Source organism: Spinacia oleracea, chromosome 4 (genome assembly GCF_020520425.1).
Source record: "Spinacia oleracea cultivar Varoflay chromosome 4, BTI_SOV_V1, whole genome shotgun sequence".
Classification (NCBI taxonomy): domain Eukaryota; kingdom Viridiplantae; phylum Streptophyta; class Magnoliopsida; order Caryophyllales; family Amaranthaceae; genus Spinacia; species Spinacia oleracea.
Window position 1 is genome coordinate 108,676,621 of NC_079490.1, and position 136,353 is coordinate 108,812,973.

The 136,353-nt window shown below is 37.3% G+C and overlaps 3 protein-coding genes and 1 long non-coding RNA gene across 5 annotated transcripts; 2 read left to right on the forward strand and 2 right to left on the reverse strand.

The window, feature by feature from the left end:
* Nucleotides 1-48,711: 48,711 nt before the first annotated feature.
* LOC110789760 (multiprotein-bridging factor 1b) lies at nt 48,712-52,828 on the reverse strand. The gene is made up of 4 exons (XM_021994465.2): nt 52,568-52,828; nt 51,666-51,749; nt 49,412-49,494; nt 48,712-49,093 (listed from the first exon to the last, which is right to left on the reverse strand). The coding sequence occupies exons 1-4, from the start codon at nt 52,707-52,709 to the stop codon at nt 48,974-48,976; spliced, it is 429 nt and encodes a 142-aa protein (XP_021850157.1). The 5' UTR covers nt 52,710-52,828; the 3' UTR covers nt 48,712-48,973.
* Nucleotides 52,829-66,832: 14,004 nt separating this feature from the next.
* Nucleotides 66,833-68,011, forward strand: LOC110789751 (uncharacterized). The gene has a single exon (XM_021994456.1). It carries the CDS (start codon nt 66,833-66,835, stop codon nt 68,009-68,011), a length of 1,179 nt encoding a protein of 392 aa, XP_021850148.1.
* Nucleotides 68,012-93,749: 25,738 nt separating this feature from the next.
* On the reverse strand, nt 93,750-110,880 carry LOC110789761 (uncharacterized). 2 transcript variants are annotated; one of them, XM_021994466.2, is made up of 10 exons: nt 110,466-110,879; nt 105,815-105,884; nt 103,470-103,594; nt 103,241-103,349; nt 103,098-103,161; nt 102,960-103,015; nt 100,814-100,921; nt 94,955-95,104; nt 94,343-94,513; nt 93,750-94,189 (listed from the first exon to the last, which is right to left on the reverse strand). In XM_021994466.2, the coding sequence occupies exons 1-10, from the start codon at nt 110,747-110,749 to the stop codon at nt 93,959-93,961; spliced, it is 1,368 nt and encodes a 455-aa protein (XP_021850158.1). In that variant the 5' UTR covers nt 110,750-110,879; the 3' UTR covers nt 93,750-93,958. The 2 variants fall into 2 exon arrangements, with proteins under 2 accessions (XP_021850158.1, XP_056698924.1); XM_056842946.1 differs by lacking the exon at nt 100,814-100,921 and having other exon boundaries at nt 110,466-110,880.
* On the forward strand, nt 95,731-98,507 carry LOC110789762 (uncharacterized). The gene is made up of 4 exons (XR_002533660.2): nt 95,731-95,856; nt 95,953-96,020; nt 96,119-96,172; nt 98,170-98,507. It is a non-coding gene; the product is annotated as an uncharacterized lncRNA (long non-coding RNA).
* Nucleotides 110,881-136,353: the final 25,473 nt, after the last annotated feature.

The window sequence follows — 136,353 nt, forward strand, 5'->3', positions numbered from 1 at the left end:
CATATTGGGCATCAAGATTTACAGAGATAGATCTAAAAAGATAATTGGACTTAGTCAAATCACTTATATCAATAAGGTGCTTGAAAGGTTCAAGATGGCAGACTCCAAGCGAGGCTACCTACCCATGTCTCATGGAATGACTCTAAGCAAGACCCAGTGCCCAAAAAAACTTGATGAGCGTAGACGAATGAATGGGATTCCATATGCATCATTGATTGGTTCAATTATGTATGCTATGATATGTACACGCCCGGATGTTGCGTACGCACTCAGTGCTACGAGCAGATACTAGTCAGACCCAGGAGAGGCACATTGGACTGCTGCCAAGAACATTCTGAAGTACCTGAAAAGGCACAAAGATGACTTCCTGGTCTATGGTGGAGATGATGAATTAATTGTTAAAGGCTATACGGACGCAAGTTTCCAAACCGACAAAGATGATTTCAGATCACAGTCTGGGTTTGTCTTCTGCCTCAACGGAGGAGCAGTAAGCTGGAAAAGTGCTAAGCATAGCACCATTGCGGATTCTACAACTGAAGCGCAGTACATTGCTGCACATGAAGCAGCAAAGGAAGCTATATGGCTAAGGAAGTTCATAGGCGAACTTGGTGTAGTCCCCTCCATTAAAGGACCAATAGCCCTATATTGTGATAATAACGGAGCTATTGCACAGGCAAAGGAGCCTAGACACCACCAAAGAGTCAAGCATGTACTTCGTAGATTTCACCTTCTACGAGAGTTCGTTGAAAGAAAAGAAGTCGAGATAAGCAAGATTGGGACTGATGACAACATCTCAGATCCATTGACTAAACCTCTGCCGCAGGCGAAGCACAACTCGCACACTGCAGCTATGGGAATCAAGCATATTGGAGAATGGCTTTGATGTCCTTGTTTAATGTTTTAAAGTTTTAGAGTTTAATTCTTTGTAAAACATTATTGGTTAATCATTCACAATAAATGAATAGAATTCATTTTTCCATTTAATTTGTGGTTTATTAAATGATGAGTCCCTTCAATTTGACGACATATTCAAGATAGACTGTCAGGACCAGTCCTGTGACTAAGAAATGTCTATCAAGTGAACTTGAATGTCAAAGGTTGAAAATGGTCCCTGGTCGGAGTTTTCTATAAAATTGGACGCATAGAAAACGTTAGACGACTGGAATGCAAGATGACTAGTAGTTCTGTTTCTTGAACTATGTGGACATGGCAATGTCGTAATCATTTGCATAGATACTTACTTTGGAAAGACTAGTATCGGACAGACCTATGAAACTTTACTGTAAGAGATGAAAATCTGTCATAAGTAAATTTCATTAAAATTATTAGACACTAAATCCTCAATACCTGAGTGATTTGAGATTACTTGTTTGAGAACTGGTTGCTTTGACGTTGACCAACCGTCGCACCGTAAAAGGAGGCTATAAAGGCAACGCTCAGGTAATCACCTATTAAACGAAGTCTAATCTCAAGATCACAAGATTGGGATTGTCCTCCCATAAATCGGGATGAGATGCTGAAAGTTGTACAAGGCCACTCGGAGAGCTAGAAACTGTAAAATGCATGGCCGTGCTCAGATGAATCATAGGCTATGATTATCTGTTTTATTTGTTCAGTTGAACTCTGAAACCGAGAAACACCTCTGGACATAATAAGGATGACAACTCTTACCTTATGTTCAAGAGCAAGCATCGAGGGACGAAGGAATTAGGAAATGCACACTTGTCCCTAAGGACAAGTGGGAGACTGAAGGAAATAATGCCCTTGGTCCAAGTATGCATTTAATGTTAAGTCTAATAAATGCGGTTCAGTATTAATTAACAAGTTAATAATTCAGTGAGATCAAGTGAGCTGAATGCCTAGCTAGAGGCCGCTTCAGTTCAAGTGGAATTAATGATATTAATCCACAGCTTACTCTTGACTGAACCCGTAGGGTCACACAAATAGTACGTAAACGGATTAAGTATTTAATGGAATTAAATACTCCATCTATGGATATTCGGAATCGACGGATCTTGGTTTCAGTGGGAGCTGAGATCGTCACAAGCAAGAAATGAATACTCCGGAAACGATGATATTGCCGGAAACGGAAATATGGATCGTATCGGAAATATAAATATTATCCAAGTCGTAGATGTTGCCGGAAACGGAAACATGGTACGTATCGGAAAATATTATTGGAAATTGAAATATTACCGGAATCGGAAATATTGCCGGAACCGGAAATATTGTCAGAATCGGAAATATTATCGGAATCGGAAAATAATTCCGGAAACGGAAATATAAAATATTTGTTCGAAACGGAAATTAATTCCGGAATCAGAAATATTAAATATTGTTCGTATCGGAAATGAATTCCGGAACCGGGAATTTAATTGGAAGCGCATCGTACGAATTAGCATCGGACGAGGCTTACTAGACGAAGGCCCAGCACGAAGCCAGGCCCGCGCCCAGCAAGCCAAGCGCCCAACACGAAGGCCACAGCCTCGCCAGGCCCAGCGCAAGGCCAGGACCAGCAAGGCCGTAGGCGCGCGCGGAGCAGGTGCTCGTGGGCTGCGAGCAGCTGTAATAGCGCAATTTTTTCCAGGTGTTTTGAATTAGAGGCTAATTACATTTTATTATCTTAAAATAGATTAAAACAGTTTTAATAAAAGATGAGTATTATTATTGTATTTTATCTTTTCAATGTGTAAGAGAGGAAAATCTGTTTTTTTTTAATTTTAAATGTAAAATTACAATTTTGCCCTTGGTGAGAAAAATAAAATAATTTCATATGCCTTGCTCTTCCATGCTATGTGTCACTCATGGGAGTTGCCACACACAAATATTGGTGTCATTTTCTTGTTAATTCTTCACAATTGAGTGGCAAGTAAGGTAGAAAATAAAATTTGTTTAATGGTTTCTCCTAGGTGCAAACACTCACAACCCAAAAATCTCTCTCCTCTAGCTTGATTATCTGCTGCTGGTTCTGCTTCGTTCGTTTTCTACAACACGAGTTCGGATTTTTCCAATAGTTTCTTCAGGAAAGTTGTAGCCCTTGAAAAGCTAATCAATTTAGCCTCAAGAATCACTCAATTTGGAGTTGTATTGTGGGAGATACACCCTCTTCTTGTCACTGCTGCTGCAGTTATTGTTTTCAGAACTAGCTTCTGTTTGTGATGTTTTGAAGATCTTACGCTAATTTTTCCCTTCTTGTTTCTAAACAAAATTTTAGATATCTTTGCGTAGATGAATTTAGGCTCAAACGTCACTCAATTTGGACCCGTATTTTAGGAGATATGCTCTTCTGAAATCAGTCGCTGCTGCTGGCTACAAGTTGTTGTTGATACCTCAATTTATTGTTGTTGCGGCCTTGTTGTTGTTGATCTTTCCTCTGAGTTCCCAACTCTGATTTAATTAGCGAAGTAGAACCCTTGTTAAGATAATATATGGAGCTTATTAAAGAGTTGAGTTCATGCATATATTATGAAGATTGAACTATGGATGTATAATTGGGAGTTCAAGCAAAGGAGTGATGGGTATCATGAAATTGGTGTTGATGATCGGATTATTAACCTGAGATCGTACTCTTGGAGTATTATTGTCGTATGCTTAAGGTACACATTGTCCATCCACTTTGATGAAAATTTATGGCTTGTGCTAATTATCTTTACTTTAAGAATGTGATTTACGTATAATAATATGAATTTTGATTTAGGTTTTACTTATACTATTGTGATTTGGAAAGCCCAAATATGATGTGAATATGAACATTTTTAGAATTTCAGTGAGTTTAATAATTTGTGTTTTTAATTTATATATCCCAATTGATTTAAACATGTGGATTGTGAAATCTCGATTTTTGAGACTTGAAATTTTGATTGTGAGGCATTTTGATAGATTTGAACATGAGACTTGTGCCAATTCGATTGTGAGACTTGTGAAGATTTGGTAGCAAGATTTATTAAAATTTGGTTACGTATTGGAGAATGTGACCAATGTGAGATTTGTAAAGATACATATACTTGTTAAGAATGAAATGGGTTGTATTGTGATCGGAATTCCATACTCTAAGTCGGCTTATGTTAGCTTCCTTATATTTAGTACATTTCGAGAAATACAATTGAATATCATTCTTGGTAATCAAGTTATAGATATGACAAATTTTGAAATAAGGTATGGAGTACAGAGAACTATGAGTGTGACTCATATATATATTAACCTATGTTTGGATTAATAAGGTTTAGCAAGAACTATCGTTTGAATCGTAAGCGACAGACATATTTCCTTTGTATTCTTTTGTTTTTCTTGAACTATTATTTGAGCCATATAATTTTATAATAAGATCTATAAATTATCTTTATGAAATAATTACTTTCTTTATGTTATAGTTAACGTTATCACTAAACGGTAGTTTTACCAACATACTAGTTATTGTATAATTTTAACTCGGATATGACGATAAGGATTGGTTACAACGGAAAAGGGCTTTTTAAAATAAGTTTTATGAATTGGGTAACCATAAAAATAAACTAATTTATTCTTCTAAAAATCAAGTTTTGAGCAACTCAACATATAATGTATTTTGATTTTCCGAATTATGATTTATGGCCTATATTTACCAAGTTATCCTTTATCGAGTTGTGAAGCTCGTCGTTTATTAAATTATTTTATTTGAGATCTTTATATGGTTTCTGTAAAGAGTATGTTTGAATTTAAAAGACCAAGATTATTCTTTGACTAAGATGAAATAATATAAATGATATATATTTTGATACGATTAGAATGTGTATTTATACATCATTTTATACTTTATTCTTAATCAGAATTAATTTTAAGATCTAAATTACAGTGTTGGGTCTGTAACCACGTACGATCAAGAGAAAATTAAGTTCACTAGTCTTAATTGAGCTATTAAGCTAACTTGGGTATAACCTATATGCATCTGGAGTTACTTATAAGGGAGATTTTGGGTTATTATACTTGGAGTTATGAAGGTTACGCATTAAAAGGATATGAGCTTATTATGCTATTGTGATTATAAGCTAATGGTTTGGAGGTGTGACCTTTGTGTCACAGATCAAATTGAATGCGCAATTGTGTAATTCAGATTAAGGATTTCGATGGATTAATAGTGAATTGGAAATTTGAGCTGGAGAATATGATTTGTGATAAGCTTAAGAAATACGATTTGCCTTGAAGTATCTGTATTCGAGAGTGTCGTTAAGAATATAAACCTTATATATATACTATGTTAAAATTGTTTTTCAAGAATCGTGTGTACGGAATTTGTGAAAAGCTATGAGTAATACATTATGATCTTTAAGCAAATATTTTGGACAAATTTATCACTTGTATAAGTATGGTTTGTGCCAAGATTTTCAATTGTGTTTATGATTTCAGATGAGGTTTTGTTGTGACACACGACTTTGAGTAAGTGTGATTATATATATTTCCTAAATTTATTGGATAAGTTTTCAAATGTGTTTTAGTGGGGAAGAAGCCGTTAACAACGGCCATGAACAACATTTGTGTATTTGTGTGTGATCTGTGTATATGCACATTTGTGCATCTGTGTAAATGTACATATGTACATCTGTGTGGGGACATGTCCTAAAAGTCTTGCAAGCATGTGTGAAAAAGGTGGGTGACGACCCCTAAAAGTTTGGAGACAGTGGTTCTTCAACCCATCTCTATTCGTGTTCTCTTCCCCTAGTTAGTTTATAAGTTTTAAAGACAAACATGTTAGAATTTGCTGGAATAAGCAAATATTGTGAAAGAATAAGTATTTTTATGTGTTTTGAAATATCAAACATATATTGTTTGCGAAATTCGAAGTGTGATTTTGATACGTTATTTATCATTTATAAGAAGTATTTTTGGAAAATTTATAGTTTTGGAGTATCAATAACTTATAGTTACTCTTTTGAAAAGTTTATACTAGTATTATGATACAATTTCAAAAATAAATTATCGAGAGCGATATGAATCGAAGTTCCAATGGCTTTGAGAGAATATATATGTGTATTGGTATGAGAGATTCAGTATGGAGAATCATTAGTGGCGATTATGTTCGAGATGTGTTTGTACTTAGCTTATGTTCGTCATTAAAATCATGAGAGACGAATTGTGAATCCATGATGGATACTTTTCCGGTATGTGTTAAGGTTTGATTATGTTGAATTGTGGATTTGAAGACTTCTTATGCTATGAACATCTTTTGAACACCTAGTGAATAAGTCTGAAACCTTTGTTTAATTTATTTAATCAATCACGAATACTACAGTTATGATTAAAGATTTTATGTGAAATGATTTAAGTTCTTGCAAATTTGAAATATGATTTTTGATCGGATCAAATCGATTTTACCTTAAAAATAAATAACTCACGAAATTATGTTTTAAGCCACTAAAATGAGTTTCAGGTTGGGCAATGTGTACTCAGTTTCCCTGACTTTGTTCTTTGAACCTGTCCTGGTGGGGGCAGATTCCTATTCGTGATTTTGCAGGTTTAGTTAATGCTGGAAGTTGAATCAGGGATCGCGAATGCAAAAAAAACGATATATGCTAGCTGAATTTCATATATAAGGTTGTAATAGTTTTTGTGTGAATATTCTTAAGCTAAATATGAAGAGTTATTGAATTTCATGGATTAGTTCCTTGTTGGTTAAGAGCTAAGTTTGATTAATGCTATTAAGTAATTTTACTTAGCAGCTCGTTAAGAGCGGGCTGTTACAGCAGCGACTGCTCGTGTGGGCCGCAAGGCCTGCGCGGGTGGTGCGATGCTCGTAGTCGTGCAACACTTGTGTTCTTAACGAATCCTAATCCTATTGGAATTCGTGCATTGATTAAATCCTAATCCTAAAAGATTAAATTTATTATTTAGAGTTCTAATAGGATTCTAATTAATAAATCCATATCCTAGTAGGATTACAAATCCTTTTCCATATCTCTATAAATAGGTGCCTAGGGTCACAATTTATAGACACAATTGAAGTATTCTAAAGGTAAGATTTTGAAGCAAAAATCAGCCAAACACTTGCAACCCATTAGCCGAAAATCCTAGTAACCTTAAGGGCGATTCTAGTTGGTCAAGCTTAAGGCGGATCCGGACGTGCTGTGGACTATCTACGGAGGGACGACACTTGGAGTCCTAAAGACTTGTTCTTGTTCGGTTCGGGCGCAGCTAGGGATGGCACGCTACAAAGTGTATGCATCTAAATTATGTTAAATGATTATGTGTAAATAATATGTTTCCTGGCTTTATGGTTTTTCCGCATGATTTATGTTTTGTCATATGTATCATAACCTAACATGTGAGAATTGTTCTCATAGCGGAAGGAAAAGAAAGTGTTCTTGAGAATCCTTTCCTTGTTGAAGCCCTGTAGAAAATGCTACTGCAGCTCAAAAGCGAGCTAGACAAACTCTAGAGGATAACTCCCTGCAAGTTACATGCTTGATGCTTGCTTGCATGAAACCAGAGTATCAAAAACATCTTGATGGTCTGGATGCCTACACCATAATCCAACAACTGAAAACTCCGTTTTTCGGAAAAATGCTAGATTGGAGAGATTTGAAGCAAACTGTAAACTTCTGGATTCCTAGTTGGAAAAGGGGAAACCCGTTGGTCCGCAAGTGTTCGATCTGATTGAACACTTTCAGACCATAGAATCCTATTAGAACTCTAAATAATAAATTTAATCTTTTAGGATTAGGATTTAATCAATGCACGAATTCCAATAGGATTAGGATTCGTTACGAACACGAGTGTTGCACGACTACGAATAAAAACAAGGGCAAGCAATAGGATTAGGATTCCATGAATAAAAACAAGGGCAAGGTGGTTTCAAATGACAACTCTTCAACCAAGCCAAAGGCCACTCCTAAGGATTGAAGGAAATAATGCCCTTGGTCCAAGTTTTCATTTAATGCATTTAATGATAAGTCTAATAAATGCGGTTCAGTATTAATTAACAAGTTAATAATTAAGTGAGATCAAGTGAACTGAATGCCTAGCTAGATGCCGCTTCAGTTCAAGTGGAATTAATAATATTAATCCACAACTTACTCTTGACTGAACCCGTAGGGTCACACAAATAGTACGTGAACGGATCAAGTATATAAGTGAATATATTATTCATTAAGTACTCCATTTATGATCAATCGGAAATGACGGATCTCGGTTCCAGTGGGAGCTGAAATCGTCAAAAGGCAAAGTAAAGAATATTCCGGAAATGAAGATATTGCTGGAAACGGAAATATGGTTCATAACGGAAATATAAATATTATCCAAGTCGTAGATGTTGCCGGAAACGGAAACATGGTTCGTATCGGAAAATATTATCGGAAATAGAAATATTGCCGGAATCGAAAATATTGCCGGAAACGGAAATATTACCGGAATCGAAAATATTGTCGGAAAAGGAAATTATTTTCGGAATCGGAAATATTAACGGAAACGTAAAAAATTGTTCGAAACGGAAATGGATTCCGGAATCGGAAAACGAATCGGAAGCTCGACGAGCGACAAGCTGACAAGCGAGCCGGCCCATCGCTCGACAAGCAAAGGCCGAGCTCATATCGCTGAGCACGAAGCCCAGCGCCAGCGCCCAGCCGATGGGCCTGGAAGCGCAGTGGGCCGCGAGCAGCAAGCAAGGCAGCAACAATGAAGCAGCCCGCCAAGGCAAGGCCGCAGCGCGCTGGGCCTTTAGCCAGCTGCAGTTGCGGCTGGACCTAGGTAGGCACGCGCACCAGCGTGGCCCGTTGTGGCTGCGTTGGTTGCTTTGTCTTGGGCTCCAAGAAAATTCCGATTACTTAAGTTTCCAAGTAACTTTGGGATTAAGTAATAGTTTTCCCAGTCCTACTGGAATTGGTTTAATTAAAAGTTTAATTAATGTTACAATTCTAATTGGATAAGAATTTCAATCCAAGTAGGGTTGGTAATTTTTTTCCTCGTAAGATTCAAATTCCTTATTTCCTACTCTATAAATACGAGGCTAGGCCCTCATAATTATAGACATCATAACAATGAAAATCATAATCTTTACTTACTTTGTGTTCAAGGGAGAACATAAAATAGCCTAGCCTAAATATTTAAAACCTTAAGTAAAATCCTAGTTGGTTGAACCTAAGGCAGATCCGAACGTGCTGTGGACTTTCTACGGAGGGGCAACATTTGGGGCTCTAAAGACTTTTTATTGTTCGGTTTGGGAGCAGCTAGGGAAGGCACGCATCACATTGTATGTAACCTAAATTATGCTAATTGATTATGTGGCAATTAATTTGGATTCTAACTTTATGGTTTTTCCGCATGAATTATATTATTGTATTATTCATAACCTAACAAGACTAAGGTAACTGCTCAACATGAGTGTTACCACTGAGTGTTACCACTGCCACAAGATTGTCCATTGGAAGAGAAACTGCCCCAAGTATCTGGAGGATAAGAAGACTGGTGCTTCAACTTCATGTATCTATGTCATAGAAATTAATCAAGCTACTACTGTTTCTTGGGTATTTGATACCGCTTGTGGATTTCACATTATTGGTAATGTGCATGGGCTAAAAAGAAGTAGGGGCTTGAGCAAAGGCGAAGTGGATCTCCGAGTAGGCAATGGAGCAAGAGTTGTTGCTGTAGCTGTAGGGGATTATAGTTTACGCTTGCCTTCTGATTTAATATTAGAACTGTATAATTGTTATTACGTTCCAGTTATAACCAACAACATAATTTCGAATCCGATTTTGAATTTGTAAGATTTTTCATTCCAAATTATGAATAACTGTTGTTCTGCATATTTGAATGGTATGTTATATGTCTCTGCTAAATTAGAAAATGGTTTATATGTACTAGACTTAAAAAACCATATCTATCACATAGAAAACAAGAAACACAAACCAAATAACTTGAACCCTACTTACCTGTGGCATTGTCGATTAGGCCACATAAGCTCAAAGTGAATAAAGATAATTCATAAGGATGGAATTCTCAAATCATTTAAAGTATGTGAGTTTTTCTTAATGAGAAAAATTACAAAGTCTCCTTTCACAGGCTCAAGTGAAAGGGCCAATGATCTTTTAGCCCTCATACATACTGATGTGTGCGGACCTATGAGTACTTTGGCTAGGGGAGGGTATGGGTATTTCATTAATTTTACCGATGATGTGAGTAGATTTGGATATGTTTACCTCATGCGGCATAAGTCGGAATCCTTTGAAAAGTTCAAGGAATTTCAAAATGAAGTATAAAACCAACTTGGGAAGAAAATTAAAGCATTGTGATCCGATCGTGGTGGTGAATATTTATTTCAAGAGTTTGGTGATCATTTGAAAGATGATGAACTAAAAAGTGATACCGCAAGTGCACGGTGTTTGCTGTTAGCATATACTTAGAAATACGGGTCGATCCCACAGTGAGACAAGTTCTATTAGTTTTTGCCCAATTATACGAACTATTTCAATAAACGAAAGTTGAAATAGGTTTATAAACTAACGAAACTAAAGCAATAATATAAACGTATTTATCAATGAATTAAAGGTCTAGGGCGTCTGCTCGGTTCACCATGCTTATACCAATCCAAGAACACAAATCGATTCGACAATGAATAGGCTAGGCCGAGTAATTAAAGTACATGTTAATCCTGCGGTCGGGTCTTAACACTTTCAATCCAACATATGCAGTACGGTCGCTAACATAATCAGAATTGCCAATTTCCCCAAGCCTCTAAGAATATGATATTTCAATTCTAATTCCTATTAGCTAGATAATCAATCCACGATATTGGGCAATTACATGAGTCAATAATTAAGAACAAATCAATTGGAATTACTCACACATAATCTGGAAATTTGCAAACTTTAATGCATAACAATCATGGTATAAACATGGCTTCCCTTACTTAGCCCTAGAAAATGACTACTGATAGGGCGATTTCCGGTGGTTGACGAATACCACCTACCAAACAAAATTTATAGAAACACCTAATCCGACACAATATATTGATTATAGCGGCAAGGTTTAGGGATCGTCCCAAGAGAACGAAGAGAATTGAGTTTACGCAAGCAAGCTAGTTTAGAAGAGAGATTGGATTGAATGGGATAGAACTAATGAATCTAGACTAATTTGGCAACAATCGATATGAATGAGCTAGGGGGAATGGGGATGCACTTGGTTTTCAATGCGGAAAACGAATTAAATTAAAAACATGATAATGCAATGACATGCCATCAAGGGAGAAACCAACAATTATAGTGATTCACCCCTCTCGGTTAGAATGCTTTGCCAATCTAGCTCCAATGGCACGCTGTCGCGTCGCCTTAGAACTAGAATGGTTCATGAAATCAACTAGCTACTCTTATGCAACCAAAACCCCTCAATCTCTTGACAAGTTGATGATAAACACTCCAATTGCAATAAAAATCATAGCCTTTGCAACTACTAATCAAGTCATTCATGGAAATCCTATGCAACACATCCAATTTAATCACATAACCATCAACAATTCAATTCTACATCCCCAAATACTTCCCAATCATCACCCCTAACCCTAGCATGGAACTACTCACTAGACATGGAAGGAGAAATTAGGCTAAGGATTGGAATTATGCAATTGAACATCATGATTGAATTGAAAAACGAAATTGAGAATCAAACAAGCAATTTAAACTTGAAATTCTAAGATTCAATGGAAATCAAAATCAATATCAAGTGCAAAAATCAAGAATCAAAGCAATAGAGGAAATCAAAGAAAGATTAGAAGAGATTAGGAGAAGAGAAATTACTAAAAAGCTTGAGAAATCTTGAAAAATCTTCAACTTGGAAGAAAACTATGAATTAACTTGAGTTTCTCTCTCTAGAATTTGAGAATTACAAAGTGTTTTGAAAAATAAACTCTGAAAACTAATTCTAAAACTAACTTCTAAAATTAGGAAAAGAGAATCCTATTTATATTCTTCCCCAAAATGGAAATTAAAATTACAAAAAAGATTCATCCTGCGTCGTTGTGCGGGCTCACAGAATGATAGGGTGGGCGCACAGAATTTTCGTGCGTCCACACAGAGCGAAGAATCAAGAGTTACAGAACGTGCGGGCACACATAAATTCTGTGTGGGCGCACAATGACTTTTCAGGCTTGGCTTTGTTCAGCTCTTGTGTGGGCGCATGAATAGGCTTGTGCGGGTGCACCGTTGTAAGGCGTGTGGGCGCACGAAATTGGCAGAGAACCCTGCAATCATAAACACAGCCTTGTGCGGGCGCACCGTTGAATGGTGTGTGGGCGCACAGATTTGGGAGAAAGTCTGGAAATCAACAAACAGAACCTGTGCGGGCGCACAACAATCCTGTGAAGGAAATAATGCCCTTGGTCCAAATATGCATTTAATGTTAAGTCTAATAAATGCGGTTCAGTATTAATTAACAAGTTAATAATTCATGTTAGGTTATGATACATATGACAATTCATAAATCATGCGGAAAAACCATAAAGCCAGGAAAACATATTATTTACACATAATCATTTAGCATAGTTTAGATGCATACTCTTTGTTGCGTGCCTTCCCTAGCTGCGCCCGAACCGAACAAGAACAAGTCTTTAGGACTCCAAGTGTCGTCCCTCCGTAAATAGTCCACAGCACGTCCGGATCCGCCTTAAGATTGACCAACTAGAATCGCCCTTAAGGTACTACTTATTTTCGGCTAAATAGGCAAGAGTTATGGCTGATTTTTCTGCTTAAAAATCCTAGTTTTGAATACTTGAAAACTTATGTATAAATAATGACCCTAGGCCCTTATTTATAGAGGTATGGAAAAGGAATTGGAATCCTATTAGGATACTAATTTATTTAATTAGAATCCTGCTAGGACTCTATTTAAATAAACTTTATCTAATAGGTTTAGGATTTAATCTTTTATCGAATCCCGATAGCTTTAGGATTCGCACACGAGCATCGCACGAGCACCGTACACCCGCGCAGGCCTTGCGGCCCACGCTGAGCGCACAGCGCTCGGCCCATGCTACTGTCCGCGCGCGCCCATGGCTTCGGCTGGGCCTGGCTTGCGCTGGGCCTGGTCGAGGCTTTGGCGTGTGTTGGTGATGCGTGTGGCTTGCTGGGCGATGGCCTGGCTTCGTGCTGGGCCTTCGTCTAGCGAGCCTCGTCCGATGCTAATTCGTACGATACGCTTTCGATTAAATTCCCGATTCCGGAATTTATTTCCGATACGAACAATATTTAATATTTCGGATTCCGGAATTAATTTCCGTTTCGAACAAATATTTAATATTTCCGTTTCCGGAATTATTTTCCTATTCCGATAATATTTCCGTTTCTGACAATATTTCCGCTTCCGGCAATATTTCCGATTCCGGCAATATTTCCATTTCCGATAATATTTTCCGATACGTACCATGTTTCCGTTTCCGGCAACATCTACGACTTGGATAATATTTATATTTCCGATACGATCCATATTTCCGTTTCCGGCAATATCATCGTTTCCGGAGTATTCATTTCTTGCCTGTGACGATCTCAGCTCCCACTGAAACCAAGATCCGTCGATTCCGAATATCCATAGATGGAGTATTTAATGCCATTAAATACTTGATCCGTTTACGTACTATTTGTGTGACCCTACGGGTTCAGTCAAGAGTAAGCTGTGGATTAATATCATTAATTCCACTTGAACTGAAGCGGCCTCTAGCTAGGCATTCAGCTCACTTGATCTCACTGAATTATTAACTTGTTAATTAATACTGAACCGCATTTATTAGACTTAACATTGAATGCATACTTGGACCAAGGGCATTATTTCCTTCAGTCACCCACTTGTCCTTAGGGACAAGTGTGCATTTCCTAATTCTTTTGTCGCTCGATGCTTGCTCTTGAACATAAGGTAAGAGTTGTCATCCTTATTATGTCCAGAGGTGTTCCTCGGTTTAAGAGTTCAACTGATCAAATAAACAGATAATCATAGCCTATGATTCATCCGAGCACGACCATGCATTTCACAGTTTCTAGCTCTCCGAGTGGCCTTGTACAACTTTTAAGCATCTCATCCCGATTTATGGGAGGACAATCCCATGTTAGGTTATGATACATATGACAATTCATAAATCATGCGGAAAAAACCATTAAGCCAGGAAAACATATTATTTACACATAATCATTTAGCATAGTTTAGATGCATACTCTTTGTTGCGTGCCTTCCCTAGCTGCGCCCGAACCGAACAAGAACAAGTCTTTAGGACTCCAAGTGTCGTCCCTCCGTAGATAGTCCACAGCACGTCCGGATCCGCCTTAAGATTGACCAACTAGAATCGCCCTTAAGGTATTCTGAATTTTCGGCACTTTGTAAGCAATTGTGTGACTGAATTTTGCTCTCAAAAACTCACTTTGAATACTTGAATACTCGATGTAAATATGTGACCCTAGGCACCTATTTATAGAGTTATGGAAAAGGATTTGGAATCCTATTAGGATACTAATTTATTTAATTATAATCCTACTAGGACTCTAATTAAATAAACTAAATCTTTTAGGATTAGATTTAATCATATGACAAATCCCGGTAGCTTTAGGATTCGAGTAGCACACAAACACACACGCACGCACAGCAGCCCACGAGGGGCGCCATGCGCGCGCGCGCAGCTCGCGAGCTCGCAGCCCACTGCCGCAAGCCCACACGCTGCCGTAGCCTTGGCACGCGCTGGGCCTGCCTTGCGGTGGGCCTGGCGCAGCCTTGGCTGGTGCGTTTGTGGCGCGCTGGCTTGCTGGGCGATGGCGCGGCTTCGTGCTGGGCCTTCGTCTGGCAGGCCTCGTCCGATGCTAATTCGTACGATACGCTTCCGATTAATTTCCCGATTCCGGAATTCATTTCCGATACGAACAATATTCAACATTTCCGATTCCGGAATCAATTTCCGTTTCGAACAAATATTTAATATTTCCGTTTCCGGAATTATTTTCTGATTCCGATAATATTTCCAATTCTGACAATATTTCCGTTTCCGGCAATATTTCCGATTCCGGCAATATTTCCATTTCCGATAATATTTTCCGATACGTACCATGTTTCCGTTTCCGGCAACATCTACGACTTGGATAATATTTATATTTCTGATACGATCCATATTTCCGTTTCCGACAATATTATCGTTTCCGGAGTATTCATTTCTTGCCTGTGACGATCTCAGCTCCCACTGAAACCAAGATCCGTCGATTCCGAATATCCATAGATGGAGTATTTAATGCCATTAAATACTTGATCCGTTTACGTACTATTTGTGTGACCCTACGGGTTCAGTCAAGAGTAAGCTGTGGATTAATATCATTAATTCCACTTGAACTGAAGCGGCCTCTAGCTAGGCATTCAGCTCACTTGATCTCACTGAATTATTAACTTGTTAATTAATACTGAACCGCATTTATTAGACTTAACATTGAATGCATACTTGGACCAAGGGCATTATTTCCTTCAGTCTCCCACTTGTCCTTAGGGACAAGTGTGCATTTCCTAATTCCTTTGTCGCTCGATGCTTGCTCTTGAACATAAGGTAAGAGTTGTCATCCTTATTATGTCCAGAGGTGTTCCTCGGTTTCAGAGTTCAACTGATCAAATAAACAGATAATCATAGCCTATGATTCATCCGAGCACGGCCATGCATTTCACAGTTTCTAGCTCTCCGAGTGGCCTTGTACAACTTTTAAGCATCTCATCCCGATTTATGGGAGGACAATCCCAATCTTGCGATCTTGAGATTAGACTTCGTTTGATAGGTGATTACCTGAGCGTTGCCTTTATAGCCTCCTTTTACGGTGCGACGGTTGGTCAACGTCAAAGTAACCAGTTCTCAAACAAGTTATCTCAAATCACTCAGTTATTGAGGATTTAGTGTCTAATAATTTTAATGAAATTTACTTATGACAGATTTTCATCTCTTACAGTAAAGTTTCATAGGTCTTGTCCGATACTAGTCTTGCCAAAGTAAGTATCTATGCAAATGATTATGACATTGCCATGTCCACATAGTTCAAGAAACAGAACTACTAGTCATCTTGCATTCTAGTCGTCTAACGTTTTCTATGCGTCCAATTTTATAGAAAACTCCGACTAGGGACCATTTTCAACCTTTGACATTTAAGTTCACTTGATAGACATTTCTTAGTCACAGGACTGGTCTTGACTGTCTATCTTGAATATATCGTCAAATTGAAGGGACTCATCATTTAATAAACCACAAATTAAATGGAAAAATGAATTCTATTCATTTATTGTGAATGATTAACCAATAATGTTTTACAAAGATTTAAACTCTAAAACTTTAAAACATTAAACAGGGTCATCAAAGTCATTCTCCAATATGCTTGATTCCCATAGCTGCAGTGTGCGAGTTGTGCTTCGCCTGCGGCAGAGGTTTAGTCAATGGATCTGATATGTTGTCATCAGTTCCAATCTTGTTTATCTCGACTTCTTTTCTTTCAACGAACTCTCGTAGAAGGTGAAATCTACGAAGTACATGCTTGACTCTCTGGTGGTGTCTAGGCTCCTTTGCCTGTGCAATAGCTCCGTTATTATCACAATACATGGCTATTGGTCCTTTAATGGAGGGGACTACACCAAGTTCACCTATGAACTTCCTTATCCATATAGCTTCCTTTGCTGCTTCATGTGCAGCAATGTACTCCGCTTCAGTTGTAGAATCCGCAATGGTGCTTTGCTTAGCACTTTTCCAGCTTACTGCTCCTCCGTTGAGGCAGAAGACAAACCCAGACTGTGATCTGAAATCATCTTTGTCGGTTTGGAAACTTGCGTCCGTATAGCCTTTAACAATTAATTCATCATCTCCACCATAGACCAGGAAGTCATCTTTGTGCCTTTTCAGGTACTTCAGAATATTCTTGGCAGCAGTCCAATGCGCCTCTCCTGGGTCTGACTGGTATCTGCTCGTAGCACAGAGTGCGTACGCAACATCCGGGCGTGTACATATCATAGCATACATTATTGAACCAATCAATGATGCATATGGAATCCCATTCATTCGTCTACGCTCATCAAGTGTTTTTGGGCACTGATTCTTGCTTAGAGTCATTCCATGAGACATGGGTAGGTAGCCTCGCTTGGAGTCCGCCATCTTGAACCTATCAAGCACCTTATTGATATAAGTGCTTTGACTAAGTCCAATCATCCTTTTAGATCTATCTCTGTAAATCTTGATGCCCAATATGTACTGTGCTTCTCCTAGATCTTTCATCGAAAAACATTTCCCAAGCCAAATCTTGACAGAGTTTAACATAGGAATGTCATTTCCGATAAGTAATATGTCGTCGACATATAATACTAGGAAAGCAATTTTGCTCCCACTGACCTTCTTGTATACACAAGATTCGTCTGCGTTCTTGATGAAACCAAAGTCACTGACTGCTTCATCAAAACGTATATTCCAGCTCCTGGATGCCTGCTTCAATCCGTAGATTGACTTCTTTAGCTTGCATACCTTTTTAGCATTCTTTGGATCCTCAAAACCTTCAGGCTGTGTCATAAACACAGTTTCTGTTAAAACGCCGTTTAAGAAAGCAGTTTTGACATCCATCTGCCATATTTCGTAATCGTAATATGCAGCGATTGCTAACATTATCCGAATAGATTTTAGCATTGCAACTGGTGAAAAGGTTTCATCGTAATCCACACCGTGGACTTGCCTGTAACCTTTTGCAACCAATCTAGCTTTGAAAACTTCAAGTTTCCCATCCTTGTCCTTTTTCAGTTTGAAAACCCATTTGCTTCCAATGGCTTGGTAGCCATCTGGCAAATCGACCAAATCCCATACTTGGTTTTCAGACATGGAGTCTAATTCAGATTGCATGGCTTCTTGCCATTGCTTGGAGCTAGGGCTCGTCATAGCTTGTTTGTAAGTCGCAGGTTCATCACTTTCAAGTAATAGAACGTCATAGCTCTCGTTCGTCAAAATACCTAAGTACCTTTCCGGTTGAGATCTATATCTTTGCGATCTACGCGGGGTAACATTTCTAGTTTGACCATGATTCTCACCAGATTCTTCTAAAGATCTCTGAGTTTCATCCTGAATGTCATCTTGAGCATTCTCTAGAGTTTGTTGTTCGACTCGAATTTCTTCGAGGTCTACTTTTCTCCCACTTGTCATTTTGGAAATGTGATCTTTCTCCAAAAAGACACCATCTCGAGCAACAAACACCTTGTTCTCAGATGTATTGTAGAAGTAATACCCCTTTGTTTCCTTTGGATAGTCCACAAGGATACATTTGTCAGATTTTGGATGAAGTTTGTCTGAAATCAATCGTTTGACGTATACTTCACATCCCCAAATCTTCAGAAAAGACACATTTGGAGGCTTTCCAAACCATAATTCATATGGAGTCTTTTCGACAGCTTTAGACGGAGCTCTATTTATAGTGAGTGCAGCTGTATTTAGTGCATGTCCCCAAAATTCTAATGGAAGTTTGGCCTGACCCATCATTGACCTGACCATGTCTAGCAAGGTTCTGTTCCTCCGTTCCGACACACTGTTCCATTGTGGTGTTCCAGGAGGAGTCAATTCTGATAAAATTCCACATTCTTTCAGATGGTCATCAAATTCATAGCTCAGATATTCACCGCCTCTATCAGACCGCAGTTCCTTAATCTTCTTGCCTAATTGATTCTCTACTTCACTCTGAAATTCCTTGAATTTGTCAAAGGATTCAGACTTATGCTTCATTAGGTAGACATAACCATATCTACTGAAGTCATCAGTGAAAGTGATAAAGTAGCTGAAACCACCTCTAGCATTTGTACTCATTGGTCCACATACATCTGTATGGATTAAACCCAATAGTTCATTTGCTCTTTCTCCAACTTTAGAGAAAGGTTGCTTTGTCATTTTGCCAAGTAAACATGATTCGCATTTACCATAATCTTCTAAGTCAAATGGTTCTAGAATTCCTTCCTTTTGAAGTCTTTCTAAGCGTTTCAAGTTTATATGGCCTAATCGACAATGCCAAAGATAGGTGAGATCTGAATCATCCTTTTTGGCCTTTTTGGTATTTATGTTATATACTTGTTTGTCGTGATCTAATAAATAAAGTCCGTTGACTAATCTAGCAGATCCATGAAACATCTCTTTAAAATAAAACGAACAACTATTGTCTTTTATTAAAAAAGGAAAATCCCTTAGCATCTAAGCAAGAAACTGAAATGATGTTTTTAGTAAGACTTGGAACATGGTAACATTCTTCCAGTTCCAAAACTAGCCCGGAGGGCAACGACAAATAGTAAGTTCCTACAGCTAATGCAGCAATCCGTGCTCCATTTCCCACTCGTAGGTCGACTTCACCGTTGCTTAACTTTCTACTTTTTCTTAGTCCCTGTGGATTGGAACATAAGTGTGAGCCACAACCTGTATCTAATACCCAAGAAGTTGAATTAGCAAGTATACAGTCTATAACGAAAATACCTGAAGATGGAACGACTGTTCCGTTCTTCTGATCTTCCTTTAGCTTCAAGCAATCTCTCTTCCAATGCCCCTTCTTCTTGCAGTAGAAGCATTCGGATTCAGAAGTGGGTTGACTGACCTTCCTCTTTACAGATTTGGCGCCAGTTTGCTTAGTTGGGCTGGCCTTGTTGCCACCTTTCTTAGCATTCCTCTTCTTTCCAGATTTCTTGAACTTGCCCCCACGCACCATAAGCACATCCTGCTTATCACTTTTGAGCGTCTTTTCAGCGGTCTTCAGCATACCGTGAAGCTCAGTGAGCGTTTTTTTCCAGACTATTCATACTGTAGTTCAGTTTGAACTGATCATACCCGCTATGAAGAGAATGTAGGATGGTGTCTATAGCCATTTCCTGAGAAAATTGCTGATCCAGCCGACTCATATTCTCAATGAGTCCAATCATTTTGAGAACATGTGGACTTACGGGCTCGCCTTTCTTAAGCTTGGTCTCAAGAATTTGCCTATGAGTCTCGAATCTTTCGACTCGAGCCAGATCTTGGAACATGTTCTTCAACTCACTGATGATTGTGAAAGCATCTGAGTTGATGAACGTTTTCTGCAGATCCGCACTCATGGTGGCGAGCATTAGACATTTCACATCCTTGTTGGCATCAATCCAACGATTGAGGGCTGCCTGAGTGACCCCGTCGCCTGCGGCTTCGGGCATCGCCTCTTCTAGGACATACTCCTTTTCTTCCTGCATAAGAACTATTTGCAAGTTCCTTTGCCAGTCAAGGAAGTTTTTCCCGTTCAACTTCTCCTTTTCGAGAATTGATCGAATGTTGAATGAATTGTTGTTTGCCATATTTAAAACTACAATTGAAAAGAATAAACAAATAAATAACCATTCACAGTTTCTCTTAATAAACTTAAATTCTAGCATACATGCATAATTCAATGTTTATTAAGCATTTTATTCAAGTTATGTGTTCCGGCAGGTGTGAATAAAATGATTCCAAGATCCTAAAATCATTGAAGAACTAAGCACAGTTTGTCGACTTAATCCTAAAACATCTTAGGTAAGCAAAAGCCTTTTGCTAATAGTCTAGAAACTATTCTTGGTTGATAGGTACGTCTAAGAACTTATTAGGTAAACCTATCGATTTTGCCACGACATAAAAGGACTCCTTACTTATATCGTTGAGTTTCACCAAAACTAACATGTACTCACAATTATTTGTGTACCTTGCCCCTTTAGGACCAATAAGTAACACCTCGCTGAGCGAAAACTATTACTAGATTGATGTAAAGGATATCCAAGCAAGTGTATATTTTGGCATGGCACCTTTTAACTCAATTTTTAAGTTTGGAACTTAAGGCTCTTACTATGTTGGTTAGATTTTAAGTGAACTAAAATCCTTAATCATGCAACATAATCAAGCTTTTGATCTCATGCATTTTAAGACATATTTAAAAGCAATAAATAACTTAAAACATGCATAAGATAAATGTGATCTAGTATAGCCCGACTTCATCTTGAAGCTTTAACTTCAAAGTCCGTCTTGAAAATCTCCGTGGGAGGCACCATTTTCTTCAAATAGAATAAGCTATAATTAAAACTAATTACAACTATTTGATGGTACACATACCATATTTGAATTGAAAAACAACTTTGGTACTTTAGACCAATTACATTCAAATTAATGGTACGCAGACCATATTTTCTATCCTATTTAGGCCATACTAGTCACTTTATAACCTGCAAAACAGTACATATACAATATATACCATTCACCCATTCATTATCATGAATGGCCCACATAGCTGGTTAGTAAAACACATTATGCATCACGTAAACATTTGCAGCAATTAATCAAGGGCACCAATAATCTACCAATTATTCAGTCCTTATTAATTCTAATTAAGTTGTATTAACCTTAAGGATTTGTAGACCTAATCAAGAGTTTATGACTAAAAGGGCTCCCACTTAAACCAATAAATTCATATGCTTTACTAATTTTAAAGATAAAAATGTATTTCTAGTCTAACCGGAAACATACAAATTTAATTAAAATTTAAAGCTCATATAAATTTATAATTGAATCCAAAAAGTTTAATTTAATTTCAGTCGTATTTAAATTAATTCATGATTTTAATTTTAGTAAAATAATTAGAATAAATAAAATTTATTATAATTACAATATTCAAAATTAAAATCCAAGAAAATAATTTAAATTATTAATTTTGAAATTAATTAAAATTACGTAAACTGAAAATTTCAAATTAAAATTTCAAAACGATCTAATCGCAACGCAACAACCCCACGCAACGTACGCCCATGGGCCACACGCACACAGCCATCGCTGGCCATGTGCGCGCAGCCCATGCGCTGCGTCGCATCGCTGCTGCTGTTTTCCCTCGCAAGGTATCACGCGAGCTGGTGCTCGCTGCGCGCGCCAGCATTCGATGCACGCGAGCCATCGCTCGCTGCGCTCGCTCGCCAGCGCTCGCTTCATGCGAGCCAGCGCTCGCTGTGCGCGCTTGCCAGCGCTCGCTTTGTGCGGGCCATTGCTCGCTGCGCGCGCTCGCCAGCGCTTGCTGCGCGCGCTTGCCAGCGCTCGATCCTGCGAGCCATCGCTCGCTGCGCGAGGCATCGACGCTGGGCGTAGCACTCGTGGCACGCGAGCTTGCGCTCGCTGCGCGGGAGGCTCCGCACGCTTGCGCGAGGCAGTGCGTGCTGTGGCGCAGCTCGCTTGCTGCCCACACGCGACTGCTGTGCCTTGCTTTCGCCCTCGCCCATTCGTCCATTGCTCACAGCCCACGACACAGGGCAGGGCTGCTGCCTTGTGCTCGTGCACCATGGCCTTGCTCATTGCATTCGTGCCGCATGGGCGACGAGCTCCCTTGCTCGTCGTCACATGCCCGCACTATACAACACCCCTTAAGGGTAACACGTAGCGTCCATTGCTTTGTGCGTGCAAGTTATATGAGCGAATCGCATAAAATTTTCAACAAATTAATCATAATTACAAATTAGATTGCATAATTAACAAGGCTAGGCATTCAAACTTGTTAAACATATACAGTAGGTCAATCAAAAATTCAAGATTTATCAACAAGAATCGCAAATATTTAATTTAACATCTTAAATTTACGAAATTTTGCATTCGAAAAAATAAAACCTCCGAAAAGTCATAGTTAGGCTTCGAATTTGAGAATTCTGGCTTCGGCATAAAAATACACTTTTTGTCAAAATTTTAGAATGCCTTTTACATGCGGAATTGACACAAAAATCACTCGATTTGGATGAGTAACGAAGAAACTGCCGAAAAACTGCGTACGTATAATTAAATAAACGCAATTTGCAATTAATTAACAATTACGAAAATTAATCACCCCTTTTAATTCTTGCAAATTTGTAATATTTAACCATGTTCATGCAATTTAGATTATGAAAATAATAAGAGGCTCGTGATACCACTGTTAGGTTATGATACATATGACAATTCATAAATCATGCGGAAAAAACCATTAAGCCAGGAAAACATATTATTTACACATAATCATTTAGCATAGTTTAGATGCATACTCTTTGTTGCGTGCCTTCCCTAGCTGCGCCCGAACCGAACAAGAACAAGTCTTTAGGACTCCAAGTGTCGTCCCTCCGTAGATAGTCCACAGCACGTCCGGATCCGCCTTTAGATTGACCAACTAGAATCGCCCTTAAGGTATTCTGAATTTTCGGCACTTTATAGGCAATTGTGTGACTGAATTTTGCTCTCAAAAACTCACTTTGAATACTTGAATACTCGATGTAAATATGTGACCCTAGGCACCTATTTATAGAGTTATGGAAAAGGATTTGGAATCCTATTAGGATACTAATTTATTTAATTATAATCCTACTAGGACTCTAATTAAATAAACTAAATCTTTTAGGATTAGATTTAATCATATGACAAATCCCGGTAGCTTTAGGATTCGAGTAGCACACAAACACACACGCACGCACAACAGCCCACGAGGGGCGCCATGCGCGCGTGCGCAGCCCGCGAGCTCGCAGCCCACTGCCGCAAGCCCACACGCTGCCGTAGCCTTGGCGCGTGCTGGGCCTGACTTGCGGTGGGCCTGGCGCAGCCTTGGCTGGTGCGTTTGTGGCGCGCTGGCTTGCTGGGCGATGGCGCGGCTTCGTGCTGGGCCTTCGTCTGGCAGGCCTCGTCCGATGCTAATTCATACGATACGCTTCCGAATAATTTCCCGATTCCGGAATTCATTTCCGATACGAACAATATTCAACATTTCCGATTCCGGAATCAATTTCCGTTTCGAACAAATATTTAATATTTCCGTTTCCGGAATTATTTTCCGATTCCGATAATATTTCCAATTCTGACAATATTTCCGTTTCCGGCAATATTTCCGATTCCGGCAATATTTCCATTTCCGATAATATTTTCCGATACGTACCATGTTTCCGTTTCCGGCAACATCTACGACTTGGATAATATTTATATTTCCGATACGATCCATATTTCCGTTTCCGGCAATATTATCGTTTCCGGAGTATTCATTTCTTGCCTGTGACGATCTCAGCTCCCACTGAAACCAAGATCCGTCGATTCCGAATATCCATAGATGGAGTATTTAATGCCATTAAATACTTGATCCGTTTACGTACTATTTGTGTGACCCTACGGGTTCAGTCAAGAGTAAGCTGTGGATTAATATCATTATTTCCACTTGAACTGAAGCGGCCTCTAGCTAGGCATTCAGCTCACTTGATCTCACTGAATTATTAACTTGTTAATTAATACTGAACCGCATTTATTAGACTTAACATTGAATGCATACTTGGACCAAGGGAATTATTTCCTTCATCCCATTCTTGCGATCTTGAGATTAGACTTCGTTTGATAGGTGATTACCTGAGCGTTGCCTTTATAGCCTCCTTTTACGGTGCGACGGTTGATCAACGTCAAAGCAACCAGTTCTCAAACAAGTAATCTCAAATCACTCAGGTATTGAGGATTTAGTGTCTAATAATTTTAATGAAATTTACTTATGACAGATTCTCATCTCTTACAGTAAAGTTTCGTAGGTCTTGTCCGATACTAGTCTTCCCAAAGTAAGTATCTATGCAAATGATTGTGACATTGCCATGTCCACATAGTTCAAGAAACAGAACTACTAGTCATCTTGCATTCTAATCGCCTAACGTTTTCTATGCGTCCAATTTTATAGAAAACTCCGACTAGGGACCATTTTCAACCTTTGACATTCAAGTTCACTTGATAGACATTTCTTAGTCACGGGACTGGTCCTGACAGTCTATCTTGAATATATTGTCAAATTGAAGGGACTCATCATTTAATAAACCACAAATTAAATGGAAAAATGAATTCTTTTCATTTATTGTGAATGATTAACCAATAATGTTTTACAAAGATTTAAACTCTAAAACTTTAAAACATTAACAGAGATATCAAAGCCATTCTCCAATGTGCTTGATTCCCATAGCTGCAGTGTGCGAGTTGTGCTTCGCCTGCGGCAGAGGTTTCGTCAATGGATCTGATATGTTGTCATCAGTTCCAATCTTGTTTATCTCGACTTCTTTTCTTTCAACGAACTCTCGTAGAAGGTGAAATCTACGAAGTACATGCTTGACTCTCTGGTGGTGTCTAGGCTCCTTTGCCTGTGCAATAGCTCCGTTATTATCACAATACAGGGCTATTGGTCCTTTAATGGAGGGGACTACACCAAGTTCACCTATGAACTTCCTTAGCCATATAGCTTCCTTTGCTGCTTCATGTGCAGCAATGTACTCCGCTTCAGTTGTAGAATCCGCAATGGTGCTTTGCTTAGCACTTTTCCAGCTTACTGCACCCCCGTTGAGGCAGAAGACAAACCCAGACTGTGATCTGAAATCATCTTTGTCGGTTTGGAAACTTGCGTCCGTATAGCCTTTAACAATTAATTCATCATCTCCACCATAGACCAGGAAGTCATCTTTGTCCCTTTTCAGGTACTTCAGAATATTCTTGGCAGCAGTCCAATGTGCCTCTCCTGTGTCTGACTGGTATCTGCTCGTAGCACTGAGTGCGTACGCAACATCCGGGCGTGTACATATCATAGCATACATTATTGAACCAATCAATGATGCATATGGAATCCCATTCATTCGTCTACGCTCATCAAGTGTTTTTGGGCACTGAGTCTTGCTTAGAGTTATTCCATGAGACATGGGTAGGTAGCCTCGCTTGGAGTCTGCCATCTTGAACCTATCAAGCACCTTATTGATATAAGTGCTTTGACTAAGTCCAATCATCTTTTTAGATCTATCTCTGTAAATCTTGATGCCCAATATGTACTGTGCTTCTCCTAGATCTTTCATCGAAAAACATTTCCCAAGCCAAATCTTGACAGAGTTCAACATAGGAATGTCATTTCCGATAAGTAATATGTCATCGACATATAATACTAGGAAAGCAATTTTGCTCCCACTGACCTTCTTGTATACACAAGATTCGTCTGCGTTCTTGATGAAACCAAAGTCACTGACTGCTTCATCAAAACGTATATTCCAGCTCCTGGATGCCTGCTTCAATCCGTAGATTGACTTCTTTAGCTTGCATACCTTTTTAGCATTCTTTGGATCCTCAAAACCTTCAGGCTGTGTCATAAACACAGTTTCTGTTAAAACACCGTTTAAGAAAGCAGTTTTGACATCCATCTGCCATATTTCGTAATCGTAATATGCAGCGATTGCTAACATTATCCGAATAGATTTTAGCATTGCAACTGGTGAAAAGGTTTCATCGTAATCCACACCGTGGACTTGCCTGTAACCTTTTGCAACCAATCTAGCTTTGAAAACTTCAAGTTTCCCATCCTTGTCCTTTTTCAGTTTGAAAACCCATTTGCTTCCAATGGCTTGGTAGCCATCTGGCAAATCGACCAAATCCCATACTTGGTTTTCAGACATGGAGTCTAATTCAGATTGCATGGCTTCTTGCCATTGCTTGGAGCTAGGGCTCGTCATAGCTTGTTTGTAAGTCGCAGGTTCATCACTTTCAAGTAATAGAACGTCATAGCTCTCGTTCGTCAAAATACCTAAGTACCTTTCCGGTTGAGATCTATATCTTTGCGATCTACGCGGGGTAACATTTCTAGATTGACCATGATTCTCACCAGATTCTTCTAAAGATCTCTGAGTTTCATCCTGAATGTCATCTTGAGCATTCTCTAGAGTTTGTTGTTCGACTCGAATTTCTTCGAGGTCTACTTTTCTCCCACTTGTCATTTTGGAAATGTGATCTTTCTCCAAAAAGACACCATCTCGAGCAACAAACATTTTGTTCTCAGATGTATTGTAGAAGTAATACCCCTTTGTTTCCTTTGGATAGCCCACATGGATACATTTGTCAGATTTTGGATGAAGTTTGTCTGAAATTAATCGTTTGACGTATACTTCACATCCCCAAATCTTAAGAAAAGACACATTTGGAGGCTTTCCAAACCATAATTCGTATGGAGTCTTTTCGACAGCTTTAGACGGAGCTCTATTTATAGTGAGTGCAGCTGTATTTAGTGCATGTCCCAAAAATTCTAATGGAAGTTTGGCCTGACCCATCATTGACCTGACCATGTCTAGCAAGATTCTGTTCCTCCGTTCCGACACACCGTTCCATTGTGGTGTTCCAGGAGGAGTCAATTCTGATAGAATTCCACATTCTTTCAGATGGTCATCAAATTCATAGCTCAGATATTCACCGCCTCTATCAGACCGCAGTGCCTTAATCTTCTTGCCTAATTGATTCTCTACTTCACTCTGAAATTCCTTGAATTTGTCAAAGGATTCAGACTTATGCTTCATTAGGTAGACATAACCATATCTACTGAAGTCATCAGTGAAAGTGATAAAGTAGCTGAAACCACCTCTAGCATTTGTACTCATTGGTCTACATACATCTGTATGGATTAAACCCAATAGTTCATTTGCTCTTTCTCCAACTTTAGAGAAAGGTTGCTTTGTCATTTTGCCAAGTAAACATGATTCGCATTTACCATAATCCTCTATGTCAAATGGTTCTAGAATTCCTTCCTTTTGAAGTCTTTCTAAGCGTTTCAAGTTTATATGGGCTAATCGACAATGCCACAGATAGGTGACATCTGAATCATCCTTTTTGGCCTTTTTGGTATTTATGTTATATACTTGTTTGTCGTGATCTAATAAATAAAGTCCATTGACTAATCTAGCAGATCCATAAAACATCTCTTTAAAATAAAACGAACAACTATTGTCTTTTATTAAAAAGGAAAATCCCTTAGCATCTAAGCAAGAAACTGAAATGATGTTTTTAGTAAGACTTGGAACATGGAAACACTCTTCCAGTTCCAAAACTAGCCCGGAGGGCAACGACAAATAATGAGTTCCTACAGCTAATGCAGCAATCCGTGCTCCATTTCCCACTCGTAGGTCGACTTCACCCTTGCTTAACTTTCTACTTCTTCTTAGTCCCTGTGGATTGGAACATAAGTGTGAGCCACAACCTGTATCTAATACCCAAGAAGTTGAATTAGCAAGCATACAGTCTATAACGAAAATACCTGAAGATGGAACGACTGTTCCGTTCTTCTGATCTTCCTTTAGCTTCAAGCAATCTCTCTTCCAATGCCCCTTCTTCTTGCAGTAGAAGCATTCGGATTCAGAAGTGGGTTGACTGACCTTCCTCTTTACAGATTTGGCGCCAGTTTGCTTAGTTGGGCTGGCCTTTAGCATACCGTGAAGCTCAGTGAGCGTTTTGTCCAGACTATTCATACTGTAGTTCAGTTTGAACTGATCATACCCGCTATGAAGAGAATGGAGGATGGCGCTATAGCCATTTCCTGAGAAAATTGCTGATCCAGCCGACTCATATTCTCAATGAGTCCAATCATTTTGAAAACATGTGGACTTACGGGCTCGCCTTTCTTAAGCTTGGTCTCAAGAATTTGCCTATGAGTCTCGAATCTTTCGACTCGAGCCAGATCTTGGAACATGTTCTTCAACTCACTGATGATTGTGAAAGCATCTGAGTTGATGAACGTTTTCTGCAGATCTGCACTCATGGTGGCGAGCATTAGACATTTCACATCCTTGTTGGCATCAATCCAACGATTGAGGGCTGCCTGAGTGACCCCGTCGCCTGCGGCTTCGGGCATCGCCTCTTCTAGGACATACTCCTTTTCTTCCTGCATAAGAACTATTTGCAAGTTCCTTTGCCAGTCAAGGAAGTTTTTCCCGTTCAACTTCTCCTTTTCGAGAATTGATCGAATGTTGAATGAATTGTTGTTTGCCATATTTAAAACTACAATTGAAAAGAATAAACAAATAAATAACCATTCACAGTTTCTCTTAATAAACTTAAATTCTAGCATACATGCATAATTCAATGTTTATTAAGCATTTTATTCAAGTTATGTGTTCCGGCAGGTGTGAATAAAATGATTCCAAGATCCTAAAATCATTGAAGAACTAAGCACAGTTTGTCGACTTAATCCTAAAACATCTTAGGTAAGCAAAAGCCTTTTGCTAATAGTCTAGAAACTATTCTTGGTTGATAGGTACGTCTAAGAACTTATTAGGTAAACCTATCGATTTTGCCACGACATAAAAGGACTCCTTACTTATATCGTTGAGTTTCACCAAAACTAACATGTACTCACAATTATTTGTGTACCTTGCCCCTTTAGGACCAATAAGTAACACCTCGCTGAGCGAAAACTATTACTAGATTGATGTAAAGGATATCCAAGCAAGTGTATATTTTGGCATGGCACCTTTTAACTCAATTTTTAAGTTTGGAACTTAAGGCTCTTACTATGTTGGTTAGATTTTAAGTGAACTAAAATCCTTAATCATGCAACATAATCAAGCTTTTGATCTCATGCATTTTAAGACATATTTAAAAGCAATAAATAACTTAAAACATGCATAAGATAAATGTGATCTAGTATAGCCCGACTTCATCTTGAAGCTTTAACTGCAAAGTCCGTCTTGAAAATCTCAGTGGGAGGCACCATTTTCTTCAAATAGAATAAGCTATAATTAAAACTAATTACAACTTTTTGATGGTACGCAGACCATATTTGAATTGAAAAACAACTTTGGTCCTTTAGACCAATTACATTCAAATTAATGGTACGCAGACCATATTTTCTATCCTATTTGGGCCATACTAGTCACTTCATAACCTGCAAAACAGTACATATACAATATATACCATTCACCCATTCATTATCATGAATGGCCCACATAGCTGGTTAGTTAAACACATTATGCATCACATAAACATTTGCATCAATTAATCAAGGGCACCAATAATCTACAAATTATTCAGTCCTTATTAATTCTAATCAAGTTGTTTTAACCTTAAGGTTTTGTAGACCTAATCAAGAGTTTATGACTAAAAGGGGTTCCCACTTAAACCAATAAATTCATATGCTTTACTAATTTTAAACATAAAAATGTATTTCTAGTCTAACCGGAAACATACAAATTTAATTAAAATTTAAAGCTCATATAAATTTATAATTGAATCCAAAAAGTTTAATTTAATTTCAGTCGTATTTAAATTAATTCATGATTTTAATTTTAGTAAAATAATTAGAATAAATAAAATTTATTATAATTACAATATTCAAAATTAAATTCCAAGAAAATAATTTAAATTATTAATTTTAAAATTAATTAAAATTACGTAAACTGAAAATTTCAAATTAAAATTTCAAAACGATCTAATCGCAACGCAACAATCCCACGCAACGCACGCCCATGGCCCACACGCACACAGCCATCGCTGGCCATGTGCGCGCAGCCCATGCGCTGCCTCGCATCGCTGCTGCTCACCATCGCAAGGCATCACGCATGGTGCTCGCTGCGCGCGCCAGCGCTCGACGCACGAGCATGCTGCCGCAGCCCATCGCTGGGCGCAGCGCTCGTCGCACGTCGCAACACGCACCCGCACGGCATAGCTGGGCGCAGCGCTCGTCGCAAGCACAACAAGCACTCGCACGCCATCGCTGGGCGCAGTGCTCGTCGTACGCACAATAGCGCTCGCACGCCATCGCTGGGCGCAGCGCTCGTCGCACGCACAATAGCGCTCGCACGCCATCGCTGGGCGCAGCGCTCGTCGTACGCACTACAGCGCTCGTTGCGCGCGAGCGATCGATGCTTGGCGCAGCACTCGTGGCACGCGAGCTTACGCTCGCTGCGCGCGAGGCTCCGCACGCTTGCGCGAGGCAGTGCGCGCTGTGGCGCAGCTCGCTTGCTGCCCACACGCGACTGCTCGTGCCTTGCTCTCGCCCTCGCCCATTCGCCCATTGCACACAGCCCACGACACAAGGTAGGGCTGCTGCCTTGTGCTCGTGCACCATGGCCTTGCTCATTGCATTCGTACCGCATGGGCGACGAGCTCCCTTGCTCGTCGTCACATGCCCGCACTATACAACACCCCTTAAGGGTAACACGTAGCGTCCATTGCTTTGTGCGTGCAAGTTATATGAGCGAATCGCATAAAAATTTAAAATTTATATTCAAAATTAATGACAAATTAATAAATAATATTAATTTCATAATTTTAGGGCGAAAAATCGAAAATTTATTATTCAATTGATTTCCGATTAACATGGATTCAAGTCTAGGTCATAAAAATTTAAAATTTAACATAAATTTACAATTTTTATGGTGGTTTTTAATCATAGGTATCTAATTAAATTATAATTAATTATGAAAATCAAATTAATTCTAAATTATTCTAATTTTCAACAAATTAATCATAATTACAAATTAGATTGCATAATTAACAAGGCTAGGCATTCAAACTTGTTAAACATATACAGTAGGTCAATCAAAAATTCAAGATTTATCAACAAGAATCGCAAATATTTAATTTAACATCTTAAATTTACGAAATTTTGCATTCGAAAAACTAAAACCTCCGAAAAGTCATAGTTAGGCTTCGAATTTGAGAATTCTGGGTTCGGCCGAAAAATACAAATTTTTGTCAAAATTTTAGAATGCCTTTTACATGCGGAATTGACACAAAAATCACTCGATTTGGATGAGTAACGAATATTCAGCCGAAAAACTGCGTACATATAATTAAATAAACGCAATTTGCAATTAATTACGAAAACTAATCACCCCTTTAATTCCTTGCAAATTTGTAATATTTAACCATGTTCATGCAATTTAGATTATGAAAATAATAAGAGGCTCTGATACCACTGTTAGGTTATGATACATATGACAATTCATAAATCATGCGGAAAAACCATAAAGCCAGGAAAACATATTATTTACACATAATCATTTTGCATAGTTTAGATGCATACTCTTTGTTGCGTGCCTTCCCTAGCTGCGCCTGAACCGAACAAGAACAAGTCTTTAGGACTCCAAGTGTCGTCCCTCCGTAGATAGTCCACAGCATGTCCGGATCCGCCTTAAGATTGACCAACTAGAATCGCCCTTAAGGTACTACTTATTTTCGGCTAAATAGGCAAGAGTTATGGCTGATTTTTCTGCTTAAAAATCCTAGTTTTGAATACTTGAAAACTTATGTATAAATAATGACCCTAGGCCCTTATTTATAGAGGTATGGAAAAGGAATTGGAATCCTATTAGGATACTAATTTATTTAATTAAAATCCTGCTAGGACTCTATTTAAATAAACTTTATCTAATAGGTTTAGGATTTAATCTTTTATCGAATCCCGATAGCTTTAGGATTCGCACACGAGCATCGCACGAGCACCGTACACCCGCGCAGGCCTTGCGGCCCACGCTGAGCGCACAGCGCTCGGCCCATGCTACTGTCCGCGCGCGCCCATGGCTTCGGCTGGGCCTGGCTTGCGCTGGGCCTGGTCGAGGCTTTGGCGTGTGTTGGTGATGCGTGTGGCTTGCTGGGCGATGGCCTGGCTTCGTGCTGGGCCTTCGTCTAGCGAGCCTCGTCCGATGCTAATTCGTACGATACGCTTTCGATTAAATTCCCGATTCCGGAATTTATTTCCGATACGAACAATATTTAATATTTCCGATTCCGGAATTAATTTCCGTTTCGAACAAATATTTAATATTTCCGTTTCCGGAATTATTTTCCGATTCCGATAATATTTCCGTTTCTGACAATATTTCCGTTTCCGGCAATATTTCCGATTCCGGCAATATTTCCATTTCCGATAATATTTTCCGATACGTACCATTTTTCCGTTTCCGGCAACATCTACGACTTGGATAATATTTATATTTCCGATACGATCCATATTTCCGTTTTCGGCAATATCATCGTTTCCGAAGTATTCATTTCTTGCCTGTGACGATCTCAGCTCCCACTGAAACCAAGATCCGTCGATTCCGAATATCCATATATGGAGTATTTAATGCCATTAAATACTTGATCCGTTTACGTACTATTTGTGTGACCCTACGGGTTCAGTCAAGAGTAAGCTGTGGATTAATATCATTAATTCTACTTGAACTGAAGCGGCCTCTAGCTAGGCATTCAGCTCACTTGATCTCACTGAATTATTAACTTGTTAATTAATACTGAACCGCATTTATTAGACTTAACATTGAATGCATACTTGGACCAAGAGCATTATTTCCTTCAATTCAGTGAGATCAAGTGAGCTGAATGCCTAGCTAGAGGCCGCTTCAGTTCAAGTGGAATTAATGATATTAATCCACAGCTTACTTTTGACTAAACCCGTAGGGTCACACAAATAGTACGTAAATGGATCAAGTATTTAATGGAATTAAATACTCCATCTATGGATATTCGGAATCAACGGATCTTGGTTTCACTGGGAGCGGAGATCGTCAAAGGCAAGAAATGAATACTCCGGAAACGATGATATTGCCGGAAACGGAAATATGGATCGTATCGGAAATATAAATATTATCCAAGACGTAGATGTTGCCGGAAACGGAAACATGGTACGTCTCGGAAAATATTATCGGAAATGGAAATATTGCCAGAATCGGAAATATTACCGGAAACGGAAATATTGTCAGAATCGGAAATATTATCGGAATCGGAAAATAATTCCGGAAACGGAAATATTAAATATTTGTTTGAAACGGAAATTAATTCCGAAATCGAAAATATTAAATATTGTTCGTATCGGAGATGAATTCCGGAATCGGGAATTTAATCGGAAGCGCGTCGTACGAATTAGCATCGGACGAGACTTGCTAGACGAAGGCCCAGCACGAAGCCAGACCTACGCCCAGCAAGCCCAAGCACCAAACCCACCCTGCGAAGCCACGCCAGGCCCAGCGCAAGGCCAGGCCCGGCAATGGCCTTGGTGCGCGCGGAGCTGCGACATGGGCTGCGACGAGTGGGCTGGCGCTGTGCGTGGGCCGTAAGGCCTGCGTGCGGTGCTAGCGTATCACTCGAAGTGTGTTACTCGAATCCTAAGGCTACCGGGATTCATCATATGATTAAATCTAATCCTAAAATATTTAGTTTATTTAATTAGAGTCCTAGTAGGATTATAATTTAAATAAATTAGTATCCTAATAGGATTCCAAGTCCTTTTCCATAACTCTATAAATAGGTGTCTAGGGTCACATATTTACATCGAGAATTGAAGTATTCAAAGGTAAGATTTTCAAGCAAAAATCAGCCACAAACACTTGCCCTATTAGCCGAAATTTATAGTACCATAAGGGTGATTCTAGTTGGTCAATCTTAAGGCGGATCCGGACGTGCTGTGGACTATCTACGGAGGGACGACACTTGGAGTCCTAAAGACTTGTTCTTGTTCGGTTCGGGCGCAGCTAGGGAGGGCACGGTACAAAGTGTATGCATCTGAATTACGCTAAATGATTATGTGTAAATAATATGTTTCCTGGCTTTATGGTTTTTCCGCATGATTTATGTTTATTCATATGTATCATAACCTAACAGTGGTATCACGAGCCTCTTATTATTTTCATAATCTACATTGCATGAACATGGTTAAATTTCACAAATTTGCAAGGAATTAAAGGGGTGATTAGTTTTCGTAATTAATTGCAAATTGCGTTTATTTAATTATATGTACGCAGTTTTTCGGTTGAATATTCGTTACTCAACCAAATCGAGTGATTTTTGTGTCAATTTCGCATGTAAAAGGCATTCTAAAATTTTGACAAAAATATGTATTTTTCGGCCGAACCCAGAATTCCCAAATTCGAAGTCTAGCTATGACTTTTCGGAGGTTTAAGTTTTTTGAACGCAAAAGTTTGTAAATTTAAAATGATAAATTGAATATTTGCGATCCTTGTAGATAAATCTGGAGTTTTTGATTGACCTACAATATATGTTTAACAATTATGAATGCCTAGACTTGTTAATTATACAACCTAATTTGCAAGTATGATTAATTTGTTGAAATTCGAATAATTTAGAATTGATTTGTTTTTCATAATGAATTAATAATTTAATTAGGTATCTATGATTAAAATCCACCATAAAAATTGTTAATTTATGTTAAATTTTAAATTTTTATGACCTAGATTTGAATCCATGTTAATCGGAAATTAATTAATTAATAAATTTTCGATTTTTCGCCCTAAAATTATGAAATTAATATGATTTATTAATTTGTCGTTAATTTTAAATTAAAAATTTTAAATTTTTTATGAAAACGCTCATAAATGTTGCACGCACAAAGCAATGGAAGCTACGTGTTACCCTTAAGGGGTGTTGTATAGTGCGGGCATGCGACGACGAGCAAGGGAGCTCGTCGCCCATGCGGTACAATGCAGCGAGCAAGGGCCATGGCGCACGAGCACAAGGCAGCACGCTGCCCTTGTGTCGAGTGCCGTGTGCAGCGTGGGCTAAGGGGCAAGGGCGATGGCATTGGCGCAAAGCCAGGCGAGCAGTCGCGTGTGGGCAGCGAGCATGCTGCGCCACGGCGCGCGCTGCAGCGCCCAGCGAAGCATCCAGACGCGTCGAAGTGAGCGGGCTGCGTGTAGCGTGGCCTAGGCTTGCTGCGTTGCGTGTGGCCTGCTCGCGTATGCCATACAATTAGTCATGCGGGGCGATGCGGCCTCGTAGCTCCATGGGGCTTGGGCGCAAGCCCAAGTGCCTCGTCTTGAGACGATTGATATGTTTTGATATTAATTTAGGAAGTTCAGTTCGGAAATAATTTTAATTAATTTTAAAATTAATAATTTAAATTGTTTTCTCGGATTTTAATTTTGAATATTATAATTATTATAAATTTTATTTATACTAATTATTTTACTAAAATTAAACCTTGAATTAATTTAAATTCATCTAATTCAACTGAAAAATAAATTAAATAAAATGGATTCAATTATAAATTTATATGAGCTTTAAATTTTAATTAAATTTGTATATTTCCGGTTAGACTAGAAATACATTTTTATGTTTAAAATTAGTAAAGCATATGAATTTATTGGTTTAAGTGGGAGCAATTTTAGTCATAAACTCTTGATTAGGTCTACAAATCCTTTAAGGTTAAACAACTTGATTAGAATTAATAAGGACTGAATAATTGGTAGATTATTGGTGCCCTTGATTAATTGCTGCAAATATTTATGTGATACATACAATGTGTTTTTTTTACTAACCAATTATGTGGGCCATTCATGATAATGAATGGGTGAATGATATATATTCTATATGTACTGTTTTGCAGGTTATGAAGTGACTAGTATGGCCCAAATAGGATAGAAAATATGGTCTGCGTACCATTAATTTGAATGTAATTGGTCTAATGAACCAAATTTGTTTTTCAATTCAAATATGGTCTGCGTACCATCAAATAGTTGTAATTAGTTTAATTATAGCTGATCCTGTTTGAAGAAAATGGAGCCTCCCACGAAGAAATTCAAGACGAAGTTTCCATCCATTTTCAAGACGGACTTTGAAGTTGAAGCTTCAAGATGAAGTCGGGCCATACTAGATTACATTTATCTTATGCATGCTTTAAGTTTTTTATTGCTTTTAAATATGTCTTAAATATGCATGAGATTGTGGCTTGGTTATGTTGCATGATTAAGGATTTTAGTTCACTTAAAATCTAACCAACATAGTAAGAGCCTTAAGTTCCAAACTTAAAAAATTGAGTTAAAAGGTGCCATGCCAAAATAACACTTACTTGGATAACCTTTACATCAATCTAGTAATAGTTTTACGCTCAGCGAGGTGTAACTTATTGATCCTAAAGGGGTAAGGTACACAAATAATTGTGAGTACATGTTAGTTTTGGTGAAACTCAACGATATAAGTAAGGAGTCCTTTTATGTCGTGGCAAATCGATAGGTTTACCTAATAAGTTCTTAGACGTACCTATCAACCAAGAGTAGTTTCTAGACTATTAGCAAAAGGCTTTTGCTTACCTAAAATATTTTAGAATTGAGTCAAAATACATAATGTGCTTAATTCTTCAATGATTTAAGGATCTTGGAATCATTTTATTCACACCTACCGGAACAATAAATTCGAATAAAATGCTAATGACTTGTTTAAATTTCAAGTTATTATTAATGATAAATGTTTAGACTTTGCATGCTTCAATGTACGTTTTAATTATTGTTTATAATTACATATCTTGCACTGCGTAAATCCTTTTAGAAAGGTAACAGTAAATTTCCTCGATTGGTAGTGAATCCAAGAACGATTCACGGAAATGAGAGAAAGTGAGCAATTTAAAATGTACGTTTCTTATATCGACTTTTATGGTTGTTTTCGAGTATCAAAATCGAATGGCAAACCAATTGGTGCTTGTGAATTCAAAATACAATGTAGTTTTGAGATCATAAAGCATTGAGTTTAAATGCTCAGCTTTACCAATGGTTAACAACCTAATATCTTTGTCCATTTAATTCTTGAATGAGTCTAGTCCCTAGACATTCGAATAGATCGATGCTTAGAGAACTTTAGAAGCTTCTGGTAAGATCATCTAGTTGAAGCAAATATTCAACATAAATAAAATGGTAAGAACTTTGTTGGAGTGGCATTGGACATGTCTAAACAATGTATAAAAGTCAACACTAAAGAATTCAATTCTTAAGACTATAAGAAAGGGTACAAGAAATAGGAAAACAAGGAACAAATGAAAGAAATTTTACGATTTCGTTTCTACCTATAAGTTTATGCTTAAAGAATAGTGTCCTAGCAATCAAACTTCCTTGGTATCATATACCGCTTGAGGTTCTTACTTCGGTAATAACTCAAACAATGGAAGCTAGGCTGCACTAATGACCTACAAGTGGGAAATGAAGCATGGTAATGCTGCATTAGTTGTAGGGTCATTTAGTTTGTTTTAAGTCCTTTCAAAGGCTGGAACTTAATGGCTATTTTGTTCCATAATCAGCATACCTGAATTTCTGTTTTCAAACACAGAAAGACTCACATTCAGAAGAACAAAAACAATTCTTGTTTGTTTGTTTATTTGAATGAAATGGTCATTTACGGGTTGAGTCAGTATGCTTGATTAAAACAAACAAATCTTTAACAATAAGAACTTCACTAGGTTCAAATCAATCTTTTGATTTGAGTTCCACTAATCTTTGGCATTGTTGCTTAGACCATATCAACAAATTAACATTCAAAAGCTCTATTTTGATGGACTTTTGAAAGTTGATTAATTTCTAGATCAATTCAAGACAAGCAAGTCTTACTTGTTGAAAGTAACAAAATAGATGAACTATTGTTAGAACGCCTAAACAATAGAGTTCAAAGCTAAAGAAAGATTTTATGACTGTATTATTTCAAATGGATTTGAGTGAATATTGGTTTATTACTCAAAGTGATATAAGTTTGAATATGTTTGACTAGTTCAAAGATTCAGAAGTATAAAATCCACATGGCAAGAAATCATAAAGATCTAGGATAGATCATGTTGATGATTACTTGAGACAAAAAATGATCATCAATGATTGTGTGTTGTAATTTCACAATCTAGCTCCATAAGATATGGCATATCTAAGTTGGAATGATCGAAGTCAATTGATACTTGATTCGATCAATGATGAATCATAAAGACTTTTCCTATAATTTCTAAAACAAAATGCTCAACTACCACCAAACTAAACCAAATTCGTCAAAGCTATTGAAAAGTAATTTCAGAATATTTGTTCATAATATATCTAAAGAGTTCCTAAACTCAGTGGGAGCTTAGTGTTTGTTATTCAACAAACTAAGGCCCAAGTATAGATATATGTTTCATTGTGATTTTTTCAAATGAGACACAAGGGTATTGTTTCTACCACGAATTTTTGAGAACATAATGTTTGTTTGCTCGAAATAATGTCCTTTTGGAGATTCGTTTCCAAAATGACAAATGGGAGAAAATAGACCTCGAAAGTCTTCGAGGCAAACAACAAACATAAACGGACATTCAGGAGGCTTTTCGAAGTTCTTTAAAAAATCCGAACACGTATTCTTTAAGGACCTTAGAAGTGGCTTTAAAAGAATAGACATCTCTTAGAAGACTTTACAAGTGCTTCAAGGAGAACAGAATATTCAAAGGACTTTCAAGTGGCTGTTGATATTCTATTGTTTGATCGATGTTCTATACCCAAGTAGGCATAGAGTTCAAGTCACTGAAACTATGAGATTCTTCTATTAGATAGTGAAGAATCATGGAGTTCAGGTCACTGAAGCTATGTGATTCTTCTATTAGATAGTGAAGAAACCTACAACTTGCAGTCAAACTATTATCATTAGATTAATAAGTTTGTGACTTGTAAGAAAGCTAAGACGAAACCTAGATTCCCTAAAATGGTTAAAGGCCATATATAGACTCAAATGTTTTAGATGGTTAAAGGCCATAAAACATAACCAATGTTTTGATGACAAAATTAAAATTTTGTTGATTTATTGGTTGCAAATTGGTTTTAAGGATTAAAACCATCAAACATTGAATTGTGTTAACACACAAAGCTAGATTAGTTGCTAAAGGTTACAAGCAAATTCATGGCATGGATTGTGTTGAAACCTCATGCATAATCGTAATGCTCAAGTCTATAAATCAAGCAATGATTGCATATTGGTACATATGGCAATTGGATGACAAAACGTATTCCTCAATCAAATGTTGGAAGAAACTATGTACATGGCATGTCATAGGATTTGTGAATCCAAATAATGCTTGAAAAGGAAAGCTAGCTTATGAAATCTAAGTACAGATTTAAGCAAGCAATTGTGAATTGGAATTGTATTTTAGTGAAGCTAATAAGTATTTTAGTTTCATAAAATGTACATGATTCTTATAGATATATAAGAAGTTTAGTGGGAGTACATAAAACTTAATTGGTCCTATGTGTGTCATACACATATCTCTCTATTGTGAAATAACATTCAAATGCTAATGACTTAGATTTGAAATTATTCATCAATGATGGACCATGGCGAAACTTAGTACATACTGGGTATTAAGATCTATTTACAAAGATCTTATAATATGTTTTGGATTAAGTAATGGAATTTACTAAATCAAACACGAAAGACTCCATTGGAGATATTCGACCCATATGAATAAATCTAAGTAAAGAATGTTTGAACTATGTATAAGCATTTACTAATTAAGTTAAACATCAAAGGATCTAAGTGAGATTCTTAACCTATATTATATGTCAAAGAATTTAGCTGGATTTAGTATCTACTGAAACTAGAATGAGCTAAAGTTACATGAATAGAATTCAATTGAGAATTATTCTGCAAAAGAAATTATCATGTATGATATAATATGAGGATCGCCAAAAACGTATCGTATGACTTGAGGCATGACGAACATATACCAATCTCTATTGATCTAAGTGAAGATCAACTAGATTGAGATCAAGAATACTTATGGTACTTGAAAAGGTACATAGGAATAGTTCGTGATTCAAGGAAATAAAGATATGCTAAATATTGATGCTACACGCATAAACACTGGTAAAGGATCAAACAAGATCCCTTTGGAGTTAACCATTGGCAAGGACGAGCTATAGATCATCGTGTTTTGAAATGGCAATATGGATCGGAGATCATGAGTTGTTGTGTGGGAAATTAAATATTAATTTCTATGTTCTAAGATACAACTGGAAAGTCTTCCACATATCTGTGAACTGCTTGGATAAGTAAATCCAAACAAAGCATCACTAGCAACCTAAACAATTGAAGTAAAAGTACTTATTGCCTAAGAAGCAATAAAACAAAGTTGTTTATATTAATGAGTTCTTCATTGAACTTGGGAAGATCACATGTTTGTTGACTTAATGGTTCTTCATTGCAAAATGCGTAAAACCGCTAATGTAGCAAGAAAGACTAGATCACAAAATAAACATACTCAAAAGATCTTATCATCATATCTCGAAGAACATTCGATGAAAAGGATATTAAGATTGGAAAAGCATGATAACTAAACCTATGCAACAAGTGAGAAGCAACACTCACGTTGTAGCACTGGAAATCAAGCATAGCTTTGAATTCCATGAACTGTTTTAAAGATGGGTTTGAGGCCCATGGTTGTAAAACATTGGGGTTGAACATTTATCATATATGAAATGTATTTTCATATTCCATTTAATCTTGGTTTATTATTAAATGATGAGTCCCTTCAATTTGACGAAATATTCAAGATAGACTGTCAAGACTAGTTCTGTGACTAAGAAATGTCTATCAAGTGAACTTGAATGTCAAAAGTTGAAAATGGTCCCTGGTCGTAGTTTTCTATAAAGATGGACGCATAGAAAACGTTACACGACTAGAATGCAAGATGACTAGTAGTTTTTTTTTCTTGAACTATGTGGACATGGCAATGTCATAATCATTTGCATGGATACTTACTTTGGGAAAACTAGTATCGGACAGACCTATGAAACTTTACTATAAGAGATGAAAATCTGTCATAAGTAAATTTCATTAAAATTATTAGACACTAAATGCTCAATACCTGAGTGATTTGAGATTACTTGTTTGAGAACTGCTTACTTTGACGTTGACCAACCGCCGCACCGTAAAAGGAGGCTGTAAAGGCAACGCTGAGGTAATCACCTATCAAACGAAGTCTAATCTCAAGATCGCAAGATTGGGATTGTCCCCCCATAAATCGGGATGTGATGCTTAAAAGTTGTACAAGGCCCCTCGGAGAGCTAGAAACTGTAAAATGCATGGCCGTGCTCGGATGAATCATAGGCTATGATTATCTGTTTATTTGATCAGTTGAACTCTGAAACCGAGAAACACCTCTGGACATAATAAGGATGACAACTCTTACCTTATGTTCAAGAGCAAGCATCGAGCGACAAAGGAATTAGGAAATGCACACTTGTCCCTAAGGACAAGTGGGAGACTGAAGGAAATAATGCCCTTGGTCCAAGTATGCATTTAATGTTAAGTCTAATAAATGCGGTTCAGTATTAATTAACAAGTTAATAATTCAGTGAGATCAAGTGAGCTGAATGCCTAGCTAGAGGCCGCTTCAGTTCAAGTGGAATTAATGATATTAATCCACAGCTTACTCTTGACTAAACCCGTAGGGTCACACAAATAGAACGTAAACGGATCAAGTATTTAATGGAATTAAATACTCCATCTATGGATATTCGGAATCAACCGATCTTGGTTTCAGTGGGAGCGGAGATCGTCAAAGGCAAGAAATGAATACTCCGAAAACGATGATATTGCCGAAAACGGAAATATGGATCGTATCGGAAATATAAATATTATCCAAGACGTAGATGTTGCCGGAAACGGAAACATGGTACGTATCGGAAAATATTATCGGAAATGGAAATATTGCCGGAATCGGAAATATTACCGGAAACGGAAATATTGTCAGAATCGGAAATATTATCGGAATCGGAAAATAATTCCGGAAACGGAAATATTAAATATTTGTTCGAAACGGAAATTAATTCCGAAATCGAAAATATTAAATATTGTTCGTATCGGAAATGAATTCCGGAATCGGGAATTTAATCGGAAGCACGTCGTACGAATTAGCATCGGACGAGACTTGCTTGATGAAGGCCCAGCACGAAGCCAGGCCTACGCCCAGCAAGCCCAAGCGCCCAAACACACGCTGCCAAGCCACGCCAGGCCAAGCGCAAGGCCAGGCCCAACAATGGCCTTGGCGCGCGCGGAGCTGTGACATGGGCTGCGACGAGTGGGCTGGCGCTGTGCGTGGGCCGTAAGGCCTACGTGCGGTGCTAGCGTATCACTCGAAGTGTGTTACTCGAATCCTAAGGCTACCGGGATTCATCATATGATTAAATCTAATCCTAAAAGATTTAGTTTATTTAGCTAGAGTCCTATTAGGATTATAATTAAATAAATTAGTATCCTAATAGGATTCCAAGTCCTTTTCCATAACTCCATACATAGGTGCCTAGGGTCACATATTTACATCGAGAATTGAAGTATTCAAAGGTAAGATTTTCAAGCAAAAATCAGCCACAAACACTTGCCCTATTAGCCGAAATATATAGTACCTTGAGGGCGATTCTAGTTGGTCAATCTTAAGGCGGATCCGGACGTGCTGTGGACTATCTACGGAGGGACGACACTTGGAGTCCTAAAGACTTGTTCTTGTTCGGTTCGGGCGCAGCTAGGGAGGGCACGCTACAAAGTGTATGCATCTGAATTACGCTAAATGATTATGTGTAAATAATATGTTTCCTGGCTTTATGGTTTTTCCGCATGATTTATGTTTATTCATATGTATCATAACCTAAGATCCTGTGCGCGCGCACAACCCTGTTTTCTGCACTTCTTCCTTGAAATCTACCATTTAATTCACTTTTACCTATAAAAGAACAAAAAGGATAGAAGCATATAAATTAACACAAAACTACAGAAAATCATGCTAAAATAAGGAGAAAAGGCAAGAATTGCTAAGCTAAGAGCGACATAAATGTCGCTCATCAAACTCCCCCAAGCTAAGAGTTTGCTAGTCTCTAGCAAACTAAGCACAAAATAGGGAGAGAACAAACTCATTATTGAGAATCTAAAAATCACGAAAACAAGAACTACAAGAATATACAAACTAACTCACTGTCGTAGGAATCACGGTTGCAATTAAGCGCATGCAACAAGCTCTTTGAACCACACAATTGCTCATGAGGGCGAGTGGGATCTCACAATGGTTTCCTAAGAGTTTAACCCATAACTCTCTAAAAAGAATCAAGGCAAGACCTAAAAAGGAAAATAAACCGAAAACAAGCAAAGAAAAGAGAAGGAAGGAAAAGAAAAAGAAAACAAAACAAAACTACAAAAATTCTAGAACCGGACTTTTATTATGGAACGAACACAAGAGGATGCAAATATTCTTAAATCGACAAACGAGTGCACGCTAATCAATGTCCAAGGTCGAGTGAAAGATTCAAATGTAAAGCATAGAGAACTAAGGAGTTTACACTCCTCTATCCCTGTACAACCAAGCATATCGCGTCCACTCTCTAGATCAAATCCACCCTCAAATATAGCTTCTCGTAACGCCGCGAAGGTGCCAAAAAGACAAAAATTTCAAGAGGGGAAAGGAAGCTACTCGACAATCTCGGCATGACAATCCCGCTCTATAAACTTGACAATTTCCTCCCTCCACCGACAATGACTCAACTCCCTAGGGTCAAGAGGTCTTTTATGGTGTAACATTAGGCTAAGGGTAAGGGCGTGGATAAATTTGGTATTTGGAGCTCAATCCCAAAGTGAAGATAAAATGAACTCAACTCAATCAACAAGATCAAAACCAAATCATACAACTTATTTGGGACTCCCCCAAGCTTACTCAACGAATAAAATCAAACTACACTTCTTTTTGGATTTTCCTTATTTCATTTTCTCTTTTTTGTGTGTTTCAAGTGAAACTTTTCTATTTGCCTTGTTTTTCTCTATTTTTGGCTTTTTCTATATTTATGCTTTGCCTCTTATTCAAAATATATAAAGAACTTTCCAAACTTTCCATTCGAATCAACATCCATCATTTCTCACCATTTTGCATATTCAATCACAATCATAGAGCACAATAACACTAAGCTTCCCTATCACTTCTAAGAGTGAAAATAAAATAAAGTCTAATGGCTTGTAATGAGCTTAAAAGAAATGGAGGGATAAAGCTCAAATGGCTAGCAATGGGGCAAATGCAAACAAAATACAAGAGAAAAATAAAAAATGATGTCCTAATCTATAAAAAGAAAATAGTCACCGAAAGAAATGTCTCTATCGTCCCCTAAAGTAGCTCGATCGCAGTCTCGATAAGGAGAATTGTCAAGTTCTAGATATAAGAGAGTCAATGCCAATGATCCATGCCACTCATTCAATGTGTTTGTGAAATAGGCTAGAAAGAACAAAATCCTCACACATAGGTAGCAAATACTATCCTCTTCCGTTTCATATCACTAGAGAGAGCGACACCGTCTTACCACAACCAAGAGTTCAAGAATTGTGCTCTCTAAAGTTCTACCGACTACCTTTACACTCAAATCCTAGACTCGAACCAAGACGTTCAAAACCGTGCACACCTCTACCAACTAGTAATAAAAGCACTCTAACCTACAAGTTCCAATTTATTATGACCGAATCAAGAATAAATCCTAAAAAACTAGAAAAACTTGCCTTGACTAAGATCAAAAAAAGAAAAAGAAAGAAAAAGAAATGAAAAAGAGAATAAGGAAAAGAAAAGAAAAGAAAAAGAAAGAGAAATAAAGAAAATATTAACGAAAATAAAAGAAAATAAAGAAAATCAATGAAACTAATCAAGGAATATGCACAAAATCACGCAATCTATCACATGGAGATCATAGTAGCAACCATACAATAAAATCTCCCCCCCCCCCCCAAGCTTGAATTAGGCCATATCCTCAAGGCCTAAAACGAAAGGGGAGACACAGCTACCCATCCAACCAATGCACCAACATAAAGTATGCCCGATCCCAAAGAATGCAAGAGAGTTAGAAGGATATTACCGGAAATGTCGTGGGAGCAAGTCCCGTAAAGAACCGAAAATACAGCGAACTCACCATAAGCATAGTAGGGCATGGCAAAGGTGGACGAAATGAGCTCCACGTGAAGGGAGCATGAAACCAAAACACTAAAAAATGCACGGGTTGCCTCCCGGGAGCGTTTCTTTAACGTCACTAGCTTGACGGCGCCCCCCAAATTCGTGGGGGGTCAAAGAGATCCATAACGGCAAATGTGCCGTGAGAGTCACCTACAAAATATTGCTTAAGCCGATGCCCATTGACTTTAAAGGTGCTGGCATCACTACTCCAAATTTTAATAGCACCATGGGGGAAAACCTTCACTAACTCAAAAGGACCACTCCAACGAGACTTAAGCTTGCCCGGAAACAATTTCAATCGAGAGTTGTAAAGGAGAACCTTATCCCCTTCCTTGAACTCTCTCTTTTCAATGCGAGCATCATGGTACTGCTTGGAACGGACCTTATATATGCTAGCTGAATCATAGGCGTTCATCCGAAACTCTTCAAGCTCGTGGAGGTCAAGGAGGCGTTGCTCACCCGCACAAGTGAGCTCAAAGTTCAAGGTCTTGATGGCCCACATGGCCCTATGCTCGAGCTCAACCGGCAAGTGACAATTCTTGCCATACACAAGCTTATATGGGGTCATCCCAATCGGGGTTTTGAATGTCGTCCTATAGGCCCGTAAGGCATCATCAGGCTTGATGGCCCAATCCTTCCGGTTCTTAACAACCGTCTTCTCAAGGATCGACTTAATCTTGCGTTTGGTGACCTCTACTTGTCCACTTGTTTGGGGATGATACGCCAAACCAACCTTGTGATGCACATCATCTTCTTCAAAAGAGCCTTGAATTTCCCATGAGCAAAGTGGGATCCTCCATCACTTATCACAGCTCTAGGAACTCCGAAACGAGGGAAGATAATCTTTTTGAAGAGAGAAAGCACCACCTTATGATCATTGGTGGAGGAGGCGATTGCTTCCGCCCATTTAGAAATGTAGTCAACGGCCACAAGGATGTACAAATTGCCATATGAAGAAGGAAAAGGGGCCACGAAGTCAATTCCCCAAACATCAAATACCTCTAGCTCGATAATGGGAGATTGGGGCATCTCGTGCCTCTTAGAAACATTTCCCGTGCGTTGGCAACGATCACAAGTTTTGACAAAGACCCAAGCATCCCGGAACGGAGTGAGCCACCATAGCATACTTTGTAGAACCTTGGAGGCGGTTTTATCCCCCCCCCCCCCCCATATGCCCCCCCACAACGAGAGGAGTGGCACATGTGGAGAACATTAGCAAACTCATCATTCGGTACACACTTCTGTAATAGCCCATCCGGGCCCCTTCTCAACAAAATATGCTCATCCCACACATATTGCCTAGCATCATATTTCAATTTCCTCCGTTATTGAGTGGAGAGATCCTCCGAGATTGCTCCACACGCTAGGTAGTTCACAAGGTCGGCGAACCAAGGTAGAGAAGAGCTTTTAACCATATACAAAGCATCATCACGCAAGGTATCTTCAATTGGCAAATCATCAATAACCCCATTGCCAAGCTCAAGCCTAGAAAGATGATCGACAACCACATTTTTGGCTCCCTTATTGTCACGAATCTCAATGTCGAATTATTGGAGGAGGAGAACCCATCGAATGAGCCTAGACTTTGCCTCCTTCTTGGCCATAAGATACCGGATGGCCGCATGGTCGGTGTACAAGATGGTCTTTGAACCCACCAAGTAGGTCCGGAATTTCTCGAAGGCATGAACAATTGCAAGCAACTCTTTTTCCGTGGTGGTATATTTCTCGAAGGCATGTGAATTGCTTCAGCTACTACGCGACCATGGATTGGGTGGTCTAACAAGTCAGACAGTCTTTTTTAAAAATTTGTATAAACAAGGGTAGAGAATAAAAATAAAGATATATTTTTTAGGAAAATGTTTTTTAGCGGGAAAAATTGCACCAAGAAATGACATATAGTAGCTGAAGCAATTCACATAACTGTACTATCTCAAGTCTCAACCTTTTTTTCTATAGCCCTCATCAAATGCTTTCAATGGCTTCTTAGGATATTCATACAAAAATTCCCAAATCAATGACACTTGACTTACAAGAACCAGACGTCCAGACCAATGGCAATGACACAAAAGATTTTCCCCACCCAATAACGTAACCTAGCAAAGGTAACAGATTATCTAGCGTATCCTACGTCGTCTATTTCGTTGTCTCACTGTCTTTGATAAATATTTCGTTGTCTCACTCATCATTATCATCATTATCATTACCCCACTGTTTCAAAGAGACTCCCGCAAAAAGCGCGGTAAGGGGGGTCGGACTAGGGATGGCAATGGGTCCAAGACCCGATCCAGATCCGGTTGGACCCGGTCCATTTTTAAGGGTCTGGGTCCAAAAAAATTAGACCCTGTGGATCTGGGGCGGATCTGGGTCTTTGTTCAATGGGGCGGGTCTGGGTCCGGGTCCAAGAATTAAAGATCCAGATCCGGTCCAGATCCGACCCACAAACCCGTATATATAATTTTTTAAAAAAAATATTAAAATTTAAATATAATTCAATCTTTACGTGCTAAACTTTATTCAGTTCTTATGATACTAAACTATTTAAAAATTGTTTGACGTGACGTATACATAATAATATTAGAAACTTTAAATACTTATTGTATTACAGGGCTAATATGATTTTTTTCCTAAACAAAATTAACGAATATTCCATATTTAGTGGTTTTATTAAAACAACGTTACGTTTACATACAAAAAATGGGCGAAAAAATTATGTAATATAAGAAAAATGAGGGACAGTTTTTTTTGGAAAAGAAATACGCTTAGACCCATTTAGGATCCAGATCCGACCCTAGACCCATTAGACCCAGTGGATCTGGGTCTGGATCTGATTTTTTTGGACCCAGCGGAACTGGGTCGGATCTGGATCCACCTCTTAAAAAGCGGGTCTGGGTCTGGATCCTGTCGAACCCGATCCAGATCCGACACATTGCCATCCCTAGGTCGGACGTACGCAACCTTACTCCTGCAATTGCAGAGAGGTTGTTTCCAATTGACCCAAAAGCGATAACGGGACAACAACGGGACGACCATCTTCTACTTCATGGAAAGGAAGGGAAGAGCAATTTTGATTTAGTCATTTCATCCCACAACCAAAAGAACAAATGAATCTTTGGCTCCATCAGAAATGAACACTATTTCGTTGTCTCACTGTCTTTTCACCTTGAATTGCCACACGGGCATTACCATCACCACCATCTTCAATCTATCCGGCAAATCTAAACAGCAATACAGGAAAGAACACCCACGAAGATACGTAAATTTGGAGGCTGTGGATATTAATTGGTGAAGGGAAGTTTAATGACTTCATAACAACATTCAACCAAACATATTGTGGCATGGAACTAAAGATCATGCATTCAGAGTGTTATTCATATCCGTAGATTTAGTCCAACCCACACATTTATACAAAAGCCAACAGCTGGGAAGTGTTTTACACCAGTTTCAAACTCCATCACATATTAAACCCCAACAGTTTTAAATCAAGATTTCAGAAATTTGGGGTTCTTCAGTCTCTACTTCTTTCCGCGCAGTTTCACACCAAGAGTACGCTCCAGTTTTCCGATGATCTGCTGGTTTGGAATGGCCTTTCCTGATTCATATTCCTGTATGATTTGTGGCTTCTCATTGATCAGCTGCAACAACAATGCACGTAGGTTTTTAAGCACAATATCAACCAAATACTGCAAGTATGGAAGTGGGGAGTCAAACATCATCCCAACAAACTCTGTTTAGGAAATATTTCTACAAGTAACCATCACCCCAACAAACTCCGCTTTAGGAAATGTTGCAACTACTCCGTAGTAAACTAGCAAACAGTGCACATAAGTTAGCAAAGTAAATCCAATAATTGGACTTCATATTGTCTAGATTCCCTCCAGTTTGAATGCTTTGGTAAGATAACCGCGATACATTGCACGAAGACAAAAATGATTGTGAAAAAGGAGACAAACCTGAGCAAGTTGAGACTGGGTAAGCTTCTTATCCATACGCCCTTGCATGATGGCCTTCTTTAGTTCAGTTGGAACTCGATCATCTGATACAAAGTTCAGTTAGGTGAAAGCCGGATCAATTTTTTAGTTAATTACGCAAAATAAGCCAGATTTGTATTGAATCAAGATAAAGTTTCAAGCATTTAAAATATGTACTGGAGAGTGGAGACAGAGTGATCTGTGAGCTGAACACAAAATCAATTTCACAAAGAATAAATTTTGTGAATTCCAGAAACAAATTATAATCAGAACGTAAATCAACTGATTCAGACAGATTTAGAAGTACTACGCTTCAAAAACAACCGACAGGGTTTTTTCTGATACTGGTAAAAGCAGTCAGAATAGTTTGCTTTAAAAGTTTATGAAAATGGTTTTTTCCACTGAGACATGTCAATCACCAGAGCTCTAACAAAGTGTACAGGTCTACAGAACCTGAACGTATCTTCGTTGTGAACCTACAAATTGTCCTTTTCCTACCTATGAGATCCCTTTAATGAGCTTACTATAGTAAGGGGGCATTTGGTACGGGGTATTCAGGAAAGGGAAAGAGAATGAGAAGGGTTGATTCCCTTCGTTGTTGTTTAACCTCATTTTTAATCATTCCCTTTACCCCCTTCTTACCCTCAAACTCCTCTAAACTGATTCCCGACCCCCATGGCATTTGCATTCCCTTTCCTACACCACCAACGCACCCAACAACAACAGTGCCCAACCAAAACCTCCCCACCATGATGCTATCATCATCAAAACATCCCATCACCGCCTTGCCGCCATACCACCATCCTCACAAACACCACCTTGCCGCCCTATCACCACCCCCAGAAGCACCACCTTGCCGCCCTACCACCACCCCTCTCACGAAACCCCTACCCTACCTCTCCGAAAACCCATCCCCATCAAAGAAACCTCGCGCCGACCCACCTGAAACCCCACCCCGTCCAACTAAAACCCCAGCCCCACCCGCAAAACAGAAGCAGCACCCATGAAACAACCCCACCCACGAAAAAGTAGCCCAACCCAACCACCCCCCCCCCCCCCCAAAAAAAAACACCCATATCTGAGTCCCACAAACCACCACAACTAATCTGAAAACCAACCCACCCTAAATTCGAAAAACAAAATCAGAGTAAAAATGGAAAATACCTTATTTTATCATCAATTATGGCTTTATAGAGTCAAATTCGGCCATGAAAACTCAAGATCTGGAGTTTTTATGGTCGTATTTGACCATTAAAACCTCTAATTCAACCTTTTATACGGTGGTGGTGAAACAATGAAGGAGGAGAGAATTAGGGACGGTGGGGCGGCAACGGGGAAGAAAGGGAGTGACAGCGAAGGCAACGGTGATTTGACGGCAATGTGGAGGGGGCGAAGAGGTGACCCATGAGAGGGGAAGAGTGGTGGAGCACTAGTGAGAGAAGGAAGGGAATTTGAGTGACAAAAAATCACCAAACAACATCTTATCTCAATGGGTTTTCCTTTCTATTCCCTTCCAATCCCTTTCTTGGGTTGATTCCCTTTACCCCCCATTTGAACCAAACGCCCCTAAGTTTGAAAGTTATTTGTTCACTGGACCTAAAAAATCACAGATCCGTAATCCCTCAGTAAGTAAAGACCAAAAAAAGGCCAGGACTCACCAAAAGGGTTCTTATGTCTGTCTGTTAAATGTTAACATGAAGCAACAGCAAGAACATGACCGGAAGATCATTCAGTAGGTAAAGACAGAGAGGAGAGATGTATACTTGTCTCCATCTACTAAGACACAGGTATCTAACAATGAATCAGTTACAAAACATTTTTTTAACCTATAACAGTCTTCAAATGCCTAATTACTCCCTCCATCCCTTTATAATAATCCGAATTCCAAATTTATGTCAACCAAAAATAAAAAGCTCAAACTTATTTACTTGTCCATGTTACTCTTGGAGGTCTTAGGTCAAGTAAAAGCTCCAATGAATTATTAAATAACTCAGGGCTGGTGTTCTAAGTAAACCATAAATAGAGAAGAAATTTTTTCCCCAATCAAAAGAGACCTACGATTAAGAGGAAGGAGTATTGTTTTGTAGATGAATAAATGTGAAGCACAACTGTATTGAAACTGTCAATCCACATATTTTCAATCCGTTGTTGCAAAAACACAACACCGGCAAAAGCCTCAAGTTCAATTTCACTGTGTCTGCAATTGTCAATTCGAGGTAAAAAAGAAGGCACTCACGAGCAAGATTCTCAGTTTCATCATCCAGCTTTCGGGTGTTTAGAGATGTGCCACTGGATGCAGCTTTGTTCGACCCAGCAGCCGCTGCAACCAAAACACGGAAAGATTAGCAAAGTCATCTGAAACTAAGGTTAATTCACTGCCAAAGGATCTGTTTGCCTTCTGCAGTACGTGTGACACATACTATAAACAAGTCTAATTTCAAATATAACACAAGCCAACACCACATTAACTTAATTTTAACAAATCATCTTAGCACAGATCAATCCTGATAAACTTCTCAAGGCAAAATAACACCTAGCTGAATCACAAAATTCTCTTTTAACTTATCACAAACTTCAACAATCTCCAACCAGACATACCACTGAGTCAATGACCAACTAATACAAACTACGAAGTCACACCTGAGTACCTTAACTCATCAAAAGACGAAAGATTACGGAAATGCGTAGTAAATTCATCTACCATCAACAACAATCAACAGTGTCACTACTAACGTTAATTAGCAAAATACAAAGCCATTGCAAATATTCATCCTAAATTATTTGTTAAATACAAAGCCATTGCAAATATTCATCCTAAATTATTTGTTAAATACAAAGCCATTGAACGATCATTTGTTAAATTCAAAATATAGAACTACAAGTTCAGATGTTTAGCATAGACACATGTACAAGTAACCCTAGCGTTAAATTCACGCATCCCAGATAAACGCTACAATCAATTTCGAAGAATCTCAAAATCAACTTAATAAAACTCCAAAACCCTAATCACAATATTCTAGCATGAAAAATGGAAAATTAAGAAAACAGCAAAAGAAAAACTGAATTGATCAACCGATTAGACAAGATCAGTCATAATATTTGATCAAGAAATTAAAAGGGCAGAAGAGAAAAAGCAACCTTTACGGACAGTTTCGATTTCGGCGCCAGCACGGCGGGCGGCGTTGACAGCCTTCTCGTCCTTCTTGGCGGCGGCGTTGGGGGCCTTCTTGCGGATAACAACGGGTTCCCAATCCTGAGACATGGGTCCAACTCCTGCCATTTCTTCTTGAGTTGTAAAAAAGGGGAGATTTTGCAGATGATAGGGGTGAAGAACTGAAGATGATATTTGGAGTATGGATAAATGAAATGGGAGTTTGTTTTACTTGTGATATTCCAGTTCTAGGGCTACCACTTCATTTATATTTATAAAATTCTTTTGTTCCTTATCACGTTGATACCGAAACGTGTTAAAAATATATTATTCCATTCATTTGTGGTATGACTTGGTGCAGATTTTAACATTCGAATTGCATAATGAAATTGAACAAATTGTTAAGGAATTTGTGTTGGAGGTTTGTGCTTTGGCCATGTTGAATAGAATCCCAGGTAAGAATTTGCGTTATGAAGTAGACTCGATTCGATCGCAGGTTAGTGAGAGAAATTCTCGAAGTGAGAGAAAGAGCGAAAACTCAAGTTCGTCACGTAATCTAAACATGGGAGTGGATATCCCTACCCCAAATGATCCACCAGATGACACCAACATGGTAGATCAACATCAAGAAATCTATACCTAGTATTTAAAAACTCAAACCAAACTCATACCACTCATGACACGTGGCACCCCCTCCATTTATCCCTTTTTAATCTATCTATACCTAGTATTTAAAAGGAAAATTTGTAATTATTAATCCAATCTTTTCCCGATTTTCTTTAATTAAGCCTACCTATGCGATATTTCTAAATACTCCAACCTTTATGACCCAACTACTATTATTAAGCCTAACAAGTTACTAACCTGCTATAGGCGGTATTCACCCTTACGTGACATATAACAATTATAATTTTTTTCCCCCTTATTTTCTTTAATTGCTATTTTAATTTTCGTTCCCCTCTCCTCTGCGATTTTCCGCTTCATCTCTGAACTCCTCTCCATTATTCCTGTAATACCCCGAAATTTTTAAACTCGATTTATTAAAATTAATAATATTTTATTAACGTAATTTCGTTTTAATTATTAGAAATAATTTAAAATTTTCGTTATTTTAAACGTTTTTACGATTTATTTTAAACGATAAATTTATAAACGAAAATTTATTTATTTTTCGTTAACGATATATTTTACGAGACTTTGTTTTAATTAAACATTTCTATTTTTAGTAGTTTCCTAAAATAGCAATTAAAATTCAGAAATTTGGCCTAACTACTTGAAATTACTAAAATGTCCCTAAAGGACAAAATTTTCAATTAGCTTCTTCCTCTCTTGCCTTCCACGTACATGGAAGAAGGAAGCCATTCTTTCCTTCCTCTCTTCCCTTATTTCAGTCTACATTCATTGCCTTGGAGACCAAGAACTTTTATTCTTCTAGAAATCTACCTAATTACAAATTCAACCCAATTTCAGAATTATTTCAATACAAAAACCAAATTAACAAAATCTGAAAATTTTCTCCCTTGTTCCTCCTTATTCGAACCACCACAACCGGCAGCCATCTGCCACCATCATAACCACCACTGCCGACCACCAACTACCCAGACTCGACCACCCGCTTCGCCGGCCGACCACCTACTCTCACCATACCTCCCTTAGCTCTCCCTCCTCCTTCGAAATACTCCCCTGCCTCCCTTCCCTCTCCTCTTCGTTGCACCACCAAAGCAACACCAACACTCCGTCAGTCACCAATCACCAACCCCACGAACCACCAGCCACCACGTCGAACACCCAGAACCACCCTTGCTTCTCCCCTGCTTCGCAACTCTCCTCCCCTGATTTCTCCCCTGTTCGCGCCCCTCTCCCCCTTCCCTCGCCTGTTTCTGCCGCCTCAAACCACCATCACCGTCGCCTCTCGGCGCGGTTCCGCCGCCCAAGCTGAGCCCCCAGCCTCCCTCCTCTCTTCCTCCTCCTCGTGTTTCTCCTGTTCGTGTTCCCCCTGCTGCTCGTGTCCTTCAATTTCAGAAACTTTGTTTTATTCCTCCTTATTCAAGTTGGGCCAAATCAATTGGGCTTTAGGTAAGACAAATCTGAATTTCAGATTATCAATTCCTTAATATTCATGTTTTAATAAATTTTATGATATAATTATTTACTAATGAATTGTTATTATTTTCAGGAAATAAATAAATAAATTTGATTATCGAGTTTACGAAAATAAATTACCGTACTAAATTTATCAAGGACATAAATTAAATAAATCTTGTGTAATTGATTTAGAATATATATATTATATATATATACTTCGATTGAAATTTCCATAAATTATATTTATCACTAAAATTGGTGTTTAATTATATTTTCATTAAAACTATGAAATTATATATTTCTAACATTATTATTAGAAAATCCGTTATTTATAATAATTCGAAATTTCAAAGTTAAATTATTATCATATTAATAATTAATTCAATAATTTAATATTTTGAAAGAAATTGAACTCGGAGTTCAGGAAGAACGATCCATCGAACAGGGAATATAAACTACGGTTGAGGTAACATTTATTGCTAACACCCACAATCCCCTTATGAAATGTGTTTTATGAGTTTATGAAATATGTTTATAATGATGTGTTTTATTGGATTGTGGGATATGAAATGTGTTTACAAAGTATGTTTTATGATGATTATATTCAAGCATGTTTATGTATGATTTTATAAGAACGATGTCTATGAGTTACTAATAAGATACGAAACATGATAAATACAAGTGTAACCGGTTCTGGCAGTTAGTGGGGTTACTATTTCTAGGTCGTGCACGTACCTCCGTACCGCGGGACACCCAACAAGGGAGAGTGCTCCTTGAGGGTTACCGCAAGCTAAAAAAAGAAAATATTTAGGTACGGGCGTATTTCCAACAAGGGAGAGTGCTCCTTGAGGACTATCGCAAGGTGGGAGACGTCCCGCAAGGCTAACTTGTCAGTTACCAAGTAAAATGAAGGTTTTATGAAAGAGAATGGGAACTATTAAAGTTTCAAGTTATAAATTGTTAGGTTATGATACATATGACAAATACATAGATCATGCGGAAACAACCATTAACCCAGGAAACATATTATTTACACATAATCATATAGCATAATTAGATGCATACTCTTTGTTGCGTGCCTTCCCTAGCTGCGCCCGAACCGAACAAGAACAAGTCTTTTAGGACTCCAAGTGTCGTCCCTCCGTAGAAAGTCCACAGCACGTCCGGATCCGCCTTAAGATTGACCAACTAGAATCGCCCTTAAGGTACTCAGAAAATTCGGCACTTTTGAGCAAGATGTGTGTTTGATTTTCTCTCAAAAAAACTCACTTTTGAATACTTGAAAACTTGTGTATAAATTATGAGCCCTAGGCCTTTATTTATAGAGTTATGGAAAAGGAATCGTAATCCTAGTAGGATGCGAATTAATTGGAATTAGAATTCTACATGAATTCTACTTAATCAATTTATCCAATAGGAATAGACATTTAATCATACACTGACTCTTGCAGATTCAGGAATCTCGCATGAGCTGAAACTCACACACACACGGCAGCCACAAGGGCTGCCCATGCGCGTGCGAGCAGCCCGCGCAGCACGGCCCACGCATGCGCGGCCTTGTGCGCGCTGGGCTGTGGCGTGCGTGCTTGCTGGGCGATGGCCTGGCTTCGTGCTGGGCCTTCGTCCGGCAGGCCTCGTCCGATGCTAATTCGTACGATACGCTTCCGATTAAATTTCCATTTCCGGAATCTATTTCCGATACGAACAATATTTAATATTTCCGATTCCGGAATTAATTTCCGTTTCGAACAAATATTTAATATTTCCGTTTCCGGAATTATTTTCCGATTCCGGTAATATTTCCGATTCTGACAATATTTCCGTTTCCGGCAATATTTCCGATTCTGGTAATATTTCCATTTCCAACAATATTTTCCGATACGTACCATGTTTCCGTTTCCGGCAACATCTACGACTTGGATAATATTCATATTTCCGATACGATCCATATTTCCGTTTCCGGCAATATCATCGTTTCCGGAGTATTCATTTCTTGCCTGTGACGATCTTAGCTCCCACTGAAACCAAGATCCGTCGTTTCCGAATATTCATAGATGGAGTATTTAATGCCATTAAATACTTGATCCGTTTACGTACTATTTGTGTGACCCTACGGGTTCAGTCAAGAGTAAGCTGTGGATTAATATCATTAATTCCACTTGAACTGAAGCGGCCTCTAGCTAGGCATTCAGCTCACTTGATCTCACTGAATTATTAACTTGTTAATTAATACTGAACCGCATTTATTAGACTTAACATAGAATGCATACTTGGACCAAGGGCATTATTTCCTTCAGTCTCCCACTTGTCCTTAGGGACAAGTGTGCATTTCCTAATTCCTTTGTCGCTCGATGCTTGCTCTTGAACATAAGGTAAGAGTTGTCATCCTTATTATGTCCAGAGGTGTTCCTCGGTTTCAGAGTTCAACTGATCAAATAAACAGATAATCATAGCCTATGATTCATCCGAGCACGGCCATGCATTTCACAGTTTCTAGCTCTCCGAGTGGCCTTGTACAACTTTTAAGCATCTCATCCCGATTTATGGGAGGACAATCCCAATCTTGCGATCTTGAGATTAGACTTCGTTTGATAGGTGATTACCTGAGCGTTGCCTTTATAGCCTCCTTTTACGGTGCGACGGTTGGTCAACGTCAAAGTAACCAGTTCTCAAACAAGTAATCTCAAATCACTCAGGTATTGAGGATTTAGTGTCTAATAATTTAATGAAATTTACTTATGACAGACTTTCATCTCTTACAGTAAAGTTTCATAGGTCTTGTCCGATACTAGTCTTCCCAAAGTAAGTATCTATGCAAATGATTATGACATTGCCATGTCCACATAGTTCAAGAAACAGAACTACTAGTCATCTTGCATTCTAATCGTCTAACGTTTTCTATGCGTCCAATTTTACAGAAAACTCCGACTAGGGACCATTTTCAACCTTTGACATTCAAGTTCACTTGATAGACATTTCTTAGTCACAGGACTGGTCCTGACAGTCTATCTTGAATATATCGTCAAGTTGAAGGGACTCATCATTTAATAAACCACAAATTAAATGGAAAAATGAATTTCTTTCATTTATTGTGAATGATTAACCAATAATGTTTTACAAAGATTTAAACTCTAAAACTTTAAAACATTAAACAGAGACATCAAAGCCATTCTCCAATATGCTTGATTCCCATAGCTGCAGTGTGCGAGTTGTGCTTCGCTTGCGGCAGAGGTTTAGTTAATGGATCTGATATGTTGTCATCAGTTCCAATTTTGCTTATCTCGACTTCTTTTCTTTCAACGAACTCTCGTAGAAGGTGAAATCTACGAAGTACATGCTTGACTCTCTGGTGGTGTCTAGGCTCTTTTGCCTGTGCAATAGCTCCGTTATTATCACAATACAGGGCTATTGGTCCTTTAATGGAGGGGACTACACCAAGTTCTCCTATGAACTTCCTTAGCCATATAGCTTCCTTTGCTGCTTCATGTGCAGCAATGTACTCCGCTTCAGTTGTAGAATCCGCAATGGTGCTTTGCTTAGCACTTTTCCAGCTTACTGCTCCTCCGTTGAGGCAGAAGACAAACCCAGACTGTGATCTGAAATCATCTTTGTCGGTTTGGAAACTTGCGTCCGTATAGCCTTTAACAATTAATTCATCATCTCCACCATAGACCAGGAAGTCATCTTTGTGCCTTTTCAGGTACTTCAGAATATTCTTGGCAGCAGTCCAATGCGCCTCTCCTGGGTCTGACTGGTATCTGCTCGTAGCACTGAGTGCGTACGCAACATCCGGGCGTGTACATATCATAGCATACATTATTGAACCAATCAATGATGCATATGGAATCCCATTCATTCGTCTACGCTCATCAAGTGTTTTTGGGCACTGAGTCTTGCTTAGAGTCATTCCATGAGACATGGGTAGGTAGCCTCGCTTGGAGTCCGCCATCTTGAACCTATCAAGCACCTTATTGATATAAGTGCTTTGACTAAGTCCAATCATCTTTTTAGATCTATCTCTGTAAATCTTGATGCCCAATATGTACTGTGCTTCCCCTAGATCCTTCATCGAAAAACATTTCCCAAGCCAAATCTTGACAGAGTTCAACATAGGAATGTCATTTCCGATAAGCAATATGTCGTCGACATATAATACTAGGAAAGCAATTTTGCTCCCACTGACCTTCTTGTATACACAAGATTCGTCCGCGTTCTTGATGAAACCAAAGTCACTGACTGCTTCATCAAAACGTATATTCCAGCTCCTGGATGCCTGCTTCAATCCGTAGATTGACTTCTTTAGCTTGCATACCTTTTTAGCATTCTTTGGATCCTCAAAACCTTCAGGCTGTGTCATAAACACAGTTTCTGTTAAAACGCCGTTTAAGAAAGCAGTTTTGACATCCATCTGCCATATTTCGTAATCGTAATATGCAGCGATTGCTAACATTATTCGAATAGACTTTAGCATTGCAACTGGTGAAAAGGTTTCATCGTAATCCACACCGTGGACTTGCCTGTAACCTTTCGCAACCAATCTAGCTTTGAAAACTTCAAGTTTCCCATCCTTGTCCTTTTTCAGTTTGAAAACCCATTTGCTTCCAATGGCTTGGTAGCCATCTGGCAAATCGACCAAATCCCATACTTGGTTTTCAGACATGGAGTCTAATTCAGATTGCATGGCTTCTTGCCATTGCTTGGAGCTAGGGCTCGTCATAGCTTGCTTGTAAGTCGCAGGTTCATCACTTTCAAGTAATAGAACGTCATAGCTCTCGTTCGTCAAAATACCTAAGTACCTTTCCGGTTGAGATCTATATCTTTGCGATCTACGCGGGGTAACATTTCTAGATTGACCATGATTCTCACCAGATTCTTCTAAAGATCTCTGAGTTTCATCCTGAATGTCATCTTGAGCATTCTCTAGAGTTTGTTGTTCGACTCGAATTTCTTCGAGGTCTACTTTTCTCCCACTTGTCATTTTGGAAATGTGATCTTTCTCCAAAAAGACACCATCTCGAGCAACAAACACTTTGTTCTCAGATGTATTGTAGAAGTAATACCCCTTTGTTTCCTTTGGATAGCCCACAAGGATACATTTGTCAGATTTTGGATGAAGTTTGTCTGAAATTAATCGTTTGACGTATACTTCACATCCCCAAATCTTAAGAAAAGACACATTTGGAGGCTTTCCAAACCATAATTCGTATGGAGTCTTTTCGACAGCTTTAGACGGAGCTCTATTTATAGTGAGTGCAGCTGTATTTAGTGCATGTCCCCAAAATTCTAATGGAAGTTCGGCCTGACCCATCATTGACCTGACCATGTCTAGCAAGGTTCTGTTCCTCCGTTCTGACACACCGTTCCATTGTGGTGTTCCAGGAGGAGTCAATTCTGATAGAATTCCACATTCTTTCAGATGGTCATCAAATTCATAGCTCAGATATTCACCGCCTCTATCAGACCGCAGTGCCTTGATCTTCTTGCCTAATTGATTCTCTACTTCACTCTGAAATTCCTTGAATTTGTCAAAGGATTCAGACTTATGCTTCATTAGGTAGACATAACCATACCTACTGAAGTCATCAGTGAAAGTGATAAAGTAGCTGAAACCACCTCTAGCATTTGTACTCATTGGTCCACATACATCTGTATGGATTAAACCCAATAGTTCATTTGCTCTTTCTCCAACTTTAGAGAAAGGTTGCTTTGTCATTTTGCCAAGTAAACATGATTCGCATTTACCATAATCCTCTAAGTCAAATGGTTCAAGAATTCCTTCCCTTTGAAGTCTTTCTAAGCGTTTCAAGTTTATATGGCCTAATCGACAATGCCACAGATAGGTGAGATCTGAATCATCCTTTTTGGCCTTTTTGGTATTTATGTTATATACTTGTTTGTCGTGATCTAATAAATAAAGTCCATTGACTAATCTAGCAGATCCATAAAACATCTCTTTAAAATAAAACGAACAACTATTGTCTTTTATTATAAAGGAAAATCCCTTAGCATCTAAGCAAGAAACTGAAATGATGTTTTTAGTAAGACTTGGAACATGGAAACATTCTTCCAGTTCCAAAACTAGCCCGGAGGGCAACGACAAATAGTAAGTTCCTACGGCTAATGCAGCAATCCGTGCTCCATTTCCCACTCGTAGGTCGACTTCTCCCTTGCTTAACTTTCTACTTCTTCTTAGTCCCTGTGGATTGGAACATAAGTGTGAGCCACAACCTGTATCTAATACCCAAGAAGTTGAATTAGCAAGTATACAGTCTATAACGAAAATACCTGAAGATGGAACGACTGTTCCGTTCTTCTGATCTTCCTTTAGCTTCAAGCAATCTCTCTTCCAATGCCCCTTCTTCTTGCAGTAGAAGCATTCGGATTCAGAAGTGGGTTGACTGACCTTCCTCTTTGCAGATTTGGCGCCAGTTTGCTTAGTTGGGCTGGCCTTGTTGCCACCTTTCTTAGCATTCCTCTTCTTTCCAGATTTCTTGAACTTGCCCCCACGCACCATAAGCACATCTTGCTTATCACTTTTGAGCGTCTTTTCAGCGGTCTTCAGCATACCGTGAAGCTCAGTGAGCGTTTTGTCCAGACTATTCATACTGTAGTTCAGTTTGAACTGATCATACCCGCTATGAAGAGAATGGAGGATGGTGTCTATAGCCATTTCCTGAGAAAATTGCTGATCCAGCCGACTCATATTCTCAATGAGTCCAATCATTTTGAGAACATGTGGACTTACGGGCTCGCCTTTCTTGAGCTTGGTCTCAAGAATTTGCCTATGAGTCTCGAATCTTTCGACTCGAGCCAGATCTTGGAACATGTTCTTCAACTCACTGATGATTGTGAAAGCATCTGAGTTGATGAACGTTTTCTGCAGATCCGCACTCATGGTGGCGAGCATTAGACATTTCACATCCTTGTTGGCATCAATCCAACGATTGAGGGCTGCCTGAGTGATCCCGTCGCCTGGAGCTTCGGGCATCGCCTCATCTAGGACATACTCCTTTTCTTCCTGCATAAGAACTATTTGCAAGTTCCTTTGCCAGTCAAGGAAGTTTTTCCCGTTCAACTTCTCCTTTTCGAGAATTGATCGAATGTTGAATGAATTGTTGTTTGCCATATTAAAAACTACAATTGAAAAGAATAAACAAATAAATAACCATTCACAGTTTCTCTTAATAAACTTAAATTCTAGCATACATGCATAATTCAATGTTTATTAAGCATTTTATTCAAGTTATGTGTTCCGGCAGGTGTGAATAAAATGATTCCAAGATCCTAAAATCATTGAAGAACTAAGCACAGTTTGTCGACTTAATCCTAGAACATCTTAGGTAAGCAAAAGCCTTTTGCTAATAGTCTAGAAACTATTCTTGGTTGATAGGTACGTCTAAGAACTTATTAGGTAAACCTATCGAATTTGCCACGACATAAAAGGACTCCTTACTTATATCGTTGAGTTTCACCAAAACTAACATGTACTCACAATTATTTGTGTACCTTGCCCCTTTAGGACCAATAAGTAACACCTCGCTGAGCGAAAACTATTACTAGATTGATGTAAAGGATATCCAAGCAAGTGTATATTTTGGCATGGCACCTTTTAACTCAATTTTTAAGTTTGGAACTTAAGGCTCTTACTATGTTGGTTAGATTTTAAGTGAACTAAAATCCTTAATCATGCAACATAATCAAGCTTTTGATCTCATGCATTTTAAGACATATTTAAAGCAATAAATAACTTAAAACATGCATAAGATATTTGTGATCTAGTATGGCCCGACTTCATCTTGAAGCTTTGACTTCAAAGTCCGTCTTGAAAATCTCCGTGGGAGGCACCATTTTCTTCAAATAGGATAAGTTATAACTAATTACAACTATTTGATGGTACGCAGACCATATTTGAATTGAAAAACAACTTTGGTACTTTAGACCAATTACATTCAAATTAATGGTACGCAGACCATATTTTCTATCCTATTTGGGCCATACTAGTCACTTCATAACCTGCAAAACAGTACATATACAATATATACCATTCACCCATTCATTATCATGAATGGCCCACATAGCTGGTTAGTCAAACACATTATGCATCACGTAAACATTTGCAGCAATTAATCAAGGGCACCAATAATCTACCAATTATTCAGTCCTTATTAATTCTAATCGAGTTGTTTTAACCTTAAGGATTTGTAGACCTAATCAAGAGTTTATGACTAAAAGTGCTCCCACTCAAACCAATAAATTCATATGCTTTACTAATTTTAAACATAAAATTGTATTTCTAGTCTAACCGGAAACATACAAATTTAATTAAAATTTAAAGCTCATATAAATTTATAATTGAATCCAAAATTTAATTTAATTTCAGTCGCATTTAAATTAATTCATGATTTTAATTTTAGTAAAATAATTAGAATAAATTCCATTTATTATAATTATAATATTCAAAATTAAAATCCAAGAAATTAATTCAAATTATTAATTTTAAAATTAATTAAAATTACGTGAACTGAAATTTTCAAATTAAACATTCAAAACGATCTAATCGAAACGCAAACACCCTACGCGTTGCACGCCCATGGGCTGTACGCACACAGCCGTTGCTGGCCGTGTGCGCGCAGCCCATGCGCTCGTTGCATAGCTGCTGCTGTCCCATACGCAAGCCTCCGCACAGCGCCCACCGCACGCGAGCTATCGCTCGCAGCGCGCGCGCGTTACCGCGCTCGCTGGTGCGCGAGATCGCTCGCTGGTGCGCGCGAGCCATCGCTCGCTGGGGCGCTGCATCGCTCGCTGGTGCGCGCGAGCCATCGCTCGCTGGCGCGCGAGATCGCGCGCTGGTGCGCGCGAGCCATCGCTCGCTGGCGCGCGAGATCGCTCGCTGGTGCGCGCGAGCAATCGCTCGCTGGCGCGCGAGATCGCTCGCTGGTGCGCGCGAGTGATGCTGTGCGCAGCGCTCGTGGCACGCGAGCTTGCGCTCGCTGCGCACGAGGCTGCGCGCTGTTATGCGAGGCAGCGCGCGCTGTGGCGCAGCTCGCTTGCTGCCCACACGCGACTGCCTTGGCTCGCCCCTCGCCCATGCCCATCCGTTCATTGCTCGTGGCACACGACACAAGGCAGGGCTGCTGCCTTGTGCTCGTGCACTACGCCCTTGCTCATTGCATTCGTGCCGCACGGGCGACGAGCTCCCTTGCTCGTCGTCGCATGCCCGCATTATACAACACCCCTTAAGGGTAACACGAAGCGTCCATTGCTTCGTGCGTGCAAGTTATTTGAATGAATCGCATAAAAATTTAAAATTTATATTTAAAATTAATGACAAATTAATAAATATTATTAATTTCATAATTTTAGGGCGAAAAATCGAAAATTTATTATCCAATTGATTTCCGATTGATATGGGTTCAAGTCTAGGTCATAAAAATTTAAAATTTATCGTAAATTTACAATTTTTATGGTGGTTTTTAATCATAGGTTTCTAATTAAATTACAATTAATTATGAAAATCAAATTAATTCTAAATTATTCTAATTTTCAACAAATTAATCATAATTACAAATTAGATTGCATAATTAACAAGACTAGGCATTCAAACTTGTTAAACATATGCAGTAGGTCAATCAAAAATTCAAGATTTATCAACAGGAATCGCAAATATTTAATTTAACATCTTAAATTTACGAAATTTTGCATCCGAAAAACTAAAACCTTCGAAAAGTCATAGTTAGGCTTCGAATTTGAGAATTCTGGGTTCGGCAGAAAAATACTATTTTTGTCAAAATTTTAGAATGCCTTTTACATGCGGAATTGACACAAAAATCACTCAATTCGGATGAGTAATGAAGAAACTGCCGAAAAACTGCGTACATATAATTAAATAAACGCAATTTGCAATTAATTAACAATTACGAAAATTAATCACCCCTTTTAATTCTTGCAAATTTGTAATATTTAACCATGTTCATGCAATTTAGATTATGAAAATAATAAGGGGCTCTGATACCACTGTTAGGTTATGATACATATGACAAATACATAGATCATGCGGAAACAACCATTAACCCAGGAAACATATTATTTACACATAATCATATAGCATAATTAGATGCATACTCTTTGTTGCGTGCCTTCCCTAGCTGCGCCCGAACCGAACAAGAACAAGTCTTTTAGGACTCCAAGTGTCGTCCCTCCGTAGAAAGTCCACAGCACGTCCGGATCCGCCTTAAGATTGACCAACTAGAATCGCCCTTAAGGTACTCAGAAAATTCGGCACTTTTGAGCAAGATGTGTGTTTGATTTTCTCTCAAAAAAACTCACTTTTGAATACTTGAAAACTTGTGTATAAATTATGAGCCCTAGGCCTTTATTTATAGAGTTATGGAAAAGGAATCGTAATCCTAGTAGGATGCGAATTAATTGGAATTAGAATTCTACATGAATTCTACTTAATCAATTTATCCAATAGGAATAGACATTTAATCATACACTGACTCTTGCAGATTCAGGAATCTCGCATGAGCTGAAACTCACACACACACGGCAGCCACAAGGGCTGCCCATGCGCGTGCGAGCAGCCCGCGCAGCACGGCCCACGCATGCGCGGCCTTGTGCGCGCTGGGCTGTGGCGTGCGTGCTTGCTGGGCGATGGCCTGGCTTCGTGCTGGGCCTTCGTCCGGCAGGCCTCGTCCGATGCTAATTCGTACGATACGCTTCCGATTAAATTTCCATTTCCGGAATCTATTTCCGATACGAACAATATTTAATATTTCCGATTCCGGAATTAATTTCCGTTTCGAACAAATATTTAATATTTCCGTTTCCGGAATTATTTTCCGATTCCGGTAATATTTCCGATTCTGACAATATTTCCGTTTCCGGCAATATTTCCGATTCTGGTAATATTTCCATTTCCAACAATATTTTCCGATACGTACCATGTTTCCGTTTCCGGCAACATCTACGACTTGGATAATATTCATATTTCCGATACGATCCATATTTCCGTTTCCGGCAATATCATCGTTTCCGGAGTATTCATTTCTTGCCTGTGACGATCTTAGCTCCCACTGAAACCAAGATCCGTCGTTTCCGAATATTCATAGATGGAGTATTTAATGCCATTAAATACTTGATCCGTTTACGTACTATTTGTGTGACCCTACGGGTTCAGTCAAGAGTAAGCTGTGGATTAATATCATTAATTCCACTTGAACTGAAGCGGCCTCTAGCTAGGCATTCAGCTCACTTGATCTCACTGAATTATTAACTTGTTAATTAATACTGAACCGCATTTATTAGACTTAACATAGAATGCATACTTGGACCAAGGGCATTATTTCCTTCATAAATGATGTTTTATTATAATGCATTTATGAAAGTGTTTTACTATATTCTATTCTCCTTGATTGCAAAGTAAATAAAATGAATTGAAATGAGTTTACGTTGTTAGGGTAGTATGTTACTAGGCATCGGCTCACGATGTTGCTTTTGTTTTAGGTACGAAGAAGATCATGGGATGCCTTAGAGTGAGGATGCAACCATCAAATTCACGATCGATGTTTAGTAAAGATAACTATGTCATTAGTAATAAAGGGATGTATTAATTATACCCTAGGTTTGATTTCAGGATTTGAGTTAGATTTTAATATTAATGTTTAATCAAATGCTAAAAGTATTTATTATTAAAGTTTATTTAGTAATTTAAAAAGGTTATGTCGCCTTGTATTTCCCCCGAGAGAAATACGGCATGTGACGCTCCGACTAAATTAGGGTTTCCGCTGCTAATTAAAGAAAATAAACCTAATTAATGGTGCTTAGGTGTTACAGTTTGGTATTCAGAGCCAAGGTTCTGGGCCATTAATGCTAAACCTTACGGGTTTTGCACGTAATAGAATTCATTAGGCTTGAAGCATAAACTTTTAAGGATTGAGTTAAAAAGGAATGAGTTAAAAAGGGATGAGTTAAAAAGAAATAAGTTAAAAAGAAATATTTTAAAATATTGTTAAGATAAGACAAAAAAAAAATGAAATGAGTGTGAGTGATTGGAAAGGGGATCGGGAATGATTTCGCTATTATGCATGATTTGCAAAAATATCTTAGTTTTGTTTTGACAAAGAAGGAATTGTCTGAAGCATTGCATCTTTGCGACCAGATCAACGATGGCTTCAAGCGGAAATATTCCTATTGACGGCACAAGGAACGATAACGACGTCAACGATGGCAATGGTAATCACAAGTCTTCACTAAAGCTGGAGGGAATGAAAGAAAGAATCGAAGCATTGCGCAAAGATCCCATTTTCGGAGACAATCCAGGAGAAACGAGTGATAACCGAATGGACCTCATGAGATTGATAATGTCGGAACTTCTGCAAGGAAATCGTCAAAAGCCAAGGTCAGAGCAAGAAGAATGCTCCAACATGTTCAAGAAGTTCGCTTCTCATAATCCCCCTACATATGATGGCAAGCCAGACCCTACCGAATTTGAAGAATGGATTAGCGATATGGAAAAGTTATTTGATGCTACGCAATGCCCCGAGAAGTGGAAGGTCAACTATGCCGTCTTTTACTTGAAAGGACAAGCCAACCTATGGTGGAAAAGTGTTAGAGGAATCCAAAATGAGCCTGGTTTTGGTTGGGAAAAACTGACGGAAGCTATGCGGGAACAATTTTATCCCTATTCTCTGCAACTGCAAATGGAATCAGAATTTATCAAATTGAGTCAAGGAAAGAAGAATGTTCTGGAATATGAAGTGAAATTCAATGAGCTTGCTCGATTTGCCCCTGACCTGGTGACTACTGATAGGCAAAGGATGAATCGATTTGAAGGAGGATTAAAGATTGAGATCGGTGATCGTCTCTCGAGTTCTAGAATTTCCACATTCCAAGAGTTGTATGATCGAGAAATTAACGTCGAAAGTATTATCAAGCTTCGAGAAGAAACATATGGAAAACGAAAAGGGAGCTTCGAAGAAAATCAACCGAACAATAAGAAACAAAATGTCAATGTCAGCTATCAAGGAGGGAATAACGGAAACCAAAACTTCAACAAGAATCGTGGATGCGTCAAGTGTGGAAGATGGAACCATACTGAGAAAGAATGTCGAATTGGTACGCGAGATTGCTTCAAATGTGGTAGCAAAGATCACAAAATCATAGATTGTCCTCAAATACATCGAGAGCAAGGTGATAGGAGAAACGATGAAAACAAAGGAAATGGTGGCACTACAAATTTCAACCGTAATCCCCCACGTGGAGCAACTTCGAATGGAAGAGTGTTTTTAATGCAAGGAAAAGACGATGATGCAAATGACAATGACGACTTCGCTAGTATGGAATGAAGAATGAAGCGTAATGACCTTTTGAAATCGTGTGATCGAACATCTAGAATATTTTAGAATAAATGATGGAAATTTTGAAAGTAATATGCGCTAATCGAGTATCTAACTAAGATGTATTACCATCATTAGTTATATGAATGTTATGCTTATGTATGAAATTTTCAATTAAAGAATTATGTGTTTAAGATATGCTTTATGGATTATGTTTATGCTGACATGATTGTATTGGTAATAACTAATCGTTACATATGAAAGTCGTCTTCGATGGAAGTTCTCCTGAGCTCAGAGTACGAGATTATTATAACAAATGACTTTTACAAATTAATTGATTATTATAATTGTTAGGTAAATATTTATTTTCATTATATCTATCTTCAGAATTATAATTTTGTATTAAAAACATTACTACTTTTGGTAGAAAATATTTTCAAACAGGATCTCATAAAGAAAAATGGGAGCCTAGTCTATGCTAACAAGTTTGCCCCTTTTTATGTTCTTTGCTCCTCGATCCTATTTTATGAAGTAAAATAGAGATACAAAAGACGATGGCGGAATATAATTGACCTTAATGACGATTAAGATCAACATATAATTTTGCCCCTTTTGTATTCTTTACTCTTCGATTCTAGGTCTCGAGTTGAAGCGGAGTCATTAAAGAAGATGGCAGAATGAAGGCTAGACAATGTCAAAATTGGAATGAAATTGTGAGATCTTGGTTTTAAAATAAAATTTCGTACTTTTATTCAAATGTTTTCGACTTTCAACAATCATTTTATATAACTAAATTTTCAAGTTTCGAGGACGAAACTTTTTCTAAGGGGGTAAGAATGTAATACCCCGAAATTTTTAAACTCGATTTATTAAAATTAATAATATTTTATTAACGTAATTTCGTTTTAATTATTAGTAATAATTTAAAAATTTCGTTATTTTAAACGTTTTTACGATTTATTTTAAACGATAAATTTATAAACGAAAATTTATTTATTTTTCGTTAACGATATATTTTACGAGACTTTGTTTTAATTAAACATTTCTATTTTTAGTAGTTTCCTAAAATAGCAATTAAAATTCAGAAATTTGGCCTAACTACTTGAAATTACTAAAATGTCCCTAAAGGACAAAATTTTCAATTAGCTTCTTCCTCCCTTGCCTTCCACGTACATGGAAGAAGGAAGCCATTCTTTCCTTCCTCTCTTCCCTTATTTCAGTCTACATTCATTGCCTTGGAGACCAAGAACTTTTATTCTTCTAGAAATCTACCTAATTACAAATTCAATCCAATTTCAGAATTATTTCAATACAAAAACCAAATTAACAAAATCTGAAAATTTTCTCCCTTGTTCCTCCTTATTCGAACCACCTCAACCGGCAGCCATCTGCCACCACCATAACCACCACTGCCGACCACCAACTACCCAGACTCGACCACCCGCTTCGCCGGCCGACCACCTACTCTCACTATACCTCCCTTCGCTCTCCCTCCTCCTTCGAAATACTCCCCTGCCTCCCTTCCCTCTCCTCTTCGTTGCACCACCAAAGCAACACCACCACTCCGTCAGTCACCAATCACCAACCCCACGAACCACCAGCCACCACGTCGACCACCCAGAACCACCCTTGCTTCTCCCTTGCTTCGCAACTCTCCTCCCCTGATTTCTCCCCTGTTCGCGCTTCTCTCCCCCTTCCCTCGCCTGTTTCTGCCGCCTCAAACCACCATCACCGTCGCCTCTCGGCGCGGTTCCGCCGCCCAGGCTGAGCCCCCAGCCTCCCTCCTCTCTTCCTCCTCCTCGTGTTTCTCCAGTTCGTGTTTCCTCTGCTGCTCGTGTCCTTCAATTTCAGAAACTTTTTTTTCTGAAATTGAAACTTTGTTTTATTCCTCCTTATTCAAATTGGGCCAAATCAATTGGGCTTTGGGTAAGACAAATCTGAATTTCAGATTATCAATTCCTTAATATTCATGTTTTAATAAATTTTATGATATAATTATTTACTAATGAATTGTTATTATTTTCAGGAAATAAATAAATTTGATTATCGAGTTTACGAAAATAAATTACCGTACTAAATTTATCAAGGACATAAATTAAATAAATCTTGTGTAATTGATTTAGAATATATATATATATATATATATATATATATATATATATATATATATATATATATATATATATATATATATATATATATATATATATATATATATATACACTTCGATTGAAATTTCCATAAATTATATTTATCACTAAAATTGGTGTTTAATTATATTTTCATTAAAACTATGAAATTATATATTTCTAACATTATTATTAGAAAATCCGTTATTTATAATAATTCGAAATTTCTAAGTTAAATTATTATCATATTAATAACTAATTCAATTATTTAATATTATGAAAGAAATTGAACTAGGAGTTCAGGAAGAACGATCTATCGAACAGGGAATATAAACTACGGTTAAGGTTGTTAGGTTATGATACATATGAATAAACATAAATCATGCGGAAAAACCATAAAGCCAGGAAACATATTATTAACACATAATCATTTAGCATAATTCAGATGCATACACTTTGTAGCGTGCCCTCCCTAGCTGCGCCCGAACCGAACAAGAACAAGTCTTTATGACTCCAAGTGTCGTCCCTCCGTAAATAGTCCACAGCACGTCCGGATCCGCCTTAAGCTTGATCAACTAGAATCGCCCTTAAGGTTCCTTAGATTTTCGGCTATTTGGGTGCAAGTGTTTGGCTGATTTTTGCTTAAAAATCTTACCTTGAATACTTCAATAATCGTCTATTAAATATGTGACCCTAGGCCTATATTTATAGAGTTTATGGAAAGGAATTATAATCCTACTAGGATATGGATTTATTAATTAGAATCCTATTTGAACTCTAAATAATAAATTTAATCTATTAGGATTAGGATTTAATCATTGCACGAATTCCGATAGGATTAGGATTCGTTACGAACACGAGTGTCGCACGACCACGAGGGACGCACGCACCCGCGCAGGCCTTGCGGCCCACACGAGTGGGCGCTGCCTCGCGGCCCACGAGCATTCGCTCCAGCGCGCGCGCCTACGGCCTTGCAGGGCCTGGCCTTGCGCTGGGCCTGGCGAGGCTGTGGCCTTTGTGTTGGGCGCTTGGCTTGCTGGGCGCGGGCCTGGCTTTGTGCTGGGCCTTCGTCTGGCAAGCCTCGTCCGATGCTAATTCGTACGATGCACTTCCGATTAAATTCCCGGTTCCGGAATTCATTTCCTATACGACCAATATTTAATATTTCCGATTCCAGAATTAATTTCCGTTTCGAACAAATATTTAATATTTCCGTTTCCGGAATTATTTTCTGATTCCGATAATATTTCCGATTCTGACAATTTTTCCGTTTCCGGCAATATTTCCGATTCCGGCAATATTTCCATTTCCATTAATATTTTCCGATACGTACCATGTTTCCGTTTCCGGCAACATCTACGACTTGGATAATATTTATATTTTCGATACGATCCATATTTCCGTTTCCGGCAATATCATCGTTTCCGGAGTATTCATTTCTTGCTTATGACGATCTCAGCTCCCACTGAAACCAAGATCCGTCGATTCCGAATATCCATAGATGGAGTATTTAATGCCATTAAATATTTGATCCGTTTACGTACTATTTTTGTGACCCTACGGGTTCAGTCAAGAGTAAGCTGTGGATTAATATCATTAATTCCACTTGAACTGAAGCGGCCTCTAGCTAGGCATTCAGCTCACTTGATCTCACTGAATTATTAACTTGTCAATTAATACTGAACCGCATTTATTAGACTTAATATTAAATGCATACTTGGACCAAGGGCATTATTTCCTTCAGTCTCCCAGTTGTCCTTAGGGACAAGTGTGCATTTCCTAATTCCTTTGTCGCTCGATGCTTGCTCTTGAACATAAGGTAAGAGTTATCATCCTTATTATGTCCAGAGGTGTTTCTCGGTTTCAGAGTTCAACTGATCAAATAAACAGATAATCATAGCCTATGATTCATCCGAGCACGGCCATGCATTTTACAGTTTCTAGTTCTCCGAGTGGCCTTGTACAACTTTTAAGCATCTCATCCCGATTTATGGGAGGACAATCCCAATCTTGCGAACTTGAGATTAGACTTCGTTTGATAGGTGATTACCTGAGCGTTGCCTTTATAGCCTCCTTTTACGGTGCGACGGTTGGTCAACGTCAAAGTAACCAGTTCTCAAACAAGTAATCTCAAATCACTCAGGTATTGAGGATTTAGTGTCTAATAATTTTAATGAAATTTACTTATGACAGATTTTCATCTCTTACAGTAAAGTTTCATAGGTCTGTCCGATACTAGTCTTCCCAAAGTAAGTATCTATGCAAATGATTACGACATTGCCATGTCCACATAGTTCAAGAAACAGAACTACTAGTCATCTTGCATTCTAGTCGTCTAACGTTTTCTATGCGTCCATCTTTATAGAAAACTCCGACCAGGGACCATTTTCAACTTTTGACATTCAAGTTCACTTGATAGACATTTCTTAGTCACAGGACTGGTCCTGACAGTCTATCTTGAATATTTCGTCAAATTGAAGGGACTCATCATTTAATACTAAACCAAGATTAAATGGAATATGAAAATACATTTCATATATGATAAATGTTCAACCCCAATGTTTTGCAACCATGGGCCTCAAACCCATCTTTAAAACAGTTCATGGAATTCAAAGCTATGCTTGATTTCCAGTGCTACAACGTGAGTGTTGCTTCTCACTTGTTGCATAGGTTTATTTATCATGCTTTGCCAATCTTAATATCCTTTTCGTCGAATGTTCTTTGAGATATGATGATAAGATCTTTTGAGTATGTTTATTTTGTGATCTAGTCTTTCTTGCTACATTAGTGGTTCTACGCATTTTGCAATGAAGAACCATTAAGTCAACAGACATGTGATCTTCCCAAGTTCAATGAAGAACTCATTAATACAAACAACTTATTTTATTGCTTCTTAGGCAATAAGTACTTTTACTTCAACTGTTTAGGTTGCTAGTGATGCTTTGTTTGGATTTACTTATCCAAGCAGTTCACAGATATGTGGATGACTTTCCAGCTGTATCTTAGAACATAGAAATTAAAATTTAATTTCCCACGCAACAACTCATGGTTTCCAATACATGTTGCCATTTCAAAACACGATGCTCTATAGCTCGTCCTTGCCAATGGTTAACTCCAAAGGGTCTTTCTTGATCCTTTTCCAGTGTTTATGCGTGTAACATCAATATTTAGCATATCTTTATTTCCTTGAATCAAGAACTAATCCTATGTACCTTTTTCAAGTACCATAAGTTTTTCTTGATCTCAATCTAGTTGATCTTTACTTAGATCAATAGAGATTGGTATATGTTCGTCATGCCTAAAGTCATACGATACGTTTTTGGCGATCCTCATATTATATTATACATGATAAATTCTTTTGCAGAATAATTCCCAATTGAATTCTATTCATGTAACTTTAGCTCATTCAATTTCAGTAGATACTGAATCCAGCTAAATTCTTTGACATATAATATAGGTTAAGAATCTCATTTAGACTCTTTGATGTTAACTTAGTAAATGCTTATACATAGTTCAAAAATTCATTACTTAGATTTATTCACATGAGTCGAATATCTCCAATGGAGTCTTTCGTGTTTGATTTATAAATGCTATTACTTAACCCAGAACAATATCATAAGATCTTTGTAAATAGATCTTAATACCCAGTATGTACTAAGTTTCGCCTTGGTCCATCATTGATGAATAATTTCAAATCTAAGTCATTAGCATTTGAATATTATTTCACAATAGAGAGATATGTGTGTGATACACATAGGACCAATTAAGTTTTACGTACTCCCACTAAACTTCTTATATATCTATAAGAATCATGTACATTTTATGAAACTAAAATACTTATTAGCTTCACTAAAATACAATTCCAATTACCAATTGCTTGCTTAAATCTGTACTTGGATTTCATAAGCTAGCATTCATTTCAAGCATTATTTGGATCCAAAAATCCTATGACATGCCATGTACATAGTTTTCTTCCAACATTTGATTGAGGAATACGTTTTGTCATCCAATTTCCATATGTACCAATATGCAATCATTGCTTGAATTATAGACTTAAGCATTACGATTTTGCATGAGGCTTCAACACAATCCACGCCGTGAATTTGCTTGTAACCTTTAGCAACTAATCTAGCTTTTTGTGTGAACACAATTCCATGTTTGATGGTTTTTATCCTTAAAACAAACTTGCAACCAATAGGTGTGAAACTATTCTTGCAAATCAACAAAAATTTTGTCATCAAAACATTGAGTATGTTTTATGGCCTCTAACCATTTAAAACATTTGAGTCTATATATGGCCTCTAACCATTTTAGGGAATCTGGGTTTCGTCATAGCTTTCTCACAGGTTATAAACTCATTAATCTACATGATAATAGTTTGACTGCAAGTTGTAGGTTTCTTCACTGTCTAATAGAAGAATCGCATAGCTTCAGTGACCTGAACTCCATGTTTCTTCACTATCCAATAGAAGAATATCATAATTCCAGTGACTTGAACTCTATGCCTACTTGGGTATAGAACATCAAACAATAGAATATCAATAGCCACTTGAAAGTCCTTTGAATATTCTGTTCTCCTTGAAGCACTTGTAAAGTCTTCTAAGAGATGTCTATTCTTTAAAGCCACTTCTAAAGTCCTCCAAGAATAAGTGTTCGGATTTTCTAAAGAACTTCGAAAAGCCTCCGGAATCTCCTTTTTATGTTTGTTGTTCGCCTCGAAGACTTTCGAGGTCTATTTGTTAGGTTATGATACATATGACAATTCATAAATCATGCGGAAAAACCATAAAGCCAGGAAAACATATTATTTACACATAATCATTTAGCATAGATTAGATGCATACTCTTTGTTGCGTGCCTTCCCTAGCTGTGCCCGAACCGAACAAGAACAAGTCTTTAGGACTCCAAGTGTCGTCCCTCCGTAGATAGTCCACAGCACGTCCGGATCCGCCTTAAGATTGACCAACTAGAATCGCCCTTAAGGTACTATTATTTTCGGCACTTTATAGGCAAATGTGTGACTGAATTTTTCTCTCAAAAACTCACTTTGAATACTTTGAAACTTGTTATAAATTGTGAGCCCTAGCCTCATATTTATAGGGGTATGGAAAGGGAATCGAAATCCTATTCAGATACAAATTAATTAAACCTAGAATTCTACAAGAACTCTAATTTAATTAATTTATCAAATAGAATTAGGAATTTCATCATTAACCGAACTCTGCATGTTTTAGGAAACGTGCACGAATACAAACACTTGCACACACACGCACGGCTGCCACGATGGGCCCCATGCGTGCGCGCGAGCAGCAGCCCACACAGCGCCCGCGCGCGCTGCACGCTGCGCGTGCTGTGCGCGCTGTGCGCGCTGCGCAGCCTGCTGGGCCTGGCCTTGCGCTGGGCCTGGCGTGGCTGTTTGTGCGGCGCGCTTGGCTTGCTGGGCGATGGCCTGGCTTCGTGCTGGGCCTCGTCCGGCAGGCCTCGTCCGATGCTTATTCGTACGATGCGCTTCCGATTAAATTTTCCGATTCCAGAATTCATTTCCGACACGAACAATATTTAATATTTCCGATTCCGGAATTAATTTCCGTTTTCGAACAAATATTTAATATTTCCGTTTCCGGAATTATTTTCCGATTCCGGTAATATTTCCGATTCTGACAATATTTCCGTTTCCGGTAATATTTCCGATTCTGGCAATATTTCCATTTCCGATAATATTTTCCGATACGTACCATGTTTCCGTTTCCGGCAACATCTACGACTTGGATAATATTTATATTTCCGATACGATCCATATTTCCGTTTCCGGCAATATCATCGTTTCCGGAGTATTCATTTCTTGCCTGTGACGATCTTAGCTCCCACTGAAACCAAGATCCGTCGGTTCCGAATATTCATAGATGGAGTATTTAATGCCATTAAATACTTGATCCGTTTACGTACTATTTGTGTGACCCTACGGGTTCAGTCAAGAGTAAGCTGTGGATTAATATCATTAATTCCACTTGAACTGAAGCGGCCTCTAGCTAGGCATTCAGCTCACTTGATCTTACTGAATTATTAACTTGTTAATTAATACTGAACCGCATTTATTAGACTTAACATTGAATGCATACTTGGACCAAGGGCATTATTTCCTTCACTATTTTCTCCCACTTGTCATTTTGGAAACGAATCTCCAAAAGGACATTATTTCGAGCAAACAAACATTATGTTCTCAAAAAATTCGTGGTAGAAACAATACCCTTGTGTCTCATTTGAATAAATCACAATGAAACGTATATCTATACTTGGGCCTTAGTTTGTTGAATAACAAACACTAAACTCCCACTGAGTTTAGGAACTCTTTAGATATATGATGAAAAGATATTCTGAAATTACTTTTCAATAGCTTTGACGAATTTTGGTTTAGTTTGGTGGTAGTTTGAGCATTTTGTTTTAGAAATTATAGGAAAATTCTTTATGATCCATCATTGATCGAATCAAGTACTAATCGACTTCGATCATTCCAACTTAGATATGACATATCTCATGGAGCTAGATTGTGAATTTTACTACACACAATCATTGATGATCATTCTTGACTTAAGTAATCATCAAAATGATCTAACCTAGATCTTTATGATTTCTTGCCAAGTGGGATTTATACTTCTGAATCTTTGAACTAGCCAAACAGATTCAAACTTATATCACATTGAGTAAATAAACCTATATTCACTCAAATCTATGTGAAATAATAAAGTCATAAAACCTTTCTTTTAACTTTGAACTCTATCGTCTAGGCGTTCTAACAATAGTTCATATCTTTTGTTACTTTCAACAAGTAAGACTAGCTTGTCTTGAATTGATCTAGAAATCAATCAACTTTCAAAAGTCCATCAAAATAGAGCTAATGAATGTTAACCTGTTGATATGGTCTAAGCAACAGTGCCAAAGATTAGTGGAACTCAAATCAAGGGGTTGATTTGAACCTAGTAAAGTTTTTATTGTTAAAGAGTTGTTTGTTTTAATCAAGCATATTGACTCAACCCGTAATTGACCATTTCACTCAAATAAACAAACCAACATTGTTTTTGTTTTTCTTGAATGTGAGTCTTTCTGTGTTTGAAAAAAGAAATTTAGGTATGCTGATTATGGAACAAAATAGCCATTAAGTTCCAGCCTTTGAAAGGACTTAAAACAAACTAGATGACCCTACAACTAATGTAGCATTGCCATGCTTCATTTCCCACTTGTAGGCCATTAGTGTAGCCTAGCTTCCATTGTTTGAGTTATTACCGAAGTAAGAACCTCAAGCGGTATATGATACCAAGGAAGTTTGATTGCTAGGTCACTTCTCTTTAAACATAAACTTATAGGTAGAAACGGAATCGTAAATTCCTTTCATTTGTTCCTTTGTTTTCCTATTTCTTGTACCCTTTCTTATAGTCTTAAAAATTGAATTCTTTAGTGTTGACTTTTACACTTTGTTAGACATGTCCAATGTCACTCCAACAAGGTTCTTACCATTTAATTTATGTTGAATATTTTGTTTCAACTAGATGATCTTACCAGAAGCTTCTAAAGTTCTCTAAGCATCGATCTATTCGAATGTCTAAGGACTAGACTCATTCGAGAATTAAATGGACAAAGATATTAGGTTGTTAACCTTTGGTAAGGCTGAGCGTTTAAACTCAATGCTTCATGATCTCAAAACTACATTGTATTTTGAATTCACAAGCACCAATCGGTTTGCGATTCGACTTTGAAACTCGAAAACAACCATAAAAGTCGCTAAAAGAAACGTACATTTTAAATTGCTCATTTTCTCTCATTTCCGTGAATCGTTCTTGGATTCACTACCAATCGAGGAAATTTACTGTTACCTTTCTAAAAGGATTTACTGCAGTGCGAGATATTTAATTATAAACAATAATTAAAACATACATTGAAGCATGCAAAGTCTAAACATTTATCATGAGTAATAACTTGAAAATTAAAGCAATCATGCAATTTAAACAAGTCATTAGCATTTTATTCGAGTTATGTGTTCCGGCAGGTGTGAATAAAATGATTCCAAGACCCTAAAACCATGGACGAATTAAGCACATTATGTATTTTGACTCAATTCTAAAATATTTTAGGTAAGCAAAAGCCTTTTGCTAATAGTCTAGAAACTACTCTTGGTTGATAGGTACGTCTAAGAACTTATTAGGAAAACCTATCGAATTTACCACGACATAAAAGGACTCCTTACTTATATCGTTGAGTTTCACCAAAACTAACATGTACTCATAATTATTTGTGTACCTTACCCCTTTAGTATCGATAAGTAACACCTCGCTATGGCGGAAAACTATTACTAAGATCGATGAAAAAAGGATATCCAAGTAAGTGTTATTTTGGCATGGCACCTTTTAACTCAATTTTTAAGTTTGGAACTTAAGGCTCTTACTATGTTGGTTAGATTTTAAGTGAACTAAAATCCTTAATCATGCAACATAATCAAGCTTCGATCTCATGCATATTTAAGACATATTTAAAAGCAATAAATAACTTAAAACATGCATAAGATAAATGTGATCTAGTATGGCCCGACTTCATCTTGAAGCTTCAACTTCAAAGTCCGTCTTGAAAATCTCCGCGGGAGGCGCCATTTTCTTCAAATAGGATAAGCTATAATTAAACTAATTACAACTATTTGATGGTACGCAGACCATATTTGAATTGAAAAACAAATTTGGTGCTTTAGACCAATTACATTCAAATTAATGGTACACAGACCATATTTTCTATCCTATTTGGGCCATACTAGTCACTTCATAACCTGCAAAATAGTACATATACAATATATACCATTCACCCATTCATTATCATGAATGGCCCACATAGCTGGTTAGTAAAACACGTTATGCATCACATAAATATTTGCAGCAATTAATCAAGGGCACCAATAATCTACCAATTATTCAGTCCTTATTAATTCTAATCAAGTTGTTTAACCTTAAAGGATTTGTAGACCTAATCAAGAGTTTATGACTAAAATTGCTCCCACTTAAACCAATAAATTCATATGCTTTACTAATTTTAAACATAAAAATGTATTTCTAGTCTAACTGGAAACATTCAAATTTAATTAAAATTTAAAGCTCATATAAATTTATAATTGAATCCACTTATTTAATTTATTTTCAGTTGAATTAAATGAATTTAAATTAATTCAAGGTTTAATTTTAGTAAAATAATTAGTATAAATAGAATTTATAATAATTATAATATTCAAAATTAAAACCCGAGAAAACAATTTAAATTATTAATTTTAAAATTAATTAAAATGTTTCCAAACTGAAAATTCAATATTAAATTTAAGAACGACTCAATCGTAACACGACGAGGCACTTGGGCTTGCGCCCAAGCCCCATCGAGTGCACGAGGCTTAGCGCCCCTCGACTGTTCGTGTAGCAATACACAAGCAGGCCACACGCAACGCAGCAGTGCAGGCCACGCTGCGCGCGCCCGCTCGCTCGTCGCGCCTGCTTGCCCCGCGTCTGCTTGCTTGCTGGGCGTGGCAGCGCGCGCTGTGGCGCGGCACGCTTGATGCCCACACGCGTCTGCCCGATGGCTTGCGCCTTGGCCCTTCGCCCTTGCCCACTCACCCATATGCGCACAGCACTCGACACAGGGCATCGTGCTGCCTTGTGCTCGTGTGCCATGGCTCTTGCTCGTTGCATCGTACCGCATGGGCGACGAGCTCCCTTGCTCGTCATCGCATGCCCGCACTATACAACACCCTTAAGGGTAACACGTAGCGTCCATTGCTTTGTGCGTGCAAGTTTTATGAGCGAATTGCATAAAAATTAAAAAAAATTAATTTAAAATTAATGACAAATTAATAAATCATATTAATTTCATAATTTTAGGGCGAAAAATCAAAAATTTATTAATCAATTAATTTTTGATTAACATGGATTCAAATATAGGTCATAAAAATTTAAAATTTAACATAAATTAACAATTTTTAGGGTGGATTTTAATCATTGGTACCTAATTAAATTATTAATTAATCATGAAAATCAAATCAATTCTAAATTATTCGAGTTTCAACAAATTAATCATAATTACAAATTAGGTTGTATAATTAACAAGTCTAGGCATTCATAATTGTTAAACATATACTGTAGGTCAATCAAAAACTCAAGATTTATCAACAAGAATCGCAAATATTCAAGTTAACATCTTAAATTTACAAACTTTTGCGTTCGAAAAACTAAAACCTCCGAAAAGTCATAGTTAGGCTTCGAATTTGAGAATTCTGGGTTCAGCCGAAAAACATTATTTTTGTCGAAATTTTAGAATGCCTTTTACATGCGGAATTGACACAAAAATCACTCGATTTGGATGAGTAACGAAGAAACTCCTGAAAAACTGCGTACATATAATTAAATAAACGCAATTTGCAATTAATTACGAAAATTAATCACCCCTTTAATTCTTTGCAAATTTGTAAAATTTAACCATGTTCTTGCAATTTAGATTATGAAAATAATAAGAGGCTCTTGATACCACTGTTAGGTTATGATACATATGAATAAACATAAATCATGCGGAAAAACCATAAAGCCAGGAAACATATTATTAACACATAATCATTTAGCATAATTCAGATGCATACACTTTGTAGCGTGCCCTCCCTAGCTGCGCCCGAACCGAACAAGAACAAGTCTTTAGGACTCCAAGTGTCGTCCCTCCGTAGATAGTCCACAGCACGTCCGGATCCGCCTTAAGCTTGACCAACTAGAATCGCCCTTAAGGTTCCTTAGATTTTCGGCTATTTGGGTGCAAGTGTTTAGCTGATTTTTGCTTAAAAATCTTACCTTGAATACTTCAATAATCGTCTATTAAATATGTGACCCTAGGCCTATATTTATAGAGTTTATGGAAAGGAATTATAATCCAACTAGGATATGGATTTATTAATTAGAATCCTATTTGAACTCTAAATAATAAATTTAATCTATTAGGATTAGGATTTAATCATTGCACGAATTCCGATAGGATTAGGATTCGTTACGAACACGAGTGTCGCACGACCACGAGGGACGCACGCACCCGCGCAGACTTGCGTCCCACACGAGTGGGCGCTGCCTCGCAGCCCACGAGCATTCGCTCCAGCGCGCGCGCCTACGGCCTTGCTGGGCCTGGCCTTGCGCTGGGCCTGGCGAGGCTGTGGCCTTCGTGTTGGGCACTTGGCTTGCTGGGCGCGGGCCTGGCTTCGTGTTGGGCCTTCGTCTGGCAAGCCTCGTCCGATGCTAATTCGTACGATGCGCTTCCGATTAAATTCCTGGTTCCGGAATTCATTTCCGATACGACCAATATTTAATATTTCCGATTCCGGAATTAATTTCCGTTTCGAACAAATATTTAATATTTCCGTTTCCGGAATTATTTTCCGATTCCGATAATATTTCCGATTCTGACAATATTTCCGTTTCCGGCAATATTTCCGATTCCGGCAATATTTCCATTTCCATTAATATTTTCCGATACGTACCATGTTTCCGTTTCCGGCAACATCTACGACTTGGATAATATTCATATTTCCGATACGATCCATATTTCCGTTTTCGGCAATATCATCGTTTCCGGAGTATTCATTTCTTGCTTATGACGATCTCAGCTCCCACTGAAACCAAGATCCGTCGATTCCGAATATCCATAGATGGAGTATTTAATGCCATTAAATACTTGATCCGTTTACGTACTATTTGTGTGACCCTACGGGTTCAGTCAAGAGTAAGCTGGGGATTAATATCATTAATTCCACTTGAACTGAAGCGGCCTCTAGCTAGGCATTCAGCTCACTTGATCTCACTGAATTATTAACTTGTCAATTAATACTTAACCGCATTTATTAGACTTAACATTAAATGCATACTTGGACCAAGGGCATTATTTTCTTCAGAGGTAACATCTATTGCTAACACCCACAATCCCCTTATGAAATGTGTTTTATGAGTTTATGAAATATGTTTATAATGATGTGTTTTATTGGATTGTGGGATATGAAATGTGTTTACAAAGTATGTTTTATGATGATTATATTCAAGCATGTTTATGTATGATTTTATAAGAACGATGTCTATGAGTTACTAATAAGATACAAAACATGATAAATACAAGTGTAACCGGTTCTGGCAGTTAGTGGGGTTACTATTTCTAGGTCGTGCACGTACCGCGGGTACCGCGGGACACCCAACAAGGGAGAGTGCTCCTTGAGGGTTACCGCAAGCTAAAAAAAAAAGAAACTATTTAGGTACGGGCGTATGTCCAACAAGGGAGAGTGCTCCTTGAGGACTATCGCAAGGTGGGAGACGTCCCGCAAGGCTAACTTGTCAGTTACCAAGTAAAATGAAGGTTTTATGAAAGATAATGGGAACTATTAAAATTTCAAGTTATAAATGATGTTTTATTATAATTCATTTATGAAAGAGTTTTACTATATTCTATTCTCCCTGATTGCAAAGTAAATAAAATGAATTGAAATGAGTTTACGTTGTTAGGTAGTATGTTACTGGGCCTCGGCTCACGATGTTGCTTTGTTTTAGGTACGAAGAAGATCATGGGATGCCTTAGAGTGAGGATGCAACCATCAAATTCACGATCGATGTTTAGTAAAGATAACTATGTCATTAGTAATAAAGGGATGTATTAATTATACTCTAGGTTTGATTTCAGGATTTGAGTTAGATTTTAATATTAATGTTTAATCAAATGCTAAAAGTATTTATTATTAAAGTTTATTTAGTAATTTAAAAAGGTTATGTCGCCTTGTATTTCCCCCGAGAGAAATACGGCATGTGGCGCTCCGACTAAATTAGGGTTTCCGCTGCTAATTAAAGAAAATTAACCTAATTAATGGTGTTTAGGTGTTACAGTTTGGTATTCAGAGCCAAGGTTCTGGGCCATTAATGCTAAACCTTACGGGTTTTGCACGTAATAGAATTCATTAGGCTTGAAGCATAAACTTTTAAGGATAACCATAGATTATTGGAAGCCATGTGTCATCTCTCATTTCATTCATCAATTCATTATTAGTTTTTTTTTGTTTTTTTATTATTGTTTCTATGTTTTACAACTTTAACTCCTCTTTCACTTCATCTTCCTTATTCAACATCAATTACTAATAGTACAATATACACATTAACCTCTTCCACTTCACCCCTTTAACATTCAATATTAATTCAACATAATTTTTATATTTTTTCAACCTTCAAATTAGGGGTGACAATTTCATCAAAGTCCGACGGATATTCGAACAACCCGAACTGAATTTATGGTTGAAACCCGATAAAACACTGTTGTTAAACGGGTGGCGCGTGGATCGGGTGATGGGTCGGGTCGGATTCAGGTGGAGCTTCATCCAACCCGTCACCCGATCCATCATCTGATCCATCCATCCATCCGTTAAAATTATTAATTTTGTTTACTACAATTACTTAATTATTAATATAATCTTGTATGTATTACCTAATATTTTTTTTTATTATTAGCATTTTCGGTTATTTTATAATGTAAATGTATCAAAATTATAATTTATTGTCCACTATATTAACACATTACTTTATATTGATTGATATTATAAATAAAGTTGACGATAATTTTAATTACACCGGCTAATCATCCGATCCACCTGATTCATCCGCGGATGCATGATGGATGAGTCGGATGTGGATGGAGGATAAATGGAGTGACGGATGGGTTGGATGATGGATGAAAAGTTGACGGATGGAGGCGGATGAATCTCCATCGGCCCGATCTACCTCCGATCCATTGCCACACTTACTTCAAATTACACCTCTATTTAATTCATATATTACCAAAAATCACAAGTCCCCACTAATTAAAACTTTAAAAGACAGCTGAACAACCATTATACAACCGCCCGTTCTATGAACGCGCTCAAAAACTAGTTACTATTAATAAGCATGAAAATTTACAGGATTCATCAACAAGGAAGATTAACTCCTTTCGGGAAGTGGTGGCAAATTCGAGTCAATGGTTTGCGAAGGCACGAAAAATCATAATATCCTCCACCGACTGGGATGAGTCTGATGACATAGTTCCTGATGGAAACCTCAAAATACAGTTTAATAAAATGACCTTAGAGCGACTAAGACCCCCATGGAAGCTAACTCCCATGGGGTAAATGTCTTGGAATTAATAGCAGACCTTCGTATATGGAGACAAGGGTTCGAGCGATGTGGAGAATTGAAGGATCTTTGGAGGTAATTGATTTGGGTAAGCAAGTTTATTTGTTTAAATTCACGCAACCGGATGATTACGAACGCGTTCTATTTGGGGGTCCTTGGTTTATTTTAGATCTTTATTTGATGCTTACGACTTGGAAACCAAATTTCAAACCATCTACTAATGCATTTGATTCCATGTCGGTGTGGATTAGAATAGATGAGCTACCAGTTGAATATTATGACAAATAAGCCTTGTTTGAAATTTCAAAGGTGGTGGGTAAGCCCATAAGCTAAGGGTTTATTATGCAACGGATAAAGTCACTCGAGGGAGATATGCTCACGTTTGTGTGGAAATTGATCTGTCAAAACCCTTAATCACAAAAATTTGGGTAGGTGCAGGATGCCAATCCATCCAGTATGAAAATGTCTCCATCTTGTGTTTCAGTTGTGGAAGAATTGGTCATGTTCAGCTTCAATGTCTAGAGAAGGGGATGGCGGTTCCATTGAGCACAACATGTAATTCAATCAGTCATGATCCATGTAATTCAAATGATCAAGTTCGGGCCCATGAAATACCCAACACGACCCAAGTGGCTATGGGAGAGAAGCCCAATGACGTGGGGGATGATAAAAATGCCACATATGGGCCTTGGACCTTGGTAAATAAAAGACGGACTATAAAGTAGAAGAGCAATAGCCAAAGGGATCCTAATTCCAAGATTAATGATTACAAGAAGGGAGGAGTCTCAAAACCAGCAACTAAACACAATTTTGAAATAAAACAAACTGGGAATACTAAAGGGCAACAAAATGGCCAATGGGTGAATTCCGAAAACAAGGTGATAATTAATCACCATAACAAATCTAATGATGAAAATCTTAAGTTCACAAGTAGAAGCAAAGATGGGGAAGGAAGCTCAGAGGTCGCCGTACACGTGGAGAACGTCTTCCAACCCTTGGCGTCGGATGATGATACACCTTATTGAGTTACCCCTGGTGATTAATTCTAACCAAGGGGTTAACCAATATAACACTCTTCTTAAATCTACCCCCATTCTTTCTTCTCCCCCAGTTCTTTCAACTCTTCCTCTACAAGCTTCATTTTCTCACTCCAAAATTGTAAACAATGGCAAACAATCACTCATCGAAAACGACATGCATATCAATCAACCAGAACTACATACGGTTTCAGCACTGTGCGAGGCAGAATCGGGTCCAAAGAGGGCCAAGGCACTTCAGGAGCAGGGGTGTTCCGGCGGATGTGATCGAAGTGCAACGACAATCAACTCAGGAGTTGTCATCGCCTCGGCTCTTACCCCTATTTCCAACTCAGCCAGAGATGAGTATATGCACGACATAGAGAGAGAATCAGCAGACGGCGGAAGTTCAATCACCGAAGGCGAGGAGTCTACTGGATACACTATGGTGTAGGGAGCAACTACCTATGGAGCTTGCTCCGAGACCGAGATTGGAAATTGCGAGAAACTTCAACCACCTGACCGGGGCAGAGCCGAACTTCAACCCCATCAATATGAGACCACATCTAGTTCAAAGACTTCCAAGAGAGGTGCCGATCATTCCCTTACAATTAGAAACTCAAGGTCACGACATAGATCGACCGGATTGCTTTATGGCTCTTTACGAAACATAGCACGAGGTAGTGGGGGTACAAATTCAAGCAACTTACTATCGACGGCTAGGGGAAATGATGAAAATTCTCACGTACGTGACTCCCATAAGGTTGGAAGACTTGGGTATGATGGGGTTATCGCACGAATGGAGGGATTGGGAGGAGTACTACCTTCCACCGCATCCGAGACAGGGTGCTAAGCCCAGTGTGGTGTTACTGAAGGAAATAATGTCCTTGGTCCAAGTATGCATTCAATCCTAAGTCTAATAAATGTGGTTCAGTATTAAGTAATTATGCAAGTTAATAATTCAGTGAGATCAAGTGAGCTGTATGCCTAGCTAGAGGCCGCTTCAGTTCGAGTGGAATTAATAATATTAATCCACAACTTACTCTTGACTGAACCCGTAGGGTCACACAAATAGTACGTGAACGGATCAAGTATTTAAGTGAATTAAATACTCTATTTATGAACATTCGGAAACGACGGATCTCGGTTCCAGTGGGAGCTAAATCGTCAAAAGGCAAAATATAGAATACTCCGGAAATGATGATATTGCCGGAAATGGAAATATGGATCGTAACGGAAATATAAATATTATCCAAGTCGTAGATGTTGCCGGAAACGGAAACATGGTACGTATCGGAAAATATTATAGGAAATAGAAATATTGCCGGAATCGGAAATATTGTCGGAAACGGAAATATTGCCGGAATCGGAAATATTATCGGAATCGGAAATATTAAATATTTGTTCGAATCGGAAATAAATTCTGGAATCGGAAATAAATTCCGGAATCGGAAATATTAAATATTGTTCGAATTGGAAATGAATTCCAGAATCGGAAAACGAATCGAAAGCGCGACGTACGAAACGATCGAAGAACGAGCTTGCAAGACGCAAGGCCCACCACGAAGCCAGGCCCATCGCCCAGCAAGCCCGCACGCGCGCCGAGCAAGAAGGCCGAGCAGCAGCAGCGCCCAGTTGGCCGCGTGCTTGCTGCCAGCGCCCATCTCTTGGGCCGAGCCTAGCATCAACGCCCCTTGTGGGCTGCGTGGCTGTGAGGCTTCCTACGACCAAAGCCTTGGTCGGTTAGGATTGCTTGCTTAAATCTCGTTTTCCTAATTCTACTCAAATTGAATATTTTTGTTAAATCTGAAACGCTTAGGTGGTTGATTAAACATTAAATTCTAATGATGTAATTTAACTAGAATCCTAATAGAATATAATTTAACATTAAATTGAATATTTTTGTTAAATCTGAAACGCTTAGGTGTTAAATCTGCGTGGCTGGCTTCCCCTTCCGTTCCACGTTCTATCGTCGCGAACCACCACCAGCCACCACCACCGTGCTTAAGGTCGGCCGATATGGCTCTCTTCTTCCTATTCATTCTATTTAAATTATGTTTTAAATGTGAATTTTTATTATTATTATTATTGGATTATGGTTTTAAATTGTATTTGGGGTTGGTTATGAACACCAAACTTGAGGATTTTGATGATTAGATTATTGAGAATGATTTTATTTGAAGTAGTAAAAATTTTCATATTTAAATTATAAATAAAGCTAGATTCAATTTTAATGAGTTCAATGATTAATTTATAATGTTGAATTAGGGTTAGGATTTTTCTTAAACTCATATGGTTAATTTATTAGCATAATTAGATGTCAATTTTAATTATGGTAATCAATAATAATTTTCAGATTCGTTTTAAGTCTTAAAACATTGATTTTTAATGGTTTATGCATGAAATTAATTAGATTTCATGCTAGGGTTTTAATAGATTAATTAGAATCATTATTTTTATTTTTAACGATTAATTTCTAGTTAATTCAAGTGATATAAAACTAAATAAAGTTGCTGGAAATTTAATGAACATGGATAATAATTAAGTTTCGTTTATTTAATGATAGGCGGAGATTTCTAACTTAGTGGAGTGAATCACAAAGTGGCCCCTTTACTTAAATATTCAAGGTACGTACAAGTCTAGGGCGACCCAACTTAATTCATGTGAATACATGTCATGATTATATATTGTTGTGATTCATGTTAGTTGGATTATTTTGGATTCATGTTTGAGTATGTGAGAAAGCATGTTATGGATGGTTATGTTTGTTTAATTTAAGTATGTTTTATACATGTATGTTTATTCGCATGCAAGGAATGATTTATGATATTGTCTGTAAGGTCTAGCATTTTATGAGCCAAGTCTATTCGTGCGTTGTTGCACTATTTCATCGACCATATATGAAGGATCTGCTCTCGTAAGCCACCGCATATGTAGGGTATACATTAAAGTGCCAAGGTGAATTGAATTAGGAATTTCATGCCTAGTGCACAACCCTCATGTTAACTGACATGTCGTGGACTCAACATTTTGTTGAGAGGGAACCCTTGAGTAATTTCATTGGAGTCTTGAATTGATCACAAGTCCTAATAATTCTAAAAGAAGCATTGTTTGAATGTTCGTTTATTTAATGCCTTATTTGGTTGTGTCTCGAGTCAGCTTTTAAATAAAATATTAATAAACGTAAAGGGCAATCCGAATAAGCTTCAAAACTCTTGGAACGTATATACCTAGAGTATGAACTATGAGGGAGAGTATCTTGCCAAGGGTTGTACTCCTACGAATGATACAAGACGTTGTTTCATTCTTTTTATGCGCTGGAATTCCGTGGGTATGGTCCGACATGGGTTACTTTTATTCTCTTGGTGTTTGGTTGGCTCCCAACACCCTTCCACAATGGAAATTTCTTTTCGGCCCGTTCAATGCTTATTCTATTTAATCTATGAGTCAAGAGTCGTGTCTTGAGTCAAGTCTTGTCTTCATGATTAATTGTTTATAATTGGCTTTTGCATGCGGTCTCAATTATTATTATTGTTGGATTGAAGCATGTTAGTTTAGGATTCGTTCTAGCTTGTTGTACTCAGCTTTTTGCTGATTACGTGTTTTGTGTTTGGTCATGGCCTTTGCCATAATGACCCCTATGACGATCCGTCATTTGCACTTGCATTTTGGGGAGTGGATTATTAATAAACAGGTTTTAATGGTTGCAAGTGAAGTTATCCATCAATAAGATTGAAGGAGAGCGTTTATTTTACTTGCAATGTTTTAAACTCTATTCATTTTATTTAGTCTAGACTATAACGATTTCAAGTTTAGTTAATGGATTATTTTAAAGTATTTGGGTTTGGGACGTTATGGTTCAAACTTGTAGTATTAACTATTATTTGTTGTTTGGAAAGTTAGTTATTTCTGCCGCGTAATTCTGGTACTAGCCTTAGCCATTATCACAGTGGCGGTTATACTTTAGTAATTCCTTTATTTTAAGTTAGAAAATGGTTTTGTAAAAGCAAGGAATTATTAGGGTGTTACAGAAGAGGAAGAAATAAGCGTTTGAAATCGACAACAAATTAGTCCTCGTTCAAATTGTAATAGGTTTTGTTAGTTACCTTACCTTCAGTCCCTTAGGGTGCGTTAAGTTCACCTTAAAAAAATAAGTTTCAAGTTCCAATAAATTTTAATACTAATAAAAAAAATAATAATATTTATTATTATTATTACTCCTTATTTTTATTTTATTATTTATATTTTTCATTAATTTTTATTATTTGTTATTATTAAATTATGATTATGATTATTATTATTTATTGTTTATTTTTTATTGTTTATTATTAATTTATGATTATTAATATTATTTATTTATTATTTATTATTTATTATTTATTATTTATTATTATTATTATTTATTATTTATTATTTATTATTTATTATTTATTATTTATTATTTATTATTTATTATTTATTATTATTATTTATTATTTATTATTTATTATTTATTATTTATTATTTATTATTTATTATTTATTATTTATTATTTATTATTTATTATTTATTATTTATTATTTATTATTTATTATTTATTATTTATTATTTATTATTTATTATTTATTATTTATTATTTATTATTTATTATTTATTATTTATTATTTATTATTTATTATTTATTATTTATTATTTATTATTTATTATTTATTATTTATTATTTATTATTTATTATTTATTATTTATTATTTATTATTTATTATTTATTATTTATTATTTATTATTTATTATTTATTATTTATTATTTATTATTTATTATTTATTATTTATTATTTATTATTTATTATTTATTATTTATTATTTATTATTTATTATTTATTATTTATTATTTATTATTTATTATTTATTATTTATTATTTATTATTTATTATTTATTATTTATTATTTATTATTTATTATTTATTATGTATTATTTATTATTATTATTTATTATTTATTATTTATTATTTATTATTTATTATTTATTATTTATTATTTATTATTTATTATTTAGTATTTATTATTTATTATTTATTATTTATTATTATTATTATTTATTATTTATTATTTATTATTTATTAGTTATTATTAGTTATTAGTTATTAGTTATTATTTATTATTATTATTTATTAGTTATTAGTTATTAGTTATTATTTATTATTTATTATTTATTATTTATTATTATTATTTATTATTTATTATTTATATTTATTATTTATTATTTATTATTTATTATTTATTATTTATTATTTATTATTTATTATTTATTATTTATTATTATTATTATTATTATTTATTATTTATTATTTATTATTTATTATTTATTATTTATTATTTATTATTTATTATTTATTATTTATTATTTATTATTTATTATTATTATTATTATTTATTATTTATTAGTTATTATTATTATTTATTATTTATTATTTATTATTTATTATTTATTATTTATTATTTATTATTTATTATTATTATTTATTATTTATTATTTATTATTTATTATTTATTATTTATTATTTATTATTTATTATTTATTATTATTATTTATTATTTATTATTTATTATTTATTATTTATTATTTATTATTTATTATTTATTATTTATTATTTATTATTTATTATTTATTATTATTATTTATTATTTTATTATTTATTATTTATTATTTATTATTTATTATTTATTATTTATTATTTATTATTTATTATTTATTATTTATTATTTATTATTTATTATTTATATTTATTATTTATTATTTATTATTTATTATTTTTATTTATTATTTATTATTTATTATTTATTATTATTATTTATTATTTATTATTTATTATTTATTATTATTATTTATTATTTATTATTTATTATTATTATTATTATTTTTATTATTATTTATTATTTATTATTATTATTATTTATATTATTATTTATTTATTATTATTATTATATTATTATTTATATTTATTATTATTATTTATTATTTATTATTTATATTTATTATTATTATTTATTATTATTATTTATTATTATTATTTATTATTTATTATATTATTTATTATTATATTATTTATTATTTATTATTTATTATTTATTATTTATTATTTATTTTTATTATTATTATTATTATTATTATTTATTATTTATTATTTATTATTTATATTTATTATTAATGTATTTATTTATTATTATTATTATTTTATTATTTAATTATTGATTATTTATACTTATTATTTATTATTATTATTTATTATTATTATTTATTAGTTTATTCTTTATTATTATTATTTATTATTTTTATTATTATGTATATTTATTATTTATAGTTATTATTATTATTATATTTAGTATTTATGATTTATTATTTAATTATATTTATTATTATTATTTATTATTTATATTTATTAGTATTATTATTATAGTATTTATTATTTATTATTTATTATTTATTATATATTTATTATTTATGAGTTATTATTGTATTATTATTTATTAGTTATTATCTATTATTTATTAGTTATTAGTTATTATTTTTATTTATTATTTATTATTTATTATTTATTATTTATTATTCTTATTTATTATTATTATTTATTATTTATTATTTATTATTTATTATTTATTATTTATTATTTATTATTTATTATTTATTATTATATTTATTATTTATTATTTATTATTTATTATTTATTATTATTATCTATTTATTATTTATTATTTATTATCTATTATCTATTATCTATTATCTATTATCTATTATCTATTATCTATTATCTATTATTATTATCTATATTTATTATTTATTATTTATTATTTATTATTTATTATTTATTATTTATTATTTATTATTATTTATTATTATTATTTATTATTTATTATTTATTATTTATTATTATTATTTATTATTTATTATTTATTATTTATTATTTATTATTTATTATTATAGTTATTAGTTATTAGTTATTATTTATTATTATTATTTATTATTTATTATTTATTATTTATTATTTATTATTTATTATTTATTATTTATTATTTATTATCTATTATCTATTATCTATTATCTATTATCTATTATCTATTATCTATTATCTATTATCTATTATTTATTATTATTATTTATTATTTATATTTATTATTTATTATTTATTATTTATTATTTATTATTTATTATTATTTATTATTATTATTATTTATTATTTATTATTTATTATTATATTATTGTTTATTATTTATTATTTATTATTTATTATTTATTATTTATTATTTATTTATTATTATTATTATTATTTATTATTTATTATTTATTGTTTATTGTTTATTATTTATTATGTATTATTAAGTTCAGATAAGTTCAGTTCAAATAAGTTCACTAAAAGTTCAAGTCCAATAAGTTCACATAAGTTCCAATAAGTTCAGATAAGTTCAAATAACTTCTAATAAGTTTCAATAATTTTAGATAAGTTCCAATAATAATAATAATTGGAAAATAATACTACCTCCGTTCCTAAATACTCGACCTATTTTGACCGGACACGCTTGCCAATGCACAACTTTGACCACCAAGTTCTTTAACTACATATTATAAAAACTTATAAAAATATTAATATTTTGAAAATATATATTAAGATGAAGCCAACAATATATTATATACTAACATTTGTTTTTATATACTCGAAATAAAATAGGGTCAAAGTGAAGTGTGTATATAGTGCATAAAGTCAAAATGGTGCGAGTATTAAAGGACAAAGGGAGTATTAGTTTAAGCACAATAAATCTTCCTCCTTTAGATCTCCCCCCGTTACTAGCTGAACTAGAACAACTCAACAATGTCAAAATCGGCCTTAATTCATGACCTGAGGAAGATGATGATGATGATGATGATGATGATGATGATGATGATTATAAATCACAATTAGGAGATATCAAAGGGAAGTGTATCTACTTTTGTCACCCTCCTACTCTTGATGAGCCAGAAGTATTTCCCTTGTACTCATATAACTTACATGATCAAAGTTCAACTGCTCTTCGTCCTAGTATACTGTATAATGTACATCCCAGCAGCTGTCCTGTTTGGGTGGATACAACTGATCCAAGGTTGGTTAAAATTACAAGTACTTTATTATTTTATTATTATTTTACTTATTACTGTTCTTTAAGAAGAAGAATAACTTGTGTGAAATGATTGATCCATCCCGGCATGATTCACGCTTGTGTATGGCATCATCTTTTTCAACATTTACGAGCGATTCCGGTATGAAAAATAGAATCTACCTCCCAAAGTTGAGAGAAAATAAAATGATCTTCTACTCTCTTGACTCGAGAAAGTTTCATGTTTCGGGTAGTGATGCCGATGCCGATGCCGGATACATATGGCTTAAACGAACCATTCAAATGCTTTTGGATATGAACATTTTTTTGTTAATATATATCAGCATTTGAAATTTATTTACATATATGCAATATTCTGTCGATTTTGCGTTGTGCACTACAAGGTTTATCTTTACATCAATTACTTGTTTGTTAGCCACGGAACTTGGTATAATATCCGAAGTATATTACTCGCTGGCATCCTATGTGAAGTATAATGTATGTCATCACCTCACCTCACCTCAATAGGTTTGGGCCTGTGTTGGAGGACATCCAAGAACTGAGAACATCAACAAGATTCTCCAAGTCCTTTGAAGACTCTGCACGAAAAATCTGAGTGTCAATGCCCAATGATGTGCTGACATCCTTAGCCATTGTCTCCCATGGAGTCCCAGCAATCAAATTCGATAAAAGCTCACTTCCACGATTCACTGCATCAGCCATTGCAGGAGGAACATCGGGGAAAGCCTGCCAATCAAAAGGGAAATCCACCCTCTCATATTAAAATCAAACTATACCCCTAAATTAGGAAGAGAAAATATATATATATATATATATATATATATATATATATATATATATATATAAATTAGGTCAACTTCTTTGACAAGCTAGATTCACCTGCTGCAAAGGTGTACCATGGTCGCCAGTCACTGTACGAATGGACATGTCCAGCTCACAACTAATAGCAGAATCAACAGTCAGCACTTGTGCCAGCATCGACGTCTCATCTATCATATCATCTTTGAACTTTATCAGAAGATTCCTGTTTATGCCATAGTACGTTTTTACCTAGAACACTCAATACAAGGATAATATCAGGTCAATTTGCATCATAATCGTCCACTACAAAAGTAAGTAAAACTTAACTAAGTTGTAAAATACTTTCAGCAATTTCTCATGTTTTTTTACAACATAAAAAGGCCAAACTTAGGTTCCCTATATACAAGTTAAAAAATCATTCCAATTCATTCAGTTGAATCTCCACAAAGTTATTAGTTATACCCAATAATTGGCAACTGATGGCAGGTTGGAGGTTATCTTTTCAACCAGAGATCTGAAATCACTTTAACAATCTAACTGAAATAAAGCAGAACATGCATCATAATTCACAATTTCTCCATGCCGTAAGGGAGGGGGAAGGGAAGCAAGCAAGTTTTATAGGGAGAATTCTGCAAACACCAATAAGAGGAAACCAGAAATAGACTAAATAAAGGCGGGTGATTTACATACAAGGCGTCGAGTCTCTTCAGGTTTTGGACTGAAGTTCTCTCTTCCTTTAGCCAAGTCCATGTACAACGGTGGAAGTTGCTCAAGCAAGGGAAGAACTTGCTTCATGATGGGAGGGCTAAGGTTCTCCAACTGCTTAAGAGTCGTCTCCGCCTATACATTGCACATCACATATTATTTAGTAGTCAATTTTGAAAGTTTTCAACGATAGCAAGAATAGTAAATTTGCAATAGAAGAAGAGCACACAGATAAACCACCCTGGCCACTTTCTCAACCCTCACCCCACCCCACCCACGGGAAAAAAGGAAAAAGGAAGAGAAAAGAAATTGAACTGGAAAATGTTTGCTATTATATTCCACAAAAGGCTAAGTGAGTACTGTAATTTCTTCAATTTACCAACCTGAACTTCACAAAGTTGCATTTCTATTTTCTAGAAAGAGGTTCCATCTTATATTAGACTTGCTCAAGTGATTGACAGCTTAGTTAGCCCTTCTGAGCTAAGTAGCACCGATACGGATACGGGTACGGATACGGGGACGGGTACGGGGACAGAAAACGGCAAAATCAAAATTTCTAAAAACGGGTACAGCTCTGTAATAGCTTGCCTAAATCTGCTATTAATTTTGGTGTCCACTCGAACAATTATTATTAAATTAGTATAATTATTGTTATAACTATTTATTTAACTTTAAATTATAATGGACTTTAAGGTTTTCCTATATACGTAATTATAAGAGTAAGCAGTTGTGGGATTATGATTGGGCATGTAAGTTATAGATGGAACTTAATGACAATTTAGTAATTAAATGGACCACATATAAAACCCAAAGAAATTAAGAAGGCATTACTCCTTCACTCTTGTTTTTGTCACCCGAAAAACACCAGGAACAACAACAACACCATAGTGAGCAACCACCCTTTCTCTCTAAAATTTCTTCAATCTATCTTCAACTAAATTGACATGCAACTAAACCCCATTAATCTTTGGTGTTTATACTAGGTGTAGGAAGCAAGAAGATTATAAAAGAAGCAGAGGAACAACCCCAGATTGGAGGAGAAACTAGTTGGGTAAGTAACGTAATTCGGGTTTTACTTTGAGAATTTATTTGGGGCTTTGCTTAAGGAAGGGGAGTGAAACTAATATGATTACATTTGGGTGATATTAGGACCATTAATATGAAGTATAAGAAGGAACTACCTTGAGTTGGGCAATCATTAAGGTACATAAGAGTCATATGTTATTTTGGTTTTTCTTATTGTATAATTTTGAGTAAGTATTGTGATTTAGAAAAGAATTATGTGTTGTATATGTATTGTGATGTTAATGACTGATCTAGTATGAGTGCCATGATGTTGGGTAAATAGAAAGTATATAATTGTGTGAATCATGAACTATACTTGTGAATGTATTGGTTTCATATTTGCTTGCTGGTTTTTTTTTTTTTGTTGACATTTAACTCATTATATTTTCTCTTCTTGTTCCAATTCGTATGTCTTTGAACCAGTTTTGGTAAACTGCAATTTCGGGGTTTTCTGGTCAGTTTTTGCCAAAATGCTATCTCACAAAAGTTGTTCGTATTGAAAATCTCTTGAACTTAGGCTCAAGAATGGGTTGATTTGGATCTCTGGTGAGGGAGTTATGTCAGATTACGTTCCTATAAGTATTTTAAAACGAGATTGGAGTTTGTAAAATAATTAGAAATAAAATTCTACCTTGCCAAACTAGTGTTTAGTTTTCTTTGGGATTAGATTCAAGTATTTATATTGTTGACATTTCAGTTGGGAGTATACTAATTATTAATCAGTTGTTTTTGAACCAACAATGTTCAATCCAAGCCGAATTTCTATTCTCTTAAGTAAACTTTTAGTTTTAAGTTTAAAGTAAATATTCCCAATTAACTCTCAATTTTATCTCTCTTTCTAATCAAAAAGGATATAAATAAGTAAACTTAAGATGAAGATATTTTTCGTACTAATATATGATTTAACGAGCTTTAATATAGAATATTATTTAAATAAGTTTGCGAACTACGAAACCTCAGTTTACTCATTCTACTTATTTTCTTTTGTAAGAACAAGTGACTCAAGGGAGTTAGTTAATAGAAACTTAATGATTATTATTATTATTGTTATTACTATTATTATTATTATTTACATCTTTTCGTTGGGTAAGATGAACTAGTATGTGAGATATTTAACTTAAACCGACATGGAAAGGGAGTAGATTTATGAGTTACGGAAAGTATTTGTTAAAAGGGGAAAATAAGCCGTCAACAACAGTGAAGCACAACTTATTGCAGGCAAGTATGACACTTGTAGCTGTCATTTTGCAGGCGAGTGAAATGCTCGTAGCTGCCGTCTTGCAGGCGAGTGAAATACTCGTAGCTGCCGTCTTGCAGGCGAGTGTGAAATACTCGTAGCTGCCGTCTTGCAGGCGAGTTCGACACTTGCAGCTGCCGTCCTGATTAGTCTTGCAAGAATATTGGTTAGTAGGAGGGTGACGACCCCCATAGTTTAGAGTCAGTCGGTCATGATGATCATAATTCGTATTCGCTTTTCCCCGACCATAAATTAATATGTTCTTAGTGAGTGTATACTACCTATTAGAGCCATGTTGGTTTGGTGAATGAAATGATACCATGTGTATATTAGAACATAATGAACCTATGTATTGGAATTATGTCTATAAGAAAATTGCGAAGCAAAACTTGGAAATGTTATGGCAATGAGTGTTACATTGAGTTAAGAATGTATATATTATGATTTTTACTTTGTGGCATATTTCATGGTTTGAAAATGGTTACATTTGGAGAAATATATGAGCTGTCATTATGAGTAAATGTCAGATGAAGTATGATTGGAAGTGATCAAGAATATGAAAATAATTAGATGAGTGATATCATGGGACTAACTTTTGATGATTTGTGAATTTGGAAGTGATGTGAGGAAATTATGATATGTGGATATTCGTATCCTAAACTATTATTTGAATGATAATAACTTCGTGAAAGCGTGAAATGAATTTCAAATGAATTATGATGCTTTTATCAAACAATGTTTTCTAAGTAATGTGATTTGAATAAGTAAAGTGTTTTCCAAAATGATCATGAAACAAAAACTAATACTATTTGAGCCACCTATCAAATATATTTTAGGTTGGACAATGTGTACTCGTGTTCCCTGACTTTGTTCTCTGAACCTGTCCTGGTGGGGGCAGGGTTAAAATGTTTTGCATGGAGGTTGGGATGATCAAGTCTAGGTAAAAGGCAAAGGAATGGTTAGAGATTAATGCAAGGTTTGTATGTGTCATGGCGAAAACGATTAAAGATCGTGTTCTAAGTTGCTCAAGGTGTAATTCAAGCTTTATGGAAGCTTGATATTTTGGGTTGATTGTAAATCGTTATTATTATTTTGCTTTGGATTACTATTAATTGTTTTGTAATTATCGGTAAGTAATATTAAGGCTTAAGCTGCTGGTTTGAGTTTAGTTGATTAAATATAGGCTAAGTGTGATAAGCAATCATCTTGTTATGGGCAGGCTATTACAGGCTCGGATTCGGCAAAAGTTAAATAAATAAATATAATACATTTAATGTATAATATATTACCTTAAATTTAGTTTTTGTAAATTAAATGGAAATAAGCTTATTAATTTACATTATTTCAATCACAATTAAAATTAGATTAATAAAGAATAATGTTTCATACTTATCACGTAATGTCTCTAGGTCTGATCATGTAAATTAAATGGAAATATATCAGTTTAAGCATATATTACTCAACAAATAAAGATAGTTTCCCTTTAACAAAACTAGAGACATTAAAACTTTACTTTAGTGGGTGACAACTGTATTCCCACTCACCCACCCAAAAAAAAAAAAACAGAAAAAGAAAAAAAAAAAAAAAAAAAAACACAGCAACAAACAAACAAAATAACGAGGATTCCAGCCTTTCTCCCTCTATAAGAAAAAGCAAAAAAAAACAGAGAAGGTTAATCAATACTCATCGCCGGCGAGGGATTGAGGGAGACACGGAGAAGACGACGGCGTAGAAGAAGAACCGGCGAGGCGGCGACTTCCTCGAACTCTCGAAGAGAACTTCGACTTCATCGAAGCTTCCTCGAAGCGGCGAACAGGAAGAACCGGCGATGAGACAACCGGCGGCGGCGACCGGTGGTACTGTGAGGCGACCGGCGGCGAGTCGGCGACGTCCAACAACCACTTACCAATGACGCAGGTGACCAATTTGGTGAGTTTGAAAATAAAACCCTAATTAATGAATTTGGGCTTCCCAGCACCATAGAACCTCTGAAAATGCTAATTCAACCCCCAAAAACGTACCCACCCGTCCCCAAAAACGAATCCAACCGTACCCATTTCCAACCCGCGTACCCAATTTTCAGATTCGCCCCGGGTACGTTTTTGGGCCGTACCCGTACCGGGTACAGGATACGGTACCTGGGGGCCGTACCCGTGCTTCATAGCTTCTGAGAGTCTGAGTTATCACTAGTCACGTTATAATTGACAATATAAGTATTCTTGGCCATTCGCTAATCAAATGTACACTAGAAAACATCCAACAAATTCATGCTTAATTCAAACATCCAAAAAGCTTATGTTTCAAATGCTGCCACCTTCATTCATTAAATTATGACTAGCATCTAAATGTTACACACTTTATTCTTATAAATGTTGAGCTTACCTATCATTTCAATAGTAACATGAAGTTGAGACAAAGAAATTACGTCCGCACAATGTACACGGAATGATATACCGAACTAGATGTTTAGACGTACTCAAACCCAACCTTTCCTTCTTTTCCATCCCAAATGTAGAAAGTTGAGGATAATGCACATTCGTTTTTCTGATGAAATTTTCACAATAATCTTTTACAGAGTAATACTTTTTGTCTCCCTTTTTTTTTTAATCAATAACTGTTTTCAGAAGGGGAAGAAAAAAACAGAAGTAATCTATTCACGTGAATCTGTTTAATACAGCTCTAATATGTTTTACTGTTTAGGGTTGACTTCGTGAATAGTTTATTACGTTCACTAAGGTAGGTAACACTTTGGCATTAAGATATCTAGCAAATTATTTTTTTGATGATAAGTATAAAGTTCCAGCCAAATGGTCCACAAGATAGCCATCAAAGCATTTTTCCGCTATAACCTTTTCTCATTTGCCCTTTCCAAACCCCACAAAACGGATTTGAACGTAACCAGTCACTTGTTTCGAAGGACTTTCCCAATCCTCTTCATGTACAGCAAAAAGTCACCTTCACGGATGACATGCTAATTCGTTGTGAAGGAAAACATGTGATCATGATTCACTATTAGCTTTGCTAATCAAACAAATGTCAGGTGAGATAACACACCCCGGGCTTCATTTTTAGAGCATATCATAATTATCATTTGTATTGATCCGTCCCAAAGCTGGTATCCAAACAAAAGGCAACTTTTAGAGGAACCTTGGCCATCCAAAATTTGCTTATGGAAAAAGCTGGGTATTTAGGGATTTTATTCAATAAAGATAGGAAAGCGTTGCATAACAAAACCCCAGAAGAGTCTCCCATAGTCCCATCAAACTTTAAAATTTTCAGCATCCTTTAATTCAAAAACTAGGTGAAGGATGAACAAATTTCATCTTCATCTTGTAACTATAATTCTTTTCCTAAAAGGGAACAGAAACTTTTTGAACTCCCGTCTCCTTTATGAAAGATGGGTTATTAACCAAGCTAACATGCTATAGTGATGCTCCATCAATACAATCTTTTGAAGCAGCAGAAAGAAAAACGATCTCAAGTATACAGAAAATAATCATTCATTGACGCAACTTAATGCTACAAAAGCTTTAAGTACTTACACCAAGCCGCACCGTCTCTGATGATGCTATCTGTGACAGAAGGGGCCCCATTCTTTGAGTCATAGGGAGAAAAATAGGTGAAAACAATGGAATAGCTTGGCTTGGGTCCTGTCAGCTCCCAACAAGCAGCAGTATCTCAGTGAAATGAAGCAGAGGGACGACAGACATTGTAAATCTTTTAAAGTCTAGCTCTAGTTAGTCGGGTTGATCGGCCACAACCAACAGGATAACCAAAATGAATGGCTGAATTTTCAAATAATATTTAAAAAATCTCGGATAAAACAATGAAAATACATATAGATGTACCAATGGTACAAGACATTGCAACAAAAGTACATGAGGACATAAAACAGATAAAAATCATGCTCCAACAAACATGAGGACAGAAATTTCACGCTCAAACACGAGGACAGATTGCAAGCCGTTTTAGAAAAAAAATCTCCTCATGATTCGGGATCATAGAAATAGAACTTATCAACCAACGGGGGAGGGAGGAGAAAGACACCCATTGAACACAACTCGTACACGGAAAAGGTCCCTAGGAGTGACAAGCTCAGCATCTTGAAAATTGAAACTTTGCACTGATCTTGTTTTTTTCTCAGAGACAAGCATCAAAATAGGGTCCCTAACTCCCTACACTTGGTGAAAATTACGAGGAAACAGAGACACTGGACAATCTGGGCCTCTCAATTATGTTAGATTCAGGACTTGAGAGACATAAGGGATAGATGGCTTTTTTTTGTTATGCTTTGAGTTCTGTGGACAGAGAGAAATAGCATCAGTTTTCAGAATAGAAGCCGTAGGAAGTAGCTTTTGTAGGATAGAACGGTCTACCAAGCATCAATACACTATCAGCAAGGCAACATCAAATCTTTACGAAACTTGAAATCTCAGTTGACATCATCCAGGAGTTGGTGGGTTTGACAAGACATTCTTGTGCTAGGTAGACATTCCTATCCTCGAATGGATCAACGCCAAATAACCTTGAAGGGTTTGAAGAAAAAACTGTTTCGAAAAGTTAAAAAAGATTACATAAACAATATAAAATTGTTTGTTGTAGACTTGTAGTAATACAAGAGCTGCTTGGTATATTTTATCAGAATTTTCTTTCTATGTAGTCTTTAAACTACCAAACCTCCCCGATAACCTGCTTTCAAGCAAATGAATCAAAATCCTACATTCATTATCCAAATTTCCATAGACCCCAAGGACATGCAAAAAGGGTACATACTTTCACTCGATTTGACAAGCAAACTAGTAGACTCTACTCCCACTGAAGCACATAGTGACACCAAGGCAACAATCAATCTCCAGCAAGATTAAAAAAAAAGATCCTTGTTGCAGAATTCTTTTGGCACTTTCTGACTAAATATAATCAAGGAACCACCAAAGTATGTCGGTCGTTGGAATATTTAGTCATCTAAGAACACAGTGATAAAACCTCTGATCCTATATAGTCTTTTTCATATCAACTTAAAACAAGTTGTAAGAGCTTTTTGAAGTAGTTAGACTAATTACTTGCAAATGGCTTTCATTATGCTAGAGAATCTTGAAGACTTATGTTTATTGATTAGAATTTCTGCAAAATACAACCCTCACATACTAAAACATAAGACCACTACAGATATGTAAAATATTGCCATTGCATTAATTGCATACGGGGTCCAATCAAAATTGTGGTGTTTTTCCAATTTAGTTGCATCAGCATTTCTAAGTACTTATTTTAAAAAGTAGTCATTTTTGGAAACAGTTACTAAACCAGTTTAAACTTTAGGCTGATTGATGGTTAGGGGCAAGACCATACACTGATATTCCTCATGAAACACAGAATGCAAATTTTTGACAATCGCCAATTAACAAGATAATTTAGCGCGTCTTCAAAAACAGTATGCAAGCCCTCGGGCTCTCACAGTCTCCCCGGCACTCACTTAAAGAAATCAACAATACAAAACCCTAAAATGAAAGCAAAGAAAAAGAGAGAGATAAGAAGGATAGGAGGAGCGAGTCTAAGCCTAGATTTTTTTTTGAGCTGAATGAAAGCTTAACTGTAGACACTCGATGCATACAATTATGTAAGCATATGAAACTGATAGATGTTAAGTCACAACTTCACAAGTCTAAGGAGCATGCAATAAAAGCAAGGTACCTTGTTATTGAATGCCATGAATACATTCCCATTACGCTGCACAGCATACCTTGATCCTGATAACCGTAAAATTCTTATAAAGCAGTTGGGAGATGGAAACCAATCAGAGACAGTGGTTAAGTGTACACAGTAAAATACCAATTAATAGGTGGACAACAGAGCCCAGTGAATGCCCAATTCCAAAAGTAGGAAGGTCACCAACCTACACAAGAAAAATATATGTATAATATACAGTAAAATTATATAGCAACTAGAGAAGCGCAAGACAAATAGGCACTCACTGTTTCCTGTAGAGACCGGAGACACCGGTCAAACTTAAATTGCACCTCATCAGCAATTGAAAAATGATCAAATCCACTAGCATATGGTGTCGCAATCACCAATATACCCCTGTGACATTAAAAATGTTGACGACACTTCCTAAATCTCGCCAGGATAAACATAAAGAACAGTATAAATTTTTTGACAGGAGGACAAAACTTGACAGTTTTACAATGAAAGAACACTTACTTTTCACAGAGGCGTTCAAGAAATGAACGGTAGGCAAGCTGTGGAGCAGCTCCAACAAATATACCGCCAATAAAATGTACAATTGACCATGGTTTTGAGTGTGTCGGTCCCAACACCCAAGCTCCCTGAAAAACTAATGGTTAGCCAAACTTGCAAGCGTAACTATAATCATATGAATAAGGAAATGTATATCCAGCAGCAAGTCATGGATGAAGGATGCATTTACATCAAAAAACATCTTATATATATTTTATACTGATAAGCAAAATGTAATACCCTTGTCAAACACAAGGATATAGAAGCCAAGGACAAGACATTTAAAGTTTATAGTTTAAACAATGACTCTCCTTGAAAAATATGTCATCTAACTCCCTTAATGCATGAGACTATGAAAAAGTGCAAGGTATTTTCTACAACAACAACAACAAAGCCTTAGTCCCAAAATGATTTGGGGTTGCAGGGTATTTTCTACTCCATATATTTTTTAGGAAGAGTGTTCTTTTAGTAATTTAAGCAAGCACTTCTGATCCCATAGACATGAAAATGCTCACAAATATCTGCATCCAGTTCAATGAACACACATCAATCTGAAACCGAAATGTTCTGAACACAATTACTACTATAGACAAACTACTGTCCACCAAGTACTCTATCAAAGAATACCTACCATGTAAGGTATAAGTCCTTAAACAAGAGCTTCCTCAAGACATTTAAATTTCCAATGAGTTCACCAAGAAGAGACAAATAAACTAAGAAAAAATAAGTATTCCATTTTTATAAAACAGCAGAAGCTCTTAGCCTCTTATATAATTGGAGATTCCTTGCCATGCAACTGAACCATTAGATCAACCTCCAAGTTGAAATTAGTATCAGTAGGGAATAAAAAGAAAAACAATAATTGGATCAATTCCTAAGTCATTAGAGAATCTACAGAAGGCCAACTCCCCTTGATTTCCATTTTCGTTTAAACACAACACAACACTTCGCATTAGACTTGGCATCTTTGAGAGAGGGCCCAGAGGGTACTCTAAAAAGTCCCATTCATTGGACTACAAAGGTTGATATTTACACAAATATCAAGCCAGAATCACAATATAGGTCCACCCTTCACCTTAAAATCACCAGACTTACACTATATATCAAGCCAGAATCACACTATAGATCCACTCTTCACCTTAAAATCCACCAGACTCGACATGGTTGGAAGTTTGCTGGTAGACTTCAGATTCCTATTCCACGAGAAACCCTCCCAACTTTTCTACTCCATCCTTTTATCCGGTATCTCAGCCTTGTTGCAAAAGTTTTCTTTATGGCCCAGTTTTTTTTTGTTAGCTTATTAATGTGCTCAACCAGCAAAAAAAAATTGTTTGTTAAATGACTTTCCAAATCAGCTGAAAATTGACCTCAGCATTTGCTAGGGAAGTTTTTTCAGCCAAGAATATGGAAACATTGATCATTTTACAAACTACTAACAGCCAACAGCTAATTTAACAAACATTTTAATAAACTCAACCAATACAAATGGTTAGTATTCCTAGCTGGGAAATCAAGCCAAGTGACCCAAGCGAACAAGTCATTGACAAACAAGGCCTTCAACTTATTAACCATCTTTCCAGAGCACCTCTACATCATTTGCAAACCTCCCTAGCCACAAACATTTGGAAAATAGGGAGGAGAAGGCGGACGTACAAGCCAGGAGAATGAAAAGCCAGAAATAGGATATGCATGAAATAGGAAAGGAAGACACATGAACCACACTGTATGACCTACGTACACAACATTTCATAATGCAGAAAGCCATTAACCTTATTTTAACTAAAATATGTAAAAATATAATGCCATTTCACAAGCAAATAATTAAGATAGCTCATTGAAGTTTCAACCCTAAAATATCCCATAAGATATTTAGATGATACATACAACTATAAAAAAAAATTCTTTTGAAAAGTTCTGAAAGCTTATAGCATTAGGATATTAATTGTATAAGCTTTGAATGAAATAAGTTGAAAATTACAAATATGACTTTTTCCACTCTAAAATATCAAGTGCTTTTATAAAGGTACATGTATCACATTTTTCTCGAATATATGTAGAGTGCCTTTTATTTTCTTCAAAACCTATATAACAATCCAGTTCCCACTTCCCCAGTGGTCACTTTCTGATCTATTAATGGCGAGCCTCCTTTTTAGATCACTAACCACTGATTGGGAAAAAAGAATAAATCTCTAACTGCATGTATTACTAAAACATAAGAAAACCTCTTAGAGAAAGATGCAGCCCAATTTTCAACCATAAAATGTATGACCATTCACAATCACAAATTGCACAAAATAATGTGATGGCACCTCAACTTCACTCCAGTTGCTAGCTCCACCCCAAGCATCTTGTGACTGTTTTACTGTTTCCGTAACCAATCTGCACGGAGAAAACATATTCATTTTTCTCTCTAGTTCGATATTTCTCTTCGATGAGTGAGGTATTGAGAGGCTAATATGTAACACTACTTTAAAATTCTGATTAGATAATAAGAAATCATAGGAAAAGCAACTTGTAGATATGTGAAGTCATTTCCCTCAAACGTTTCCTACAGCAGAAAAAAAAAATTCAGAAAACAATAACCTTATACGAAAACTACAGCTTTAGACGCCCCGCGTCTCTTCCGAAGAGCAAATAAAGCCACATGCAAATAGATTTACGAAAGTGCAAGAAAGATCACCTTGAGGTGAAGGTGCTTCAGCGCAAGAGGCAAGACTTATAAGATATGGCAGTACGACGCATATTATTAAAAATTTATGGCCTTGTAAAATATTTTTATATTCCCTACATCCTCTATTATTTTGGAATACTTATTGGTTGTCCCAAAACTTCCCCTTCACTCTCCAACCCCACACTCTCATACTTTCTTTTTCTCTTCAACAACGACAACAGACATTTATCTAAACTTTTTCTCCTCCCAATTCACAAAAAATATTTTCCTGTGGCAAAGGAAAAGTGTGCAAGATAACGTGTTGACCTTTTAACTGAAAAAAGGTTCCTCACTTCTTCAAGGTGTGCCACTCCCCACGCTTGCCTCATAAACAATGACAAGGCTCTAGAACCCTTTTACTGTACTACACTAATCTTGCTACAAAATAGAAGCAATAGGCAAATTATCTTCCATCACAAAAATGAAGCGAAACTAACAACACAGCAATCAGAAAACAAAAGAGGATCCAAAGAAAAATTAATGGAATTTCATTAGATTAAGTGAAACAACCCACAGTCAATGTCACTCTCTGATATAGGAAAAAGAATGTACAGCATAATACAAGACAAAAATATTCATCAAGATTGAAGGCATTACACCTGAAGCACAAACAACCACTGCATGAATATCGTTCATCATCCCCCAAAGTTATTTATGTTCCCCAACTGTCAAATCGCAAAGCAAGCAATGATTGACATCAGCACCAACCTTCTCCGTCTGTCCGTCACAATCATAAAAACCTTGCCAAGCAGGTAGACTATGCTTTAAGGCTTCTTTCTTTTCTTTTTTCTACCTTCAGCGAAAGTTAAAGACTTGTCTTGATAACTTCATTCTTTCCAAACAACCAAAGGGCAATACTCCGGAATAGTTAACAATTTAAAATACAAACAGTCAAACACTTCAACAAGAAAAATAGGAATAGAAAAAATATAAGATGTAGACAGAAATTTTTTCGTGAACGAAGAAGAAGAGAATCAAACAGAAAGGTCCATCAATCATCCAAAGACTAAGAGGACGACACACCAGCATTTTAATCTCTCATAACAAAGATAATCCAAGGAAAGCCCTATGACTCTATGAGTATGAGACCAAAGGGATGCTAAAAACACAAATCAACTGAATATACATCCACATCCTAAGGTACTAGCAAACATTATAATGTAAGGTTCTTCGTGCATGTAGTACGTAATAAGCTGACAATTAACTCTTCACATGAAACTTCTCATCCGCCTTTAGAAGCACAATGGGATCCTACTGTTCCTCTCATCGCACACAATTTTCGCAATAGCATCCAAAGCTTCTGTGTCAGTGATCAATGATTACCCAAAGATATGTAAGCCATGAGTACAGGTTTTTCCAAACCTTTGATGTCAAGGAATGTCGAAATGAAAAAACGAAAAAATGGCCTTGAAGCATTCATTTGAATCCTCATCTTAAAAAGTCTATCGGCCATGGTTGTTCTTCCTTGAATAGAAATTGACTACATAAGTGCTTCCTGGCAAAGGCTACCACAGAAAGATACTATAAGCCATAAACCTTGCTCAAACTACAGTTCGTCGTGAAGAAATTCTCAGCATCCAGAAACACTAGCTGGAACACATAAATGAAAATAGTTTCCCCCAGGTACCAAGTCTGTAGAGCTCGTAGCTTTTCTTGTCAATAAGTAATAGCTGACACTATCTTGCTGATTGCAATAAGGTACAGCAAACTAAACAAAGAGCGCAACCATTCTTAAGCCTGCTCCAACTTCCCAGATATCCATCTATGTTACTTCAACTCTTCTATTTATCTTAATTTGCAATGAAATGATATTATGGAGAGGGGTAGTTTAGGAAATAGCTTTGTAAGTTAGTAAGTTAGGGGAGTTAGTTAGGGTAAAATATGCAGATGTGACAACAGATCAATCGATATGTCTCTAAAGAAATTTCTACATAATAAATCCCTCGCAAAAACAAGAAAATTGCCAGGCATGTTGTAAAGAATCCCAATTAATATCTGTTAAGATCACAAGTGATACCTTAGGATCTCACTATTCTAAAATCCACAAAAGTATTACTGATCCCCATCCTTATTAGGACCTTAATGTCTGTAGGATGACTAGTACTACGAAAAAAATGTGAAATATCAAGATCTTAATAATCCAAGCATTCCACAATCCAATGAAGACTAGATCTAACTCAAATAACAAATTTTGTAATGTCTAGATTAAATCTAGTAATTTCGGCCGTAGTAATACATTTTTAGTTTACAGATCCAATTAAATTCAGAAACCATTTACGTAACCATCATAGCAGGATGATTCCGGGTCTTACATGATTGTTGATGTATGGGTGTCTCAAGTAAGTTAAGCTTTTGTATAAGCTACTTGATTACAACATTACCAATAAACTTGGGAGCTCACCTCTTAAGATTCTTTAACATTATGTTCTGAAAATCTTAGCATATCCGGGAACGGAGCGTAAAAGTTAGATTCATGAGTAGCCAAGGACATTATGAATTTATGAACATCTAAATATCCCAACCCGGATTCCCAAATTGATACATTTTTCTTTAACATAGCCCGATTATTTTAATTGCCACACTAAGATCTTAAAAGATATTTGGTTCAAGCTTTAACTTGGTCGGTTTTTTAAACTCCTGCATACTAAACACAACAATGAAAGAAAAAGCGGTGATCTCGGTAACATAATTCTCATTTCTCCCTGTCCTTATGCGGAGAAAGAGGTTTAAGAACTAATCACAACCAAGACAGACATGCTACTCATCATTAATAATATGAGGAGCAATCATATCTTTTCCATCTCCAAGACCAGACCGGTAATCTCCGTTCATCTCAAGTCACCAACACATGAAGACCCGAAAATCTAACATCTGTGTCCTTCTATATTTCAAATAAGGGATGTTATCCATTTGATGGATTACTACTTAGAACTTATTACCTCTCCAAGTCTGAAATTGATTATCCAAATAAAACATACACACTCACATGAGTTATATCAGAACAGACAGAACCAGAAAAGGCAAATACAGACAAACCCTTACTCACAGCACCTGAAACTCTGAAGGCTAAAACTTCAAAGATGTTAACCATTACAGTGTAAATAAGGCTCAAGGCTCACCGAGGCAGAAAGGGATCCTTCTGTGTCTGTTGCTCCTCAGTGTATAGACTGCCCCTTTTTATTAAATGACCCATTTGACTAATCATCTAGGAGATTACTACCCAGAAGTCCAGAACATCACCAAACCCCTATAATTCCCAAATCGATCATCCAAATAAAATATTTACTGGAACTCCTTAATTCGGACAAACACTTAATTGGCTCCTTGAAGCTACAAAAACAGAAAATTACTGGGACTCACGTACCACGTAGAACAGAAAATTCGGACAAACCCTTACTTAGCTCCTGGAAGCTACAAAAACCATGTTCCGGGAGGAGTCTTGGACTCCTTGATTTCACCTCAAGCACCCAGGTTGGATCCTGATAACTCCTAACATGGGTAGGACACTTCAAAAATACATTTTGGGCCAAAATCATGGTAAGTTTTCACAAAATAGCCGAGTCAACCACAACCCGCTTACCCGAGTCCGAGTAACATGGACAAAAAAACCAGAAATTTCAGAACTTAACATTGCCATGTACGGAGTAGCTTCTGAGCAGTGAGCAGTGAGCAGTGAGCAGTAAAGGTATCTCACTTTTCAACAAATCAGGGGAAAAAATACACATAAATACCACAAATTAGAAGGTACACCCAACTGCACGTAGTAACCCCTTAAAAAGCACAAATTTTACGGTACTTGAAAAACACATTTTTACCATTAAAAGCACATTTACAATTTCAACGCGTATATGTTTTTTCAAATACTATAACTCGGAGTACCTTCTCCCAATTAAGAAAAAAACCTAGCTAAATCTAAGAGGTGAGCAAGCAACAATAATTTACATGTCCTCTCAAATCCTTTGAGCTAAAATTTGAGAACCCCAATTTATTCAAGTGTATTTTTAAATTTCCTTAATGGTTAATTGCATACCTTTTGATAATATATTCTTTCTATTAACAATATGTTATTTTAAGAGGTAAAAATGTGCTTTTTTAAGAGGTTAAAAGTATATACATCTACGTACAACCGGACGTACCTTCTACAGATTGCAGTATATATCTAAAATTGAACAAAAAAACGCCTCAATCGAATTAAAATGAAAATAATAACAGTAATACTAGTAATTATGATGATGAAAAAAAATTAATACCTCTCAAAATCGCGGTAAACTTGGATAGAAGTAGAATCGGAGCTTCCACTAAGATTACTAGGAGTTTCAGAATTGCAGCGAACACGAAGGTCGCGGCTATGGCGGAGAAATCGCTTCCGGAAAACACGGTTACTGCAATGCAAGGGTTCGGCAAGGAAATTGATAGAACTGCTGCAACTATGAAGACGAAGATGATGATATGAAGTTTGAAGTTGGAAGGAAGATGTTGATAATGGCGGAAATTTTTGGAGAGGGGATGATGTAATCCAGCAGGATACCGCCATTTTTGTACTCAATGATGTTTCCGATGAATTGAATTTGCGTATTACTTTGTTTCTCTCCTACTTACCAGACTCTCAGCTTCTCTCTTTCAGAAAGATGATTTTAGGTTTATTTCATTTTTTAGACTACAAAAATGTGTGGAATGAATGAAGCCGAATTAAAATACTTCCTCCGTTCCTAAATAATTGCACCATTTTGACTTTTGACACTATTCATTTGTCTTGCTTTGACCTCACTTTTCTAGTCATAAATAATAAAATTAAAATTTATTATACAAAGTATTACTCCCTCCATTTCTAAATGTTGTATCCATTTGGAATCTTGGGGGGTTTTTAAGAAAAATAGAATCTTGGTTTGTATGGGTATAAGTGTAATGATTGGGTGTAAGAGAAATGATTGTGTGTAAGAGATTTTTTTTTTAAAGAATAAAGTAAGGAGAGAGAAAATATTAAAGAATTATGGGAAAGGGGATATTTTCAATTAATTAATCAAAAATCAGAAAAAATCTGATTGAAGTGGGGACCAAAGTACATGAGTTGGATTTATTTCATCCAATGAGAGTTAAGCAACAAAATAAAAAACGGAGGGAAGACTTCCCAAATTGGGAAAGTCCACTTCCCTTTTTACACTTCCCTCCAAAAACAGATTTTCAGCCAAAAGTTTTCCCTCCAAACTTTTGGCTGCAAATTTTCCCTCCAAACTTTCTACATTTACCACACACCCTTTATAAATAGGGATCAATTTCTACCAAAAAACCCTCATAAATTCCAACTGTTTTAAGATCAGTTACAACAACAAAAAACCAAAGGCAATAAATGCACTATAATTAATCAGCAAAGGGACATTAATGGCTTCAGATCAAGAGGAGGACGAGTTCCTCGGTTTTTCCGATGATGAAGGAGACGGCACGAACTCTGATTCAGATTATGATGATGATGAGGCAACCCAAAATGCTGAAAGTGAAGTAAATGCTCATCAAATTGGGGACTTTGAGCATAATCAACAATTGCCAGATCTTAATGAAGTGGGACAAGAATATGCACATGAATTTGAAGTGGGACCACAGCATACATCAGGTATATCAGATAACCACTCAGTTCCATTTTTGTTTGATTTGAACATGCCAACACAACAAGAGTTCCCACCATCTCCAATTCATCAAACAGAAACAGAGCAAAATCATCATAAGCCTAGAACCCCAAGGATTAACAACGAATTAAGGTTGGAAATCTTGTTGTTCCTTCTCTTAAGAAAAGAAAAGCATTCAGATGAACTCATTCATGGGACAAATAGGCAGGCTGTTATAAAGTTTGGTTACACAAGGAAGACAATTAGACTAATATGGCAGAGAGCATTGGCACATAAGGCAGCCATGGATTCGTATTTCTATGATAGCAAATATCACAACTGTGGGAGGAAGAGAATTCAAGTAACATATGAGTCTATAGCCTCCATAGGCATGGGGGATAGAACAACCATTATTGATCTTGCAAGGATGCTTAATTTGAGTCCCACAACAGTTTGGAGAATGGTGAAAAGGAAACAGATAAAACCACATTCAAGTCCCTTGAATCCAGGCATTTCAGAAGAATGCAAGATGGCAAGGATGAAGTGGGTACTTGGTCTCTTAATGGACTACTCAATACCTAATGATCCCACATATTACAGCATGTATGATTTCATTCACATCGATGAGAAATGGTTCTATCTTACACAAAAAAAAGTCAAAGAGTTTATTTAGCAAACAATGAACCATTTCCACACAGGAAGGAAAAATCAAGAACTAAGATTCCAAAGTTCATGTTCATGGCAGCAGTAGCAAGGCCAAGGTGGGGACAAGATGGGCAGTGTGAGTGGGATGGGAAACTTGGTATATTTCCATTCACAGATGCAGTGGCAGAAAAGAGAACATCCAAAAACAGAGTGAAGGGGACAATTGAGACTAAACCAATCAAGTCAGTGAATCAGATTGCAACTAGGGCCATGCTAATCAACTACCTAATCCCAGCAATTAAAGAGAAATGGCCACCACATGAGGGGGAAAAGGTGATATACATCATTCAAAACAATGCAAAGGCACACATTTTGCAAAATGATCAAGAATGGCAGCAACATTACAAGCAAGATGGGTTTACATTGATATTGACTCAGCAGCTAGCAAACAGTCCAGATTGTAACATATTGTTCGAAGTTCTTGTTAGGAAATACAAAAGAAAAGAGTGTAAAAATGTGAATGTTGTTTTTGTCCCACATTGAAAGTATTACTCATTTCCTCTTTGTTTATACATTGGTTGAAGGTCTAACTCTTGTTTGAGAAAGTGTGAGAGTGGTATGGGTGGACACATAGCACAAACCCGTGCGCGCGTGCCGGCTGGCCGGGTTGGGTCGTGCCATGGGCCTTGGGCCCTTGGGAATGTGATGCGCGGGCGTGGGGTGGGTTTGTGGGCCTTACATATTCTTTTCGTACCGGGTTGTTTCGGTTAAAACATTGTTACGGGAATCTGTATTGATTACGTAACCGTTGGTTTAATTAGCCTTAATGGCAGCCGTTACAATCTTTATTATTCTAGCCCTTTTTGGTCTCTTGATTTTCCTAAAGTTTGATTATTTAATCAAACTTTGTACCTTCCCAAAAGATACACAATACACAGTTCCAGAAAAATCAAACACATGCTTTCTCTCCCAAATTGCTCTCGTTTTTGGGCATATGTTCTGACTCCATTCGGGTTTGTGCGTGCACACAAATTTGGAGCTGTGTTAATCCTGGAGGGCGACCGCTTTTGTTCTACTGCACCAGGAGGTAGTGCGAAATCGTCTTTTAGGACAGTGGTATCCACGGCGCAGTAATTGTTCGTTACATGTTCATCTGATTGTTCGCATCTTCCAGATAAGTCTATTATATCTACATTCTTATAGCAACATTATTTTAATATTGTTCAAATTTGCAACAATCTAAAAGACGATTGATCAATGTTGCGTATGTTTTTTATGGTGTTTCTATAGATGTTGATTTCTTTAATTGGTCGGACCTTTAAGACGATCTGGTAATATACGAAAACGGAAAAGACGAAATTGTTGTTGATATTCCTTGGCCTTGAAATCAGATTGTTGTTATCAGGGGGAGTTTTCTAAATTTCTACTGATATTAATTTAGTAGATATTTTATTGTTGTTATTTGTGAAAGCAAGTACGGTGATTCTATCAATCAATATGCAAATTGTATATTATGAAGTCCTATTCGATTAATATGAATTTGTTGTGCCTGGTTAATATTATTTTTGTTTAATTGACAAATCACATTATTGCTGTGATTATTAGTACCAGGATAAACCCTAAAGCTACAGTGTATTACTTTTGGATGGTTATACTCATCTTTCATCTGGTATGGCTTGTGGCTTTGCCGATTCATCTACTGGTTTATTTATTTATTTATTTTGGGTTAATTGATTATCTGGTTGACAATTAACGTTTTGATATAATTTGCTATGGGCTTTCAAACTGTGCTTTTTCTTTGAACCTCTTCCGTGTGAGACACCATACTTTAATTTTATACTTCATGATAACGACGAAAGGGTGGTGATTGTGATCATAGCGGTACTGTTGTTTAAATTTGTTTTACCTCAACGAGAAGAAAGTGGTTGGCAATTTGAGGTATAGTGTGAATTTTTGATAAAGTTTTTGCATTGTTAAGTTTAAGCGTTAGTTTCGTGGACCACATAACTAAATTGACTTACAGTTAAGTTGATGTCTTTTGAGCTGCATTATTGTCGTGTGAGTTCATGTACCTTATTTCAGTTTAAAACGGGAGGACGTTTTTTTGGGTACCTTTTGTGACTTTGTCTCAATCCAGGTCCACTATTGCTCTCTGTAAGTGTGTAGTTCTTTCATAGTTCGGTGACCAAGTTGAAAGTTTCGATCTTGGGTGCTCATAGTATAATTTTTTGTCAATGATGATTGTGGTCTTTAATGTGGCTTAGGTCTGAGTTAGGATCGTGTTCAGTTCTTTTTCGTTTTCGTAAGTTGAGTTTTTACATATTTAAACTGGTTTTAGTACAACTTGTATTGTGATGAAGGCTATTCGTTTATAACAGTTCTCCACCCGAACAGGAGATGTGGGTTTCATTTTCTGGTCAATAGCTTAATGCTAGGTATCTAACACGAGTAAACCGAAACTCTAGATGTTACTCATGACAGGTTAAAAGGGTGAACCTAAAGTAGAAAGTTTTGGTCTTTTGGAGATTACCAACTCTTGTATTAGCATTTTCCTGTTATATGATGTTGAGGCCCTAATAGTTCTCGGCAGACCTGGTCAAAATACGACTTAATTTACCTTGTGGACTAAGCATTATTGGCAGTCAAAAATTGAGTGAAATTCCTGTTTTACAGAGGACCTAATATGTTAGCTGTTTCTCCATCTTTTGTTTCATAGCTATGGAGTAATTAATGTTCAAGTATCAACTAATGTATTAGTCGTATATTGAGTTGTCAAAGGTTAGCTAAAATGACCATGAGGGTTCTGTTTGCTATTCTTTTAATTTGGTAGTTGTGGCTTTTGGTGATTGGCCATACCGTTAATATTGTCTTATGTTATACCTTGAGGGTAAAATAACGAGTAAGTAAGTTGATCCAACTCAGTCGTTCCTCTTCATATGGATAAGAGCGAAAAGATGCTCCGTATTCTTAATTTATCTGGGCTGAATAAATCTGTGTTATTCTCTAAGCTTATTTAAATCACGTGGCTAGTTTGCATACGATGGACGTGGTATGTCAAAGAAAAGTAGCCATTGATGTTCTTTTCTCTCTCAATTGTCTTCTTCTAGTTTACATAGGCAAGGTAACTAACTAATTCCAATAATTAATATTTGAATTGGAAATCATAATTTGTGTTATAGGTTTGGTGTAAATTTATTATATGCCACAAGTTTAATAGTCTAGTACGAAATTGGTTGCTAGTAAGATTGTGCAGGTGTGTTAGACTCACAGTTGATATGACTATTTTTCGTGTGATGCCAGCAATACTAATGAGGTTGTTCATATACTACTTGGAAAACAGGTGCAGTAATGGTAGTATATCCATCAGGCACGGTAGTAAGGAAGTCTTTAATTGCCTTATAATATATGAATACTTATCATTATTATTCATATACGTTTTACTTGTGCCCCATTTATGCATAATATTTATTTTGGTAAATAGATTGTGCAATGTGGGGGTGAGCTAGTTTTTGAGACTAACTAATAAGTTTGTCGCGAAATTGGTTATGGTGAGTATGTTTGTAAAGCTATGAATGATTCGTTTCAAACACTTACGTACATAGTGGTATGATAAGTTTCATTAAAACTACTCTTCTTCTTGGCTTGTAATGTTTGGGATTTATTGCATGTGTGTAGCCTAAACTATTAGCTTTGAGTGTACCAGTTTGGATTGTGGTAATCATATGTTGTTGGTTCTCACACGCTATAATGTTGTTGGTAAATGTTTGTAAATTGCAATGTTTTAAGTTAAGATGAAGGTTCGAGGTCAAGTATATGACACTTGACGGCTTGATAAGGTTAATGTGTTGGTACGTGCATATTTAATCTTATTCTCACTGCATGGAGAATGTTTTGTTAGGATGATCATATCATTAATGAAATTTGTTCTTCAATAGGTGATAGTGTGTAATGTTATGAAAAGATGCAAAGCATAAGTATATTGCACTTTACACTATGAAGCTGAGCTCATAGGGCTGAATCTAAGATGTCAAGAGAACAAGGTATGTAAGTTGGCTAAGTCGTACGTTGAATGACTTAAGAAAGCTCCTAAATGACGCATTATAAGTTTGACAAAACTATGTCTGGTAATGTTTTCATGTTATTGAAGGTGACATACTCTTGTGTTAATTTATTCTAAGCATGATTCTCTTGATTGTGTGATCGTTTGTCTTTATGTGGATGATATGATATGTTTGATACTAACTTGGATCGAATTATGAGATAAAATAATTTCTAAATTTAGGTTTTTGAAATGATAAACCACATGGATGAGACAAATATGACTTTTGGGAGTAAAATTCATAAAGCCTCCAAATGGCATTTGTCTTAGTCTTTCTCACTAAGCTGAAAAATTTGCTTTAAATATTTTTCTCATTTAATTAATCTCGATCAAGTTAAGACTCTTTTTGATCTAAACATCCACTTAAAGATAAAGGTGATCTAGTTTGTCAATTTGAATATGCTAAGATTGTCAGTAGTGTTATATGAACTACACTACGCTTGACATTGATTATTTTGTGAAGTGGATTGAGCAGGTACAATCATACCCCAAGTAATTATTATTGGGATGCTATAAGGTGATTGCTTCAGGTACCATAGGGGTGCCATGGATTGGAGTTTGCACTACTCCGAATTTCCAGGAGTGTTGGAGGGATTATGTGATGCCTATTTGGTATCTATAAATTATAAAGTTCATTCCAACAGTGGTTATGCCTTCGCCCTAGGGGGTGGAGTTGTATCTTGGAAAACTTGCAAGCAATCTTTATATGACTAATATAGAATATGAATTTATTGCTATTGAATTGGCAGGTTATGACGCAAAATTGTTGATGAATGTGCTTGCAGATATTCCACTGTGGGGGGAAGTCAGCTCCTTCAGTTGTAATTGTTGTTGCAGACAACCATGCCTATAATGGAAGGAAGACACATTCGTTTGAGGCATTAGGTCGTCAAAGATATGTTGTCTATTGCGTAAATCTTTAGGCTGTGTAAAGTCTGAAATGAATAAAGCGGAGAAAAGGCCTATAATGAAAACTAGTTTTGGAAACATTGGAAGGGATGGGCTTGAGGCCCATTGGATGAATTGTAAAGTAATGAACTCCTACTCTCAGAGTTCAAAGGACGACATTATGATACAATTCGGAAGCACAAAATTTTATATTTGTCCATCCCCTAGATGTTATTACGTGCTTGCTACAATTGGAAAGAGGTTGAGCATACGACTCTTAATGAACCCATATCCATATTTTTGGTGGTGTGAAGGTAGCTCACACTTGATGGGATTCACCTACGTAGGTGTGGAAGTGTGGCCTCTTCCTATGAGAATTGCGATATGGGCTATTTTCTAGAGCACCTATGAGAATATCCAGGTGTAGACACCTACTTTTGTCCCCATTCCCGCAAGGGAAAGGTTCGATGATGAAAGCATAAAAACTCCACTTGACAACGCATCTCCTATAAAATAAACGAATCTCAATTCCCCATTTCATTTCACCCGAAACCTGCTATTTATGGAAACCTGCTAAAAATAGTAAACTGCCGTAAAAGGTAGCTTCTAAAAGTAGCAAATCATAAAGGATAGAAACCTGTCAGAATTAGGTGTTGCATTCCAACATAAATCCTAAATGAGATAGAAAACCGCGAGAATCCTATTCCTAATAGAATTCGGAAATAAGAGTTACGTATTAATTAAAATCCTAATGAGCCTAGAGTTCGTAACGGGCCCAGACGCATTCCGTCATAAAATTAATACGCGCTAAAAGACTCGAATTAATCTCAAACTCTACGGATTTTAGGAATCCGAATCTGACTAAACAAAACTGCCCATACCCTATTTTCAACGCCTGGCTCTGGGCGCTGAAAATACCTGGGTACGTGTTTTTTCCTAATTCTTTGTGGATTAGAACTCTGCAATTCTATCTTTCCACGAACTCTTCCCTATAAAAAGGCCCCTAGTTTCGACGTGAAAGGACACAACAACACACAATTATATTCTGAGTATTGACTCCAACCCTTAGCCTAAGCCTCTCGCTGCGAAACTGTTCACGCGTTCTGTCGCAATCGATCCATAAATCGAACAGAACGTATCCTGTCCCATAATTGAGATTCGTTAAATAAAAAGGAGAAATAGCAAAGTCAAAGTGGTTAGTTTTCTGAGAACCGTGACGCACCTCTCAGGGGTGCGTCGTAATGTGTCCCTTTTCGACGATTTAACTGCTTTCCTCGCCCTTTTTATGAACTGTTAAACTAACCTAATCTGATTGTTCTATCACGCCTAACAAATATGATATTTTTAGGAAATCGGATTATCATGCTAGGTCCCTTAATGCTATTTAAATCAGATAATCACGATCGAATTAGTATTATATGTTGCATATTGCTAAAATCAACTCAGATTAGTTTAATAGTTAACGCATGTCCCTTCAATTATTTATGCTGAGCTAGTAAGGATATCTTGCCTCTGGAGTTATCGACGAGCGAATTACTCCTCTCGGTAGTTACAGTCCCCCGAACCCTCAATCTCTACCTTGCGGGTGTATATTGAGAGATCCCCACACCAGGGATCACAAGGGAACCTACGGCCGTCGTGGTCAAACATAATTGCACTCCCTTTATGTCACGATAACCGGGTTTTGTCAGTTTTTCTCATTGTCGTTAAAAACTGAATGGCGACTCCTATATTACTAGTCAATTGGGTGTATACTCACAGGAAATCCAATTACACTTGATTGAATAAAAAGAATCGTCACACCCACGAGGGACAAGGTCACGCATTAGCCTCGCGCTTTTTCGACCCCCTCACAGTGGCGACTCCAGTGGGGATAGTGAAGGAAATACTCGTGCTTGTAGGTAATCAAAATAGCCGAAGGGTGAAACGATCCTACCCCGCGTTTATTTCCCCATCAAGTTGGGACGACCTGAAAATCAACATATTAATGTGAACGGGCAGAACATCATGACGAATCTCGGCTCCCTCGGGAGTTGGGACTAAGGATACCTTTTTTCGCCAATAGGGGGGTGCATACGCCGCGCATGTTTCCCACTCGGTACTTGTGCAGGTAGTACACCTATCCTGAACCCAATCGCTCGCCCATTAGGTCCCTCTCGCCTGCATGCCCCCTTGGCTTGCACTTGCCGGTTGGCCTCTTGAGCGAAATTCGTCTGTTTAAGACACTACCTCGACCGGGGCATGTGTTGGATCTACGATAGAAGCGGTACCAAGCCAGGCGCAAATAAACTACCCATAGAAGCCTATCATAAACTACGTGGCATATTTAATTTTCAAATCCATGTTTGTAATGTAGTTATGTGTAGCGAAATATGTGATTGTGTGTGACAAACTATCCTAGAAAACCAACGACCTTAAAAACTGCCCAAACATTCATAGACTAATTTACCAAAGAGTTATATCAAAACACGTGTTCCGCAAACCCGAATGATCGCCACAAAATAAGCGACGCTCGGGATGGCCTGTAACGAATCCCACAAACGCTGTTACGCGTAAAGGACGTTATTAGGCAAGCACGCAAGTCGAAGTCGCATAAACAGAAGACAGAAAACGAGAACCAGCCAGGTACGCATTTTCAACGCCCCTGGCTGGGCGCCAGAATTTCTCACGCCCCTAGCTGGGCGCTGAAGTTGCTGCTTGGCCTTCTGGTCAGGCGCAGCAGCCTCGGTGCCCGAGCGAAAGGAAAACACGTAGCGCAAAAAAAAATGTTCATCAAAAAGAATTGCTACGAGGGCGTAAGAAAAGCACTCGATTTCAAAAAGCGACTCGTGAAAAATTAATAACTCTTTGTGTCGTTGTTGGGCCTTCTACGACGGCAATGCTCGGCATCAAAACCGAACATGCTAATAACTATGAATGTCACATGGGCAAGTGTTTCGAAAATCCAAAGAATGACCAAAATTAAAAAAAACAACCAAAAAGTGTACCGATAGAAGAAAGAGCGGAAAAAAAAACCAATTTAGAGAGTCGAAGTCTAGACTAAGTAATGCTTGAAACTTTGGGAACCTAAACTTTAGCTTATCTTATGCCTAGGACTGGTCCTGCCACTTGGTGCCGATCAGGGAATCAACGGCTAGTGCGTCTCGAAGATACATCGCCAACACCAGGTTTAGTAACTCCAAGCTCCGTCCGTCGTCCCTCGTTTCAAGGATCTCCGCTTCCCCAACCTCAATTCGCACCTCCAAACATGTCCATCGAAGATTTGCGAGACCAGATGGTCCAAATGACCCAACTTATGGGCCAACTGAAAATGGAAAACGAAGCCTTAGCGGCTGCGCAAGCCAAAAATGACCTCGAAAATGAGAAAAGGATTGAAAAATGGTCCTACAGCAAACCATGGGGAGCAAATACTTCTCCCTCGAGCCTGAACCTTTTCCTGGCAAATTACCAGAAAAGTTCAGTTCATCTGACTTACCAAAGTTCAAGGCCACGGACAACCCCCGTGATCATCTACTGAGCTTTGTGAATACCATGAACTTGAAAGGCGTGGACAAGTCCATGTACTTACCTGCCTTTCCTTTGTCCTTGGAACCTGTGCCGCTCAAATGGTACTATCACCAGGACCCTAAGCTCTTCCCCACTTGGGAAGACTTTGTCAATGTCTTCATCAAGCAATACTCGTCGAACATGGATTTACAAGTCACCATGCGCGAGCTGGAAGTTCTCTTCCAAAAGAAAAATGAGGGTTTCACAACCTACTTTGCTAGATGGAGGGACCAGGCGGCCCAGCTAGTCAATAGGCCTCTCGAAACAGAATTGGTCCAAAAATTCATTGACAACCTGGACCCGGCTTACAGACAACACCTTAGGTACCTGGGACTCGACACTTTCAAAAGAGTTTATGATGTGGGAATAAAGATCGAGGACGACCTTGCCAAAACCATACAGAGCAAACCCACATATAAGACCAACCCCTATAATCGGGGTAACACATCCCAAGCCCAAGAAGTCCATGCTGTAGAAGAGGCTCCCGCCCGAAGAAACCCTGTAAGATGGGTCCGAGACCGAAAGTTTGCCCCACTCGGGTCAACTTTGGTACAAGCCTTTGAAAGACTAACCAATCAAGGAAAGTTGAGACCTATAGGCCCCACCCGTGACCCTCCTGTCAAAAACAAATATTGGGTCGAAGGTACTTACTGCAAATTCCATCAAGGAAATGGGCATGACACTGAAAACTGCTGGACTCTAAAACATACGATCCAGGACATGATAGAGGATGAAGTAATACCTCTCCCTAACGTTGTCAAACCCAACAACAACAAGAGCCCACTCGGCTCTTGTCACATCTCTCTCGACCAACCAGAGAATTTCGACCCCACGGTGTATATTACACCTCAAGGTGCACCACTCGCTGTGGTCCCTATGGATCGAATCGAGAGGGAAGTGTGCGGTGTGTGGAACGATGATGCTGAAGATATTTACCTATCTCAAGTCTCGGGCCAGGACCTCTTCACTGAAACTTGGCCCGGGTATGCTCTCATTGACACCACCCCTCAGGAGCCCGAGGTCGACAACCTCACCCGATCCGGAAGGATATACCAACCGGATATTCACCCACCTCCTATGGACGACATCCCGGTCAGGCAAACTCCTGAGAACGGGCGGCACGCCACCGTCGCGGAAGTCATTGAAAATCCTCTCCTGAAACAACTAAAAAGAACCAAGGCAGAGATTACCATCTGGGATCTTATGTGTACTTCAAAGGAACATCGCGAAAAGCTTATTCGCTCACTTGACCTCATCTCAGTACCTACAGATATCACACCTGACTCATTGGTTAGCCATGTCACGAGAGATGCCGGAGAAAAGGCCATAGTTTTCACTGATAAAGACTTACCCAAAGAGGGGGGGTGCTCACAATAAAGCCCTTTACCTAGTGGTTGGATGCAAAGGACAAAACATCCCCCTAGCGCTCGTAGATAATGGTTCGACGGTTAATGTCTGCCCATTGCGAACCGCCCATTGCTTGGGGCTAGGAAATGATGATTTCCAAACCTCCACGCAAGGGGTACGAGCTTATGATAACTCCCGAAGGCCTGTATTGGGTAAAATCAACCTTACCATACAAATCGGGCCTGTGGCACGCACCACGGAGTTTCAAATTATCGACATCAAGCCCACTTTCAACCTCCTCTTGGGGCGACCCTGGCTCCATGACTTAGGAGGTGTGGCTTCTACCTTGCACCAAATGGTTAAACTTAACCATAACGGGGTAATACTAGAAATCCGCGCCCCTCCTCTCGACGTCAGTTGTACTATGGTTGGAACGGCCAAAACTGCAGACGACCTCTATGGGTTTCAAATGGAAGAAACAATCCAGTTCATCGAAGATTATGATCCAGCATTCCTAGACCCGCACGCATCCCGAGTCATCCTTAGAATGCTGTTAGCTCAAGGCTATTTTCCAGGAACCCCATTGGGCATAAGGAAGAAGGAATGCACATTCCATCCTTTTCCCGAAAAATCTACTCCCTTTGGCTTAGGTTATGAACCAACGGAGGAAGATATTGCTAACCGCCTATCTAGGCTACGCTTTAACAAAACCAAACAAACCACCCTCCTTCCCCCATATCAAAGGACCCTTAACGGGATGTTCATTCGGGAAGGAGAAGAACACCCATGCTGTGACTTCCCTGAACCCTTCGTTCAGGATGGCTTGCTAAAACCCGGATTTGAAATTTTCCATGACTGCCACACCTTGGATGAGGCACCCCACCTCACCAAGACTAAAACAGCTGAAATATTGGACAACCAGGCTCTGTGGACATTGTTTAACGAATCGAGGCCTATGGAGGACGAGACTGTGATGACTACCCTAGCTTTACAAGATGAAGGTTTCGATCCAACCCGGTTAATCTCTCCTGCATCAACACTAGAAGAGGTCGAGAACGGATGGGTGAAGACATATCAGTGGGTCAACGCAAAAGGAATGGAATTCAAGATGAGTACCGGTGAAGGACCAAAGTTTTATGAGACTAAACCCCAGGCTTGAGCCACATAGAGCACCATTAGTAAAAAGCGCCTAGTAGTTCTTTAGATTGATAGAAAAAATAATAGAGACTTTAGATGGTCCTAAGGCCCTTTAGAATATGGGTCAGTTTTATTTCAGTGTGTTTTCCTTACTTTCCGAATCAATAAAGGCGTAATATTTCTCCTGAAAATTTTATTCTAACACTAAATAAACACCAAATGTACTTGCAAAATAAAAATAATAAAGAAGCGGCCCACTATAGGCCCAACAAACAAAGCCCACTCGGTTTTGAAATAGTGCCATGAGAATCAATTCCCGAAACCCACAAAATAAACCACAATATCCCATTCATATCCCCAAAACCTAAAAAGCCAACCAGTGTCAGAACCAATCCATGCAACCTAAAATCAAAGGAAATCAAAAATTTAAAACAATGCAAATGTTACCAAAAAAAACAGATTCATAAAACATAGATTCCATCATACCCTTCACTAACAACCCACCTCCAAAGCCTACACAAAGATCTTCATAAATTCCACACCCTAACTCCATTTTCAAAACTGTTTTGAGTCGCCAATAGAAAAAATTAATCTGGACAAAAATGCGTTTCACGCTAACAGTCAAAAAAACCTCCAAAATAACCTCAAAATTAACTTTAAAAGCAAAATATCAAGGCACAAAAAAAAAAAGAAATAGAAATAAACGCAGGAACATGTGAAGCAAAGCGTCAAATAAATGACCGCCCAAAGTCATTTTCAGCGCCCAGGGCTGGGCGCCGAAATTTCTGACGCCCCAGCCTGGGCGTTGAAACTCTCTGCCTGCCAAAAGTTTTCTTTTTCGAAAGTGCTCGTCATTTTATCCGCACACATCGGAAAAATAACGAACACTTGGGGGGTACAATACGTATCCAAATAGGTTTACCAAGAATACAGCTATACAAATTGGTCGAATTTTACGCAACCTATGGCAAAAAAAAAACGGTAGATGAAAATAATGGCAAATACTTCACTCATTTGACCAATTAAGTAATATGTTTCCACTTCAGGACATATCTACCGAAATCCGGCATACTAGAACTTATTCTAAAGCTAGAACTACGCGCGACCTGATTCTGACAAGATACGTAGGCAATCCTTACCAAGGATTCGGTCCAAATAAAAAAATATTCTTTGCAATAAGTGTTAGACATATAAAATACATAAAAAAGAGGAGAAACAAAAATAAATAAAAACTAAAAATACGCCTTTATTAAAATATAATAAGAAGGAAAACAAAGTGCTAGGAATAAAAAACAAACACAACTGAAATAAATAAAGGGCACCTACACCCTAGCAAAGAACTACACTACTCTAGTTCTTCCGGATCATCAAATAAAGTCTTGTAGAGAGCAATGTTCGCAGGATCCACCCCCATAGTCTTCTGCGCTGCCCCAATATCAATCTCCATAAGAACCGGCTCCTGGACACTAATTTCCAAAGATGACAAGGCTTCAGAAACATTCTCAATTATAGCCCGCTCAGCCTCGAAGGCACAGGCAATGGTGGGAGAAGGGTTATTATCATCAACTAGACTAGCCACTGTTTCTACAGGCGGCTGAGCCTTTCTAACCCATACATTGTTCCGGCGACGATCTCCGCGAGAGCTTGCATTTCTTTTAACAACACCAGGCCCCTTCATGGTAGGCATCTTTTTAGGCATGAAACTGGAACGGGGAGGAACTTCCTTTCGCTTTCGATCAGGACGAGCTTTCACAGTCTTAAAACTATAGGTACGAGGTCTGGCAGAATCAGGACCCTCATACTTAACACGAATACGAGGTATCAAAAGCTCAGCCGGCTCCCCATTTCGAGCCTCGGTCCTCACATCTTTGTCATCGGAGCTCATCCACAACTTGTAGTTTTCAGAAAGACCCACAAAGCCATTTGTAGCTACGGCCCAACGCGGGAGACCATCATAATACTTGGCCCACGCTAGGACCCGTGTTTGTGCAAAGGCCGCTACCTTAGGTGGTACCGTATCAGAAAAGGGGATAGTCTGCCTTAAACCATATTGACGCATGACTCGGTAAGGGAAAATATAAATGGGACGAGATAGCCCCAATAAAGAAACATAAACCGTTACATCAGAACCCCCTGTCATAGTGGTCAAACCCCACCATGGTACCACCCACTTAATAGAACAAATACCATAAGTAAAAAAGGAGGTCCATTCGGCCTCGTCCTGGCCTTGGTGCAAGTATTTTCGGTTACCCAAAGCTATAGGGCGATAATGTTTAGGATCGGCTGGAGCTTCCAAAAGTCTAAGCCGTTCCGCAAGCCAAATCTGCAAAAACAGGTACGATCGAATCAAAAAATGAAAGAAAGAAAAAAAAAGGTTCCTGGGGCACAGTTTCAACGCCCAGGACCAGGCGCCGAATATTCCAACGCCCAGCCCTGGGCGCTGAAACTCAGCCCCAGGCAAAAAGAAATATGCAAAAAAAAACGTGCATGTGCGCAAGGGAAAGATCGATTACCTGCAGTAATAGGGGGCTTCCCTTAAAATGTTCGGATTTGGCATCCTTCTTCAGTTCATCCGCACTCAGCAAAGTCTCGGCAACAACCAACGGCATGATAGAATAGCAACTTTCCATCTGGCTAATCAAGGGGATCAAACTTATGTCACCGAACTCACCATTATTATTCGACAGCAAATAATGATTCAACAAGCAAAATACAAGGGCTCGAATGTTCAATTTTTGTTCGGTCATATTCTTACTAGGCCTAAAGTGATGTTTTACAAGTTTCGCCAAGTTAACCTTATCATCTACAACAATTTCAGCAAACATGTTATCATCTAGACCTAGGAAAGCCCTTATGATTGTTTTACCCTCTTCAATAGTGCCAGGGGTAACAGGAGTAGCATTAGTAGGATAACGAAGGATCGCAGCAAATTCATCAGGCAAAGGACATATTTCATTGCCCCGAAAGGAAAAAACATGATGATCGGAGTCCCAAAAGCTTAGGGCAGCATGCAGAAAATTATAATCAATATTAATTTGTTGTAAACCTAAAAGTGCCTCTAAGTGGTATTCTTTTAACAAAGCTTTTTCTGTGGGAGTAAGGGCTCGTAGCCAACGCCTAACAGTCCGTTGGAGTGAGAAAGTAGGGATCGACATGGCAAAAGCAGTAAATAATTAGAGCACAGCAAAAAGAGAGAAAGAATTTGAGAGTGGTGGAAAATAAGGACGTATCTAGCCTCTATATATAGCTGAACGCACCCCATGACATCCTGATCCCATTCGGAAATGTGTTAGGAAATCCAAAAGTCAAATATTACCAGGAAAGGACTTTCAGCGCCCACGCCTGGGCGCCGAAATGTTTGACGCCTGAACTTGGGCGCTGAAAATGCAGCCCAAGGCTCAGATTTCACAAAACACGGAACAGCAAAGGACTTAAGACCGTGTTGCTAAAACACGAGGCCCTATTGTAAGTAAGATCAAGCCCAAAGCACCTTTAGCTCCCAAATAAGCAAAAAATAATAACATTAAAACTTAGTTGAAACTTAGACTCGTCTTAGAAAATGCTTGTGTACACTTTCAAAAAAAGCAAGTTAAATATCATGGTCATTCATCGAAACACCAAAAATATGTGTCGTCAAGTCATTGGTTTTCCAAATAAAAAATGTTTGTCTGTCAAAGGGTTAATCCGGGCCAAGCTAAAATCAGATGTCGCCTGAAAAACTAAAGTCGCACTCCACGGCTTCGCTAAAAGTAGCACACTACTATAGAAGGTCGCTCGCACATACGAGCATGACCCCAAACATGATTACAAGATGCAAAAAAACAACCGACGAGCCCCAGTGCTTGGGGGCTCGCGAAAAAATAAACTCCAACGAGGAGCGCGCGATCAAAATCACATTCCCAGACTGCGCCATACACCATATCATGTTTGGATATCTCAAAAAATATATTGTTAAACAAAAATATACATAGTGTGGACCCACTTATAGGACACATCTAATCAGGAAATATTACGACCCACCAACAGGTTGTAATCACAAAAGCCCTTCTACATAGGCAAAATAAGAAATTCATAATGGGCTCGCCCACCCTCAGCGGGCGGGGTGTGCGTCATTAGCCGCGCAGGTCCTCAGTTTTCGAAAAAAATAAAATCTTCAAAAAAGGCTCGCCATCTTCAGCCGGCGGGGTCTACGGTGCAAACCACGTAGGTCCTTATTTTCAAAAAAGCAAAATAAATTTCAAAACAGATTCGTCCACTTCTATCGGACGGGGCGTCCACCCTCAGCGGACAGGTTCGCCATCTTCAGCCGGCGGGGTCTACGTCACAAACCGCGTAGGTCCTTATTTTCAAAACATCAAAACAGATTCGTCCACTTCTATCGGACGGGGCGTCCACCCTCAGCGGACAGGTTCGCCCACCTTCAGCGGGTGGGGTCTGCGTCACTAACCGCGCAGGTCCTTAGTCGCTGCAGCGATAACCTTTTTCGGTTTTCCCTTTTTCCAAAAATTAAAGGATTGGTTTTCCCTTTTTCCAAAAATTAAAGGATTGGTTTTTCCGTTCTTCCAAAAAAGAGCGATATACTGGATTTTCCTTCGTTTTACGTCCTATAAAAACAAGGGGGTTTTTCTCGTTTAGCTAGCCCTGAAAATGAGAATCTTTAAAAAACATTTTTACCTCGTGATTGGGCTTGTCCAGGCCCAATTACACTTTACAGCTTTAATTTCGAAAACATCTGTAGCTACTACCAATGACAAAGTGAGGGAGTTTCTACGCACCTTTAGATCCTTCCAATGACAAAGTGAGGAAGTTTCTATACTATCAGTTGACATATCCCGATGACGCGTGAGGGATATGTCGACACTTCAAGTGATGACCCTTAAGTCAAATGTTATCACTCGGGGGCTCGTGAGACCCTCGCAAAGCAGGTCACATACACCATGGCTTGTGTGACGCACTCCGTCTAATACTTTGACCATCGTCTTACTCCAAGACTCAGTCAAAGTGGGGGCTAACTGTAGACACCTACTTTTGTCCCCATTCCCGCAAGGGAAAGGTTCGATGATGAAAGCATAAAAACTCCACTTGACAACGCATCTCCTATAAAATAAACGAATCTCAATTCCCCATTTCATTTCACCCGAAACCTGCTATTTATGGAAACCTGTTAAAAATAGTAAACTGCCGTAAAAGGTAGCTTCTAAAAGTGGCAAATCATAAAGGATAGAAACCTGTCAGAATTAGGTGTTGCATTCCAACATAAATCCTAAATGAGATAGAAAACCGCGAGAATCCTATTCCTAATAGAATTCGGAAATAAGAGTTACGTATTAATTAAAATCCTAACGAGCCTAGAGTTCGTAACGGGCCCAGACGCATTTCGTCATAAAATTGATAAGCGCTAAAAGACTCGAATTAATCTCAAACTCTACGGATTTTAGGAATCCGAATCTGACTAAACAAAACTGCCCAGACCCTATTTTCAACGCCTGGCTCTGGGCGCCGAAATCTTCGGCGCCCAAGCCTGGGCGTTGAAAATACCTGGGTACGTGTTTTTTCCTAATTCTTTGTGGATTAGAACTCTGCAATTCTATCTTTCCACGAACTCTTCCCTATAAAAAGGCCCCTAGTTTCGACGTGAAAGGACACAACAACACACAATTATATTCTGAGTATTGACTCCAACCCTTAGCCTAAGCCTCTCGCTGCGAAACTGTTCACGCGTTCTGTCGCAATCGATCCATAAATCGAACAGAACGTATCATGTCCCATAATTGAGATTCGTTAAATAAAAAGGAGAAATAGCAAAGTCAAAGTGGTTAATTTTCTGAGAACCGTGACGCACCTCTCAAGGGTGCGTCGTAATGTGTCCCTTTTCGATGATTTAACTGCTTTCCTCGCCCTTTTTATGAACTGTTAAACTAACCTAATCTGATTGTTCTATCACGCCTAACAAATATGATATTTTTGGGAAATCGGATTATCATGCTAGGTCCCTTAATGCTATTTAAATCAGATAATCACGATCGAATTAGTATTATATGTTGCATATTGCTAAAATCAACTCAGATTAGTTTAATAGTTAACGCATGTCCCTTCAATTATTTATGCTGAGCTAGTAAGGATATCCTGCCTCCGGAGTTATCGACGAGCGAATTACTCCTCTCGGTAGTTACAGTCCCCCGAACCCTCAATCTCTACCTTGCGGGTGTATATTGAGAGATCCCCACACCAGGGATCACAAGGGAACCTACGGCTGTCGTGGTCAAACATAATTGCACTCCCTTTATGTCACGATAACCGGGTTTTGTCAGTTTTTCTCATTGTCGTTAAAAACTGAATGGCGACTCCTATATTACTAGTCAATTGGGTGTATAGTCACAGGAAATCCAATTACACTTGATTGAATAAAAAGAATCGTCACACCCACGAGGGACAAGGTCACGCATTAGCCTCGCTCTTTTTCGACCCCCTCACACCAGGTCGGACGTATGGCCAGTATAAGGCGTCACTTTATTCGCGGAGTCAGAATATCATACATATTCAGTTGCGTGCTTTGAGTGACGGGTTTCTAACTCCCTATCAAGTTCAATACGAAAGTCACTTGGTAGGAAAGAGATCATAGCTCAAATGTCACTAAGTATTAATTCAAGTCGAAAGACATTGGCACCTATTCAATTGGTATGTTTTGTCCAAAACCAATTCATTCTTTTCTTTCTTTTTCTCATCTTCGAACCTGTGGGGGATTGTTGGAAGTTCTTGTTAGGAAATACAAAAGAAAAGAGTGTAAAAATGTGAATGTTGTTTTTGTCCCACATTGAAAGTACTACTCATTTCCTCTTTGTTTATACATTGGGTTGAAGGTCTAACTCTTGTTTGAGAAAGTGTGAGAGTGGTATGGGTGGACACATAGCACAAACTCGTGCGCGCGTGCCGGCTGGCCGGGTTGGGTAGTGCCATGGGCCTTGGGCCCTTGGGAATGTGATGCGCGGGCGTGGGGTGGGTTTGTGGGCCTTACATATTCTTTTCGTACCGGGTTGTTTCGGTTAAAACATTGTTACGGGAATCTGTATTGATTACGTAACCGTTGGTTTAATTAGCCTTAATGGCGGCCGTTACAATCTTTATTATTCTAGCCCTTTTTGGTCTCTTGATTTTCCTAAAGTTTGATTATTTAATCAAACTTTGTACCTTCCCAAAAGATACACAATACACAATACACAATTCCAGAAAAATCAAACACATGCTTTCTCTCCCAGATTGCTCTCGGTTTTGGGCATATGTTCTGACTCCATTCGGGTTTGTGCGTGCACATAAATTCGGAGCTGTGTTAATCCTGGAGGGCGACCGCTTTTTTTCTACTGCACCAGGAGGTAGTGCGGAATCGTCTTTTAGGACAGTGGTATCCACGGCGCAGTAATTGTTCGTTACATGTTCATCCGATTGTTCGCATCTTCCAGATAAGTCTATTATATCTACATTCTTATAGCAACATTATTTTAATATTGTTCAAATTTGCAACACATATTAGACTTGGGGTTCTTTAGGTCAATTCAATCACTAATGCACAAAAAGATGCCTAAAACAGTTGAAGATTTAAGTGGTGCTGTGACTGAGGCATATAATGAACTGCATGCAAAGACTCTATCTAATGTGTGGATGTCACTTCAATATGTTGGAAATGAAATTTTGAAACACAAGGGGGACAACAACTACCAACTCCCACACAACAAGAAAAAGATTTTAGAAGATGAGGGGAATCTGCCAGAACAAGTTAAGGCCCCAAGGTGGGCTGTGAATGAATGCAAACAACTTGTTGATGAATGGAGAGCAAATCAGTGAAGTATAGAGCAAGAACGAGAGATTACTTTTTATGTTTTGGGAATATGTTTTAAAAGTTACAAGAACAAACAGAATGTCACTTTTGTAAGCTTGAATGAAAGCATCACATGTATTTAAAACATTTTGGAAGCAACATATCAACTGGAAGAATGAATGAATCAATTTATTGTTGTTAATCTTTAGTTTTTGTTCATCATACTCACATTCATGTACTTATTCATGTACATGGCATAATCACATATGAACTCAGGGCATGCAAAATCATAAGGGAACATGTACATGGAAGCAAGAACATGGCAGCAATGCACAAGGCAACAATGCACAACGCAACATGAACAAGACAGCATGAACAAGGCAACAATAACTAGGCAGCAATGCACAAGGCAACAATAACTAGGTAATCACAATCATAGTTTAGTTTTTGTTCATCATAATCACAATCATGTTTATTATTTCTAGTTGTAATTGAAACACAAAACATCAATTGAATCAGTCAGCCATTCCTTAAACCATGAAGGGGACATCTTTATGTTTTCAAGGCAACACATGAATTCATTTTCAAGCCAAGGCAAAGCATGGGGACATGTTGTTCTCAGTTTGTATTTGTTCATCATCATTGAATCCTATACTTTAATATCCTCCTCCCAAATGGAGTGAATGACTAACACAAACAGAAATGGGAAAGGAAAGTCACTCCATTTGACAGAGGGTACTAAAAGTTTAGGAAACTCAGGACATGCAAAATCACAACTTCGAACACATCGGCTTCAAAATGGAAAGAATGCATATCACATCGTTTTCAGATGGAAAATCTTCCCACTTTGAAACCGATGCGTCAAAAGATGTAATATTCGAGTTACTAAACCATTTCATCATTGAACAACTCAAAAAATACAAGGCATGAGAAAGGAAGCAAAGGCAAGGTAGTTACTTACAACATACTTAGAAAGTCATATGCAAAATCACTTCTCTAAACACATCGGCATCTAAGTGGAAAGAATGCATATCACATCATTTTCAGATGGAAAATCTTCCCACTTAGAAACCGATGCGTCAACAAAAGTAAATTTCGATATGCTTAAACCAATTCATCATTGAACAAAGCATCAAGAACAAGGCATCAAGTACATAGAAGAAAGTACACACAACCATCTCAGAATGTCCCCAAGCATCCCTCACACAAACCCCATCCACCAACACTTAGCTCCTGAGAAGCATTATTCATGCTAATGGCGCATGAGTGTTAATGGAATATAGGGTTTGAGTGTCAGCAAATGAAGACTCATCATAGATGACTCAAAAAAAATAACAAGGCAGCAATGGACAAGGCACAACAATCTCAGTTAGGTTGATTTACACCATATATTTAGTATGTTTCTAAATTTTAACAACCTCATCACCCTTTCACAAAAGGGATTACATGATCACTTCTTCGTTTGTGAAATGAAATTTATCCCCTTTTGTAAAAGGGGACGAGGGAATATGTTAGAAACCAAAATCTAAGATAATCAACAATTACATCACAGATCACAATGATCAAACTCACACATGGGACATTAGCAAACATTAGGGTTTCAATCTCAGAGTTGTTGAATAGCATCATTGATCTATTGTATCAATATTTTCTCAACTTTAACATCCTTTTGCCTAACGGAATGATTGATATTCACTACTGATCATGTGAAATGACAATCACTCCATTAGACAAAAGGAGTTAAAGGACAAGTATTGAAACATAAATCTCAGGATATCAACCTATAACATTATTGATTATCATTAACACCACAATCAAACATGTTGTTTAAGTGTCGTGGTGGTCCTTCCAAAGGGAATTGACAAATTGTGAAATATCGCATTGGATATTTAACAATAAGTCAATCCCCTTTGAAGGACCACCTAACTAACAAAAGTGAAACATGCATGACATCAAAATTCATCTCAGATGTCCCCAAGCATCATTGAAACAAATTCAACCTACACACACTTAGCGCCTGAGAAGCATCATCACTGATACTAATGGCAGCACGAGTGAGTGTAGGTAACTTGAATTGTTTCTCAGCATATGAAAGACTAATCATCGATGTAACATAACAAAGGTACTTAATGGGACAACTAAAAACTAAATATACAAGACATGTATAATGCCAGTTTATATGTAAAGGATTCAATTTCATTGTTTCCTAGGACATTGAAACTGGCAAAAGACCGGAAAGCCATCACAAATCATGTAAGTTTTGGTCTCAGATGTCCCCAAGCTTCATTGAAGCACACCATGTTCACAAACCATTAGCACACAAAAGCCTCATACAGCCTACGGCTGGATGCTAATGGCGCACTGTGGTTTATGAAACATGGATAGTTTCTCAGCACTGAAAGACTCATCACAGACCTCATTCAAACCCTAACATCACAGACCAAGCATTCAGGAAAGGCAAACAATAAGAGGGGACTTTAATGAAACAATTTTTTTCCAATCACATGTTAAAATTTTATTCATAAACCCATCCCATATGCTTTCACCCCTCTCAAGGCAACACTAATCAACCAACAAACATATCACAGTTGACAATCAACAAACAGATCACAGTTGTTAACCAACAAACAGATCAATGGGTACATAAGGTTTTATACCAATATCACAACAATTTTTAACAGGCAACATTTTTAAAACCAGCAAGCACACAAGGCAACATTCATCAATCAACAAGGCAACATGTTTCAAGCAACAAGGCAATAATAGAGGACATGAATACACTCCAAACCCTATAACATCATCAACAAAACAACAACACCCCTTGCCAACAACAGATCACAGTTGTTGGCTACTCCACCTTATGTCTCCACAGCTAACCAGCAATCCAAATATAATTAAAAGAGGGTTTATAGAAGACACACTTATCTCTAAGCATCATCAACACCCTTAGGTGGCTTTTTTTTTATTTCATCTTCCTTCACGTTTGGGGACGAAACCGAACATTGCCCATCAGAAACCTCTGGACCAGCAGTTGTGTTCTCACACTCACCCACATAGTATAGGTCGAATGAATCAGACTGATTGGGTTCCTTGCAATCAAGAGGGGACATAAAATAGGTTTAATATATTTCAGATCATCACAAACATTCATGGGTTTATTATTTAAACTGAACAAGATCATCATAAAAAGATCAAGTCACAAGATCATCATACGAAGACCATCATACATGTCTGAACAGAACAACATCACCAAAGAACAACCACGGGATTCAACATGCAATTTAAAGAACATGCAACATGCAACTGAACTAGATCAACTTAACAAGATCAAAGAACAACATCATCAAAATAATCATGGAATTGAACATCCAAATCAACCAAAGCAGACCAACATTCATGGTATTGAACATGCAATTTAAAAAAGTCATAAAATTCGAGAAAAATCAAGGGATCTCTGACATGCAATTCGAAAACTTCATCATTTAACCAAAAAAAATCAAGGGATCTCTGACATGCAATTCGAAAAATTATCATTTAACAAAAAAAATCAAGGGATCTCTGACATGCAATTAGAAAACTTCATCATTTAACAAAAAATATCAAGGGATATCTGACATGCAATTCGAAAACTTCATCATTTAACACAAAAAATCAAACATTTTTTGGACATGCATGATGAAATCAAACTACTTCATGACAATACAATAAGATCAACATTTTCCGGACATGCATGTTGAAATAAACCGAAAACAAATGAACCAATGTTAAATCTAAAAAAATAACCAAAAATCATCAACAAATGAAAATAAATCATAAAAATTCACAAAAAATCACAATAAATCAGAACATGCAGAGTAACCCTATTTTTATTATAAACCCTACGTTTCAACCAAAAATCACAGATTTTCTCCAAGAAACACAAAAAATCCCAAAAACAGAGTAAACCCTAATTAACTCGAAAAATCAGGAAAACAACCCAAAAATAAGTAAATATACCTCATCAGATTCGTCTCCTCCAAAGAATCTCAGATCTGCTGGTGTGGGGACTCGATCGTCGTATTTGGACTCCACCTCTTCACCAGGCTCCACTTTCATTTTCTCAAACCAAGCTTTGAGATAATTTCGGGTACTCGTGTTCTCCTTCTGGGTCAACCTCAAATTATTCAGATACTCGCCAGAATACGACTGGTCGTTGTTGGGACAATTGCATTTCGAGCCCCAATCACAGTTTGGGTCAGGAATTCGTTGCCCAGAAGTACCCACCGAATTACTCGGAAGATATTTGGAGGAAGAGGATCCCATTCAGAAATTAATAAAACCCTAATAAAACTCCGATTTTATCCCCCAAAAAAATTTCACCAGAGAATCGATTACCAACCGGGATTTGGGACGACAAAGGGGACAAAACTAGAGGGGATCTCACCGGAATGTGGTTCCGGTTAAAGTTTGAGAACAAATTTGAGCGAAAAACCCAAAGATCTGAGAGATCTCACCAAAAAAATCGAAGAACAGGGGCGGAGAAGGTTAGGGTTTTTATAGAAACAGAGAGATTTCTTGAGGAGAGAGAGGGAGACAGGAGGAGAGAGAGTTAAGAAAAAGAAAGGGATCCGAAGAGAATGAGGAGAGAGAGGGTGAGAGGGACGGTTTATAAGGAGAGAGGGGGTGAGAGTGACGTTAGGGTTTTATTAATTTAATAAGGGAGCTGGGTGGGTTAAATGAATAAAATATTATGGGTGGGGAAAATTAGGTGGGAATATGGGTAGAATCTTTAGGTATTTTGGTAATTAGATTGAAATGTAAGGGTATTTTAGGAAAAAATGTATGTCCAAAAATAGAAAAGATTCTATGTGGATACAACATTATGAAACGACTAAAAAGGAAACGGATACAACAAAAAGAAACGGAGGGAGTATTAGGTTTGTCTTAATATATACTAGATTTTAGTCCGTGCGATGCACGAAATCTATTAAATTGTTATTTTTTTATTAAAAATCCTATATATACCAATGTTATATTCTTTGTGTTACATTATATTAGTTTTTGATTTTGCATTGAATTTCATT

Bases quoted from the DNA above. Each gene is read 5' to 3' on its own strand.
- LOC110789760 (XM_021994465.2), bottom strand. From the start codon at position 52,709: ATGGCAGGAGTTGGACCCATGTCTCAGGATTGGGAACCCGTTGTTATC. The intron at 49,495-51,665 runs GTGAGTGCCTTC...ACTTTGTATCAG, and splicing joins TGAAACTGAGAATCTTGCTC to ATGATCGAGTTCCAACTGAA. The intron at 49,094-49,411 runs GTTTGTCTCCTT...TTGTTGTTGCAG, and splicing joins CCCAGTCTCAACTTGCTCAG to CTGATCAATGAGAAGCCACA.
- LOC110789751 (XM_021994456.1), top strand. From the start codon at position 66,833: ATGGCTTCAAGCGGAAATATTCCTATTGACGGCACAAGGAACGATAAC.
- LOC110789761 (XM_021994466.2), bottom strand. From the start codon at position 110,749: ATGGCGGTATCCTGCTGGATTACATCATCCCCTCTCCAAAAATTTCCG. The intron at 103,595-105,814 runs GTGCCATCACAT...TTAGTTTTTCAG, and splicing joins GCAACTGGAGTGAAGTTGAG to GGAGCTTGGGTGTTGGGACC. The intron at 94,190-94,342 runs GTGAATCTAGCT...TTTGATTGGCAG, and splicing joins ATGGTACACCTTTGCAGCAG to GCTTTCCCCGATGTTCCTCC.